General features: G+C 46.7%; 4 protein-coding genes and 1 non-coding gene across 13 annotated transcripts in view; 4 read left to right on the top strand and 1 right to left on the bottom strand.

Annotated features, from left to right (window-relative positions):
• The first annotated feature begins 9,066 nt into the window (after window positions 1-9,066).
• Window positions 9,067-86,591, top strand: URB1 (URB1 ribosome biogenesis factor). Of its 6 annotated transcripts, XM_078358442.1 has the most exons (40): window positions 9,067-9,308; window positions 14,214-14,353; window positions 15,105-15,256; window positions 17,158-17,290; window positions 19,052-19,143; window positions 22,102-22,198; window positions 25,431-25,516; window positions 26,981-27,106; window positions 28,147-28,271; window positions 32,111-32,306; window positions 33,900-34,037; window positions 37,155-37,328; window positions 38,428-38,557; window positions 39,276-39,392; window positions 40,513-40,625; window positions 42,736-42,855; window positions 44,808-44,924; window positions 45,339-45,477; window positions 46,226-46,396; window positions 47,412-47,608; window positions 49,518-49,736; window positions 50,625-50,804; window positions 52,317-53,172; window positions 54,586-54,787; window positions 55,397-55,583; window positions 58,535-58,593; window positions 60,766-60,959; window positions 62,136-62,246; window positions 62,581-62,644; window positions 65,648-65,819; window positions 66,556-66,658; window positions 74,931-75,091; window positions 75,706-75,817; window positions 77,793-77,899; window positions 78,754-78,897; window positions 80,005-80,114; window positions 81,258-81,455; window positions 82,710-82,951; window positions 83,553-84,164; window positions 85,492-86,591. In XM_078358442.1, the coding sequence occupies exons 5-40, from the start codon at window positions 19,081-19,083 to the stop codon at window positions 85,671-85,673; spliced, it is 6,324 nt and encodes a 2,107-aa protein (XP_078214568.1). In that variant the 5' UTR covers window positions 9,067-9,308; window positions 14,214-14,353; window positions 15,105-15,256; window positions 17,158-17,290; window positions 19,052-19,080; the 3' UTR covers window positions 85,674-86,591. The 6 variants fall into 6 exon arrangements, 5 of the variants coding, with proteins under 5 accessions (XP_078214568.1, XP_035139208.3, XP_035139206.3 ...); XR_013530556.1 differs by lacking the exon at window positions 19,052-19,143 and having other exon boundaries at window positions 82,615-82,951; XM_035283317.3 differs by lacking the exon at window positions 19,052-19,143 and having other exon boundaries at window positions 15,105-15,228.
• Window positions 23,282-23,417, top strand: LOC118150002 (small nucleolar RNA SNORA42/SNORA80 family). Its single transcript, XR_004737771.1, has one exon. It is a non-coding gene; the product is annotated as a small nucleolar RNA SNORA42/SNORA80 family (small nucleolar RNA).
• MRAP (melanocortin 2 receptor accessory protein) lies at window positions 85,880-110,191 on the bottom strand. Of its 4 annotated transcripts, none has more exons than XM_008986568.5 (3): window positions 109,400-109,624; window positions 94,119-94,218; window positions 85,880-85,982 (listed from the first exon to the last, which is right to left on the bottom strand). In XM_008986568.5, the coding sequence occupies exons 1-3, from the start codon at window positions 109,503-109,505 to the stop codon at window positions 85,880-85,882; spliced, it is 309 nt and encodes a 102-aa protein (XP_008984816.1). In that variant the 5' UTR covers window positions 109,506-109,624. The 4 variants fall into 4 exon arrangements, with proteins under 4 accessions (XP_008984816.1, XP_008984814.1, XP_002761413.1 ...); XM_008986566.5 differs by lacking the exons at window positions 85,880-85,982; window positions 109,400-109,624 and adding exons at window positions 88,552-89,149; window positions 110,133-110,191; XM_002761367.7 differs by lacking the exon at window positions 85,880-85,982 and adding an exon at window positions 88,552-89,149.
• Window positions 110,192-123,564: 13,373 nt separating this feature from the next.
• Window positions 123,565-123,947, top strand: LOC108589416 (small ribosomal subunit protein eS27). The gene has a single exon (XM_017967169.4). It carries the CDS (start codon window positions 123,597-123,599, stop codon window positions 123,849-123,851), a length of 255 nt encoding a protein of 84 aa, XP_017822658.1. The 5' UTR covers window positions 123,565-123,596; the 3' UTR covers window positions 123,852-123,947.
• A 3,113-nt stretch (window positions 123,948-127,060) lies between these two features.
• MIS18A (MIS18 kinetochore protein A) overlaps window positions 127,061-130,396 on the top strand; it is an 11,249-nt gene continuing 7,913 nt past the window's right edge. Inside the window, exon 1 of the mRNA XM_002761365.6 lies at window positions 127,061-127,416. Coding sequence (XP_002761411.1) covers window positions 127,086-127,416 — 331 coding nt within the window. The 5' untranslated portion in view covers window positions 127,061-127,085. The remainder of the gene's footprint in view (window positions 127,417-130,396) is intronic.

Below are 130,396 nucleotides of genomic sequence, written 5' to 3'. Positions count from 1 at the left end.
ATTTTTTCCTTTTCCTTTTCTTTTTTTTTTTTCTGAGATGGAGTTTAACTCTGTCACCCAGGCTGGAGTGCTGTGGTGCAATTTCAGCTCACTGTGACCTCCACCTCCCAGGTTCAAGAAATTCTCCTGCCTCAGCCTCCTGAGTAGCTGGGATTACAGGCACATGCCACTGCACCCAGCTAATTTTTGTATTTTTGATAGAGATGGGTTTTTGTTGTGTTAGCCAGGCTGGTCTTGAACTCCTGACCTCAGGTGATCCACCCACCTAGGCCTCCCAAAGTGTTGGGATTACAGGTGTGAGCCACCACACCCAGCCTGGTTCTTTTTATTTGATAATGGTATTAGAAACCAAGATCTGGGCATTGAGTGTGCTCATTGTTACTGGGGTGTGACCGCTTTTAGGCCCTACCAGTGAACAGAGCTAGGAAATATATACACGTGTACAAACCCAGGTAGAATATGTATCTACACTTATTTCTGTATCTATCCATCTCTTCCTATATTAAACTAAACATGAAATCATGCTGATGTCCCCAATTCTAATCCAGTATCACAGGGTCCTTTCTAGCCTTGCTCTCTTGCTTATATATCACTGCCTTTACCAACAGTGTGAAACCTGGCTCTCACCACCCTTTATCCATTTACTTATTTTTCAATTTCAGGATATGTAAAAAGAAGTTTCAGATTTGTTAACCTACACCTTCATTATGTAGGTCTGTTTTGGGGTGTGTATTCCATTCCACCAGGCTATTTGTTTGTTCTTTTGCCATTGCCATTCTAATCGGACTATTGTTAACTTGGAGATATGTCTTCATATATAAGGTAAGATCCCCTTTAGTATTGTCAAGCTGACTTAGCTATTCCTGGATTGTTGTTTTTCCATAAAAATATGTTTTTAATTTAATTTTTATTGGAATGATAATGGTTTATGGTTAATTTAGGAAAAATTTAAGTTTTACAATGGAAAGACATTCTTCCATGAACATAGTATGTCTCTTTATTTAACCAAATATTATTTTATAATTTTGTCCTTAAAGCTGCTGTGTAGTCCTTTTTAGTTCACTTCTGAGATAATTTATAGAGCGTTTTCTTTCTACATGGTGTTTTGTTTTCTACCACATATGTTTTTGTTTTTTTTTTTGAGGCAGGGTCTCCCTCTCCTGCCCTGGCTGGAGTGGAGTGGTGCAACCCAGCTCACTGCAGCCTCAGCCTTCTGGGCTCAAGTAATCCTCTCACTTTGGCATCCTGACTAGTGTGTACCACCACACCCAGCTACTTAATTTTTTTTTTTTTTTTTGGAGAGACAAGGTCCCACTATATTGCTCCTGAGCTCAAGCGATCCTCCCACCTCAGTGTCCCAAAGCACTGGGATTACAGGCATGAGTCACCACACCCAGCTTCTCCTACATATTTAAATTAGCTAATGTAAAGGTAATGCTACCAATTTTGGTAACTGATTTTTATTTCTGACACCCTACGCTAAACTCTTATTTAGTTTGTATTTCTGTGGAATTTTCTAATTAGATGACAGTTTCATCTCTTATTTCTTTGTCTTGCCTTATTTCACTAGCCACAACCTCTCATAATAGATAGTGGCGTGGTGGACATCCCTGTTTTTCCTGTTGTTCCTAGTCACAATTCAAGTGCATATAAAGTTTTCCCATTGTGCATGATTGTTGCTATAGGTTTTTGGTATATAATCTTTACAAACTTAAGGAAAGTCCTTCGATATTCCTAGTTGTATGTGAATTTTTAAAATCATAGACTAGTATTTTTTAAAATGTCTTTTTCCATATATTAATGTGATGAGTTATGTAAGCAAGATATTATTATCCTTGTATTTTTTGTGTTTTTTTTCAAGTGCAGTTTTGTATTCAGTTAGCTAATATTCTATTTACTCCCATTTATATCCATAACTGAAATAAGTTCATCATTTTCATACTTTGTATTATCCTTAGCTTGTTCTGTATTTAAGGTTAGATGAACCCCATAAAAGATGTTGGGATAGTTTCTTTTTTATTTTGTGGAACAAACTGCACAAGGTGAGAATTATCTGTTTCTGAAAAGATGGTTAGAGCTTAACTGAAAAATCGTCTTTCCTTGGGAAAGTGCTATGGTTTGAATGTTTGCGTCCCCCTCAAATTCATTATGTTGAAACGCCATCCCCAATATGATATTACTTGGTGAAGGGCCTTTTGTGAGGTGATTAGTTCATGAGGGTGGAGCCCTTAGATGGAATTACTGAGTGTCTAAAGAGCCCAAGGGAGCTCTTTTACCCCTTCTACCATATAAGGACAGAGCAGGAAGGCACCTTCCAGGAGCCAGGCCACCAGCCCTCCCCAGGCACTGAAACTGCTGACCATTGATGTTGGACTTTGTAGCTTCCACAATTGTGAGAAATAGACATCTGTTGTTTATAAACTACCCAGTTTACAGTATTCTGTTACAGGAACCAGAACAAAGAAAGGTTTATGATTTTCTTTAATGATTATTGATTTATTTAAATCTTCTGGAAGTTTTTGAGCCAATTTTGAGGCTATTACCCTTTTCTTCAGACATCTGTTTCTTTTTGTGTTAAAAGCTTTGGGTAGACAATTATTTATAATATTCTTTTATTTTTTTATTTATTTATTTTGAGATAGAGTCTCACTGTCAGCCAGGCTGGAGTGCAATGGCACGATCCCAACTCACTGCAACCTCCACCTCCCAAGTTCAAGTGATTCTCATGCCTCGGCCTCCAGAATTGCTGGGATTATAGGCATGAGCCACCACTCCTGGCTAATTTTTGTACATTTAGTAGAGACAGGGTTTCGCCATGTTGGCCAGGCTGGTCTCAAACTTCTGACCTCAAGTGATCCACCTGCTTCAGCCTCCCAAAGTGCTGTTCTTTTATTATTTTATAGTTTATACTCTTCCTTCACTAATCTTCCCCTTTGGTTCTGTAGTGTGTGTGTGTGTGTGTGTGTGTGTGTGTGTGTTTGTGTGTGTCTGTGTGTGTTTTGCATCTTTTCTTTTAAACCTCACGATTCATCTTGCAACACATTTGCTTGTCTGATCTAAAAAGCAGAAACAACCAGGTTTTGGGTTTTGAATATTCTTTAGTGTTTTTTTCATTCTCTTTGTAATGAAGTTTTGTTCTTATCTTTGTTTCTTTTTCCTTCTGATCTCTTTGGGTTGTTTCTAGTGTACTTTTACAATTTCTTGATAGGAACAATTTCTTGTTTTTTATTAGTAGTTCATTTGTTTTCAAACTTTCTCGCTGAAAAAGTATTTATTTTTTATTATTAGTTCATTTGTTTTCAATATTTCTTGCTTTCCGATACATGTATTTAAAGCAATAAATTTTATGGTAAGCACTGCATCCCACAGATTTTGTTATATGAAGGTTTTATCGCATTGCATTTGAAGTCTTTCATAATTTTCCTTATACTTTACAAGGATTATTCAGTAGAAAATTCCCCCATCCCTTGCCAGATCTATGGGACTTAAAAAAATATCTTCTTCTTATCAACGTCCAATTTTATTCCTTTATGGCCAGAAAATATGTGTCTGTATGATGTTGAGATGTTTGGGAATTTTTAAGAATGTGGCCAATTTTCATGACTGTTCCATATTTACTTAAAAAGAACACATATTCCCTGTTTGTGGGTATAAAGTTATCTTATACTTTATTAATTTAAATACAGTGTTATTCAAATTTTTATTTCTTGATATTTGTCTAATGATTAAGACATTAGACCAGTCTACACAATAGCTTTGAAATTTGTCATTTGACCTTTTTAATCTCTAAACTGGATATAGATTTTGGAGCCATTTTGCTATTTTAAAAATAAGGCCATCAATCCAACAATGTAGTACTTTTGAGTCATATGGCTCCTGTAGGCATACTTCTCAGAATGAATCTGAAAGTATATTTTTAAAAATTGAAGCAGGTCCCCAAATTATAAAATATAGAATGATGGCTGAAATTCACAGGCAGATTTATGCACAAAGTTTAGAAGCTCTTCTTCTCCCTTGACCAATGACCTGCCTCCTCACCCCAGCACCAGCATGACTAGATCACAACTACAAGAAATTCATCTGGGGTGTTGTGATCTCCTAGAGTTCTCTTTTAAAGTGTAAAACCGTTTGTGGGTAGGCTGCAAATTGCTATTATTCTACGACCACCTTATGATGAATTTATCAAATTTCTTTTTTCTCTGATAGCTGGCTAAAAACACTTTTGTAAGGGAACAGGTTATAGAGGAGAAGCAGGGGCAAGAAGGGGAATTTAGCCTAGAGAGCAATAATTCTGGAGGAGGCATTTCCCAGGAAGATTAGTTCTGGCAAAGTTGCAGCAGTGGGGACTTTGGAAGATGGGGGCAACAAGAAAGTGCCGTGGGGAGGGGTGCAGCGGGGAGGAGGCGGGTGAGTGGAGTGGACTTGGAAAGATTTAAGGAGACAAACTTCATCTCTGTCATCATTCTTATCAAGATTGGCCTCTCTGGCCAGGTGCGGTGGCTCCCCTGGGAGGCTGAGGCACGCAGATCGCTTGAGCTCAGAAATTTGAGACCAGCTTGGTCAAAAAGGATGAAACCCCATTCCTACAACAATACAAAAATTAGCTGGGTGTTATGGCATGCGACTGAGGTCCCATGTACTCAGGAGGCTGAGGTGGGAGGATGGTTTGAGCCCAGGAGTTCGAGGCTGCAATGAGCCAAGATTGCGCCACCGCACTCCAGCCTGAGTGACAGAGTGAGAGCCTATCTCAAACAAACAAACAAAAAACCAACAAAAAAGATTAGTTTCACGCTTGTGGCCATTTTATTAAATATTAGGCAAGAGGAGAACATTTTCTACTTCTTCAATTTTGCTTCAGAGAAGAAAAAAAGACAAGCCTGATGCTTTGGGTTTTTTTCCCCTCTGCTTTTCTATAATTTCAGTAAGAAGTGCATCAAATAATTCATTTAATTCTCACATGGACTTGCAACATCTCATATCGTCTTGGATTCTTGGTTAACCACTTTATGGCTGAGGAATTTATCAGGTGCGTCATATTTTGAAAGATACTACAAGTCCCTTGGGAGAAGGTATAGTGTGTTATACTTTTTGGGGTCTATTATGGCTGGTTGTATAATGTAATGCCCACAGCGTATATTGGTGGATATTGGTGTTTTGTTGACTTGAACTGAGGAGAAGCTAGAGAATTATCTCTCTTTTCTAGACTGTGGACACTATGTCCTTCACTGGGGTTTATAGTGACCATCTTTGAAATAATGGTTTATTCTTTTCCTTGCTAAACAAGCAGATACTTGAACTGTCCCGATCTTGGTAAATGCCACACTAAAACATTCGTCACTAAAGCGATTCAAACTCACATCAGAAGACAGAAAGCAACTCCACAACTCTCCTCTCTAGATTGTGATCATATCAACGAGCTTTTATCTGGATGAAATATCATGGGGTAAACCAACAAATAACTTCATCTTGTGTACAATAATTGGTATGCCTCACATTCTGAGCATCCATGATAAACATGCTTTAATATGAATTTGAACTTGATATGGATTCAGATTGAGCTTGTCATTTTACCTCTTTCCAGAACTTGAATTCAACCTTATAAAATTAAAATGCTTAAGGAACAACACATACACCTAACAGGTGTGAATAAGAAATGTATCCACTGGAGATGAACTGGCTTCTAGAGGTTGAATCCTTCCTGGGTCTAATTTACGATAAAGCAGGGGTCAGTTCACATTTCATAGTCTCAGAAACCTGCATCCAGGCTGGGCACAGTGGCTCACACCTATAATCTCAGCACTTTGGGAGGCCGAGGCGGGTGAATCATAAGGTCAGGAGCTCGAGACCAGTCTGGCCAAGATGGAAACTCCATCTCTACTAAAAATACAAAAATTAGCCAAGCGCAGTGGCAGGTGTCTGTAATCCCAGCTACTTGGGAGGCTGAAGAAGGAGAATCACTTGGATCCAGGAAGCAGAGGTTACAGTGAGCTGAGATCCTGCCACTGCACTCTAGCCTGGGCAACAGAGAAAGACTCTGTCTCAAAAAAAGAAACCTGCATCCTGAGGCTTTTTGACAGCATTCCAATAATTAACCTACCCTAGACAGACATTAAACAAGCTCAAAACCTGCATCTATGTATTCATAATTACAGGCAATTATTTACCAAAAAAATATTTAATGAACCCTGGTGTTTTTAGCCTCAGGAATGAAGCACTGGACTTCTGTTTTGTACTGTTATCTGGTGCACATTGTAGCAAAATAATTTGACAAACAAATGAATATTTAGCATCACTAGTAGATGATAAAGGCAATCAAAGGAAATCAAGAAAGGTCAGGAGACAGTGAGGTAGAAACAGGAAGAGTCATGTAAAGTGACGATCTGAGCCACGAGCTCGGGGCAAAGAGTTTCAAAGAGAGGGAACAAGTACTCAAGACACTTTGGGTGTTTTTCCTCAGCTTAGAATGTCCGAGGAGCAGTACCACATAGTCTCCAACAAACCAGAATGCTCCTGGAGGCGAATAATGCAAGGCTTTGATATGGAAAGCCAAGTCACCCTCCAGAGATTGGGGAGCCTCCTATCTGAACAAAGGGTTAACCCGCATCAATGATCCGTGGCATTTAATCTAAAGCATCCAGCTGTACTTCTGAGTCACACATGCCATCACACACATCTCTGGCTAAGGCTGTGATGGGCACTGCCAACTTCTGTTGCTTTGCTTTTAATTTGGAACTAGGATACACTGGGTGAGTCCTGGCTCCACCAGTTATCAGCTGGGTAATCCTGGGAAATTCCTCCTGCTGTCTAATTCTTTGTAAAGCAAACTGGCCCAGAGAGATGGTCATTTGCCCAAGGTCATACAGAAACGGAACTCAGGGCTTTTGACTGTTTCCTGCCTCTCTCTGCTAACTCTTTGGTTGGGACCACCATGGCAGAAAACAAAGCTGGCTGTTAGCGACTAACCCGAGAAGAGGACCAGGGTGGGAAGTAGAAAAGTTCCTTTTTAAAGTTTCCTTTCTTGTTAAAGAATAAGTGTGCTAATAACTTTGTTAAGCCCTGTCCTATGTAGCTGTAAAACATGCCACACTTACAGGCACGTAATACATTCTTTGTCCTTGCACTTTAACCAAGGTATCTGTGCTGGACGTGCTCACAGGCACGTCCCAGCTCTCCATTGCTTTTACTGGTTTAGAAAAGTTTTAAGTTATTCACCAGTCGGGTTTTAGTTTAGATTGTGAGGTCTGGCTCCAACCAAAGGAGATCAGACAGAGAGTAAAGACAACTGCAAATGTGTAAGGGATAAATTTGTTTTCCTTTGTTCATTGTACTCTCATGGCACGATGGCTGGCGAAGGTACCCTTCATGCAGTCCAGAAAGTAAAAATTGCATTGCTGAAAGATCCTTTGTCTCAGTGCTAATTTTTCTTTGCAGCACCGAGCATCTATTTACAACAACCAGTATGGATAATCAGTCAGAATTAAGTCTGTCTTCACTAATGAGTGTCATCTTTTACAGGTAGCTTTTTGAGTATATCCCCCTCTCAGTACTGCTGCATTAGCTCAAATCTGCTGAGGGGGACACCCTCTCTCTGACCTGCCTACAACATAGATATCTCCACAGGCACAATAATCTTGTCAGGACAGAGGGCTCAGTGTCAACACAACATGCTTTTTCTATTAGAAACTCTGAAAGTCCAACAGTCCACAAAAGGTCACATCCTCAGATGTTCAAAACACATCTGCTTACAGAATATGAAACACTATTCTCTTAGACTAGAGGACCAATTCTCTGATGGAGGATTGCAGTGATCACCAAGTTACTTATCTAATGAGCGGGTTCATGACTGATTTGGACACATACTCAAGTTTCGATGAAGTCATATTAAAAAATGTACCAGCCTGTTTTTACTTATTTTTAATTTCATTTTATTTCAGAGCATTTAATGCGGTTCACAAATCAATAACATCTTCCAAAAACACACTGTACTTTTTTCCACGTCAAAGCGGTTTTTCACACATTGCATCATGTGCTGTTCATAATAGCCCCAAGGACAGGATTGGGTTGGCTTTGCTGTCTCCATTTTAATGACGGGAACTTAGATGTGGAGGCCTTAGGCTGTGCAGCAAGGGATTTTACAGACCTTACTTCCTTTAGTCTTCTCCTCCCACCCTCCAGGCCGGGTTCGGTGGCTCACCTGTAATCCCAGCACTTTAGGAGGCTGAGGCGGGCGGATCACCTGAGGTCAGGAGTTCGAGACCAGCCTGGCCAACATGGTGAAACCCCGTCCCTACTAGAAATAAAAAATTAGCAGGGCATGGTGGCACGCGCCTGTAGTCCCAGCTGCTCAGGAGGCTGAGGCAGAGAATGGCTTGAACCCGGGAGGTGGCAGTTGCAGTGAGCGAGATCGCGGCCACTGAACTCCAGCCTGGCGACAGAGCGAGACTCCTTCCCCCCGCCCCCACCAAAAAGCCAATCAGTCTGAGGAAGCCTGGGGTGGAGGAAGTCTGGAGTGACATCCTACCAGACCAGTCGACCTGGTTCGGGCCGTGACAAAAGCTGGGGTCGAAGTCAGGGGCACCCGCACAAGGGGACCTGTCTGACACCTAGCCAAGGCAAATCCACCTTCCCGTTAGTCATCGGAGCCTCAAATTGGCAAAATATCAAATCCTGTTGTGTGTGAAGCAGGCTCTTCAAGTGACACCGTCAGGGCGACCTCGGGTCAAGAACTACTCATTGTGCTGCCCGGACGCGCCGGGGCCCGGGTCGTCGCAGTCCCCGAGCCAGGGGTGAAAGATCTGGAAGTTCTTCCAGTCAAGAGCCCCGGAGAGCGCCGCCGAGATCAGGAGCGCGCCCCAGTGGACCCCAAACCCCGCAGCCGGGAGGCGTGTCCGCTCCCCGAGCCAACCCGGACTGCCAACGCACCTGCAGACCCAGGACTCCGGCTCCCCGCCGGCCCGCCCTTCCACAGGCCACGCCCTTTCCGTCGGTCCCTGCGCCACGCGGTCCCGCCCCTTCCGCCAGTCTTTTCCCCGAGCCCCGCCTTTTCCGCCAGCCCCGCCCCTTCCTGCCCACGTGTGGGGCTGGAGCGCGTGTCTGCTGTCTGTGCTTGTTCTCCTGCCGGGTCCCCCAGGTGTGTTGTTTCGGTCTCGCTTCCGTCCTCTCTGCTATGGGGGTCCCCAAGAGGAAGGTCCGGGGCGGCCAGGACGGCGCGGCTTCCTCCGCGGGCGCAGCCAAGCGGGCCCGCAAAGAAGAGCTCACGGGCGTGCGGTTCAAGGCTCACTTGAAGGACCCACAGGGCCCTGGGCCTGGTGAGTGCGGGGCGGCGGGCGCAGGGCCGGCAGCACGGGCTGGCGAGGCGCCTCCGTGTGCCAGGCACAGCCTCTCCTTTCTGCAGCTTTCGGGTCACCTAGGGTCAGCACCAAGCCTCTGGCTTTGCAGAAAACTGGGGTCCGGGACTACTCTGTACTTCCTTATCCTGGGCTGTCAGCGACGGCGAGAGGGCCCCTACTTGCTTGGTTGGGACCGTTTCATGTTACAACACATGTCCCTTGCCCAGGCAGCATCCCTCAGCGAGGTCTAAAACATCTTTATTTCAGTTGTCAGGAAAGTAAATGAGGTGCCCTTCTCTACTGAGTCCTGAGGACGGTTCATGAGACAGTTTGCTACTTCTGGGGCTGTCGGCACGGTTTTAAATAGCGTCTGTCCCCCACCACTCACACTGACTTGATAACTTGTAACAAGCTGCTGGAAGCCCCCACAACTACTTGTCAGTTGACCAGGAATGGTCCGGTGACTGAGATGGAGCCGCCTCTATAATTTAATTGCACTTTTTATAAAGCGTGACCACCCTTCACGACTACTTGTAATCGTTTGGAAAGTAACATCGTTTGGGAAAAACGCAATTGAACGTGATGCCATGTGGATGCATCGCTCTAAAATAAAACAGTGGCAGCGTTTCTCCCAGGTTAAAAACTTTATTAAATTAACCGCCTCTATATCTTCAACTTCTAATTTTTGTCCTACAGATTTTTTTTTTTTAAACCAACAGGGTCTTGCTCTGTTTCCCAGGCTGAAGTGCCATGGCATGATTATAGCTCACTGCAGCCTTGAATTTCTGGGCTTCAGCTGTCCTCTCCCCGCAACCTCCAGAGTAGCTGAGACTGCAGGTGCACACCACCATGCCCAGCTATGTTTTTTTACTTTTTTTTGTAGAGATGGCATCTCACTATGTTTTCCAGCCTGGCCTTGAACTCCCAGTCTCAAGCAGTCCTCCCACCTTGTCTTCTCAAAGGGCTGGAGTATAGGCATGAGCCACCACGCCTGGCCTGTTTTTGAACTTTGACACTTACACTTACTAGTCACATAGGAAGATGATACTTTAGCACAGAATATGTATTTCAGTATTCATTAAGTATTAGTAGAGGCTATCATTTGCTAGGGTAGAAATAAAGTGATGACTAAAAATCTCAGAAAGCCCCTGCCATCGTGGGGCTTACAAAAAGTCAAGTGGGGGAGGCCGATATCAGTCAGTAGAATCGCATACATACAGTTTCAAGCACAAGCTTTCCAAAGAAGAGGTACGTGGTACCTGAGGGTGTTTTAACAGGCCTGGAATGTGGTCTCACCCTCTGCCCACCCCATACTTATTTTTACTATTATTAATAATAGGTTCAGCATTACTTCTTCAGAGGAAGCCTTCCTAGCCCTCTAATCTAGATCGTGTTCCCTAGTTACAGCCCTCATTGCACTCTTGATGTTTGCTTCATAGCACTTACTGCAGGTGCTTTGTGTATTAATTTAAGTGATTGTGGTAGGTGCTTAGTAAATATTCATGAAGTGAACATTGGTCTCTCATTAGATTGTAAGCAGCATATGGATTGAGGCCATTTCTGATTTGTTCACCAGCGTGTCTCAGGCACCCCCTGTGATACCTGGTAGGTGCCCAGTAAATGGCGTATGGAAAGATGAACCCATAAAGGGATGGCAAATGTAACAGGCCAGCGGTTTCTACCCTGTAATACCCTGGAATGCCAAGAGTTGCATGCTAGAGTTTGGCTAATCCTTAAAAAAGAGTAAGTAGTAGCACTGTTCTATCTGCATAAACAGCCCTTGCTATCACTTGAATTCTGTGTTTTCATCTTTTTTTTCTTTTTGAGGCGGAGTCTTGCTCTATTGCCCAGGCTGGAGTGTAGTAGGGGGATCTCAGCTCACTGCACCCTTCACCTTACAGGTTCAAGCAATTCTCCTGCCTCAGTCTCGAGAGTAGCTGGAATTACAGGTGCATGCCACCACACCCAGCTAATTTTTGTATTATTAGTAGAGATGACCAACCATGTTGGTCAGGCTGGTCTCGAACTCCACTCCTGACCTCATGTTCCACTCGCCTGGCCTCCCGAAGTGCTGGGATTACAGGTGTGAGCCACCGCCCCCAGCCTACATTCTGTGTTTTCTTGAGGGACAGAGTAGGTATTATGCACAACTCCAGGGTGCCTTTGCCGATTGAGCACCTGTGATCACAGCGACCTTGGCCAGAACACCCTTAGCTCTTGTTTATAATCACCTCCGGACCACGCTGCAGACAGCAGCAATGGAGTCTGGCCCCCGTGCTCAGAGCGCCTGGCACAGCAGATGCCCTCGCTTAGTGACTGTTAAAGGAATGACAGTGGTTGCTTTGGAAAATGTTGCAGCATAAAATGGATCTGAAAACACCTTGTGAGGCTGGCAGAGGCCGAATGTGACCGGATTTTCACTGCTGCTGCTGAGGACATCTGGGGGGCTTCTTATGTTTTGAGGGTTTTCCTTGCCATCAGTGCGATGCTGGGTACGTTATGTGTAAATTAGCCTTTTTATGCTTCATACATACCCTGTCAGGTACGTTCTGTTCTTGTTCCATTATACAGGTGAGTTACCCAAAGCCCAGCATTCAGTGCCTTATTCAGTACCCTGCCGCTAGTAAGTGGCCGAGCGGGGATGCGTGCTCAGGAGTGTGGCCAGTTTATGTTCTCACTTGGTGTGTCTTTGGCATAAGGTCCTGCTCACGTGTCTCCAGGCAGATGTTGCTTAGCAGCATCAGGACCTGAATCTGAGACACCCGGAATTGCTTTCCAAGAGGAAGGATGTGTTGGTCCGCTCTGCTCAGCTAGTGGCGCCTACCTGCAGTGCCAAGCCTTATGCTGAGCCTCATACTTCAAGGGAACAGAGAGAGTGATCTGAACACAAAAGGATCTCGAAACTAATTTCTGGAGGTTGAGGAAGTGTTTGGTCTTCAGAGGTGCCGACTAGGGTGATGGCAAAGAGGGATTAGATCCATTGCCTGTGGCCCCAAGGCAGAGGAGGAAGGGCCCTGGGGATGCCCAGGCACACCCTGAAACAGGCCACCCTATTCTCATCTTGCTATGAAGACTATAATGTATTTTACATTTTACTGTATTGATAATTCCTAAGTGTGTTTTAATAGAAATATTTAGTCCCTTCCTCTGTTTTTTTTTTCCTAGTGAGGTAAAGTCCCTATTCCCCCAGAAGAGATAAAGGCCCCCAATAAGACGTGTCACCTTTAGCTTATGCTCTCATGTGGCTTCCAGCCCACTGCCACGCCCTGTCTTCCTAGTTCTGAGAAGTGTGGCCAAAGAGTAGAGCCAGAGAGAGGCAGTTTTGTAAAACAGGTTCTGCTGGAGAATTCTGTGGGCAGCAGGCACACAGGTGGCTCTCAGTTGGTAGGGTGGGGTTGATCTCAGATTCAGAGATCAGTGGTTGGGGTGGGGAGGTTGTATAAGGGTAGTAGGATCCTCAGGCTGTTGAGAGATTTTTGTGTGAGGAACTTCTGGGGTGGCCTTATGGGGAAATACTTGAGTGGAGTTCCCCCGCTTCGGGTTTTGAAGAACACCGATGTCAGCTGACGCGCTTCACATGCTGACCGTGGACCAGGTGCAGCACGGACACTCTGTGTGCCACTGCACTCATAGCAGCAGGTGTCCGCTCCATAGCATTGTCCAGCTGGTGAAGGGAGAACATGGGCTCTGGAGCCAGACTGCCTGGATTGGAGTCCTGGCTCTGCCTCTTAGAAGCTTCATACCTTTGGACAAGGGCCTGAGTCTCCTCATCTGTGAAATGCTAGTACCTAGGGAAAAACGTACTGGTACCTGGGGCGGAGGGTTGCAGTGAGAATGAACTGATGTCGTGTGAGTAATGCTCTTGGTAATGTTTCATTACCATGTTCTGGATGGTTTTTCCTGATACCCATTCTATAGTTGCGGGAACAAAAGCTAGAAGGGGATCCAGGCCAGTCATTGCCAGAGGGAGTACTCAAACCTGGGAGTCACATTGGCTCCGTCTGTCTCATTCCTGTATTGCCTTCATGGTGTCTAAGTGTGTTCATAATGTCTGTATGGATTAATCTATTAGGATGGCCATAACAAAATACTGTGCACTGGGTGGCTTAAACAGGAGAAATTTATTTTCTCACAGTTCTGAAGGCCACGTCCACATCCATGATCAAGGTGTTAGCCTCGTCACATCCTGGTAAGGGCACATCCTGGCTTGCGGACAACTGCCCTCTTGCTGTGTCCCCACATGGCCTTTCCTCTGTCCACATGCAGAGAGAGAGCTCTCTGATATCTCCTCCTTCTCTTATAAGAAAACCAATCCTATTAGACTAGGACCTCACCCTCATGAGCTTATTTAACCTGAATTATCTCCTTAAAGGCTTTATCCCCAAATACTGCCTTGTTAGGGTTTAGGGTTTCTATCTTTTTCTTTTTTTTTTTTTCTTTCTTTTTTTGAGTGCAGTGGAACAATCTCGGCTCACTGCAACTGCTGCCTCCTGGGTTCAAGCAGTTCTCCTGCCTCAGTCTCCCAAGTAGCTGGGACTACAGGTATGTGCCACCATGCCTGGCTAATTTTTGTGTTTTTAATAGAGACAGGGTTTCACCATGTTGGCCAAGCTGGTCTTGAACTCCTGATCTCAGGAGATCTACCCACCTCAGCCTCCTAAAGTGCTGGGATTACAGGCGTGAACCACCATGCCCGGCCAGGCTTAGGGTTTCAACATGAATTTTGGAGAGAAACACTTAAGTTGGTAGCGTTCACAGTAGTTTCTGTGCAGTGTAGGTGGATTGGGGAAGGCCACACAACAGGGAAGGCAGGTTGCAGTGGTGGCTGTGATTGTTTTTAAGGAGACTGACTCTGTTAACATTTAAACATAACTTTTATTTCAGGCTTGGAAGCGTTTGTGTCTGCTGCCAAGAAGCTACCACAAGAAGATGTATATGATGTTGTGGAAGGTTACATAAAGATTTCTGTTGAGTGTGCCGAAATTTTCCAGCTCCTGAGTGGAGACAAACGACCTGAAAGTGAAGTATGTTGTTCCTTCCTGGCTTGATGAAGAGAAGAAAAGCTCGTGCTGCTGTTAAGTTTGTTGAGGAAAAATGTGTGATATAAATTTCCATGACCTACTCTCTGTAGAAAATGCTGCTTTGTCCCTGTGCGATAGGAATAGATTTGTTTTTGCCTCCGTGACCTTTGAAAGCATTTTAGTGGAAAATTCTCACTTATTACCAACATTTGATGAATGATGCCAGAAGGAAGGATCGTAAATTCCTAATCAAAATATACTCAGTTTTAATGTGATTTATTTAAACAAAATGAAAACAGATAAACACGTGGTGTCACAGACTCACAACACATAATGAACTGATGATTGTTTTCTGATTCCAAAAAGATTGAACTTGGGGATATTTATGTAGCTGTTGATATCTGAGGGTTATTGCTATAAGGGTGTAGACCTGAATATCTCCAAAGCAATGAGGCCCAGCCATTAAGAGAATTTTCTTCTCTCATTTGGTTCTCTATAATTGTAAACAAGCCATTCTTTATTTCGCTGGACTGTGGGAGCAGGGCTGCCTGCAGAGCCTGGGTCCTGAAGGTCAGCCTGCCAAGCTGTCACCTTCCCGCCTGTGTCACTTTTGACTCAGGATCTGGGTGGGCCTCATCCTGCACGCTGAAGGCTTTAAGCCTGCAAGTGACTATGGCTAAGACAAAAGGAGCATATATGTACAGGAGCAAAAGAAATGAGAGGATTCCTAAGCGTTTCAGTTCTGTCTTTGCAGATGATATTAATATTTCAAGTTTTCGAGGCCATATTGTTGCGGACAGCAAGTGATCTGTCACATTTTCATGTTGTGGGAACCAACATCGTGAAAAAGCTGATGAACAACCACATGAAGCTCATCTGTGAGTCCCTGTATGCCTCGGGTTACAGGTAGGCTGGCTGCCTTCACGCTTTGGGGCTTGGTCTGCATTCGGTCTCTGCGAGTGCATTTGGTCCTTACCTTTATGCCTAAGGAGAGCTGAGTTGTTTCCGTAGCCATGTTGACCGAGTCTCTGCCCCCTTCCTTGTGGACTAGTCCTGGCTGTCCCTGACTCCTCTCTTACCCCTTGTCCCTCTCGTCCTGCCTGCTACTGTCCTTGCTGCTGTATCTGTTGACTGACTCCCTTCACTGGAATCCAAGGTGCATGCGGCAGGGCCTTGCCTGTGTTATAAAATGCCACCTTCCCAGCAGCTAGAACAGGGCCTGGCATGTCACAGCTGCTGACAAAACCACAGAATGGAAAGACAGCCAAGAGCCTAGGTGAGGAGCGGCCTTTGTGAAGACATCGTCCTCTGTGTCCTGCAGTCACAGGGACTGAGCTGGTCTGTTGATTGCACGATGGCTTACTCCAGAGAGAAATGTCCATCTTCTTCATATTTTGTGTTTTATATTCTTAGTCCTACTTAGTTTTAATTTTTAGCCTTATTTTGAATCTTTATGCTTTTTTTTCCCCTTAGAAAAAAAGCATGTCTTCCTTCCTTTTTCTGATTTGGGGGTAGCAAATAACACAGCCAGCTTGCAGCGAACTTGTGCTGAGGTGACTCTGGGCTTCTGTGTCCTCTTGCAGCGGGCTCTGTGCTGAGGTGACTCTGGGCTTCTGTGTCCTCTTGCAGCGGGCTCTGTGCTGAGGTGACTCTGGGCTTCTGTGTCCTCTTGCAGCGGGCTCTGTGCTGAGGTGACTCTGGGCTTCTGTGTCCTCTTGCAGCGGGCTCTGTGCTGAGGTGACTCTGGGCTACTGTGTCCTCTTGCAGCGGGCTCTGTGCTGAGGTGACTCTGGGCTTCTGTGTCCTCTTGCAGCGGGCTCTGTGCTGAGGTGACTCTGGGCTTCTGTGTCCTCTTGCAGCGGGCTCTGTGCTGAGGTGACTCTGGGCTACTGTGTCCTCTTGCAGCGGGCTCTGTGCTGAGGTGACTCTGGGCTTCTGTGTCCTCTTGCAGCGGGCTCTGTGCTGAGGTGACTCTGGGCTTCTGTGTCCTCTTGCAGCGGGCTCTGTGCTGAGGTGACTCTGGGCTTCTGTGTCCTCTTGCAGCGGGCTCTGTGCTGAGGTGACTCTGGGCTTCTGTGTCCTCTTGCAGCGGGCTCTGTGCTGAGGTGACTCTGGGCTTCTGTGTCCTCTTGCAGCGGGCTCTGTGCTGAGGTGACTCTGGGCTACTGTGTCCTCTTGCAGCGGGCTCTGTGCTGAGGTGACTCTGGGCTTCTGTGTCCTCTTGCAGCGGGCTCTGTGCTGAGGTGACTCTGGGCTTCTGTGTCCTCTTGCAGCGGGCTCTGTGCTGAGGTGACTCTGGGCTACTGTGTCCTCTTGCAGCGGGCTCTGTGCTGAGGTGACTCTGGGCTTCTGTGTCCTCTTGCAGCGGGCTCTGTGCTGAGGTGACTCTGGGCTTCTGTGTCCTCTTGCAGCGGGCTCTGTGCTGAGGTGACTCTGGGCTTCTGTGTCCTCTTGCAGCGGGCTCTGTGCTGAGGTGACTCTGGGCTTCTGTGTCCTCTTGCAGCGGGCTCTGTGCTGAGGTGACTCTGGGCTTCTGTGTCCTCTTGCAGCGGGTTTTGTGCTGAGGTGACTCTGGGCTTCTGTGTCCTCTTGCAGCGGGTTTTGTGCTGAGGTGACTCTGGGATTCTGTGTTCCTCTTGCAGCGGGCTCTGTGCTGAGGTGACTCTGGGATTCTGTGTCCTCTTGCAGCGGGCTCTGTGCTGAGATGACTCTGGGATTCTGTGTCCTCTTGCAACGGGCTTTGTACAGAGGCGGCTCTAGGCTTCTGTGTTTCTCACGTGTCTCGTTTCCTCTGGTTTCTTGTGCAGGTTGGCTCGTGCCTGCCTGAGCCTGATGGCTGCCCTGGTGACCCAGGGTCCGGAAGCTGCCAGGGACGTCTGCAGCCGTTTTGATTTGAATAAAAAGACCTTGTACACCCTGGTGACCAAGAGGGATTCAAAGGTGAGGGGACCTGAGTGTCTGTGTTTTCCATGGGTTTCCTTCCCTTGGAGGACTGTAGTGGTTCCTCCTCCTTTCTCTGGCCCTGATCCCCACACAGATGAAATGGGAGGTGTCTGTGCAGAAGGGTGTGTCTCAGCAGCCACAGGATCAGTCTTTGAGGACAGGATTCACTCCAGGCTGGCGATGGGCCAGCACCCGGCAGAGCTGAACATTGGGGAATTCTGAGGATGCCTCCGGGGGCTCAGTGGCGTGGGGCGGTCCTGGCTGTGAGGATGACTTAGCTTGTGGGTATCTCCTCTCCTGAGTAAACAAAATACCCTCCATGTGCCCATGGCCCTGAAGCTTGGAGCGTGTTCCAGTCCTCTGCTCCCACTCTGCCCACCTCAGAGAAAGCCCTTGAAGCTCTCAGCCAGTGATATCCTCAAAGAAGACCTTTATGACTTTTTAATAAGTGATTTTTCCCTCCCAGTTATAATCTTGTTATGGGTAAGGATTGGATTGTACCCAAGAGAATGGGAGTGTGGATGGTTGGTTTTCAGGAAACCTGTGAAGGAAAATTCCCTGGTAGCTTTTGAAATTCACTTGGGTTTAGAAAGTTTCTTGTGGAGCAGGCACAGTTTGAGGATTACTTGAAAGAGGACATCCTTTATCGTGGGTGCCGGCTGCAGGTTGTCTGTCAAAGGGCCTCTTCTGGTTGCCATATCGGCTCCCCTGCTGGAGTTCAGTGCTGTGACAGCCCTGGCCAGAGTCTCACCCTCCTCCCGAACGTAAAGAACGGGTGACAGGTATCAGCCCATCTGCCTCGGTGGAGAACCACCTTAGAATAATTCACTTCTGTAACCATGTACTGCTTTGTTCTGTTGGTGTCCCTGGGAACTAAGAGTTTCTACATTGCCAGGAATTGGACCAAAGGGTTGATAATGGCAAATAGTTTTTACAGCTCTGTGAGATTGGCCTGGTGTTGAGGCTTTTACTGGAATTACAAATAAGATATTCTCTAAGGAAGAAAATTCCAGGTCTTAATGTCTCTTAGATACTACGCTTTATCAATGTGTCAACAAATTCCATTCAATGAGTAATGGCTCCTGACATTTAAATAGGTTTCCAATAAAAAGAATGTGCTATTTGCACACTAGAGCAAATATCACGGTTCTTTGGTCTTACCTGGCAGTAAGCCTGGCAGTAATTATCCATCAGATGCCCTCCCCTCTTCACCCCGTCTCTTTCGATCTCAGCCCTCCCAGCCATCTAAGTAAAATAGACTTCAGGAGCCCAGACAACGTGGGAAAGGCCGACTAGGGCTTCCCGTCCTGAACCCCGGCTGCAAGGCCACGCACGAGCTGTTTCATCTCAGGGTCTCAGGGTGTGTTACTTTACCTCTCCAGGATCTGTAAAATGGGAGTTACAGTCAAGTTGAAAGTTTTTTTACTTTGGTTGTGTAATCTATAATAAGTATCTTAGATACCTTATGTGTTATAGGAAATGGAGTTGAGACCTTACATTTAATAAGGAAGGGTTAAGAACATTCAAAAATAGAGCAGCGTGAGGAACCCTGTCCCAGCCATCCAGAGTCCCTACCCCTCCGCCTTTTCAGTTTGTTCTGGGGCAGTCAATTATAGCAAATCCCAGACATGAATCATACTTCACTATAAATGTTTCAGCATGTACGCTAACAGAAAAAGACCTTTTAAAGAACAGAAACCACAGTACCATTATCACGCCTAATACATTAATAATTTCTCGCTGTCATCTATTCCTCAGTTTGGTCTCAGGTTTTTTCTGTCTCAAAAATGTTTCTACACCTTGTGGTTCAGATCAGGATCCAAACAAAGTCTGCACACTGCATTCGCCTGGTATGTTTCTTAAATATCTTTGGTCCCTTTTGAGTCTTTAAGGTTTTTTTTTCCCTCATGCCACCCCCTGCTTTTTCTTTTTTTTTTTTTAATGCCATTTAGTTGTCAAAGTGCCGACAGGGATTTTTATTTAATGAATATATGTTAATATTTTGAAGGAAATTATTAAATCCTCATGAAGAAGGAAGATTATAGATAATATTCATCCAGCCAAAGAAAGCATTGTTAAAATCCTGTGCCAAAGAGCAGTTTTACCAAATATGTTTTGGTCTATTTTAGACAATGTTTTGCAGAACAAGCTCTGAAGAGTTCAGGACGTGTTCTTCCCGGGATGATAGCCCCGTGAGGTCCCAGGGTGGGAATGAAGAGTCGGCATGTGGCCCACTTGCAGTAGGAGTGGGATGGCTTTGATGGAGTGGGCTGGAGACGAAGGGTAGAGGCCCTGGAGGCCACGGCAATGGCAGCTGCTGTGTCCTGGGGATCTTACCCAGTTCCTCCATCATGTCAGGGCAGGAAGTTTGGAGTTGTCTGAGACATAAAAGATGGAAGCAAGAAGGTAATAACCAAATCTGTTTTCATTTAGAAATTCATTGCTGGAGGGACCCACAGGAGGTCTAGTTCTGCTATGTACCAGCAGGATAGAAAGCTCTAGAATGGCAGAAAACCTAGACCAGCATGCCAGGGCCCTGACTCCCAGTACTGTTACTTCAGTGGACCAAAAAATAAAGGCACAGGAGCTTTGCATTAGCAAGGAAAAGACAGAATTGAATTGAATTTTGCCAGGCAAGTTTTAGCATTTTATCAGCATTCATTTGGAACACAAGGCATGTGGAGATCAAGAAAAGTGACTGCTTGAATTAGGTGGCATGTTTATTTGAACAGTGAGGCACTGAGATAGCTCGGGAGCAGCTTAAGCTTCCTGAGGACAAGGACAACATCTTGGGTAACTTTGCACCCTTTTGGCCCGAGTTGAAGGCGTCTTGAACACAATGAGTGTTGTATAAAACTGAATTGGTGGGTTAAGGCACTGGATCATTGCTGACATTGTGGAAGTGCTGCACACTCTCAGCACCAGTGATCATTGTCTTCAAACTCCTTATTGTGGTGAGACACACAGATAGGTCCTCAGAACACAGAGGATAGTTTGAAGCTGACAGTTTCGGAAGAAACCCACATTGGTGTAATAAGGTCTTGCTGGGATGCTATGTGACATGGACAGTGATAGGCTCAATAAGTGGAGTGAGTGTGAGGCCTTGATCCACATATCAGAGAGCATGGATTGGATAGCCTTCCTTTTCTCCAGGAGAAACACAGACCCAGCAAAATGAGATGGAATTCATTCAAGACGTGCACAGAGACCTACTGGTGCTGAGTATGGTCCTTGCACCCTCAGAAAAAGTGAAATGAAAATGGAAAATGCCACAGAATCCTGTGAAGGAGGAAGAGCTTCTTTGTAGTTGTACATAGGTAGTCTGTACAATTACTTCTTATCTCAATTCTGGTACTTAATTAGCTGTGTGACCGCCAGTGAATTTTTTTTTTTGTAACAGAGTCTAGCTCTGTCGCCCAGGCTGGAGCACAGTGGTGCGATCTCTGCTCACTGTAACCTCTGCCTCCCAGGCTCAAGCAAGTCTCCTGTCTCAGCCTCCCAGTTGCTGGGATTACAGGTGCCCACCACCACACCCAGCTAATTTTTCTACTTTTAGTAGATATGGGTTTTACCATGTTGACCAGGCTATTTTCAAACTCGACCTCAAGTGATCTGCCCTCTTTGGCCTCCCCAAGTGTTGGGATTACAGGTGCGAGCCACGGTGCTTAGCTATATTTCTGAATCCTCAGTTCTCTCATCTGTAAAATAGGTGAGGTGTGGCATTTCTCCCTCAGGCTGTGATGAGGAGTAAATGCAATAACGGGTGTGCAGCATTTGGTGTAGTGCTGGCACATAGCAAGTGCTCGGTGAACATTGTCGTCCTCCTCTCTCATCATCACCAATGCTACCACCACCACCTCTCCTGCTACTACTAAGTGGAACAGAACTATCGGGAAGGCAGAGATTACCCCTTAATTTTCCAAGGCATTTGGGACAATGATTTGTTGTGATATTAACATTTCTTGGCAGTGAATGAAGGTACCCGTGGAGTAACTGAAGTAGAGAATAGTGCTGGGTGTAAGAAGTGGAGGATCTAGGTATACCTGCTCGTTCTGGAACAGCTGAGGAGAGACTGGCATGACCCCATGCCTTAGATGTGAAACAAGGAGATGTGACACAGCTTTGATTTAATGATACTAGGAGGGGAAACTGATCAGTGACTTCCCTAGAGACATTGCCTGCTGTCACGGCATTGGGACCCTCTGCAGGTGTGCCCACTGCCCTGGGTGTGACTGATGCCTGCTGGCTACAACCCAGGGAAGCCCTAACAGGGTTGGTGACGTGACAGCATCTGTGCTTTGGTTTGTGGTACAAGCTGATACGTTATTTATAATATCCAGTAAAAAACAGACATCACCACGTTGATGTCTCACTGAAAGCAGTACCAGTCATTTCATCATCTCTGGATTTTCACAAACATAGGTTATTTTCATCAGCAAGTGGGAGGAGATGGATCTAGGCAGGCTGAGAGTCTTGCTGTACACCAAAGTGGCCAGGAAACTAAAATTTATGTGTTTTAGTTAGGGAAGGGAACACAGCTATTTTTTACCCATACTTTTGTGTTGAGAATAAGGCTTGAAAGAGAAGGAAGAGTAAAGAAGATTACCGAGGAAAGAGAATAGAAAAAACTATTTGCTTTCCATAAAGAGTGAGCATTGGTTGCAGACATGCATCCCCTGGTGACTGGGGACAAGGCTGGGGGGCTGATGATGTTGAGACGGGAGGGGCGTGCATGGCCACTGTGTTGCTGATTCCTTTGCCTCTATGTGGAATATGCATGTGACATGGAGGTCTCCTTTCTCCTCCAGGGAGTGCACGACATCCGGCAGGCCTATGTTCAGTTTGCTCTCTCCTTTCTAATTGCGGGTGATGACAGCACTATAGTGCAAGTGTTGGAAGTGAAAGGTAGGTGTACTCCTTTGTCCCTTAGGAAAGCCCATTTGTTTTGAAAAACCTGCTGCAAACCATTTCTTCCAAGTTAGAACAATGTCTGCAGCCTTTGCAGCTGCTCTGTACACCAGATTGAAGCGTGTGGGCAGGAAGGCGGGTGAGGGGGTGCAAAGCTTTGGTCAGTACCATTTTGATATCACTGGTCAGAGTGAACAGAGGTGTGCCTGTTCTGCCGTCTGGAATGCTGAGCGATGCTGTAACAGAAGATAAATGCGGACCCTAGAGAGGCATTGAGCAAACGAAGGAGGCTTTATGGCTCTGGATCATACTCAGACTCAGCCCTGGCTACCTGGCTTTCCTTGGGAACTGTTGTTTTAAAAAATAAAGTTAGTTTCTTTGGTGGCTTAGCCCTGTGTTATGAGAATATCAGTAACAGGGCTTCAGAGAATTCCAACTTGACCACCTTCTGGTGGCTGTTACCCTAGAGTGAGGCTTGGGATTGTTTAATCTGTTAGGGCTCCTTGCATTTTACCAAGAGATTCAGTAAGATGATCAATGGCAGCACTTAGCTCAGCACATGGCAGTTGCTCAGTGAGATTCCCTGGAATCCTGACCTGTCTCGAGGTGAGGAGCAGTCCTGGCCGGAACTCTGGGAGTTATTGAGGAGGAGTAGCAGGGTGTGGTACCCAGGGTGGTTGGGTCTCCAGCACTTTTCCTCCCTCCCAGGGTGGGAGATCTGAACTGCCCCAGGAACGTGACTCCGGCCCCATTTAGGAGAAGAGTGCGGTGGCCACCCTGTGTGTGGTCAGCCTGGTCTGCGCAGGCCTCCGTCACTGCTGTGGTAGAAGTGGTCTCTGCATGATGCCACAGACAGATTTTTTTTTTCCTGCTTGTTACCGGGAACTAGTTCAGGATGCCTTGCTGCTGCCAGGGCCAGTTGTTTTCTTTAAAATCCCCCTGGGTCATTTCAGCTGTCTGGCCTTTTATTCAAGGACAGGTGGTACCATTTACACTGTTGAAGGGGACTGGAATGTGCTACAGTTGAATGTTGCTGCTGGGAAGTTTGGCCGTACACATCAAAACGTTTAAGATGCTCATGCATGGGTTTGGATTTATGATGGGCCTGTCCCCCTGGGCCTCTCATAGTACCCCATGCCAGAGCAAACTGTAGCCCCGAACCATTGCCTGGCCTGTGTGCCCGTAGGCTGCTGGCACTGACTGGGGTTGCACATGGATAAGGAAGAAAAGATAAAAAACTGTTAAGATCCTTGATCCAGCAGTTCCATGTCTAGTCAATTATCCCGGTGAAATAATTAAGGATGTGAGTAGAGGTTTTATTAGGGAATATTCTTTATATTAGCTAGAAATGGGACTTCTAACTGTCCACCAGTAAGGGATTAGCTGAGCAAATTAAAAACTGGTCATAAGATGGAATGCAGTAATTAAAAATATTATAGAGGCTGGCCGTGGTGGCTCACACCTGTAATCCCAGCACTCTAGGAGGTGGAGGCGGCTGGCCGTGGTGGCTCACACCTGTAATCCCAGCACTCTAGGAGGTGGAGGCGGGAGGGTTGCTTGAGCGAAGGAATTCTTTGAGACCATCCTGGGCAACATAGTGAGATTCTGTTTCTACAAAAAAAAAAAAAAGTTAGCTGGGCATGTTGGTGTGTGTTGTCTTAGCTACTTGGGCGGCTGAGGTGGGAGAATTGCTTGAACCTGGAATGTCAAGGCTGTGGTAAGTCAGGATTGTGCCGCTACATTCTAGCCTGGAGGACAGGGAGGCCTGGTCTCAAAAAGGAAAAAAAATGCTGTACTTAATGATTTCAGAGTTTTTTAGTGTTAGATGATCAGTGTAAAGTGAGCTATAAAACTGTAAAGTACGATCTCATTTTACTCAAACAATAACATGAATACCTCAGAAGGTTAGTACTTAACTCAGGTGATGTGGACGGTGCTAACTTTTCGGTAGTGAGGCTTTGACTTATTCCTTTGGTTTGTCTGGTATTTTCTGATTTTGCCTTTTTTGCAAATAATGAATGTGCTTTTGTAGAGATTCTGTGTGCTCAGTAAGCGTGTGTGGAGCAAGGAAACTCGTAATTGCTTTGCTGCTTCTGCCCACCACTGTGTTAATGATAGTGTCAAGCCCTGGTGGCTGTTTCCCTGGGGATTGAAAAGTAGGAAGAGAAAACAGAAAGTAAATAAACTAAATTACCCAACATTCTAATGTCAGCCTGTAAAATGATGATCATCTCTTTAAACACATCTCAGCAAGTCTAAGCAAGAGAGAAATTTTACTAGTCTGTTACGCTGTACATTCTCTTTCAAATAGTATTTATTTAATTTTTTGTTGTTGTTATTTTTGTTTGTTTGTTTTTTGAGATGGGATTTTGCTCTTGTTGCCCAGGCTGGAGTGCAATGGCACAATCTTGGCTCACCACAACCTCCACCTCCCGGGTTCAAGCGATTCTCCTGACTCAGCCTCCCAAGTAGCTGGGATTACAGGGATGAGCCACCACACCTGGCTAATTTTGTATTTTTAGTAGAGACGGGGTTTCTCCATGTTGGTCAGGCTGGTCTTGAACTCCTAAACTCAGGTGATCCGCTGGCCTCGGCCTCCCAAAGTGCTGGGATTACAGGCGTGAGCGATTACCCCGGCCTTTAATTAATTTCAATGTGAGAAAAAAGTACAATGGAGCTAAAGACCTACTGAACTTCTTTAAGAGTTCTGTCACTGGTTCACCATTAGGTGCTTTTCATTTCTTCTTTCTTCCGTTTTGTTTGTTTGTTTGGAGACAGGGTTTTGCTCTGTGCCTGGTTGGAGTGCAGTGGTGCGATCGTGACTTACTGCAACCTCAAACTCCTGGGTGCTAGTGATCTTGCCACCTCAGCCTCCTAGGTAGCTAAGACTATAAGACTACAAGTGTGCACCACCATAAACAGCTAATTTTTAAACTTTTCATAGAGATGGGGTCTTACTACACTGCCAAGGCTGGTCTTGAAGGCCTCAAGGAATCCTCCCACCTTGGGAGCACTCCCAAAGTGCTGGGCTTACAGGCATGAGACACTGCCTGGCTTCTTGATTTCTTATGTCACGGAAGTGGTTATTCCTACTGAGAACTGGTATAGTTAAAAAAAACAACTAAAAAGGTGAATAGCATTGTTTGCTGTAACAGTTAAACAGTAATATTCTCTCATTCTCATTTTCAAAATATTTTTGAATTTAATGCTTTGAAACTTTTACTTTCAGAATTTATTCCTTGCATTTTTAGCTCAGGGATAAAGGAAGATAGGATCTCTACCGTCAATATTTTGTTATCCACACTGAGAACAAAGGTATGTGCTTGGTCATCAGTGTTTCTGTTGTCTGTTATCCCTTGGGAATGAGATGCTGTCTGGTGTTTTACAGGACTGTAGAACTACAGCATCTTATGTTACGCAGACTGTCGTACTGGTTGAGTGGAAAACTTCCTTAAGCAGAAACTTGTTCTTGTTGATGAGCATATGCTGGGACTGGCAGGTTAAAGAATAGCTGAAGCAGCCGGTGATGTCCAGACATGGCCGCTGTGTGTTACAGCAGCAGCAAAGCTGCTGGTCCACAGTTCACAGCAACCCGAAGTAATAATTGTGAGCTGTAAACTTATAAATAATGCTTCATTCACATATTTAGCAAAATGTTGTTTTGTGTCATGTTCCATATTCTGCCTTTTTGTGAGCATCTGAGCAATATTGTAAAACTTGCTGAAAGGAAACACCTTAGATCATCAGTAAGAAACACTGGGGGCAATTTTGCCTTCTACGGTATGTGTGGAAATCTCTGAAGACATTTTGTCACAACTGGGAAGGTAGTGGATAGACGTCAGGGATGCTGCCAGATGTCCTAATGCCCAGGACGGCCCCATAGCAATTGTCTGGCCCCAAATGTCAGTAGAGCTGAGATTGAGAAACCCTAATTTAAAGTAATACAAATGATGACATACAGATTTTTTTTTTCTTTTTTGCCCACTAAAATAGCACTGACTTTTAAAAACAATGGTGTTCAGTGCTAGCAGGGATGTTCTGAGTCAGATACTTTGTTGAGGAGTAAGTGTTGTATCCCCTGTGGAAGATAACTGTTGTGACAGGATGTGTCAGAGGTCTTAAATAGTGTCATGGACCCCGACGAGGGTTGCATCGGAACTGCTAGGGAATGTATTTGAAATATGTATACCTGGGCCACAGCCCTAGGGATTCTGGGGGTAGGTTTGGGTGGAGCTGAGGATTTGTGCCACAATTCCTCTTGGAGGAACCAGGGTCAAGTCCAGAGTCAGATGCAGTGAAGACTCTGTTCAAGGATGCTGATCACAGCTTTATGGAGAATAGCCAGAATTTAGAAACAGCTAATTGTAAACAGCAGGGGAATGGAATGGTTAAATAAGTTGTGGTCTACTCATAGGATAGAATGGGGTTTAGTCCCCCAAAATGTTCTAAAGGGATTTTTAATGATGTGGAAAAGGCTTATGCTTCATAAATAATCATACATGAATAAAAGGCAAAAAATAACTAATACATACACACATACACCACATATGCATATCGTGTGGGTGTAGGTGGTGACTGAAAGGAAATATAGCAAAATAGTAACTAAGTTTGCTAGCATGGTTGGGAATATTGGTGAATTTCCCTTGATGTTTTTCTTTTTTTTAAACCACATTTTCTGCTACTAGCATCCATTATTTTTATAATGATGAGAAAACAGTAAGCACCACTTAAAAAATAATTGAATTCCATGAACATTGTTTGTTTTATTATTATTTTCAGGTAGTTCACAATAAAAATATCACAAAAACCCAGAAGGTGCGTTTCTTTACGGGGCAGTTGCTGACCCACATAGCATCGCTGTATAGCTGGAATGGGATCACCGACGTGAGCCCGGAAGATGTCAAGGTGCAGTCAGTTTTGGGTGTTCGTGGACCTCGTAGTTGGAATTTGATCCTCAGGGTGGGGAGAGGGAGGATTCTCAACGCTGCAGCAGACGTGAAGTCCCCTCATTTGATCTGTTTCTTTTGCCTCTCGTTATATGGCTGTATTATTAAGATTTTTCCCCCCTAATTTCTTAATAATCGTGCTAGTAAACTGTACTCCTTTTTTTTTTTTTAATTAGAGAACTATGATTTCCTTTGGCTGAGCCATATCTTAGTTTTCCCTGCAGCACTTTCCTGTTAGACCCGCAGGGTCATCCCGGCCCTCTCCTCTCGCTTCACCTCTGACTTCCCGTCCTTCCATTCTTTCATGTCCGCTTGGAGTTTCAAGGCTTGTGTCTTTGTTTTTATTCTGACTTCAGGGTCCCTGACCGTCTCAGAGCCTCACCTGCTGGCATGTTTAATTGATTTTGTACTAGTTAACTCGTGCCTAATTAAAACAGCTGCTCTCACACTGCCAGTGTATATTTTCATTTTCCTCAGGGTGTTACTGAACATGGACTTGGCCAGGGTAATAAAGGCACAGACTTCCTGTTAACATTGCAATAACTCACCTCTCAAGAGCCTACTATTTTACTTCCTTTTATCTTGGAGACTTGCCCAGACCCTCTTGTTTGGAACATGTTTTTGTTACTCCAGTACCGGCAAGCCTCAGAGGCTGGATCAAAACACTCCCAAATGTGGAATTTTATTCAAATGGACAGGAGACATTAGATCACTTTAAAGCTTTTACAAACACAGGTTTAAACACGCCCCTCTTCGGAGTATTCGTGTATCTTGACCGCGTATCTTTTGTTGCTGCTGTTGTTTTCATTTATTGTTTGGGATGATACCAAGGGTTTAAAATGTTTTCTGTTTTCGTTTGTTGTTTGGGATGATATCAGGTGTTTAAAATGTTATCTAAGTTGTCATCAGGCAGTTGATTTTGTCCTTGTTTTTATTCTGTATCTCTTACAAAAGCGTATGAGCTTGGAATTTTCATTGAATTTTTAAAAATCTTCATAGGTTTCTGCTGAAGAAGCAGGGAAAACCATGGTGCGGGAGCTCGTTCATAACTTCCTGACGGATCTTTGCTGTTCGCTCAAGCACGGAATCAATTTTTATGATGCGTCTTTGGGTACCTTTGGCAGGTAAAGTGTAACACTCTTGTGGACCCCAGGGTGTGTGTGTTCCTCAGAAGTCATCACATACATGAGTGTCTAGTGTCTAGTGGAACGGTAGTAGGTTAGGGCTGGAATTGTGGATGTTATCTAGCTCATTTCAGGATTGGACAGTTCTATTTGTTTAGTGTCCTCGGGGCAGAGTTCTGAGAGTAGCTGTCTATTAACACTCAGGTAGATCATGGGCAATTTCTCCCAGAGAAGTACTAAAGGTGTTTACCTAGAGACAGTGTTTGTCGACTGGAGCTCAGAAAAGGCATCTGCCTTCCCAGAGAGGCTGGGCCTGACATGGGCCTCGCAGCCGTGCTGAGGCAAGTACAACTTTGCAGAGGAGGAAAGGGTTCCAGAGAGGTCCAGACACTTACCTGGTTAAATGGCAGAGCTGGCATTGGAATGTAGGAAGTCCAGCTCCAAACTGATACTAAACAGTCCTGCCTGTCCTTGACAGGCTGCCCGTGAGTCAGGATTTCTAAATTATTTTTTTCTGTTTTGTTTCATATTTCACAATTGTGATGACATTTCATCAGTAAGGAAACATAAAGTTCAAATCTACCAGTTTTGATTATATTCTTTGAGACTGTCTTTCTGTCGTCATATAATATAGGTCCCTGTAGTTTTTTTTTAATAACAAAAATGCCTACTAGTGCTCATCCGTCTGCTTTTTTCCCATTTGACAATAAAAATATTGGCTATGTTTTCTGGTCATTGTAAATAACTTATTTTTACTCCTTGCTGTTCTATCTTAGTATTATATCACAGGGATTCAGGCAGTCTAATTTACTTCTAATTTCAGCGAGTCAGGAAATCAGGTGATTCCTTCAGAATGGAATAATATGGTGGGAGTTTTTCTGTCTGCTTCTGACTTTGGACATGTTTTGATTCCGAGGTTACTGTGATTTCACTGGCCACCTCATTTCTTTTTTTCTTTCATCAGGAAGAATGAGCTCATTTTCCTCCTAAAACAACAGCAGACTTCTGTAGTTGAATAGAGTATTGCACTTGTGCTTAACACACGCCCTGTTCTCCCCTTTTAAAGCATTTGTCCTCCATAACTAGGCCCATGAAGTAGATGATCATTTAATGAGCGTATTGAATCAACTTGCGGGTATGGGTCTGTTTGCAGTAAGCTGTGATTTATGTGAATTTTGAAGCCGTGGGCAAAAGACAAGTGTTTATTAATAAGGGAAAGGAAGGAGATTTGTTTGTGGATGGTAACGGAGAGCTTTGAGAGCACGCTGAATTGCATCATTTCCTGTTAACCAATAGACATGTGGCTCACTCCTTATCTTATTCCGGTTCCTGTGCAGATGTCACCACTTCTGGGAGGCCTTCCACGGCAGCCCTTTCTGAAATAGCCCCTCCACTGTCCCTGTGCTTTTGCCTGGCTTAGGCTTCTGACTGTTCATTCATTTATTTGCTGATTTATTTATTTGCTTGTTCATTATCAGATTGGTGAGAAGTGGTAAGAACAGACGCTGGTCTGTCATAGGCCCCCAGTCCCTATAACCGTGCCTGGCACATAGCAGGTGTTCACTGAAAGCTGATGTTACAGCATAGGGCAAGGATTGGCAAACTTTTTCTCCAAAGGGCCAGATCGTATTTTAGGCTTGGCAGCCTACAAAGTCTGTTGTGATTACCCAGTTGTGCCATCAGAGCATCCATAGATATAAATAAGCAGGCTTACCTGTGTCCCAGTAAAATGTACAGTGATAGGTATTGGGCCCTAGTTTCACTCCCTGGTGGAGGTTAAGAGAGCAGACAGCTGGGTGTCAATCCTAACTTAGCTCTGAGACCTTCGGTGGGTTAGGCATCCCCCTTGCCTCCATTATCTCATCTATAAAGTGAGAATAAAAGTAGTGCCTGTCGCAGAGAAGTGGATGGTAACTGCCTAGAGCGGGGTCTGGCATGTATTGTGTGCTACGGAAATATCAGTGCTCTCCATTTTCTTACATTGTTGATGAAAGTATGTGTAGTATTTTTAGCACTCTTTGTAGATTTAATATCCTTTTCATTTGTCAGCACAAACTATATTTGTTTCGTTCATTACATTTTCATATTAAAGGGTATCTTCATATCCTTTTGTAAAAGATAGCTTTCTGATCAAAATTAGACTTTCTAATTTGTTTTTTAAAAAAATTATTTTACTATATATAAAGCTGTCATATAGCATGGTAGTTTTACTTAATGTATAAGGGGATACAAGACACTGGGGACCCTAGAAACCATCACTATGGCATGCATGTGAGGCAGAGTCCAAGGGTTTTCTGGATGTTTTGACTTCCCAGGGTCAAGCAGATAGGAAAAGGTGTATTTTCTAAAAAAAACTTCGAGGCAGGTGAAGCCTAGTGTCCTGGGGCTTTGGCTGTGTGGATCCTGGGGTTTTACTCCCTTTATGCAGACTTCAGTCTCTGCAGACTTCCCTGCTGCTTACTTTTTTTTTTTTCTCCTAAGATGGAGTCTTGCTTTGTTGCTCAGGATGGAAGGTAGTGGCACAGTCATAGCTCACTGCAGCCCCGAACTCCTGGGCTCACCTGCTTCTTTGTTATCTTCTCATACCTTTGAAAACTGTCTACTTTGAGACAACTTTTCAGCATTTTTCTACAATAGATTTTTTTCCCCCATCCTTGCTTCTTTCAGCTGCTAAATGGAGATGAAGGAATTTGAAATAAGCTAGAAACAGGGAAGGCAGAAGGCCTCTGCGAAGACCTTGTGCTCTTGTCAGATTTCTTGTCAAGAAATAATTTGATGGCACTCTGGAGCCTGCAGCAACTCATGAGCACTTCGTATAAAAAGAAACTTGATTGCCAGGTGTGCATCACCACACCTCTAGTCCCAGCTACTCAGGAGGCTGAGGCTGGAGGATCACTGAGCCCAAGAGTTCGAGGCTGCAGTGAGCTATGGTCACACCACTGCACTCCGGATGACAGAGCAAGACTCTGTCTCTAAATAAATAAATAAATAATAAAAATGTTTTGAAAGTTAAAATAAGTCCTCCTTTTGAGAGAAAAATGTCTTATCTGCATTTTTTATACTGACACTCATATGTATTTACATAGTGCTTTTTTTTTTTTTCCTTCAGGCAGAGTCTGTTGCCCAGGCTGGAGTACAGTGGTGCGATCTTGGCTCACTGCAGCCTCCACCTCTGGTTCAAGCAGTTCTCCTGCCTCAGCCCCCTGAGTAGCTAGGATGACAGGCGGGGGCCACCACACCTAGCTAACTTTTTTTGTATTTTTAGTAGGGACAGGGTTTCACCACGTTGGCCAAGCTGGTCTTGAACTCCTAACCTCAGATGATCCTCCCGCCTTGGCCTCCCGAAGTGCTGGGGTTACAGGTGTGAGTTACCGCATCCAGCCCTACATAGTGCGTTTTCATGTGTGGCTGGAGGAGGGATGTCAGTAAAATTTCAAAATGAAATTTGGGGCATGGATTCCTCCCTGCCAGTTTTGCCCTTTCTTTTCAGTAACCTTGACTTCTAGGCAGAGTGGTAGGTGGCTGAGGTCGAGAGAGAATGGTTTTCTTCCTTTTCTTTAGAAGGAATTGAACTCGGGAGGGAAGTAGGAAAGAATGGGAGCAGGACAATCAGAGACTTTTTCAGTCACTGAGAAGTAGAGGATGAGAGAGAGGCCCTCAGGGGAAAGCTGGAACCCCATAGGCTGCGGAACTCCCACTTTATGTCCTGGGGGAAATTCCCCACGCTGTTCCTGCTGTGTGCACTGAGGGCGACTGTACAGAGCTGCCTGTCACCATGAGCTCTCAGGATGCTTTGAACGTTTTGTGCTGACCTCTCCTCTTATCTCTTTCTCTAACAGAGGCGGAAACCTGACACTCCTGCACTTCTTGCTGGGTTTGAAAACTGCAGCTGACGATGATCTGGTGGCTGACCTAGTGGTGAACATCCTCAAAGTGTGCCCGGACTTACTGAAGAAATACTTCCAGGAAGTGACGTTCTCCTTTATCCCACGAGTGAAGTCTGCTTGGCTAAATAATATCAAACTACTAAACAAGGTAAAACAACATGATATTTAAAAGTCTGTTAGCTAGGCTGGGCACGGTGGCTCACGTCTGTAATCCCAGCACTTTGGGAGGCCAAGGCAGGCGGATCACCTGAGGTCAGCAGTTTGAGACCAGCCTAACCAACATGACGAAACCTGTCTCTACTAAAAATACAAAAATTAGCCGGGTGTGGTGGCACGCACCTGGGAGGCTCCCAGCCACTTGGGAGGCTGAGGCAGGAGAATTGCGTGAACCTGGGAGGCAGAGGTTGTAGTGAGCTGAGATCGCACCATTGCACTCCAGCCTGGGCGAGGGCATAGGCAGTTGGGGGACCAGCCAACATTCTGATCTGGTAAACTGTGCAACGTGCAGACCTTTCAGGGATAAAAAGGGATATTGTAGATCGTGTAAATTTGGTGTCCTTATCTTCTATAGCATTTTGCCTTTCACTGAGCTGAATTTGAGGTTTGTTCCTTTAGAATCTTTTGAGCCAGTTTATCTTGTTCATCAGGATTTTGCTCGGACTGAAATCTTGTTGAGTCTCAGCATAGTTAGACTGGACTTGATGAAATACCTGATTATCTTTTCCCCATCTGGGCTCATAAGAAAATAACATGTATGTCTGATTCGTAGGATGGTTTTTAAAGGTTGCTGTTTTGATTAGTTAGAAAAACTTGAGATAAGCCTTGAAGCGGTGGTCTGCCGGTTTAGGTGGATGTGTTACCTTCCTTTTGATCATGGTGTCAGCATCTGCCCATTTACAAATGCAGGCACCGACTGTTTTGGGGCACTAATGCCTGACTCATTTGAACCCTCTGTCACTGATTTTTGTGCCTAGTGGTAAAATACCTGGGTTTGTTTCTTGTACCTCTACCTGGGCCTGGCATTATCTGTAAAAGCAGTTTTTATTCTGCTTGAGTGCCTAGGAGCACAGTATCCACATTTACCTTGAGATGAGGAGGATGTACTCCACCCCTCATTTTTTGGTACAGATAGTCCTGGGGCCAGCACCCCTATTGGGAGCTGCATCTAATGTAGGGGAGGGTTGAGTGTATGGTCTTTGCAGGCCCGGGATTGAGTCGTTGCTTGGCTGCCTTCTAGCTATGTGGCCTTAGGGAAATTACCTAACCTCAGAGGTCCAGTTTTTTAACCTATGAATACATTTTTGTTTCCATGTTAAGTATCGCTATCCCAAAGGGTTGTCAGGCAGCTTTGAGAAGATGGCTTCCTGACATCCCTTCCTGACATAATCTGTCAGGCGCCTGTCAAGTGCAGCAGGAACTGATAATACCATTGGTAGTTCTAGCAGTGATTTATTTGCCATCAGAGGTTTTAAGAGGCTCTGCAGACCACAGGTCAAGTTCTGTTCTGAAGGTCCTTTCTCTGTTAACAGCCAGTCTCCTGACCTGATTTGTCTTTGACAAGTAAATTTAGGGGTTAATCTTCCACTCAGCCTGTGGGGAGTCTGGGACCTTTATCACTATGATTACTTGATTGAATGGCTTCACCTTTGAAGACATTTTCACATTCACCTTTGAAGACAGCTAGTCTCAAGTTTGAAACTTACTTCCAGCACCAACTAAATCTCTTTTTTGCTTTTCCTAGATCTATGAGGCTCAGCCGGAGATTTCCCGGGCATTTCAGACCAGAGAGTTCATACCCTTGCCTCGGCTCCTGGCGATGGTGATGGTGACCACCATGCCCGTGGTGTGCAATAAGAGCATGTTCACCCAAGCATTAAACGTAAGCTCGTGTGGTTGCCCCACTTCTGGAACTGTCTCCGGCTAAACTCACTGGCTGCATGATGTGATTATTCTGAGAATGCCGGCCTGGATGTATTTGATTGTGTTTTGTCAGGGAGCCTCTGAGGCTGTAGTTTGAAATAGCTATGAGTGACAGGTCCACTTGGAGCAGAGACACTTACATGTCCTTGGCCCTGCTCCATCACACAGCGGGGACCCCTGCATCCCTCCAAGCCTCTCTAGTCCTGCCTGAGGGTGGGAGAATGTCAGAATCAGGAGAAGGAGAGATCATCATTAAAATCTCATTAGTTTAGAGTTTCCAAACATGATAGGACTGAAATTCACCTAGCAGATTCTTTCTTTGATAGTTTAAGTGAATGGTATTAAGATGCCTGGGGAACATGTACTTTGAAGGCCAGCTGTTTTCAGGCGTTTTAGGGAGGACATGTTCTCTTTCAGGCATTTTTGGGAGGATGCTGTTTTCAGGCATTTTTGGAGGACGTTCATGGAAGAAATTGGTACTTAAATTTCACATCACTGTTTATTATAAAGGTCCTCATGTCCCATCAGAAGCCACATTCGGAGGGGTTCACGTATCTTTTACCACAGCATCATGGGACTACGTGAACGGCTGTGAGTTGTTGGCACACCTGGGTCCTGGGCCCTGCTAGCCCCTCCTAACCCCGGGTTGCCTGAGATACCTGGGGGAGGCCAGGTATTTGGAGGTGTGTCTTCCTCCTTCTAAGCAGGCTGAGTTGTTGTGTGGCTTCAGTAGGAGTAGGGTTGGCAATGGTGGGTTGCACAGGCAGGGGTTGGCCCTGTGGTGGTGAGCACAGTCACTCCTGAGACCATGTGGTGAGATTCACCATGTTCTGATACCCCTCTATGGTTTGTGCTGAGCACGGGTGACGGTGTGGGGAGTAGAGAGGAAGCCCGTGTGGGAGTAGGCGGAAAGGTCTTATGTTGTGTTTGTCAAATCATCATATGCAAAATTCGCACCTAGCTAGCTTGCCCAGCTGTTTTAATTAATGTGGGAGGCGTTTGTTTTTCTCAAGGGACTTATAGGAAAACCAGATTGAAAGGATTAGTCTGATGAACCTCCCTTATTTTTTATTTTAAAAAAAATTTATTTTTTGAGACAGGGTCTTGTTCTGTTGCCTGGGCTGGAGTACAGTGGTGTGATCGTAGCTAGCTGCAGCCTCAAGCCCTGGGACTCAAGTGTTCCTCCCACCTCAGCCTCCTGAGTAGTGGAGACTACAGGTGTGCACCACCACACCCAGCTACTTTTCTTATTTTTACTTTTTGAAGAGATAGGGTCTTACTATGTGCACAGGCCAGTTTTGAACTCCTGGCCTCATGCAGTTTTCCCACCTCGAACTCCCAAAGTGTTGGGATTACAGGTCTGAGCCGCCACACCCAGCCAGATGTGCCTTTCCCTTCCAAGCTTGCTCCTGGTAGTCTGGGAGAGAAAAGCCTGTCTTCTCCTCCTCTCACAGTGTTGCTTCAAGACAAAGGGTTGTGACCCTAGAGGGGTGTTCTGTCTCCTGCAGGGAGTGGCTCCAAGGAAGGAGTATCAGAGGACACAGCTTCCTCTCCCCTGTGCCAGGCGAGGGCCACTGAGCCCAGCTGTGCCTTCCTTCCACAGATGCCCTTTCTGAGACCCAAGACTGTGTTTTTATGTAATTATGGATCTAGGGGCTGGAGTTAGATGATGTTTGTCTTTTTTCTTTCATTTCTTAAAAAAATTTTTAATAGTATACATTTTAGAATCGGGAAGAGAAGCTTTAGCCTATTTTAGAAACAGGAAATGAGAAAGCGTTTGGAGGCAGGACCCCAGGTTGTTGGTTGAGCTTTGTGCTCTCAGCTCCCTGGGTGTGGTGTGCATGCTTATGTGGGGCCTGCCTTTGAATCGATTGTGGGGCCGGGCCGTTCTTGCCTTAAGATAGTTCCTATAGTTCTGATTGAGTGTGCAGTGTACACAGAGTGAGGCCCCAGCTGACCGGCATGCTGGGGCTCTGGGGTGTTGTGGTTACTGAGCTAAAAGTCAACCAGGAACCTCTTTGTTTCTACCTCATTGCCATTCTGCAGTATCCCAGCAGACTTCGGTGTCGGAGGGCTCTCCTGGGGATCGTGTGAAATGCAGATTCTGCATGCGTTGTCTGGGCTGGGCCCTAGGATACTGCGTTTCTCCTGAGGGCTGGGAGCTGCCATCACCTGATGCTGCTGGGACTCTTTTCCTGTTGTTGGTGGTAGCGCCAGTTCTTGAACCCTACCTAGTCTCTGCAGTGAGCGACTCTCCCAGCCATCATTCTTACTGGAAGTCAAGCGCTCTGGATGTCACAGGCCTGTGATGTGGGTTACCAGCCACTGAGCTTGGAGGTGGATTTTAATTCTAAAGCACCTGATGCATTCTTTTTGCCATCCCTCCACCTGATACTAATATTTTTAATAGTGGTAGAATCCTGGGCAACAAAAGAAAAAAAAATGGCTAGGCACAGTGGTTCACACTTGTAATCCTAGTGCTTTGGGAGACTGAGGCAGGAGGATTGCTTGAGGCCAGGAGGTTGAGGCAGCCTGGACAACATAGTGGGATTCATGTCTTAAAAAAAAAAAAAAAAAAGATTAGCCAGGAGTGGTAGGTGCCTGTAGTCCTGGCTACTTGGGAGGCTGAGGCGGGAGGATTACCTGAGCCCTGGAGCTTGAGGCTGGGGTGAGCTATGACCACATCACTGCACTCCAGACCGGGAGACAGAGTAAGACCCTGACTCAAAAAAAAAAAGTAGTGGTGAAGTAGTGGGTTCTGGTGAGATCTGTTGTTAATAGAGAACATTCATGACAGCTGAGTGGTTGTCTCAAGGCTCACCAAAGAGCAGATGACAAAAATGAAACTACAGCTGGACTCTGCCGTTAGTGGGCGCTTCCCTGGCAACTGCGGATGTCAGGAGGGCGAGGTACCCAGGTCACCTCTTCTCACAGTATAGAGACCAGCTGTTACATGCAGCTTCCCCTGCGAGTCACCTGAGGAGGGACAAATGCCAGCCAAGTCCATGGCTTAGCAAATCTGTGTCCACCAGTGTATCCTAGAGACATTTGTTCATTTAACTCTTTTTCTTCTCAGTTGGACAGCATGTCCGTGAGGCACACGGCCTTATCCCTTATTTCTGTCATTTTGAAGAGGGCATTAAAAACGATTGACCACTGCCTGAATAAAGAGGCGTGGCAGGAGTCAGGCGTGTACACAGCAGTGATGATGGAAGAATTCGTGCAGCTCTTCAGAGAAGCCCTGAGCAAGGTAGGCTCCAGCCCAGGTTTGAGCTTTCCTTCCAGACCTCGCCAGGTGGAAAGGCCATTCTGGGAGCACAGTGCAGAAGCCAAGTGAGGTGTCCTTGGAGCTGCAGGGTTAGGCCAGTGGGCAATGTGGTAGCAGGGGTGCTGAGGGTCAGCTGAGAAGACCTACCGCTTGTGATTATAGGCAGTGGTGTCACAGAGCGTGGTCCAAGAGTCCTTGTGCAGAGTAAGAATTTAGACAATATACATGTTCTCTCACAGGGGTTCTGGCTCTGGTGGGACCTCATGTTTAATCGGGAGCCACGGTGATGCTGTTGAGGGGTAGGCTGTGTCCTTACCCCTCACGCGTGGCTGCAGGCACACACAGACTGCACTGTAGGCCAGTGAGAAGTGAGGCAGTGGCTCAGGAAGCCCCTCTTGCTTCCTATGGCTGAGGACCAGGCTTCTGTTAACTGGCTGGCTGCTCTGAGAGCCCCAGTCACACAGGGGAGCTTTCCTGGAGCTGCTCCTGAGAAAGTGTTTCTTTGTTCCCTGTGTGTTTTGCTCAGGTGAGTGAGGCTTAAAAGGTTTGTTTTAATCATCAGAACTCTCCTGTGCACCAAATTCTTACTGTGCACATTTTTAGAAATTATACTGCAGAACGCCGTCAGGCGCGGTGGCTCACGCCTGTAATCCCAGCACTTTGGGAGGCCGAGGCAGGTGGGACCAGCTTGGCCAACATGGTGAAACCCTGTCTCTACTAAAAATAGAAAAAATTAGCCGGCTATGGTGGTGCATGCCTCTAGTCCCAGCTCCTCAGGAAGCTGAGCCACGAGAATCACTTGAACCTGGGAGGCGGAGGTTGCAGCAAACCGACGTTGCCCCACTGCACTCCAGCCTGGGCGACAGAGTGAGACTCCGTCTCAAAAAAAGAAAGAAATTATACTGCAGAACAGAGCTTACAGCAGACGTGGGCTGTTTTCCCACCACTCTTCGTCTCCTTCTCACACACTCTCCCGTAGACTCCACCTCCCCCGTGTTTTGCATCTTGTGAGTATGTTCAGTTCATTTGTCTCCCTTTGTTGTTGAATACAACTAATTTTTTGCTTCTTTTTCCCTTTTAGATTTTGCCAGACCTGAACACTATTGTGTGGGTCTGGCAGTCACTTAAAAAGCAAGAGACCAAACAGAGTGATGAGAAAGGGAAGAAAAGGAGCGCTGGGCCCCCAGCTGCCTGCGAGGCTCGCCAGTGCGGTGAGGGCTTGCAGGGGGTCGGGGCTCTGCTGTTTGCATGGGATGGAGCGACACTGGCAGCCCAGGATAACTACCATCCAGAGGGTCCTGGAGCCGATCTCGTTTCAAGGCACCTCTGCCTGTGAATGTGTCTGTCTTTTTTTGCTTAGGGAGAAGAATTGGAAAGGAACCGTAGATTGAATTTTAGTATCTGTTAGAAATGTGACCATCTTCTTGCAAGCTCTGTGTCTCTCTGAAAACTTGAGTGTTAGGCGCATGTACTCTGGCCTTTCCAGGGACAGCAGTGTGGGGGTGTCTCTTGCTGTGCAGACAGAGCTCAGAGCCTTGCTGTTGGTCAGGCACTGGGCTCTGTACCTTATGTCTGTGTCATATTTCATCCTCACGGCAGCCCTGCAACTAGGCCCTGCTGTGTATCCCTAGTGCTCAGACGAGGACACGAAAGCAGAGGGAGATAGAGTGGCCGGAGCCTGTGCAAGGTCACGGCAGTGACATGAGGTTTTCACCCAGACCCTCTGAACAGTGTAAACATCTTTATTAACCTCTTCAGTACCTCAGATCCGGGTCCTGAGCGGTCTGCCTGCAGCCTCAGTGTGCAGCATACAGTTGGCTGCAATGTGGTGCCACAGCCGGTTCAGCTGCTCAAGGACAAAGAACCAGTATGTTTCCTAATTCAAGCTGTTTTCTTTTTCTTTCTTTCCTTTTCTATTTTTTGGTGCAGATGATGCGGAAACCATTCTTTTGAAAGCTGTTCTGCTGCAGGTCATATGCCTCTACCAGAAGGTGGTCCCCCACGTGGTCATGCAGTACAACTTCGACTTCAGCAAGCTCCTGAAAGGTGGGTTTCAAGGGCTTATAGACAAGCTGCCACTGTTCCTGCCAGTGTGGGTGGAGGAAGTGCCGATAAACCAGAGCAGAGCCCTGGAGCCAGGAATCAGGCAGGCTGGTGGATAGTTGGCTGCCTGCTCATCCGTCAGCCTGAGAACTTTTACTTGCATGAGTGTTTTTTTAAATAGCTGGTCTTCCTTACCAGATCAACACTTGGTAGCAGTGAGAATAGTGGAAGAAGCCAGCCAGCTTCCAAGTGCTGAGCGACCTACATGGATGGCCCACAAATCCGATCATGTGACATTAACTCTAAAGTCACTTTTCAAGGGAGCAGAGGTGCAGAGGGTATAGCAGAAACGCGAGTTCTGCAGAAGGGACATCTGTTCATGCAGAGACACTTTTGACATAATGACTTCATCTTTGACCCCACTGAGTCAGTTTCAGACTCGGAAAAGTAACATGCTTGTCTGGTCATGTTTCCTGGATAGTAAAGTTTGTCTGATCCTCTTTATAACTAGGCCTATGGGAGAAGACTTGCAAAAATATCATTCTTGGAATTTATGTAAGCTAGTGAAATACTCCTTTTCAAAAGCTGCAATTCACTTTTTAACCATTTGAAGGTGAAAGGTTCTCTTTGCTGTGGAAATATGAAATTTACTAGAATGTGGCCTTTTAGTATTAAGTAGCAAGGGAAAAACCCAAAGAGCAGCGTAGAGGATGAGTACCCAGTCTCAGGCGCAGGTGGCTGCAGTCTCTGCCCACAAATGCTTGCTGTCTGGAGAGCAAGGGAGAACGTCAGCGAGAGCCCACCCCTGGAGGGCTCATGGTGGGTGCAGTGATTCCAGTTGTATGGGATCAGTGTCAGTGTGGGCTGTGGGGCAGGGGAAGGCCTCAGACAGTGGGATTTGGGCTTTTTATTGAAAGATTTGGACAGACCAGGGCATGCGGGGGGCATCAGGTGAGATGTGCCATGTGAGGGTGAGCACAGGACAGAGAAATGGAACCCTACATCCTCCCTTACCTTTCTCCATGGTGAGTTCTGGTGAGTTCCTTGTCCTCTGGCCAGGCAGCAGTTTCTGGACACCCGCGTCCACATGCCTTTTGTCAATTTGCCTCTTTTTCACCCGTAGGCATCATCTCTGAGCAGGGCCTTCAAGAGGAGGTGCCTCCCATTCTGCAGCACCACATGCTGAAGGTGGCCCTGGAGCTGCCAGCCAGCAAGTTTCTGTGGTTAAAGGCACAGGTAGGAAGCACAGCTCCCTGTTTTCTGCCCTAAGCTAACCTGCTGGGCCTGGGGGCTTCTCGGCCTGATGAATCGCTAACTGACTCAGAACTTGACAGGGCAAGATGGAAGAGGTTAACGGTTCTCATTTTAGGGAGACCCACAGCAGAGGTCCTGATTCATGACGAGGAGGCCTGGGAAGCGCTTGCTTTTGTAAAATAGGGTCCTTAGCATGGCCTTGCTGCAAATGCATTGTTGCTGGGTCCAGAGAGTTTAATTTATCTCAACTCATTTTTATGTTTTTCTCATTTTTTAAGTAATACGTTTTTCTCAATTTCAAATAATAAAATACATCCCTTTTCCTTTGTCCTCATCCTGGAAGAACTATCAACGAGATGAGAATAGTTACTAAGTCAGAGAGGGTTGAGGCTGGTGAAAGAATTGGTAGTCATTGCCAGCATTTTTTCTGGGTCCTTAATAAAATATCTTCTAGAACGTTTTGGAGAACATAATGTTAAATCATAAAGGGAAGATCAGGATGTCACAGATAGTTACCCTGGGCCTAAACCCAGGATGCTGCATCACTTGTGCAAAGAGGAGGAGGGAACGTGATCAAGCAAAATTAAGCATTGTCCAAGTGCTTCTCATAATCTGAGCTGATTTATTTTCAGTGACTTAGATCTTATATGGAAGTGATAGATGGAAACGTATGTTGGCATTTTTACATGCCACATTTCCTGGAAGACTTAAGAATGCTGTGCCTCTGGGACTCTGTGCCTCTCCCTCCGTTCCCCGTCCTGAGGCTCCCCTGCATAGTTGAGGGTCATTCTTACTGAGAACTGACTTGCATGCTGGGCGGGACACGGTTGCTTCATGCGGCTGCTTGGTTCATGCTGCTCAAAGATGAGGCAGCTCGGCACAGAGTGTCAGAACCTTCTGCAGGGTCCTGTCCATCAGTGGCAGGTCCAGGATGCGACCCAGGCGGTGCCATCCAGAGCCCTGCCAGCCACCATTGCACTGAGATGTGAGGTCACTGCCACCGATCCCAGGGCGGTGACAAGCTGGACACTGTTGATTGGTTTTCACTCCAGCTGAACTGGGCTCAAGGGATCTTGATAATTTCATTGGAAAGTGAAAGAGCTGGTGTGAATTTATATCCTGTGCCCCACCTTATCCTTAGAAGACACATCTGCTGGCTTTGCCTGAGCTAACCAGCACTTCACCATGTTCTGTGTTGTCCTCATTGCCAAGGCTGCAGTGAGACACATGGGCTCAGCAGAGTTTGGGTTGGGGATCTGGAGCTCCACATACTTGTTAAGACGTGTTTACAGCCCAAAAGCCTTTTGAGGAGGATAAGTTATGCATAAGCAATCCATTCTATCAGCACTGGCATCCTGATGAAAGTAACAAGGATGTCTTTTGATGGACTCAGATAGCCCTGGGGTCCCTCCCTCCCCACCATCTACCAGACAGCACAGCACGTGCCTTGGTTCCCAGTAAACAGCCAGGTACCTTCTCTGTGCCTCAGTTTCCACATATGTAAAGTAGGGTTACAACAGTACCCACCTCACAGGGTGGGTATTGTGAGTCAGTGTAAGCTGGGCCCCTGGGATGGCACCGGCAGAGGAGCAGGGCTGCCTGTGCTTACTCTTGCTACTCTTCCTGTCAAGTTGTGGTTAAAATGTGATGAGGTAAGGACCTGGCAGCATACTGTGTGTTCAGCAAGTGATGTCTCCTTTATGTTTTGTTTTTTGTTTCTGGAGATGAAATCTCCCTCTGTTGCTCAGTCTGGAGTGCAGTGGCATCATCTGGGCTCACTGCAACCTGCGCCTCCTGGGTTCAAGTGATTCTCCTGCCTCAGCTTCCCAAGTAGCTGGGACTGCAGGCATGCGCCACCATGCCTGGCTAATTTTTGTATTTTTGGTAGAGGCAGGATTTCGTCATGTTGGCCAGGCTGGTCTTGAACTTCTGACCTCAGATGATCCACCTGCTTTGGCCTCCCAAAGTACTGAGATTGCAGGTGTGAGCCACCATGCCTGGCCCCGTGTTATGTTTCTAATATATAACCATGCATTCAAATACTATGTGTAATTATATATATTAAAAATACATCATATTGTTTAAACTCTAGGAAGGCCCAGATGCGGAAATTATTGGAGGTGAACGATCAGTATTTTACTTACTAATGAAAATGTTTGTGACCAGTAGTCATTTACAGCTGAAGTCCTCAACCAAGCTTCTAATCATGAAGGTGAGCATTTTCTCCAAGTTTCTAGCTCTGAAAAGCATTTTGTGTAGACTTTCATTATGGTAAGTGCTTAGTCAACAGTTGTTGAATTCAGGAGGTATTGGGATTGTTTTTAGTTTTAAAGTAGAAGGTTTTATGGCAGTTTAATTTATTGTCTTACACTTAACTACATTCCTGAGAGGCAGTCTGGTGAATTGGAAAAATTTTTTTTATTGGGGGGTAGGTCATTTCTAGCTTGAAGGCTCAACAAATACTGATGCCGGCCTCCCGGGGAGGTTTATTAGGCGGTGCCTCTTCCAGTCTCCAGCCTTCTCCGGGACTTTCAGCCTTTTTGCCGGAATCCCTCACCCAGAGCCTATGGGTTGTCAAAGCAAGTGGAAGAGAATAGGAATTTATTTCCTTCTCTTTTTTGTCCTTGAGACTCCTGTTTCCAGAGCTGTCAGGTCTTGTGATAGCAGTAGGACATCTCGACCGCATTTCTGCTGTGCAGCAAACGTCTTGGGGGTGCACTATGTTTAGGGTACAGAGGTTGACCTTTCACTTTCATTGAAGTGCTGATAAGCTTGCTGCACTCACAGCCTCTCCTGAGCCGCTTACAGAATGTGGCTAAGTCTTGACCTCTATCGGTTGCCATTTCCTTCCAGGTATGCAGCTGTGAACCTGACCCCAGCCACATTTCATGGTCACTGACTGCAAATAGGTGAGATTGGCACGGTCAGGCCTTCCTCCAGCCTATGCTGTTGCAGGGCTCTGTGCTGTGAGGACTCGTAGACCCTGAGTTTTTGCTGTCAGATCATTTAGGGAAATCATTTCATCACTTCTGCTCATTCAAGTCCTGCCTCATACCAGCTTCTGTTCTGCTGGAAATAGTGGATGCTTCTTCCTCAGGTCTGAGTCTCGAGGTCCATGTTGAAGTGATAGGATGTGACTGGCTCGTAATCTTGGAGAATTTCATACAGGCTGAGGGTTGAGTAGCTATGAAGAGTCAAGTTTTATGCATTTAACTGAGTCTTTGTGAAAATCCAGAGGTCTTTGGCTCCTAAGTAGTTCCCTTCTTTTTATTTAGGAAATGAGGATAAAGGATATGCAGCCACGAGAGAAGGGATTATATTGTCTTGTTTGTTTGAGACAGGCTCTTGCCCTGTTAGCCAGGCTGGAGTGCACTGGTACAATCACGGTTCACTGCCATCTTGACCTTCTGGGCCCAAGTGATCCTCCCACCTCAGCCTCCTGAGTAGCTAGGACCACATGTGCGCACCACCACTAACCTGGCTAGTTTTTTAATTACTATTTTTTGCATAGACAGAGTCTCAACTATGTCGCCCCTGCTGATCTCAAGCTCCTGGGTTCAAGCGATTCTCACACCTCAACTTCCTGAAGTGCTGAGATTACAGGCATGAGCCACTGCACCTGGCCAGATTATATTGTCTTTGAGAGAGAATAGAATGATTTATTTTCCTTGTTTCCCTCAACAATGGGGATGTTATTTTGAAAGACTAACTTCCAGAGAAAAATGGGATGAAACTTTCACCCCCCGCGTGCTTCCTGGGCATGTTGTGCGGGAGCACAATGAAACCACTTGAACTCCTACAGAAAGTGGGTTCTGTAGGCTGGGTGTGGTGGCTCATGCCTGTAATCCCAGCACTTTGGGAGGCCAGGGTGGGCAGATCACTTGAAGCTAGGAGTTTGATACCAACCTGGTCAACTTGGTGAGACTTTGTCTCTACTAAAAAATTACAAAAATTAGCCAAACTTGTTGGCACATGCCTATAATCTCAGCTACTCAAGAGGCTGAGGCAGGAGAATCGCTTGAACCCAGGAGGCACAGATTGCAGTGAGCTGAGATCGTGCCGTGCACTCCAGCCCGGGTGACAGAGTGAGGCCCTATCTCAAAAACAAAAAGAAAGCAATTGGATTCTGTTCTGACTTTTTCACCGGTGCCTGCTTCCTGGCAGATTCTGCGGGACACAGGGGTGTTTGAGCACACCTGGAAGGAGCTGGAGCTCTGGCTGGAGCATTTAGAGAACACCGTGGAAGAAAACAGAGAGACTGTGATTCAGTTTCTGGAACGCGTAAGCACATATTCCCCACATAAAGGAGCATGCTCAGAGAAAATTATACTACTCCTTAGCATAATCAGGGCATTTTTGATGCACCAGCGCCAAAAGGCTTCTTGTCCTGAGATTTCAGAATCTGTGAGATAGGGATCCATTACAGCATGCTGTTTCTTTTCCTTTTGGGAGTTCGTTTCTGTGTAGGGGAATGGGAGAATACCGAAAGCGGTATTAAAAGCAGTGCTGTACGAAAAGGAGATATTTTTTTAAATTCCACAACAAAAAGCATAGATCCAACTTCATAGTGAAACTATTCTGATTAAGGATTGAACATATTATCACTTCTCTTGATTTTGACCAGTGACATTTTCTGGCTTTTTCATTTCACCTGTGACCATCTGAGTGTTTTCCACTTGACTCTTTAATGCCCAGATTTTGTTGACCTTGGTGGCGAATCCCTATTCATACACAGACAAAGCATCTGACTTTGTCCAAGAAGCGAGCACGCTGCAGGCCACCATGACGAAGCAAGAAGCCGACGACGTGAGCATTCCCATCTCCCACATTGACGGTATGTTCCGACCTGTTCCGCGCTGCTCAGAGGTCTGAAGACCAAGCTGCAGTGACGTGTTAAGAGATAGCGAGCAAGAACTGCACTAATGCCCTGGGCCAAGTGCACACAGTCCCTTTGCAGCAAAGACCAGCGTGCTCTGCATATGAAATCTACGTGTTCATATAATGGGAAACACTTGTTGTTTTATTTGTGTAGTAGTTACTATGTGCCAGGTAGGGTTTTAAGCTCTTTATAAATCCTATCTCATGTAAATCTCATAAGCAACCCCAAGAGAGAAGGGTATTACTGTTCTCCTCATTTTATGTAGAGATAAGGCGACTGGGGCACAGAGAGGTTTAGTATAAACACTTGCTCAAGCTCCGACAGCTGCTACATAGCAAAGTCAGGATTTGAACCCTGGCACTCTGGCTCTGGCCTGTGCTTTAACCCTCACACTACTTTGCCTCTCAGATTTTGGCTTGTTTGCCTGAATATCTGGGCTAAAGTTCCTGGGCTTCCTGTGTCATGTGAGGAAACTTCAACCTATGATTTCCTCAGCTGAGTATCCTGCATTTTATCAGACAAAGATATTAAAGATTTCATAGGCAATGTCTTTGTTTAGGGTCAAACTGTATTAAATATTCCCCTGAGAGGATTTTGGCTTTTTTCTTTTTGCACATACTCTGTTCCCTCCTCCCTGTGAGCATTTGCAGTGAAACCCTTCGGTGGCTGTCACGTCAGCTGGCTTCCCCTCTTTCTGTCTCAGATGTCCTCGACATGGTGGATGTCCTGGTGGAGGGCAGCGAAGGTTTGGATGAGGAAATCGGGTTCTCTCTAAATGAAGACATGATCCTGCTCACCTTCCCATTCAGTGCTGTGGTCCCCGCAGCCCTGGAAGCCAGAAATAAGTTGCTTCTGGGGACAGGCACTGAAGCAGGTACCTGCGTACAGTCAGGATGTGCTGGCTGCATCAGGCCAGCTGGTCTCTGCAGCGTGGGAAGTGGGATTCTGGGGGCTCCGCAATCAATTGCAGAGAACCCAGGGCAACAAGGGGTCAGAACCCCCACAGTGATAGCCACCTAGCCAGCAGAGCTAGCAGTATAGGCATAGGGATCTTGGGGCTGGCTAGGCTATTGGGAAATTGGTCATTTCAGCATGAGTCTGAAATAATGTGTTTGCCTGGCTGCCTAGACAGCCTCTGTACTGTGATGTTTTTTGTCAACATTTATTCCACGTGTTGATGCAAAGGATGAGTCCTTCATACTTGTTATATTTTCCAGACAACTTAGACCCGAGGAAGTGCTCACAGATTATGATAGTGTGATTGGTCAGGAGAGCCCAGGCTTTGCTGCAGTAACAAGCCCTGACTTGTCAGTGGTTTAATAAACAAAGGTCTGTTTCTAGACCTTCCTATGGTCAAGTACAGGCCAGGTGGCTATTCTGGTTAGCTGTTCTCCAGGAATTTGTTCGGGGATCCAGGCTGCTCCCATTTTGTAGCTGTGCCATCTCAGCATGTGGCTTCCGAGATCACCATGGAAAGGGAAGACAGGGTGGACAGTCAAGCAAGGGGTGTTATGGCCTGGAAGTGACTAAACCAGGCATGTGGTCCCAGCCTACCCACAAGAGAGGCTTGTTGCCAAGGCAGAGGAAACGGATTGGCAAGCACCTAGCGAGTCCTGGTTCCAGGTGGCTTTTGCCTGGCCTCTTACTTGCCTGGGTCTTCACTCCTGGGCTTCGGGAGCGGATGTCTGACTGTGCGCTACTTGTTTAATAAAACAGATCCTAGCATAGTCTCCAGCAGTAGCACCTCCTTCCCTGTGGTTATCCATCCCCTTGTGGAGTTGCATGAATTTTTCTGGGTCTTGCATGTATATGAGAGAAGGTGGTTTTGGTAGGTCACAGAAAGGTCTGCCCAGCCAGCCTCTTCCCATGTGCATCTCGTTCCTTTGCAGCAGAAAACGTTGTGACATATCTGACAGCGGTGCTGACCGACCTCCTCCACACCCAGCGGGACCCCCTGGCTCTGTGTCTGCTGCTCCAGGCGTATGACAAGCTGGAGCCTCCATGCCCGGTGCCTTGCTGCCACCAGCTCTCTCAGTTTAACAGATACTACAGCCTTTGGATCCCGGAGCAAGCCCGAGAGGCCTTGGTGAGCTGCAGCCACAGCTGTGGTTACTGCTTTTGTGCAGGGTTCTTCCCGGGGTCACAGCTGGCTGGGCCACAGCTGTGCAGCTGGATAGCCAGACAGCAGGGTGAAGTTTCTTACCCTGAAGTCCCCTGCATAAGAGAGGAAGCTAAGTAGTATCCCTGGTGCTCAGATTACATAGCTGAACACATAAGACTCGGTGATGTAGCCAAGTGAAATTTCCCACTGGCTGTCTGATAATGGTAGTTGGTTAATTCCTCTCTCAGCCTGGGGCAGGAGCCTTGCCTTTTCCTTTTTTCCTTACCTTGTTGTCTGTGCGCACTTGTCTCCTGGCTCTCCTCTGCGAACCTCAGCGTGGCCCTAGAGAGACTGCTCAGCTGTCACACCTGGCCCCTCAAGGGCTCCATCAGTGTCTATTCCACTAAAGGTGGGGAAGGAAAGGAACAAAATCGATTTTCTTGTAATGGGATTCTGGCTCCAATGCAGAGTATTTACAGTGGTGTGTGGTGCAAGAAATGAACTTCATGGTATGCATTTTTATGTGTGCATTTTGTTTTAGCTACATTCGAAAAAGCAGACAGCTTAGGCCCTCCTTGTCTTGTGATATTGGTAGCAATAGCCAACAATGATCGCATGCTTTCTGTGTATTTTTGGAGGCATGCCAGGTCCTATACTAAGTGTACTACATGTATTTTTGGCTGTTTTTGTTTTTTTTTTTTGAGACAGAGTTTTGCTCTTGTTACCCAGGCTGGAGTGCAATGGCACGATCTTCGCTCACCGCAACCTCTGCCTCCTGGGTTCAGGCAATTCTCCTGCCTCAGCCTCCCGAGTAGCTGGGATTACAGGCACGTGCCACCATGCCAAGCTAATTTTGTGTGTGTGTGTGTGTTTTAGTAGAGACGGGGTTTCACCTATGTTGACCAGGATGGTCTCCATCTGTTGACCTCGTGATCCACCCGCCTCAGCCTCCCAAAGTGCTGGGATTACAGGCTTGAGCCACCGCGCCCGGCCAGCTGTTTAATCCTCACTGCAACGCTAAGAAGTTGGTCCACATTTTTAATACACAGGGAAACTGAGGCACAGAGTAGTTCCAACACCATTCAGTGGTGGATTCAGGATTTGGCCCAGGCAGTTTGGCTCCAGAGCCGTCACAATAAGGTTGTTGCCACCTTCCTCCCCACATAGGCCACAGTGGTAGCCAGATACCAGCTTATGTGGGGGTGTTCAGAGTTCCGTTCTGCCCCTCGTGATTGCTCGGAGTGGGTGTGTCCTTCTGTGGAGTAAGACTCAGCAGTGGTTCTCATCCTCTGGGGTATGCTGGAATTTCCCAGAGGGCCCATTCAAACTGGACTGCTAGGTTCCAGCCACACAGTGTCTGAGCCTGCAGGTCTGGGTGGAGCCCGAGAATTTGTGTTTCTCACATATTCCCCTGATGCTGCTGTAGGCCTAGGGAGCACTCTTGACAACCACCAAGTTTCAGGGCATGTTACAGCCTTGGGTATTATTAGCCTACAGAAGTCAAGTGGAGTTATAGCAACATAAGCCACATGGAGTAAATAAAGAAGGCAGCTTGGTAGTGATGTTAGAAGAAATGAATAACTTCAGTTTGAGGCAGAGGGCTCCTGAAATTTCGCTGTGTTCTGCCTATCTTCTGTTCTTCTAACAAGATATTTGGCCCACGGCTCCCGGGAAGGTCTTCCGAAGGCAGGCCACTCACAGAGCGGGCTCCTTGTGGGCGGGTTGCCCCTTGCTACTTGCTTTACTGAAGTAGAATGCCCATGGGCCCTATTTGTTAGTCCTAGCCCGGCCTGTGCTTCTTTGTGAAACGTCCCTTTGTTGTGTGTTACCCTTGCCTATGACCGTTTTCATCTGTGGTGATGTGTTCTTCCCGGCCTTTCGCTGTCTCCCTCAGCTGCTGCAGCCACAGGGTAGCCCCCCACCTGCTGCCCTTCCCTCAGCCTCCTCCTTCACAGCCCTGCTGCAGACAGCCTATGAGAGCCGGACGCTCCGGGACGAGCACATCCAGGCGCAGCTGCAGGCCACCGTGCCATGCCTCCCCATGCAGCAGGTCCTGCGTGCGGCCAAGCAGGTGCTGCTCTACCTGCGGAGCACCGTGGAGAACTTCAGCCAGGTCAGCGTTGCCCCATCCTCCACGTCCTGCAGAGCCCTGCCACCAGGGCTTGGCCTTCTCTGAGTCAGGTCCCGGCTCGGCATACTCTTGCTCCCTGGAGCCCACTGCAGACGCAGTTTAGTGCTGTTCTGCCCGGACCTCAGCTGCAGCCTCTACGTGTCCCTCGGCAGCTGCAGATGGGAGCCAGGTGCAGCCAGACTTTATTTTCAGGGAGGCTCTGGTCAAGACAGGTCCTTCCTACAGTAGACTGGGTTGGTGGCACTGCCAGGCCTTCTTTTCTTCTTTTTGTCGCCAAGCCTGGAGTGTACTGGTGCGTCATAGCTCACTGCAGCCTCGACCTCAGTGGACTCAAGCCACCCTCCCACCTCAGCCTCCCGAGTAGCTGGGACTATGGGCATGCGCCACCATGCCCACCTAAGTTTTGTGATTTTGTAGAGATGGGGTCTCGCCTGTTGCCCGGACTGGTCTCGAACTCCTGGGCTCAAAGCGATCTGCCTGCCTCAGCCTCCCGCAGTGCTGGGATTGCAGGTGTGAGCCACTGTGTCCCGCCCAGCCCTCCCTCTTTCTTAAGTTTGTTAGTTCAGTAGCTGGCTCTTGAATTCCTGCTCCTGATGTGGTTGGAGGGCTTTTTGTTTAAGTTTTGAGGTGGGCATGTCCCTTTCAGTTTAATCAAAACAACCTTTGTGTTTCACCAAAGCTTAGGAAGACACATCTCTTATTTGAGAAATGGCATTGCATTGACAGTGTCTCACACACTCTGTGTGAGGAGTTGCCCTCTCAGCCTGCCTCCCGAGTCTCCTGCTCCAAATACTCGGGCCCTAGAAGCCACTGCCTAGTGGCTGTGAGCCCTTCTCTTCCCTGCTGAGGCTTGTGCTCTCGTTCTCACAGCTGGGCAGAAGCACGGGCCTGACCCTCTTGCAGCTCTTCCTGGATCTCCTCAGGCGCCTGGTTGTCCACTGCGAGCAGCTGAATGCCCAGAACCAGCAGAGATGTGAAGCTGCCCGGGCGGAAGCTGACCTCTTCCTGGACATGGAGTCTGTGGCCTCGCTGGAGTTGGCCAATGACCAGGTACTGCCGTCCTCCTCCACGGGTCGCCTGTTAGCCTTTTCTCAGCGTCATGGGTAGTGACTTTCTCTCCACTTCTGATTCAAAACATGCATCCATTGTGGAAAAATAGGGAAATGCAGAAACTCCAGCAGAGATCATAAAAACTTCTAGCTCTGCCCAGTGTGCGGTTTAATTTGGGCATTTCTCTTTCCAGTTTCTTCTCTGTGCAGACAGCTTCTCCCTGCAGACAGCTTTCTCTCATGCTGCATGAGGTGAGCCTGCTGAGAAACTGAGTAGCTACGGCCCGCATTGAGTGGAAGATGGGCAGCGGGTACTGCTTTCCACAGGAAATACGCAGGAGATAGACTGCTAAGAAGCAGCGGCCTTTCTCTCCTGTTAGGAGTCTTGGGGAGCAGGCTGTTTAATTGGGACCAGGATAACTATTTCTCCCACAGTTTGCTGTGTAACTTGTTTTACTGGGTTCCGGCGGCAGACCTGTTTTTTGTTTCACAATCTAATTGAAATACTCACTTTCTTCCTTCGATCTCCGAGTTGCCTTTCTGGGAGGTATTTGCTTGGGTGGGACCACCTATTAGCCAGTCACCATGGGGTAAAGCATTATGTACTCGTGCTTAATATGTAATCGTGCTTTGCTGTTTTTAACTGGCAGAGCTTGAGTGGAGACTGTGATAGGCTCCTCTTTCCTTCCCTTAAGAATAAATAAGGAAAGAAAATTCCTTCCTGTCTCTGGGAACTGGTGGAGTGTCATTGGTGAAGAATTGGTTCAGCAGGGCTGTGAGGAACGACTGAATGAAATTATTCTCTAATCCAGCAAGGGTTCTTAGCTGTGTTCTGTTCAGTGTTTACTCAGTTGGCCAGGTCAGAACTAGTTTTGGGGTTTTGTGGGGTCACTCGAGACCCAGCTCCTGCTGACCATGGAGACAGGATTGCTTTTAATTCAGAATCACAGACACACAGTGGCTTAATGTCACCCCACTTTCCCTGGACACACAGTCTCATCTAAACTGATATCACCCTACCCCAGCTGTAAGTAGACACACCCTTGTCCCTCAACCGGATTTATTTAGGAGGGCAAGGCCACCAAGGAGAAGCCAGCAGCCGATTGATCTTATGCACATGGTAGTGTTTCTTCACCGGCCGCTCCCAACACCAAGTGACCACAGAGAGCACTTTTCCCATGCTGGACATTCACCCAGGCTGGGTCCTTCAGACATGCACAGGCGAGTGTAGGTGGGCACTAGCCAGGTCACAGTCCAGTCCTTCCGGGTCAGGTGGAGTGCCATCAGATCGGTATGGTACAATGGGATGACAGCTGTGGTTGGGTTTGGCTGGGATGCCATGGGTACCCCTGAGAGGGGCATGGAAATGCAGGCTTGAGAATGGAATGGGTTAGGAAAGGGGCCTTCTGCTCTCTGTCCCACTAACAACAGTGAATACTTGTGTGTGGCAGCTGCTTTTCTTCTCTTAGCCCTGTGCCTTGTGTGACATCTTTGCCTCATCACTGCCTTTCAGACACTGGAGGAGGTGCTTATGGCCGTCCTCAGGCATCCCACCCTGGAGGGCTGGTTCCTGGCTCTGGAGCAGCAGGCCCTCCCGCCGCACACTCTCAGCCCTGTCCTCGTGAAGCTTCTGGCCACCCATTTTAGTGCAGGGGTCCTTCAGCTGCTGGTGGCAAGTGCCCCGATCCTCCGGAACATTGGGCAGCTGGGACTCCTGGCCAGGTACTCGGAAGCTGTCACCCAGAGTGTGCTGAAGGAACTTCGGAACAGGAGGGCAGGCCTGGCCACATCACCACGGAAGACCCCACTGCAGTTGGAGGCCCTGCAGGAGCTGCATCCGTACATGGGGGGTACCCAGCTCCGTGAGGTCACCCTGGCCCTGCTGAGCCTGCCTGAGGCCCACCTGGTGACTCAGCAACCCATGAAATCCTCCAAGAAAGAAAGACACCTGAATGCTCTTGGGAAGACCCTGGTACAGCTGCTGACCTGCAGCCCCCAGGATCAGCTGCAGAGTGGTGAGCTCCTGTGGTCCTCTGAGTACGTGAGAGGCCTGGGGGCTCTGCTGCCCACACTGGCGGTGGACGAGCTGGACACCGTGCTCCTCCACACTCTGCAAAGAGACCCTGTGCTGGCCCCCACAGTCAGGGCTGGTCTGCTTGACTACTGCCTGGCCCGGCGCACGCAGGCGGCCCTCAGCATCGCCGCCCTGCTTCTCCAGCAGAGCTGCACCCACCTGCTGTGCTTTGAGCAGTGGTGCCTGCGGGCTGGCCCAGGGCTCGGCCTCCAGGGGGACCTCGATGACTTCCTCCCCCTCATCCATGTGTACCTCGAGTGCAGGATGCAGGGCCACTTCACACGCCCAGCAGGAGGTAAGGGAAAGGCTAGCTTTGGGCAGCTGGGAGTCTTCAGTTGCATGGGCTAAGAAGGTGAACTCCATGGCCATTTTTAAACCCTAGAACTTCAGGTTCTGGGATGTGGGTTTGTTTCTAATGTCTGACACAACTCTGAAAGTGGAGAAAGGTGGAGCAATTCTCCCCAATTCCCTGTCTCCCTCCAGTCTTCCTACCTTGTGGCTTGAGGTGCAGCCCCTCGTGCCCATCAGGTCTGAGTTCCCCCACATGCAGCTGGCAGGGGTGGGGTCAGTAGCTGGGGTTATTTAGGGCTGTCCTGTTCTGTTGAAGGAGTTCTTCGGTGCGAATCCATCCCATGTCCCTCCTGGGTTCCCCGCACTCTGGGGAGATGTTGGTGAGCTGAGGTTGAGTCAAGGCAGCTTGGGCTCCACTCTCTCTTCTGTCTCTAGTCACTGGGATCCAGAGCTGAGGCACTTTTTAATTACCCCAAATACAATATAATTCCATTTTGTTGAATGCGTGAATGCTTTTTATCACTGCTTTGCCTCTGTTGTGTGTAACTTCGCATCAGTGATGACAGATTTTAAACAGTGAGACAGCGCCCTGCAGCCAGGAGTCTTCTAGTCAGTGGTGCTTGACATACCTCTCCTTGGGCACGTAGTCCATTTCATATTGCATAAAGGAATACCTGGGGCTGAGTAATTCATAAAGAAAAGAAGCTTGTTTGGCCCATGCTTCTGCAGGCTGCACAGGAACCAGGGAGCTAGCATCTGCTTCCTGTGAGGGCCTCAGGCTGCTTCCACTCATGGTGGAAGACAAAGCGGAGCCAGCTCTGCAGAGATCACGTGGCCAGAGGGGAAGCAAGAGGCACAGGAGGTAGCAGGCTTTTTAGCACCTGCTAAAAAGGCTCTTAGGGAACTGATAGAGTGAGCCAGAACTCACTCACTCTACTGCAAGAACTCCACCAAGCCATTGGTGAGGGGCCTGCCTCCATGTCCCAAACACCTCCATTAGACCCCACCTCCATCACTGGGGATCACATTTCAACATGAGATTTGGAGGGGCCAAACATCCAAACCATGGCAGCTACCCTCTCTATTCCCTGGCTTTGAAGAATAAATCCCATATAAATTGAGAACCTTGGCACTAATGGCCTTATCATGAGCTTAGAAATAGGGGCTGTAGCCAGGGCCCCCTGGGTTGAAGAGTCAAGAGTGTTGACTGATGAGATGGGGAGGTCCATTGAAGGAGACAGGTGTGCCAGTTTTCATGGTGTCAGTACTCCTGCCGTGGCCAATTTCAAGCCACCAGTGTGGCATCGCCAAAGTCACAGGATCGCTAAAATATAGCAGCCAGTTCTTATGAGCTGGTCCAAGCTGGCTCCAGTCCACCATTACGTATGATGACTTCTCCTTTGTGACTGTGCCCTAGTGTCCTCTGCTGTCATTCCTGTCTTGAGGAAGACCCTGTGGAGGCAGCTACAGAACAGGCTTCTCAGCACTGACAGTCCCCCAGCATCTGGGCCGTACCAGGAGATCCTGGCACAGCTGGTCCCGTTTGCTCGAGCCAGGGATCTCAGCATCCTCATGGACTGCCTGCCCAGCTTGCTGCATACCCCAAACAGTCACAAGAGGTATGAAGGCTTGGGTTGGTTCCAGAATGTTCTCTCAGCTTCACTTTTCTCTTTTTTAAATTCATGGAGTAAGTCAGTGAAAAACAACTGCATTCCTGTTGTGCCCTGTCTGTGATCAGGCAGTTCCTATGAGAACTCTTCTTCCAGCCATCCTTTCTGGAACGTTTACATCTCCACAAGTGGATGACTGGATCAGGTTTCCTGAGAGCCATGAATCTCAGCTGGGCGTGATTTTCTCCCAGGGGATGATGGACAATGTCTGACATCCTTTATTGTCACAACTAGGATGAGAGGGTGTTGCTTCTGGCTTCTAAAGGGTAGAATCTGTCCCAAAATGTCAGTAGCACTGAGGTTGAGAAAATCCTAATTTAGACGAAATCTGGAGATACATATCCTTTTCCTGCTGTACTAATAGTATTTCCCTTGTAAAAATTCTGCTATATCTTTGGCATTCGAATAAGAGTCCAGGGAAGCCTGTTGTTCCTGTGAGTGGGTAGTGTGGGGGGTAGAACTCAGCATCTATCCCATATGCCTCTTTGTGATACTGGATGTGTAAAGTCAGAGGATCTAAGCCTGCTCTCTGTCTCTGACTCTCATCTCCTGCAACAGGTGGATCGTGGCTGACTCCATTTCATCAGCTCTGGAAGGGTCGGCAGAAGAGCTGTGTGCCTGGAGAAGGACCCTTTTGGAGTCCTGTGTGAAGTGGCTGATCATGTCTTTCAGTGGTGGCCAGCAAGATGATGACAGTACTCAAGATCAGGAGAAGCAGATGCTGCTTAGATTAAATGAGTTGTTGGTAGGTGTCTTTTCTTAGAGATCCAGATTAAATTTCTGTGGGAAAGAGTATGCTGGACTCTCAGATGCATTTCAAGCCAGGTGACATGAATATGGCCCTGTAGGAAATGAGAGGGGCTAATGTCTGGGGCAGAGTGGAAGATGCCAGGTAAGCCCAGAATTGATGAACCATCTTTTATCAGGAATGGATGTTGGATTTTGTCAAATGTTTTTTTTGCTTCTAGAGATGTTATATAATGTCTTATTTTTTTTATTAGTCTACTATTAAGATGAATTATATTAACAAATGTTTGAATGTTAAACCAACCTTGCATTCCTGGGATAAACCTGCTTGATTCTAATGTATTTTTATATATTGTTTGATTTGCTAATATTTTGTTAAGAATTTTTGCTTCTGTGTACATGAGGGATGTTTGTAATTTTATTTTCCTGTAATGTCTTTGTTCTTAAGGATTAGGTAATGCTGGCCTCATAGAACAAGTTGAGAAGAATTTCACTGGGTAGAAAATTCTAGGTTGATAGTTTTTTCCTCCTTTAAGTATTTCAAAGTTGTTGCTTTTCTGTCTTCTGGCCTGCTTTGCTTCCAGTAAGAAACCTGCCTTTCTTACCTTTGTTCCTCTGTGTATTGTCTTTTTTCTCTGACTGATTTTAGGATTTTTTTTTTTTTTGACATGGTTTAAAGCAGTTTGATAATGATGCACTTCAGGATAGTTTTATTCAAGTTTTTTGTGCTTTGGGTTCAGTGAGCTGCGTGGTCTGTGGGTTTATAGTTTTCACAAAATTTAGAAATATTTGGTCATTATTCCCCTCCACCCAGTGGGTAGCTTGATGATGGAGTGACAGACTGGCCTCTTTTAGAGGGTTGCCTCCCTCCTTCCCTGCCTTTTCTTTTGAGGTGAGTTTATATATTTTGAAATGTACAGAAATATGTGTATTTCATATATCTGTGTACCCCACATTCCTATCCAAGGAGATTTTCATCATCCCAGAAAGTTTCTTGTGCATCTTTCCAAAATTCCCTTCCCTCCAAAGCAACTACTCTTTTGATTCCTGTCACCCTGAGGTTATTTTGCCTCTTCAAGACCTTTGTAGACTTGGGACTGTGCAGTATATATAATCACACAGTGTGTGCGCTGTGATGCGTTTCACCTCTTTCAGTTCAGTGATGCTTTCCAGATTCGCCCATCTTGTGGCAATGAGTAGTTTCTTAGTTTTAGTTGCTGAGTCAGATTCCACTGTGTGATGTCCACCCTCCTCTACCACCCATAAAATTTAGAATTACAGGGTTTTGTGATCATAAGGCTGAAAGTATGATTTCATTGCAAGTATTAACACTGCAAAAAATAGAGAAGAAAATAAAAAAAACTACCCAGAATCCATGTCATTATAAGTTTGGTGAATTTCCCTCTAGAGATCTTTTTATGTATCTGTGTGTGTATGATAAAATTATGTGTAATTTTATATATTAATGGAATATTATGCATGCTATGTATAGCCTGGTCTTTTGTTTGTTTTTAGCATAATACCATATTTAGAGATTTTTTTGTTTCCACCCAGTGACTGTGGACCTGCCATGACTTTGTTAGTGGTCAGTGGTAGATGAGCAAATGTACCATAACGTATTTCACAGTTGTATGATGCTGGACCTGTGGATGGTTTTCTTGTTTTTTATTATGGTAACGAATGCTATGATGAACATCTTTGCATGGTCCATTTCTGCACACTTGACCAGTTATGTCCAGCTGCAGGAAATGCTGGGGCAAAGACAACATGTATTTAAAAATGTGATGAGCCAGGCATGGTGACACGTACCTGTAGTTCCGGTTTCTCAGGAGGCTGAGGCAGGAGGATTGCTTGAGCCCAGAGGTTCTGGGCTATAGTGCACTATGCTTGTCGGGTTTCTTCACCAAGTTTGGCATCAGTATTGTGACCTCCTGGAACAGGAGACTACCAGCTTGCCTAAGGAGGGGTGAACTGGCCTAGGTTGGAAACAGGAGGTTCAAACTCCTATGCTGATCAGTGGTGAATTGTGCCTACGAATAGCCATTGCACTCCAGGCTTAGCAACCTAGCAAGACTCAATCTCTTAAAAAAAAAAATGTGATGAGTGTGAGATGTGCCTCAGCTGATGATTGGTCCAGCTGCTTCTTGGATCTTGTGATTTCTAGAACCGTGGCCTCCACGGCACAGCCAGCCTGGTGGAAGGCAGCAGCCTCCACACACACCGCCTTTAGCGGTTCTCTCTGGAGCACAGACCTCTCCATGTCATCCAACCCTGTGTCCTGGGGGCTGGGTGAAGGTGTCACACTAGGGGTTTTCATTGACTATTTAATAAAAGGCTAATTACAAATCTGTTAGTGCTGTTGAAATGGTAGGCAAAGGAAAAAATAACAGGACTACTCAGGAAATTTCCTTCGACTGTTTGATGAACCTAATTCTGCTGATAAAATGTCAGTGCTACTAGCAGAAATAAGCAAACAATTTTTAAATTAAAAAAGAAAACCCAAAACCTGCGTGTTTTTGCGGATTGTTTGGATGACTGTGTTTTGTGTTTATCGAATGACTCTAAGTGTAATTCCATATTCTGCATTTTAGTTTTTGTTTTAAGATGAATCTTGGCTCTGCTCTTGCTCCTGTGAGTTTGAGCTATCACGTGTTTGTCAAGAACTGTGCAAACAAAAGTAACTGCTCAGTGATTTTTCCCATGTACATTAATAAATTTGTATGCCTATATTAAAAAAAAAAAAAAAAAGAATTGCACAAAGAGGCCGGAACAGAGGAGCTGCTGGGTAGAATCACAACCACTGGAGCAGGAGGGGACACCGGCACTCCTCTTTTCAACCCTTTGATCACGGGTTTCACAGAGCCTTCCTTCCTGAAGGCTCTGCAGCCGGGGCCTTTTAGTATTTTGTAGATTGAGATGTTTCATGTGTATTTCTTATTTTATTCATAGCATGCACTTAATGAAGTTGATCCTGGTGATTGGCAGAAATTTGTGAAGACGGGACTCAAGTAAGTTATTTCATTTTCTTGGTGCCCTTTAGTAAAGGTGTGAGTGTCGCTCATCATGCACAGCCTCTTTGATAGCTTGTTATTAGCATAATCCACGTGGTAGAGCAGATGTCACCTCGTTTTTAGAGACAGATGTTGGAGAAGTTAGATGATTTGCCTCTTGACACACAGGGTGCTTCTGATGATGAGAGAAGCAGTCTTTTTTTTTTAAAGGACTATTTAAGAAATACAGAAAATGTGCAGAGAATGATAGTAGCCCCCACATTTCATAAATGCTGGTAGTGTTCCGTGTTTGTCCTGTTTCTCGTCCCTCTCTAACCAAAGGTCAACAGGTCTCTGAGGTTCTGCTTTGTCTTGTCAGTATATTATTTTGTATTTCATACACTGAGTGTTGTTAAACGATATTATTTAGAGTGTTTAACATTTTACATTCATGTATCATTCTTTATACCTGCTTTTGTTAGCTCAGATGTATCTAATTTACCCATGTTGATACTTGTAGATCTAAGTCGTTCATTTTCACTACTGTAGAATATTCGGTCTTCTGACTGTATTCCAGTTTATTTAGCCAGTCCTGTACTGACAAACATCTAGGCTATTCTCCCTATTCTCCTCTTTACATCTCTCTTTTCCTCTCTCTCTCCATCTCATTCTCTCATTCTCTCACCTTATAGTCTTGCGGTCTCTCTCATGTCTCCTGATGCACAGGCAACAGTTTCTTGGGGTGGGTTGGGGACTTACTGGCTTCTAGTATGGGTGCACCTTCAGTTCTACTGCTCTCCAACGTTGCTGAGTAAATTTTTTGTTTTTGTTTTTGAGACGGAATTTCACTCTTGTTGCCCAGGCTGGAGTACAATGGTGTGATCTTGGCTCACTGCATCCTCCTTCTCTGGGTTCAAGCGATTCTCCTGCCTCAGCCTTCTGAGTAGCTGGGACCACAGGCACACACCACCACAGCTGGCTAATTTTTTGTATTTTTAGTAGAGACGGGGTTTCACCATGTCACCCAGGGTGGTCTCGAACTCTTAACGTCAGATAATTCGCCCACTTCGGCCTCCCAAAATGCTGGGATTATAGGCATGAGCCACCACGCCCAGCCAGCGAATTTGAACTCGCAACACAGTGTATGTGAGGGTTCATTTTCCCTCACATCCTCTCTGACACTTGATACATCCCAACTCTTCCGTTTGGGGCAGTCAGATTGTCATGAATTATTTTCATTTCAAATCCCATCATTTCCCTGGCCATCTTTACTCAGAGAAAAGTATTTCACACAAGAGGAGAGAGAGAAGTGAGGGTGGGTCCTGGGTTAATGACAACGGTAGGTTACCATCACGGAATCATGACATTTCTTTCCATCTCAGGTTAAAGTTACTCATGTAGGACTGAAAAACACTTTTTTTTAGAGGATGTTGCTTTCCTTTCTTGGTGGGTTTTGAAGGGATTTAGGATGTAGAAGGCTTCTGAACCATTTGACGGAAGTTCTGAGTAGAGGAGAGTGAGGAAGGAGGGACGCCGGGCAAGGTGACCTGGGAGGCACCTCTCAGGTGTCGCCTCTTTCTCAGGCGCAGCTATTCTCATGCCTCCTGGTGTTTCCACTAAGCAGGAAGTTTGTTTAGTGTTTGAGTCATAAAGAAAATAAATGCACTGCATCCCTCCCTTGTTTTCAGAAGTGCTCCCTGTGTCAGTGGACAGACAGGACTGTGATAGAGCCATGTAATGCCGTGTCAGTGGAAGAGCCTAGATGGTGGGTATAGGATATTCACTGTAAAATTCCCAATGGTGGCTCACACCGGTAATCCCTGCACTTTAGGAGGCCAAGGTGGGGGGATCACCTGAGGTCAGGAATTCAAGCCCAATCTGGCCAACATGGTGAAACCGTGTCTCTACCAAAAAATACAAAAATTAGCCAGGCATGGTGGTGCCTGCCTGTAATCCCAGCTACTCGGGAGGCTGAGGCAGGAGAATCACTTGAACCCGGGAGGCTGGGACTGCAGTGAGGTGAGATGGTGCCATTGTACTCCAGCCTGGGAGATAGAATGAATGAGACTCCATCTCAAAAATAAACAAACAAATCAATAAAATGCTGAGAAAAAGAATTTTTATTGTTTTCTGTAAAATAAAATCTTCCCCTTTAGGAAAGCTCTTTTCCCTTTGACTCTTACGTCCTAGATTTCGGTACCAGGACCACACATTTTTAAAGACGCTCCTCGCCGCCATACAGCTCCTGTACGGCCCAGAAAGCTCCGTGCGCACGAAGCTCATCCAGCTCCCGGTGGTCCACATGATGCTCATGCAGCACTCGCTGTTTCTGCCAACTCTACTGAAGTCTGATGGAGAGGAGAGCCCGGACGGCAAAGTAAAAGGTGACCCCTCACTCCGACCCTTTCATTCCAGATCCAGATTTCATCTCCTGATTTCTTTACACCAGCTGCACTGAAGCTCATCTCCCTTGGGCTCTCGGAGCTAAGGAAGCATCACCAAGACAGTCTCGGAATGTTTTAATTCTGTCAAATCCAGGGTCAAGAAATGTCTCTGCTGACTTGTGGTCAAACAGCAAATACAAACCTGCTTCCAAGGCCTTAGCTGGCTTACAGAAGTTGTGTTTGAGATCTTAGTGCTGTATCATGGGCTCAGGTTAAAATCTGGGATCAAGGGGAAGTTAGGTGTGGGAAAAAAGTGGGGATGTCTGACCTGAGAGAAATTGATTAGTTGCATGAAATTTCTGCTCGGGAATGTTGAAACTTTTATCAAGGGGAAATGGTTAGAACTTGTCTGTTGACGCTTCAGTGCTAAAACACTTCAAAAGCCCAAGTGTAGGCTCCATCCCTATTTCAGTAAGTGCTCACTTTAGTGCTCACAGGTCAGATGTCAGAGAAGGTAGTCCAAGGGTTCCTACCTTCTTCAAGCCACGCTCCGTTTAGAGACAAAATTAACACCCGGAAGTATTAGCAATCACCACAGGGTCGGACTGTAATAAACTGTTCTAATAAGTTGAAGACAACCATTAGCTACATCACTGGTATGGGTAGTAGAAAAATCAAAAAGGGCTCCACCCTTTAATTCAGGCAAGAGGAGACAGAGTAGAGGTTTTGGTGGCACAGTCATGGGGAGAACATGCCTGGATAAAAATCTGTATTGGCTTAACATTTGGGAGGGGGAATGAGCGGGGACTGATATTCAGCCTTGTCAAAGGCCTAGGAAGAAAGAAGATTGTGGAGATGTGTTCATTGAAACGGTGGGGGGGCTGGGCGCGGTGGCTCATGCCTATCATCCCAGCACTTTGAGATGCCAAGGAGGATCTCTTGAGCTAAGGAGTTCACGACCAGCCTGGGCAGCATAGCATGACCCCATCTCAAAAAAAAAAGAAAGAAAATAACAACGACAGAAATAAGTGGGGAAGGGATTAGGTGGCAGTCCAAACACCAGTATTACTCAGAGGAGGAGACTTCAAGCATTTAAATGTTCTCTGGAAGGCTCTCTACTGGTGTTCAGTGTGTCCACCCCAGTAGGCCGCGTGTTTCACGGTTGTTTTCTTGCAGAAGTGCTGGTGGACCTGATGTTGACAGTGGTGGAAATGTGCCCTTCTGTCTGTGAGAGCAGCCACTTTGCAGTGCTTCTTGGGGCCTATGGTGCCACTCTTAGCGTCCTAGGTGAGCGTGTGAGGGCTGGGTGGTTTGAGCAGGGGGAGGGAGTGAGGGCCGAAGGTGTGAGCAGGGGGTGTGAGGGTGTGAGCAGGGGGAGGGAGTGAGGGCCAGGGGGTGTGAGCAGGGGATGTGAGGGTGTGAGCACGGGGAGGGAGTAAGGGCGGGATGTTTTGGGGATAGGGAGTTAGGACCTGGGGGTGTGAGTAAGGAGGCTGTAAACAAGGGAAGGATGTGAGGACCTGGTGGTGAGAGCAGGGAGAAGATGGTCTGGGTCATTTGAGTGAGCAGCAGGAGAGTGTCGGGTTCAGCTTTCTAAACCCATCCTGCGTTGACTTTGTAGACCAGAAGATTTTACTTCTGCTTCGAGCGTATGAGCAGAACAAGCTCAGCCTCATCAACTTCAGGTGAGTGTTGGGCTAGAGGTGGACCAGGCCTTGAGGTCGCAGAGCCCTCTCCACGCAGTGAACTCCAGACTGAAATTTCTCTCATTCCATTTTGGTTCTCAGGGGAAGAGTGAGGCGGACAGCACTCCCCCTGACTCACCAGCTTCCCCGTAGGCTGCTCTGGGGAAGCTTGGCCTCTTGCCATAAGGCACCTGTGCAGGCGGCTCCAGCTGACCCATGGGTGCCTGTCTGTCTGGAGTTGCCCCAGGCTCACTTTTGGGTAGGCTGTGGTGTTTTGTTTGACTGATTTTTCTGAAAACTTTTCTCCTCATCCCTTACTTTAGGTAGACTGACTTATGCCATAGGGATTTCAGGGGAAGTGTCAGGGCCTAACTACGTAAAATCTACTTTTTTGTCTGTGCATGCGTGTGTATGTCTGTGTGTGTGCATGTGTGCGTGCGTGCTTGCCTATGTGTATACGTGTGTGCATAGGTGCGTGTGTGTGCACACACAGGCGCGAGAGTGTGTCTGTCTTTCCTGGGCTCCCAGTCTCTTGGTCAGACGGGCTTTGGTCCTGCAGGGCTGGGTGTGACACTTTTCCCTATGGGCCCTGCCTCACCTCTGCAAGTGCCGCAGCTAAGCATTGGGATCCTCTTTGCTGCCCTAGAGCCTTCTTTTCTCCTTGCCATTTGGGACTAGCACCTGCACATCTGCTCAATATGTATGTGTGTGTGTTCAGACAGGATGTGGGCTGACTGGGCCAAGGAAGATTGTTCAGGAGAGCTCACAGGGAGGAGAGAACAATTTCCACTGCACAGAGCTGAATCAGCTCAGAAGCTATCTCCCCACCCCACTCCCCCACTCCCCCAAAAAAACAAAGAAAAGGGAAATTAAAACACTTTTTTCCGTCTCTTAAGAACGCCCAGGGCTTGCAAAGAAACTCTTTTCCTTCCTCCTGCATCAGCCCTGTTCTTGGCATCGGGGCTGGTGCTCTGTCAGTTATGTCCGTTCTGGAGTAGAATGGTCCTTTTTTTTTTTTTTGGTGACAGAGTCTCACTCTATTGCCCAGGCTGGAATTCCATGGTGCAGTCTCAGCTCACTGCAACCTCTGCCTCCTGGGTTCAAGCAATTCTCCTGCCTCAGCCTCCTGAGTTGCTGGGACTCCAGGTGTGTGCCATTACACCTGGCTAATTTTTTGTATTTTTAGTAGAGACGGGGTTTCACCATGTTAGCCAGGATGATCTCGATCTCTTGATCTTGTGATCCGTCTGCCTCGGCCTCGGCTTCTGAAAGTGCTGGGATTACAGGTGTGAGCCACCGTGCCCAGCCAACAGTCCTTATATGAGGGAGAGGGGAGAACAAATCGCAGGCGGGTTTTACCACAGTGAGGCATTGTTTCAGCTGCCCATTTCTGCAGGAGAACATGCTCTAACGCAGAGAGCAATGAAAGCCCAGCCACACTGCCCAGGAAGTCGCAGGTTAGGGCTGGTTATGAAGGGAATCTAGTTGGAAGAGCGAATCAAGGATGTGCAGCTCACCGGCTCTGTGGCTCTAAGGGGCACAGGGCATTTCCGCAAACAAAGTAAACGTCCCATCCTTAGATGAGGGAGCAGGCCTGAGCTCGGGGAGCTGTGCTGGGGACCCTGGACACTCGTGGCAGTTCTCCCGTCTGTCAGTGGTGGGCAGTCTGCTGAGTGTGCCTGGCACATGGGCTACCTGCCTGCCAGAAACTGGGGTGAACAGTGAGCATCCCTAAAAGGATGACTCTTTCCTTTTCTAACTTTAGTGACTGTTGTTGACTTGCACAGAAGCGAGTCTGGATTTAGAAGTTTGTTTAGAATTTAGCACTATAGATGCTCCCTGAGTGCCTGGAGGCACTGGGCTCGGTGCTCTCAGGAAAACCTACAGGAATGAGCCACAGTCTTCCTGTCTGCTGAAGGTATCAGACTGTCAGAAATTTAGCCCTTTTTAAAGTGGCAGCTGACTCATGCCCCATGGTGTAAACCAGCTCTTCCAGGAGCACCAAGAGCCAGGCCCTATGTGCCTGGGGATCGACAGATAGTGCTTTGTTCCAGGGTTAGCATTTGGCCAGTCGGGGATTTAATTGAGGTGAGGTTGGCAGAGGGGCCTGAGGCAGCAGGAGGGGGAAACAGCATGCATGAGGTGGAAACTCAGGACATTTGGGGAAAGGGTGAGTGGGCCGGCTTATCGGGGTTGCAGAATGTGTGCAGGGAAGCAGGTAATGGGAAGGCCTAATGGGTTGGCAGTGGAAGGTGGAAGTACCAGACAGAAGCATTTCCATTCCATCTGGGAGACAGCAGAGACTTGATCCTCATCAGAGCTGGGCTCCAGGAGCAGCTGCGCAGTGGATAGGGAGAGGGAGAAGAGACTGGGGAAGCAGGAGGCTGGAGTCATTTTCTAGGAGGAGGGCAAGGTGGCCTCTGACAGCTGCAGTGGCATTTGTGGTGTGAAGGTTGTGTACAGCATACGCATGGTAGGCTTAGCCAAAAGGCCTGTGCAGACAGACCTGGTTCACTTGTGGCCACGTGTGAGCAGTGAGAGATCAGGATTCTGCCGCTGTGGTCTAGCATGGTACCCAGACTTCCTGAGTCTGAATCCCAGCCCTGCAGCATACTATCTGGGCAGGTAACCAGCTGAGCAACTGCTTAATCCTCTCTGCACCTCTTTTCCCCATTTGCACGAGGGGGATGATAATAGTACCCACCTTATGGAGTTGTTGTGCAGATTGAGTGAATTGATCTACGTGAAGGGCTGAGAACAGGGCCTGCACGTCGTGAGCTCTGTGTAGACACTGGCTTCTGTCATCGTCACCGACACTGTCACCCACCCTCAGCATCACCATCAGTACCACCCACTTCATAAGCTGTGATGGGATTGAGTGATGTAACACGCCACATGCCCAGAACAGTGCCTGACAACCGCTGCCTATTGTGGTCATTACCGTAATTAATTCTGTTCCCGGCGGGGCCTGTGACCAGTCTCTTTTCCCTTTTCTGGCTCTAGGGTGCTGCTGTGGGGCCCAGCAGCCGTGGAGCATCATAAGACGTGCCGGAGCCTGGGCAAGTCGCTGTGGCAGCAGCCAAGCGTCGGGGACATCCTCTGCCTACTGGACCGGGACCGGATGATGCAGACCATCCTGCACTTTCCCCAGAGCCGGAGGCTACTGCCCCCTGAGGTGCGGCTGCTGCTGTTCTGTCCCTACCTGGCCCCCCACACCCCAGCCACAGGGGCTCCATCTGCACCCTCAGCTTCATTTTTCTTGTTGTTTACCTTTTTATTAAGTAAAAATCTTATCATATATAAAAGTACAGAGACCAGACCCTCGTAAGTCACCACCAGCTGCAACCATGGTCTGCACTGGCCCCACTTGTTTTGTTTATACCACTCCCTTCCCCAGCCCCCAAAAAGATGATTTTGCAGCACATCCCAAGGACCCTGTCACTTCATGTGCAAGCACTGCTTTTTACAGAGCACTTTGTTTTATGCCCTGAAATATTCAAAATAATTTGAGGTCTGGCAATAGCAGGTAAACTGTTATGTCATACAGTTTGAGAATCTCTAATCTGAAAATCCCAAATCCGAAATGCTCCAAAATTTGAAGCTTTTTGAGCACTAACATGAGGTAGTGACACCCTTTGCTTTCCTGAGGTTCAGTGTACAGAGACTTTGTTTCATGCAGAAAAGTATCTTCAATTCCTATATAAAGTTACCTGCAGACTATGTATATTATGGGCATATGAAACAAATGATTTGTGTGTTTGGACTTGGCTCCCGTCCCCAAGATATCTCATTATGTATGCAAATATTCCAAAATCTGAAACACTTCTGATCCCAAATGTTTCAGGGATACTCAACCTGTGTTACGTTTGTGAGGTTGATTGACACATTTTTGTTGGTTTTGGCTCTTTCAGGATGCACAGGACCCGATTTTCAAAGACAAGAGCAGGGTGGAGCTTGATGGCCTCTACGACCCCTGCTTTCTCCTCCAGCTCTTCAGTGAACTGACCAGGCCAGGTAACTGCAGCCTTCTCTCTGGTCAGGGCCTGCTGTGCATGACTTTCAGAGGTCAGGTCGATTGTGGTAATTATTGCCATAATTACCAGATGAGGACCTGAATCTTGGAAATCATTCTTAAGGGATCTTCAGCCATCCTCTCATCTGTTCATTCCAGTGGTTTTCAGCAAAGACATAGTTAGGGTTTTGAACATACAATGATTTTTTTTTAAATGTAATTTTAAAATCTGGGAATGTCCGTTTGTCCTTGATGTTTTCCTAATTCCTAATGACGAGCATTTTCTGGATTTTTACTAGTTACTGGGCAAATGCCAACAGAAATGAGAAATTTGATTCCTGAAAAGGAGTTAGCCTGCTGAGGTTGCCTTTTTCTTGGCTGAAGTACATTTTGGAAATTATAGTTTGTGTCTAGTAGCCTCAGAGTGGGAGTCTTTGTGGGTAAAGGGGTTGTGGGGGGGAGAGGGAAACATGTCCATGTAACACACATTGACAGACACTGAGGTTGGTCTTCCCAGGCTGGTCAGGTCTGTTGGTTGAGGCATTCTCACAGTGTGTAGGGACAGCTCACTGTGGCTTGAATTTGCATTTTTCTAATGGCTAATGATGTTGAATGTCCTGTGGCTTATTTGCTATGTGCACATCCTCTTTGGGGAAATGCTTGTTCATGCCTTTTGCCTATTTTCTAATGGAATTTTTTGTTTTTTGTACTGTTGAGTTTTGGGATTTTTTTGTGTGTTTGTATTTCGTTTTTATTTATTTATTTATTTAAACTATTGAGTTTTGAGTGTTCTTTATGTATTCTAGATACTAGTCCTTGGGAGGATTTGTGGTTTACAAATATCTAACAATCTGTGGCTTATCTGTTAATCCTCTTGACAGGCTCTTTCACAGAGCAAAACCTTTTAATTTTGATGAATTCCTGTGTGTCAATTTTTCCTTTATGGATCATGCTTTTGGTATCTAGGAACTCTGTCTACCCCTAGGTCCTGAGGAATTTTTCTTCTGTTTCTATCTAAAAGTTTCTAGTCTTACTCTTTACGTTTAAGCCCGGGCTCTGTTTTGAGCTCATTCTTCTATGAGGTGTGAGATTTGGGTCCTGGTTCATGCTGCTTCGCCTGCTGTTGTCGGTTGTTAAAGCCTCCATGTGTTGAAAAGTCCATGTGGCCCCCTTGTGACTGCTGCCCAGGTGGAGGTCCCAGCTGCCCACTGGGACTTCGCAGGTCTTTCCTGGTGGGGAGGGGTAAAAGTGGGGGCAGCCGTGTCACTGCTGGGCATGCCGAAAGTCCTTGCTCTCTGCTAGGCTTCCTCTGACATCCCAGTTGGGGCAGAAGGAGTGTACTGTCACTGCCCAGGAGAGGAATACCCTGCCTCCCTACTTGGCATTCTCTGATGCCACCCCAACAGGGATTTGGAGCTCCTTCTTCCAGCCTGGCAGGAGTGGGAGTTTAGGCTCCACCTTTGCTGGCGTGGCTGGGAGTGGGGCACAGTGAAGTGGTTGGCTAAGTATCACCGTTACTTTCTCAAAGTTTTCTGTCTTAGGCAGGCTTTCCATTCTTTTTTTGTCAGAGACAACAGGCTTTTGTTCGGCTTTTGTGTGTGTGAGAGCCTGTCCACGTTTCCAGGTTGCTGACTTGAGCTCTATCTAAGTCTAGGACAAATGAGGCAAGACGACAACCCAGGACTCACTACCTTTTTCTTTGGGTCTCAAGGTCTCTGGCTCGTCTGCTTCCTTTTTACCTTTTGGAATCATCTTATGTTTGTTCTACATATGATGTTCAGTATTTTTAGTTGTGCTTGTTAGGAAGAATAGGAAAAAGTATGTCTACTCCATCTTGTCAGAATTGGGAGATTTTAGTTAATTAATTTTTAACATTCATAGTTTGAAATTCAGCAGGTGCTGAAGGATATACAGGGAAGACCCCCTTCCTGCTCTGCCTCTGGCCATGGTTTCCTCATTCTGGAGGGAGAACTGTTACAGTTCCTCTTGTTTTCCTAGGTCTAGCTTGAGATTCCAGTGGGGTGTGCTGGGGGCGTGGAGACACGCATTTTGCTTTGGGCTGGTTCACGTGATCCTGAATGAACTCCCAGACTTCATCCCTGGGGAGATTTGGGTGCACTAGGGAGACCATGTTCCACTATTCATCTTGTTTTCTTCCTTTTTAAACTTGAAATTTTCTTTTTCTCTACAAATTCGCCTACTTCTGAATAGATTTGCCAATCCTCTATCAGTGCCCTTTATATCCCTTTTAAAAAGATCAAAGAGGCTGGGATTTCTTAGAGATCTTCCCATCAATAGGCCTTTGTGTTGGCTCTGGCTCCCCTTGGTGAGCACTGTGCTCTGTTGCTGAAGCTGGATTTTGTTTGCAAGCGAGCAGGGGGAGTTCATACAAATGTCATATTACGGTAATAGCAAATGGATATCTTAATTGCCCTGATGGCGATTTTTGGCAGCAGGCTAACTGTGGCAGATCTCCTAGTCTGTGGTTAGGAAGCTCTTCTGATTTCCTCTGTGCCTCGATGGTGCTGGCTAAGTAGTCTGTTACTCATCAAACACGGAAAGAAATTTTCTATACTCTAAAAATTGCAAGACTACTGGACGTTTTAACTTTAGTGAATTATAGCAAATCATTTCATCTATCCTCTGTCTCACAATAGAACTTTCAGGAGAAAAAGGCTTGGAAAATGTTTAATGGCAAAATCAGGATGTTAATTTTCATGAAATCTGGATTACTGTGTGTTCTTTTTTTTCTTGGTCTCGGAGGACTTTTTTGAAGAGCCGTCATTAGTAAATGGTCTTTCGAGTTAGGAAAATGTACCAGATACCAGCTTCCTTTAAATTTCCCAAATATATCCTATTTTAAGTTGTATTGGTTTAATACAGGTGCAAACATGTGCAGAGCTTGTCCTCCCAATCTTGAAAAGGATTTCTAGTAGCCAAAAATTTACAAGAAAAATTCACATCAAAGTAGAACATTTCAAAAGGCGAAGAGGTGGAGAGGGAAATGACACCAAAACAAAACAAGCCAAACCACTCTCGGAAAAGTAAGCTTCTGAGATGTTGCTCTGGGCATCTTGTCATCCTGAACAAACAATGGAGGCCTGCTTTTAAACAGATTTCCTCGACTGCTGAAAGGAAGCACACCCATTCATTGGAAGGGGCAAATTCCTGGCACTAAAATAGTTGTAGTGTGACGCATAGAACAGTATGCAAATTATATGTGCACAGTGTCAGTTCTAGTGCACATATCATTTGTATACTGGTGGTGACACCACCAGCCAGATCAGGGCATAGAACAATAAGTAGCTCCTCACGCCCCTTCTTCCCTAGAAGGGGCCAGCATCCTGTATTTGAACTTCACGTAAATGGCGACACACATCATGTCATCTTTTCTACCAAGCTGCATTTATCCCATGTGTTGTTTATGAGAATCAGCTGTGCAGAGTGTAGTAGAAATTCTCAACAGTATATTTTTACTTCCTGCAGTGGCACCTGGGTCCACGTATTGCTAAACGAACTGCAATCCTAAATTGCGCATATGATTAATTTTTCTGTGTGGCTGCCAGTCTTGAGAGTAATTACAATCTCATTGCTCCATTTTCAGCCCTTTGCTGAAAATGGAAACCTATTTTCTTAACCTTACTGCTTCCCTTCTTTGAGTCCTTGGCCAAGAAACCGCCAGCCAAGGCTGTTAGCAATGGCAGTGACAAATGCTTTTTCCACAGCAAACTCTTGTCCTCAACAGAACTGGGCTGAAATCTACAGCTTATAATTCACGCATGCCACAAGGCAGGCAGAACAGGAAGCCCCGTTTGCAATTCTCTGAGCCTCATTACCAGACGACCAGCAGGTTCCTCTGACTCTTCTCACTGTGGTGACTCTAGTCCAGTGGGGTGTCTCTGGGGGATATTATGGAAGAAGAGGTGTAAGGAAGATTTTTGATGCTCCAGCAGCACAGTTGTGCTACTACTGAAACCCACTAAAACTGAGGCACCTTTTTTTTTAAGAGTCGGGGTGTCACTGTGTTGCCCAGGTTGGAGTGCAGAGGCTTGACTGTGGCTCACTGTATACCCAAACTCCTGTTCAAGCTATCCTCCTGCCTCAGCCTCCTGAGTAGCTAGGACTAAGTGTGCCACCACCATGCCTCGATAATTTTTTTTTTTTGGTAGAGGCTCTCTCTCTGTGTTGCCAGGGGAACTCCTGACCCCAAGTAATCCTCCCACCTCAGCCTTCCAACTTGCTGGGGGATTGTAGGTGTAAGCCATTACACCCAGTTTGGGGATACTTTTTATTTCAGTCCTTAATAACTGTCCTGGTTAAGCCATTTTGATCTGAAGGTCTGTTAAGGCCAAGTTGCTATTCATGAGGTTCTTGAAACAAAGAGAAGGGCATTTGTAACTTTTAAAATAGCCTGTTATGTTTTCAACATCTTGAGGGCAGCTCTTTTCCATAAGTGTTACAAAGCCAAGATTTTCATAGAGTAGCAGAGATGAGCCCAAAACAGGAAATTGACTTTTCCTCATGGACACGTGGAAAATCCATTTGTCTTAGAATGTCAGTGATTGCTAAAAATATCCCAGCCAGCTGGGTATTAGCTGTGTTTAGTGAGTATAAACTAAATGTTTAGACTGTTCTCTTTCCCAAATATATTCCATTTACCTGTATTTGTTACGTAGTTATGTAGGTGTTTCTTAAACCCATTATCCCATCTTTTCTAAAACAATATAATTTTATCCAGTTTGGTGCTTTTAAAGCTTTTGGATTTCTGTTCCCCTCTTATCAAAAACAGTCACTTATGAGAAATAAGAAAATTAGGCCAGGCATGGTGACTCATGCCTGTAATCCCAGCACTATGGTAGGCCAAGGTGGGCTGATCACTTGAGGCCAGGAGTTTGAGTCCAGCCTGGCCAACATGGCAAGACCCCATCTATACTAAAAATACAAAAATTAGCTGGGTGTGGTGGTGCATGCCTGTAGTACAAGCTACTCAGGAGGCTGAGGCACAAGAATTGCTTACATCTGGAAGGCAGAAGTTGCAGTAAGCCAAGATCATGCCACTGCATTGCAGCCTGGGTGACAAAGGAGGCTCTGTCTTAAAAAAAAAAATAGAGATAAGAGAATTAGAAAATTTTGTTCCTAAACTGCTATGCCCAAGAGTCATCTGTCTATGCTCTTTTCATCCTTTCAATTTTAGTCTGTATCTTGATATTGAAAGTGGGCTTCTTGAAGGCAGCATGTACCAAGGTTCTTCTTTTTATCTAATCTGACCATCTCTACCTTTTAATTGGAGCGGATGCACCATTTATATTTAATGTGATTATTGATCTGACTCCATTTTATCTTTTTGGTTGACTTAGCTGCAACTTGTGTATGTGTGTGAGTGCATGCATGCATATTGTTACTGGTTACTTGAGTGTTTATAGTACACATCTTCAATCTATTAGAGCTTATCTTAGAGTGAGGTGATACCACTTCATGTATAGTATAAGAACATTGTAACAGTATAGATCCATTTCCTTCTTTCTGGCTTTTCTGCTATTCTTATTACGCATTACACTTCAATGTGCTATAAACCCTACGGTACTGTTTTTGTTTCAAATTGTCATTATTTTTAAAAGAAGTGTAAATATTTGATATTTGCCACATTGTGACCATTCATTTGTGTAGATCTAGATTTCTATCTTGTGTCATTATTTTTCTTCCTAAAATACTTCCTTTAAGAATTCTTTTTTTTTTTTTTTTGCTCTTGTTACCCATGCTGGAGTGCAATGGCGCAATATCGGCTCACCGCAACCTCCGCCTCCTGGGTTCAAGCAATTCTCCTGCCTCAGCCTCCCGAGTAGCTGGGACTACAGGCGCGCGCCACCATGCCCAGCTAATTTTTGTATTTTTAGTAAAGGCAGGGTTTCACCATGGTGACCAGGATGGTCTCGATCTCTTGGCCTCGGGATTATAGGTGTGAGCCACCGCACCCGGCCTCCTTTAAGAATTCTTATAGTTCAAGTCTACTGGTGACCAATTCTTTTAGCCTTTTTGTGTCTGCAAAATGTCTTAACTTTTGAAGGATTTTGATGGGGTATAAAATTCAGAGTTGAGAGTGTTTTTTCTTACAGTACTTTAAAGAAGTTGCTCCTCAGTTTCTGAATTGGGTTGTTTCTGACAAGAAATCTGCCATTCTTCTTATCTTCATTCTTCTGTGTGCCATATGGCTGCTCTTAAGATTTTTAAATCACTGGTGTCAAACAATCGGATCATGATTGTTTGGTGTGGTTTTCTTCTTTCATGTGTATGTTTTATTGTAATGATGCTGGCATGATTTTCTTAATGTTTCCGGTTAATGAGTATGTTGGCTCTCTAGGTTTATAGTTGTTTTGCTGAGATTTAGAAAAGTTCTGGCCATTATTTCCTCATATTTTTTCAGGGACACATACCCCCAGGACACTAATGTTCTGTTCCTATTTTTTCTCTCTGTGTTTCAGCTTGGATAATTTCTAATGCTGTCTTAAGTTCACGAATCCTTTTAGAAACTGAAACTAGTGTCTGATCTCTGATAATCCCATCTCTATTAGTCCATTCTTGCCCTGGTATAAAGAACCCGAGACTGGATAATTTATTAAGAAAAGAGGTTTGATTGGCTCATGGTTTCATATCCTATACAGGAAGCATGGCGGGGAGGCCTCAGGAAACTTTCAATCATGGTGGAAGGCGAAGGGGAAGCAGGCACGTCTTACCTGGCTGGAGCAGGGGGACGTGGGGCAGTGCCACGTGCTTGTAAACAGCCTGCTCTTGTGAGAACTCATTCACTGTCAATGAGAACAGCAAGGGGGAAATCTGCCCTGCCATCTAGTCATCTCCCACCAGGGCCCCTGCCTCCAGCATGGGGGTTTATACTTCGACATGAGATTTGGGTAGGGGAACAAATCCAAACCCTCTCACCATCCAATGCATTTTTCATCTCAGATATTTTAGTTTTCATCTCTAGAGCTTGGTTTTGGGTCTTTGTGTCTTCTGTGTCCCTGCTTAACATGCTTGGTCTTTCCCTAACTTTTAAAAATGTCATCAATGGACTATCTCTTTTTTTTTGAGACAGAGTCTTGCTCTGTTACCCAGGCTGGAGTGCAGTGGCACTATCTCATTTCACTGCATGCTCTGCCTCCCTGGTTCAAGTGATTCTCTTGCCTTAGTTTCCCAAGTGGCTGGGTCTACAGGTGTCTGCCACCACACCCGGCTAATTTTTTATATTTTTAGTAGAGATGGGATTTCACCGTATTAGCCAGGATGGTCTGGATCTCCTGACCTCGTGATCCACCCACCTCCGCCTTCCAAAGTCCTAGGATTACAGGCGTGCACCACCTCGCCCAGCCACTGTCTCTTATTGATGGTATATTCCATGATCACTCATTTGGAGTAGTCATTTCAGTTGACTTGTGTTTGGTTCCCAATTAAGCCACAGGTCACTCAATCTTGAGAACATCATTGTGGATAATTATCATGATCAGATTAAGAAATAATCATTAAAGAGGGGTGAAGTATCCTCAGTTGTATTGGTGGAGAGCCCTCTAGGTTGCGGCAAGGCACATCTCCTCGCGTATCTGGCCTTCTCCATCTGAGTCTTCTCCTCTCCTGCAGTGATTGTCAGCTTCTCTAGGCCTCACAAATGGCAGCTGGATTCCAGGCAGCAGTCTCTCTGGACCGTAGCTTTTGCTTAAGCCTGGTGAACCGCTCTTCTGTGAGGTTTGTGTTTATTTTAAGAAAGAGCTGGGTTGCACGGTGGCTGTGAGAGTCCTTTGTGCGCTGGTTGGCATCAGCTGTATTTCCCTGCTTTCACTGTCATGTATGCTGTCCTCAGTGATGCTTATCGACAGGCGCCCGCAGCGGAGGGCAGAGCAAGGTGGAAGCTGGGGGTGGATTTTCTCTGCTGATCCCCAGTTGTGTTGCCCAGGCCCCTGGCATGCTGGGGTCTCCACAGTAGGTCTCTGTGTCACCTCCATTCTCCTGGCTCATTGGATGTTTATGAGAATGAAATTATCATGGTTGCGACGTATGAGCATTTTAGAGCCTGGAGTTATGGTCATTATTGCCACGTAAAGGAAGACTTTATTTTTTGTCAAACTTCAGCAGAAGTTAGGAGGAGTTGGAGAGAGACGTGCACTCCTTTTATTTGGCACATGTAGTTGATACTGGTAAAACGCAAGAGAAAATTTAATTCTCCAAGTTAACAAGAATGATGAAATCATATCGTGTGTGCTTCATGCTGTATTTTATTTCCTGTAGAGTTTGTGGTGGATTGTCGAAAATTTTTGGATTCTAATGCCCTGGGCCTAACTGTCACAGCCCTCAGCAGCTATGACCCCCAGATGCGAGCCATAGCGTACCACGTCCTGGGAGCCTACTACTCGCACTTGGAGGGGGCACGGTTCCAAGAGCAGTCCCAAGTAAGTGGGAAGGGTGGATTCCTGCGGTGGGGGTGGGCCTGGCAGGCTGCAGAAAGCTGGCTGTTCACTCGGTTCGGTAGAGGATTTACTAAGGAACACGGAGGTAGCATGTTGCCGGGAGGTCTCTGCTGACGAGCAAAAGTCTGTTCCCTTAGGAGGTGATGCTGGTGGTTGCCCTTGATCCACAGCCCTCTGTGGAGGTTGAAAAAACCTCCTCTTCTTACAGGCTTTCTTGTGTTGTGGGTAGACAAAGTGATTTGACTTCTACAGAGTATTTCTTTGGTCTAAACTCAGTGGTTGAGGGGGCTGTTATCCACGACACACTGAACCTCAGAAACCTGTACCCCGTGGTGCTGGCGGAACAAGAGCAGATGAGATTTTCAGGGCATGGTGCCAGACTTCTCTGTGCTGATGACGCCTAAAATAAAAACGGAAAACGTTCCTGAGATGCTGGCAGGTAATGTGTCTGCTCCTGGGAGCTTCATCTTTGGCGGTCCCTGGGATGTGAGGAGCAGGCACATCCTGCCGAGTCCCGGTTCAGCTGCACTGGATAAGACTGACCGTGGCTCCGAACACACTCATCTTATTTTTTCTTTTTCTGTTCTGTTTTCAAGCTACTTTACCTGTTGGATGTAGTCCGGAACGGGATTCGAACTCAGGACATGAGACTCACTTTTACCTTGGCTCTCTTCATTGCCAAAGCAGCCATGCAAATTTTGAAACCAGGTACCACTGACATAATGAGGTTGAGGGGAATTGAAAAGTTGAGGCTGAGCAAGTCCACTTTGAGGGGTTAGTCCCACAGGTATAGTGGGTCACACATCTGTGTTCAGGGCCACTCGTGCTCATGATCGTGGAAGATGAGGAGCCACTGAAGTACCCATCAGCACTGGACAGTGCATAGGTGATGGTTGTGAGGAAGCTCTTCATGGACCCGCATGGGGTGGAATTCAGAAAAAATGAGGTGAAATAGCACAGTGCAGAACAGCATTTTTATAATGGAGGGAAATAGTATATATATTCATATTTGCTTATAGTTACAGAAAACTGGTGAGAGCAGATAACACTGATGTTAAAATGTGGGCTGATCACATCATAGGGATTGGAATCCAGGGGCTAAAAGTGTGGACACAGCCAGACCGTCCTGGACTTCCCCATGCCCGTTTCTTCCTATCAGGTGGTGATGATAGGACCCACTGCCTCTCGGATTGCTGTGAGGGTGATGAGGATCACATACTTTTTCTGTTTTTTGGTGCTTTTGTTTTGAGACATGGTCTCGCTCTGTCACCCACGCTGGAGTACAGTGATATGAACTCGGCTTACAGCGGCCTCAGCCTCCCAGGCTCAGATGATCCTCTCACCTCAGTCAGCCTCCCGAGTAGCTGGAACTACAGTGAATGCCACCATACCTGGCTAATTTTATATAGAGACAGGGTTTCATTATGTTGCCCAGGCTGATCTCAAACTCCTGGGCTCAAGCGATCTGCCTGCCTCAGCTTCCCAAAGTGCTGGGATTACAGGTGTGAGCCATCACACCCGGCCCGGATCATACACACGAGCGCACGTGGAAGTGCCTGGCATAGTAAAACCCATCGGTGATAGCTCTGTCACCATCACCACCACTGATTCATGAATCATTGATTCATGCTCAGGCTCACGGTCCTTAGCTAGAGAGCTTCGGTGTGTGAGTACTATATATGTGTAACCCACAGTATTAGAATAAGGCTCCTTTTTGTTACAGGAATGGGGTACCACTGCTAAGATAGTGTGACTAGAAGTTAGCTCATTCTGAGATTTTTTTTGGTTACTGAGAGAAAAATCATAGAAAGTTGGTACCATCAGGGACCACAGTGTGCTTTTAGTATAACATGGCTCTATTTCAGATGAGGAAACAGCGCCCCCCACTCACCCTATTTCCACCCCTACCCCGCATACTCACTCACTGAGGCTCCCAAGGTTAGATAGCTTGTCCAAGGCTCCACCATTAGTTCATAATCAACTTGCTGTTAGAATTCAGATCTGATTTTCATCCACTCCCATTTCATTTTTATTCCATGGGTTTTACTTCCCTTGGAGATTTGGGAAGGAAATGAAATAATTGGCAGAGACCATGATGTTTTCGGTCCTGGGTGTGGCCCTGTCCCACACCGGTGTACATGTCAGGGTGGAGTGTGTGCTGGGCAGCAGTGGTCATGGGGGAGACTCATGGTAATCCGAGGGCAGAGGTGGCAGGAGCTAGCGTGTCTGTCGTCTCTGCCTTAGTGCATTCCAGAGGCACTCAGTAGTGTCTGAGCCTCCCCTGCTGTGATGGTTCCTTTCAGCGAGAAGCTAGAAGCAGGTACAGCAGCTGGTTGTGGTGTCAGCCCTGATCTGTGGGATGTGTGACCAAGTTCACCCTTCCCACCTGCTGGTTTGAGCCTGTGCTATAGGACAGGAGCTGGGGAGGGGGAGGGACAAGGTCCCTGCAGGACTCAACATCCAGCAGTGGCTTCTGAGCCAGGAGAGCAAGCCTGTGTGCAGTGTGGCGCTGAGGTGTCTAGCTGTGTTCTCATTCTCGAGAGCCAGTCATCTGGGTCAGGATACGGAAGTTCCTGGGAGGGGATTTATGTCTGATACCCACAACACCTGCTTCTCGGTGCTGCCAGCCCAGGGGGTGTCCTGCTGGGGCCTGCCGTGGCTGACTGTCTGCCTGTGTTCTCAGAGGAGCACATGTACCTGAAAGTCAGCAACTTCCTGTTGTCGCACGAGTACCTGAACATGGACAAAGTGCCTGGCTTCTACCAGTTCTTCTACAGCTCCGACTTTGAGGTGCGTGCGCTTCCAGAGTCCTCCAGGCCTTCCACAGGCCCCCGCATTACTTATGCAGCCGCCGTTGTCATTCGGACATTTTCCACACCAACACTGTGTGCTGCTGGCCAACACGGTTGTGCGAGCACCGAGACCACGCAGGCCCGCATTCAGGGAGGTCCCCGTGCTGTGAGCTCACTTCTACAAGGTGCCTCAAACCTTAAAAACTCTGCTGCCGGCCGGGCGCAGTGGCTCACGCCTATAATCCCAGCACTTTGGGAGGCCGAGGTGGGTGGATCACAAGGTCAAGAGATCGAGACCATCCTGGTCAACAAGGTGAAACCCCGTCCCTACTAAAAATACAAAAATTAGCTGGGCATGGTGGTGCGCGTCTGTAATCCCAGCTACTCAGGAGGCTGAGGCAGGAGAATTGCTTGAACCCAGAAGGCGGAGGTTGCAGTGAGCCAGGATTATGCCATTGCACTCCAGTCTGGGTAACAAGAGCGAAACTCTGTCTCAAAAAAAAAAAAAACTCTGCTGCAGAGTCCTGCATTTTATCCCAATCTCATCGTATTTTTTTTGGTGAATCACTGGGTTAAATACTAAACTCCTTTATTAGATATTCATATTAAATATTCTTTTATAGGAGATCTATATGACTTAAGTTCAGTGTTTAAACTTGACTTGATCCTCTGTTTCCGACCTGAAGAAATGAAATCAAAGATGAGATCAAGGATTTTTTATAATCAGACATGGAGGTCAGGGCTGCTGTGTTACAGCCTCTGCCACCACTTAAAAATAGTGATGTTGGAACAGTTGTCAGATGCAAAGACTTTCACTCACTTAACAACGGTTTTTCGTGTGCCTGGTTATAGCAAAAAACGGAGCAGGAGTGGGTGTTTGGCCTTCTGCGGCAGGGGATCCGTGACAAGCACTGCTATGAGCTGTGTGCCCGGCGTGGCATCTTCCACATCATCCTGTCCTTCTTCTGCAGCCCGCTGTGTGACGAGGCGGCGCAGGTACGTGGTTCCCACAGCTCATTTGAGAGTAAGAGGCCTGTGCCCCTTCTTACGGTTTTATTGGGAAGTCAAGTTCATGTGAATTCTGTTCCCAGCCTGTTCCTGGCTCTCAGGGAAGGGGAGACACTGTTAGCGCCCGTCCTGTTCCCTGCGTGTGGAACAGGTGGAGTCACTTGAGGCTGCAGTGTTGAGACCCCTAGTGTTGTTTGTCCTCTGAATACTCTTTACTGAGGCCTCCTACTATATATATGGCCCTTGGCATATATGCGAAGGCCATCAAGGGGGGATACTGATCAATAATCATGAGACTTCGGATTGGTCAAAAAATCTAGAGACGCCTTGTCAGTGACTGAGGTATTCTGAGGCACTTTCACCTACTACAGAAGTTGGGGGTCCTAGAACTCATTTAGAAAGCAGGAGTTGTGTTGAAGCAGACAGCCTGACCTAGCCAGTCAGGAAGAGAGAGCTGGTGTGTGTGCCTTCTAAATACTATAGGTAGGTGTAGAAGGATATAGGAAAAGCCTTTGGTATTTTCATTAATTTCTGTTTCGTCGGCTTTTGTTTCTCGTATGTACAATGTGGGTAAATAGGGCTTTTCTTAAGAAGCCCATTTGAATAAACTGAATTCGAGTGTGGTAGCTTTTTTTTTTTTTGTGGCGTGTGAGACTTCTCAAGCACCCCATGAACAAGTCAGGGAACAGTCCCATTTTTATGTCCTCTCTTCCAGGTGGTAAACACAGGGCTGTGTGGCTGGCGGCTGGCCTGGAGGCGGTCCCTCACCTGCTCCCTGTGCAGGCTGCTGCGCGTCTGGGCCATTTGGTTTCTGTGGTGCAGCTTTGCTTGTGGGTAGTTTCCAGATGATGGATTAGTGGAAGTGAGGATCCCCGGGGCTCAGAGATTGCTGGGGAAGTCTGTGGCCTCTGGCTGTCACTTGCGGGGAAGGGCGCATTCATACGCGGCCACCACTCTGACAGACTCAGCAAAGCAGGCCTCATTTGCAGCCACCGCCTGGAATGGCAGCATACCAGCACATTTTTAAAACGGTTTGTTTAATCAGGTAAATTGGGTTTTCTCACTGAAGAGTAACTTCTTGTTTGGGGTTTTCAGAACTGGATTCTGGAAATTCTACAGAACGCTGCCCAGGTTGCCAGGTCTGCCTATGAAATCATACGAGACTACAGCCTTTTAACATGGATTTTACACATCCTTGAAAGCAAGTAAGTCCCTTTTGCATGAGCGGTGTGTGTCAGGTGGGAAGGAAAGGAACAGAAGTGAGGATGTCTGCTGCCAGCTCTGATCCTGGTTGGAAATGTCCAGTAGAATCCATGCTTTCTGAAATGCGGTGTCCTCCAGTGCTACCATATGCCTGGCAGTCCTGCTCCTGGCAGTTCCAAAATGTCTTTCCTCCATTCACCGCTTTCTCTTGAGTGTCTCGTCTGCCAAGGGACAGCAGACACCAGCTGCTGTTCACATCTGGCAGAGTCTCCGCCAGCCTGTCTGGCTGTGTTCTGCTCGGGTCAGACTCCTCCCATGGTGTCCCAGCAGCCTTCCGTGCTCTATAGCAGGGTCTTGTTCTCTAAGGCTTTAGCAACTGCATCCCTCTGGTGGCAGGAGAGCAGGGCTGATGGGTTACAGGACTGTGCTGTCAGTGCAGGGTCTTGGTCCTCAGTGACAAGCCCGTGTTAGAGGAGCAGCACCAAGGGCTGCTGCTTGAATCTGGATGATTGACTGTGATTCCTGATTATCCTGCTGCTTGAGACTGTCACATGCAGAGAGGAAGACCCTGTCACAGCAGACAGCACTTGGTGGGAGGGCTCTGTCTTACGAAGAGCTAACTACTATAATAAGCCTGAGAGAATGCAGGCCCTTTTGTGCATTTTTAAAAAGTATTTCCTGAAATTTCTTTAAAAGAAAGTAATATATCCAAGTACATCTGTAAACAAACAAAAAAAAAAGCGGGGATAGGGGGAAGAAAGTAACGTCTGAAATCTAGAATGTGTCTTCGGACATCAACTTCAAGACTGTGTCAGGTTTACAAAAGGCATAATTAGCTAAGCTAATGTTCCTGGCTGTTAATTTCTTATTTTAGGAACTGAGTTGTTGTCATGAACAGGATGGTTTTTATTGTGTGCCTCAGTAGCTCCTGAATTCTTGGAGGGACTTAGGGCAATCTTCTGTTAGGAAGGAGCCTGGGTGCCTTATCCTGTGTCGAAGCTGCGTTTGTATAGCAAGCGCCCTGTTTCCACTTGGAGGCTGTGCTTATCTAAGGGGTTGAGCAGATAGGATTGTGGAGGGGGATAGTCTGATCCTGCTGAAAGGACAGGATGTGGCAGATTGAAGGCTCCTGTGCTCACTTTCAGGTTTCTGGCGACTCCGCTGCTGTCTAATGTGATCGCCTTGCTGCACACACTGTGGGTGACCAACCTGGGGGACAAGGCAGTGGAGTGGGAGAGCCAGCGCCCTTGCCAGCCCAGCTCCCGGGAGCCCCCCAAGCGGCTTGCCCTGCACCTGGTCAATGAGTTCCTTTACGTTCTCATCGTGCTCATGAAGCACCTGAGGTGAGTCCTGCCCCCGCCATGGGGGGACTTCTGGCCTCTTGGATGCTGTGTTGGTCTGCCACATGCGGTCACCATGTCTCGGTCACAACTCCATGGCTGTCCCGGGGGACACTCGTCCATGGCCTGCTGTGGATTGGGGCAGAGTACCATTGTCACGTGTAGGGAGCATCAGAACATCTATTTTATTAGCTCTTTCTTTCCCCTTCGACTCTATAAGGCTTATTATCAAGGCCCAAGAACGTAACACACTTAAAAACCTAATACACATCATATGAGGTCATTCTCAGCAGGCAAGTCATCTACCTTGATGTTGTGATTCAAACACTTGAATAAAGTGATGTTTTGTAGATGGAAAATATTTCCTGTGACTCTCACATAATATGGGGTGTTCCCAAACTTGCCTCTACCTTCGTTAGCCTATGAAGATTCATTGTCCATGAATTTTCCTGAATATTTTGTATTTTCATTCAATTCCTTAGAGTATGCTTTTGGTTTCCTTAGAAGAGCTAAATGTCCCTCCAGTTCTACCATGCTGCAGGAAACACGCTGTGTACCCATTCTTTCTGATTCGGGAGCCAGGGTGTGCTAACTGGAACCAGAAGGCTGATATCAAGTGGATTGTCACCTCAGAAGGAAAAATTTCTTGATAAGAAGGCCTTTTGTTTTGTATAGTTCAAAACTAATTTGTGAAATCTGTAGTGGATAGTCACATTTCCTATGTAGGGCTGTCAGAAGACATGCCGGTGTCTAAGAAGACCGCAGCCAATTGCTATTTAAAATACTGGTTTACGGTGTGTGGAACCGATGTTACAGGGTTCCACTTTCTTGGAATTCAGGGAGCTCTTTTTTCTCCTGGAGGCCATCGGTCAGGTTTTGGCTGTAAGTGGTGACATTGTCCCAGGGCATCCCTGGGTTTTTCTCACTTGAGACTGGTGGTCCATGAGGCGAGAGAAATTGGCAGGCCCAGAGTGGAGCCCTCGCAGGCTCTGGCACCCTGGCCCTCAAGCTGTCTGTTTGGCTACTCCGTTTAGCCAGGATTTCAGGAGGTCTGTGCCTCTGGGGTGCAGGTCAGACTCCAGGTCCCCTTTGTGGCTTAGTAAGTGGCTCATTTTTTCCTTCTCTGTGTCCCGGCGGCCCATGCTAAATGTCTGCTCTGCAGGAAAACCTGGTTCCTGGAGAGACAGTGTGCACCTCGTGCTGGCTGCCAGGCTGGGGAGGCGGCCTTGGCTGTTGGTAACATTGGCTCCCAAACAGGCCCACCTTGGCTCCTGCCCAGCTGACCAACTTCTTTGGGACACTTGACTCCGTGCTGAGGTACCGGGCCACCGTCATACAGGCCTTCAAGGACATGAACAGATTCACTGTAAATGAGACAGTGCTTTCCACCAAGGATGTCCTTGTCCTCTTGCACAAGTGGAGCCTCATCGAGAGAGACCTCAAGCTCCAAGAAGACCTGAGAGCAGCCATTGAGAAGGGCCAAGCCCGGGAGCTCATAAGTGAGTATTGGAACCCAGGACTGGCCCAGAGCAGCCAGCACCTCTCTGTTTCCCCCTCCTCTCTGTGTGTGTCTCAGCCACATTTCCAAAGTTAATGAGGCTCAGAGTAGGGCGCATGTGTCTCCGAGCCTGGAGAGGGAGCCGGGCAGCCCTGCCTTTGACTTTCAGCCTGGCTGCTTTCCAGCTCTCTGTCTTCGGAGAAGTCACTTCACCTACCTTAGTATCAGGGTGCTCACCTGTAAAGAGGCTTGGGCGGACGTGAGCTGCCTGCCCCCACCCCATCCTGTAGTGCAGGGTTAAGGAGTAGGCTGGAGCCAGGCCTCCTCGACTGAAGCCTGATGCTGCCCTGATTCCCTGTGTTTAAAGAGGACGATAATGGCGCCTGCCTCATGGTGCGAGGATTAATGAGTTGGTTATAATAACAGTGATGACAGTCACAGCGAAACATCGAGCACTCACCAGGCTCTTGACACGGGAGCAGGGCCGGGTGCTCGGGACATGCACACTGCCCCTCCTCTCCCCCATTGACAGCTCCCCACATCTGGATCTGTGTGGCAGGAGAGACCTCAGTCTCACCACCTTCTTTTTGTGCATTTCACAGAAATGCTCAAGGATAAGAACAAGCCTGTCATGGCAGCCCGAGCTAAAGGCCCACGGGGCCGAAAGAGGAGGCCTGGGGAGGCAGAGGAGCTGGCCGACCCTGAGCTGATGGCGTCTACCTTGGAGACATGCAAGGGCCTCCTGAGGTCCATCTTGACCTACTGGGGACCAGTGATCCCGGGTCCTGACCCCGCTCAGGAGCCCGTGGACTCAGCCAGCCCTGAGAGCGCTGTGCGCGGCCCCGAGTGTGGCCCCGAGTGCGCTGCCGCTTCCCTGGCAGTCAGTTGGGTGCTGCGGTCGGTGGCCGAGCACCCGCTCAGCAGAGCAGAGGCTGCAGGACTCGTTGGCTGGCTTCAGAGCCACATTTTGCCGCACCCTGTGGTCGTGGCTGACCTCGTTAGGGACGGTGCCCTGAGGAGCAGCATATTCAGGCTGTATAGCCAGCTCTGTGGGGCTGAGGGGCTGACAGGGCCTGTGCAGGAGGTGGCCTGCCTGTTCAACACGGTCATGCTGCAGCTGGTGGCCGCCCAGGGCTGGGCAGGGAGCCCCTTCCATCTGGCCATGGAGGCCCTCTGCCTGTCTTCTCTGAGCGAGAAGGATGAAGCCACACGAGGTAAGGCTGCTTCTTTTGTTAGAGGCTGAAGAAATAGATGCAGGAGTGGGCTTGAGGGTAGGAGTGACTTCTGTGCTTGGAACGCCTAGGTTTCTGCCGCCTTCCTCAGCTGGGTGTTGTGTCTGTTTAGACGGCCCCTCACCACGGTTCTGGGGTTGCAGAGAGCTTGCCACTGGGCAGTGAATGTGGAAGGAAGGAGGTGTTTGCTTTCGCTTGCAGGTGACACCCTTGGTGCTGGTCACGTTGACGGTGCAGAGAGGTCCCCCTCAGAACCTTGGCGTCCCTCCACCCTGCAGGGCAGTGGGCTTCTGACCATTGGCCACCTGATGAGTTCTGTTTCACATATGGCCAGCTGTGTGTGTGTGCGTGTGTGTGTGCGCGCACATGCGTACAAATGCACATGGGGAGTTTATGTACTTGGCAGTCTCTAGGAGCCTAACTGTGAATGAGTGAGTTGGGTGAATAAATGAACACCACAAGCTCCAGGGGGCTGTTAGCTCCAGGGAGGCCGGGTGTGGTGACCCAGAGGGCTGTCCTCTCATGGAGGAATGTGGGGGTGCAGGGGAGGGAGGGGCTCACAGCCTAGCAGGTGGGCTCACCGGGTAGCAGGGGCGACCTCGTCCTCTGGTCTGGCCGCAGTTGGGGAATTGAGTCTTTTTGCCTGCAAAGCTTTCTCTTCCTCCTCATTCATGCCACTGAAGAAATGGTATGAAACGATTCTGGCAAATTCTTCTCAAACTTCAGTCTCATTCTTGGCATTGGCAGTCAGAAACAGGAAGAGACTTGTCTTGTAACAGCTTTTGAGGGGATCCATACACATTCGTCAGAAGAAAGATAGATTTTTGCCAGGCATGGTGGCTCACACCTGTAATCCTAGCACTTGGGGAGGTTGAGGTAGGCACATGACCTTAGACCAGCCTGGGCAACATGGTGAAACGCTGTCTCTACAAAAATTAGCTGGGCATGGTGGCATGCGCCTGTAGTCCCAGCCACTCTGGAGGCTGAGGTGGGAGGATCACTTGAGCCCAGGCAGTCGAGGCTGCAACGAGCTGAGATCATACTGCTGCACTCCAGTCTGGGTGACAGAGCGAGACCCTGTCTGAAAAAAAGAAAAGAAAAGAAAAATGTTAAAGTGAATAAAAAAGATAACACGAAAGTTAAGCAAAGGCAGAATGAGTTGTCATCTCGGTCAGCTCACTTGGGTTGCACAGGCTGGTGGCGCGGTTCATTTGGGCACTTGGCAAAGCCAGTATGTCATGGGCAGGATGACCCGTTTTCCAGCTGAGCATGTGTGCATCCTAACAGCCTATCCCCTGCTCCTGTTCAGCCTCCGCAGCATTCCTGGTGTCCCTCTATGTAAAGGATGTCTGGCTAGGGCCCCAGCGGCCGGATACTCTCTTAACCCACATCCGGATGGTGTGTGAGGCCACAGACGATGCCCTGAGCAGTGAAGTGGAGGCCATCGTCGTGCTGTGCAAGGACATTGCCAGTGCAGCCTTGGATGCTTGACCCCTGCCAGCCGGCGCCTTACGCCCTGATGACCAGAGCCTCGAGCACGGCACCAGCTTCTAGAAGTTTTGTTGAGTCAAGGGTTTCCAGAGAAGGCACAGGAAGGACTTTATTGAACTGGCCAGTAAATTATAAACTCGTTCCTGTGTGAGTTGCAGGGAGGGAATGTGGGGACTTCCAGGCCATGAGGCCCCTCCAGTGCCTTGTCAGGCCAGCCGTTCCTCTCTAGGGGCTTGGAGCTCATCCACCGGAAATAGTTCAAGTTGAGGCAGCACTTCTGAATGCTGAAGAGATTCATGCATGTTAAAGCTGAACTGTCTTAAGGTGTCAGATATTTTTTGATGAAAATGAAGAGAGATGTTTACGGTTTATTTTTCAGCCAGGCGCTGTGGCTTACACCTGTTATCCCAGCACTTTGGGAGGCCAAGGCGGGTGGTCCACCTGAGATTAGGAGTTCCAGACCAGCCTCGCCAACTTGGTGAAACCTTGTCTCTACTGAAAATACAAAAATTAGCCAGGCCTAGTGGTGCATGCCTATAATCCCAGCTACTGGGGAGGCTGAGGTAGGAGAATCGCTTGAACCTAGGAGGTAAGAGGCTGCAGTGAGCCGAGATCGCACCACTGCACTCCAGCCTGGGTGACAGAGCAAGACTCCATCTCAAAAAAATAAATAAAATAAAACTTATTTTTCTATAAAAAGTCACAACAAAGTTTAGTTTGACTTTTTGAGTAAGTTAATTTCTGCCAGTGGTTGTTAATTATTTTATTAAATAAAAGGATGTCACACTGAATCCGTAAAGTGTAAAAGTAATTTGACCTCTGCTTTGAGAAGACAGCCTGTAATTTTTAAAGCTATACTTCAAAGTGGGGGTTTTGAATTTTATAACTGCTTTAATAAATGTCTATTTTTGTAAGGTTTTTGTGTTTTCCTTTAATTGATGTTAAGGGGCTATTTTTGTTCCACAAATGTTCTGCGTTTATTTTAAAGGTCAGAATTTTACTGTTAATGATCATATATTAGTTGGTATTGCAGCTGACAAAAATCATGAAATTTTGTGTTTTTCAGTTAAAATTTCTGTCTGTTCCTTTCTAACTCTCGCGCAGCTGGGGCTCAGGGTCTATTCTGCAGCCTAGGATGCGGTGCTTTTGTTTGCCATATAGCATACAGAGTGCTGGCTGTATTTGCTCGGTTTTGTCTGAAACAGTTACACTTTTCCACCAGGGTTCTTGACAATAGTTTCTGTTTTAGGTGACTTAAAAATGTTTTTTTGATACGGAGTCTCACTCTATTGCCCAGGCTGGAGTGCAGTGGTGCGATCTTGGCTCACTGCAACCTCTGCCTCCCAGGTTCAAACGATTCTCCTGCCTCAGCCTCCAGAGTAGCTGGGATTACAGGCACCTGCCACCATGCCTAGCTAATTTCTGTGTTTTTAGTAAAGACAAGGTTTCACTAGATTGGCCAGGCTGGTCTCAAACTTCTGACCTCAGATGATCCACTCGCCTTGGCCTCCCAAAGTGCTGGGATAACCGGCGTGAGCCATCGCGCCCAGCTGGTGACTTAAAGTTTTAACCAAAGCATGAGTAATGCTTATCAGCATACAGCCCCTTCCCCACAAATAGGGCTCATTGTCTGCAAAGCAAGGGTCAGTTGCCTCCCCTGTCCCCTTTCCTACCCAAATAAACCTTACAACACTATTCTTTGAGACTATCCTGAAGTTGAAATTCCACACTTAGGTCCGAGCCGGACTCAGGCAAGCACTGCTCCAGCGAAGCCTTCTCTCCTGGTTCCCTTTTATCTTTACCCACCTCTCCGTGGCCTATGGGGACTCCTTTAGTCACAGGGACCTCTGCTCATTTATCCAGAGGGCATTGGCCTGAAAAACATTGTCTGGGGAATATCCCTGAACCCCATGCCTCTGGGGTCACAGAGAGGGGCAGCGAGCAGGCTGGGTGGATTTCACAGCTTCATCCCCAGCTCCAGGCCCGAGCTGCCTCCCAGGTTCTTAGAACCCAGCAAGTCAAATACATGCAACCTCAGGCGGCGACCAGGACTCTGAAGCCGAGTCCCAGCTCAGTCAAGTGAGGACCGGTTTTCAGCAGCTCACCCTCGTTTCCGCGTCTCTGGAGCTCATCAGTCCTGCTTTTCTGTTCTCCCTTCCAAATCCACTGCCCTGACCTTGTTGGTGTATTTTCCAGTCACTTAGTGTGGAGGAAGGGAATCTCCCCCCATGGAGAATAGATTGTACATGGTCTTCACCTGACTTGAAATAGAAAATGCTAAATTATAAATATTGTAAATGGTATGGTTAAAAAAAAAAAAAAGGAGGGGGGGAACAGTTATTTTAAAATAAAGCCCACCAACTCCCTCCCTGCCTTAAAGCTGTAGGGGACACGTGAGTTTTCTGGGATTTGCAATGTGATGCTGTCTCCTCTCCAGGGCCAAGGCTGCTGGGCACTAGAAGACTAGATCTTTCAGGGACCCCACAGAGTCACATCCAGAAGGAAACCCTTGCTGCCAGCTTCCAAGGCTCTTCATGTTCTGTGACAGCATTTGGGCATAGGCCCTGCCTACCAGGTCTGGCTGCTGACAGCGATTGGCTGCCTGCCCTCCAGGGGAGACAACTTCCTCGGGCTCTGTCTTTGAAAGCTATGGGGAGGCTGAAGCTGCGACTCAGGTCCCCCGACTACAGCAAGCTGACCTGGCGGGGCAGGTGCCATCACATCTGGGAGCCAGAGGGTGTCGGTGGAGGTTGGATGGGAACCTACCCAGCATCTTGACAAAGGTCCAGATGGAGCAGGTGAACTCAGGGCTGATAACACATTGCACAGTAATGGTAAAGTGACATGGTAAAGATTAGTAAGCAAACAGCCTTTCCTCTTGATTTGCATATATTTTATTTTCTTATTCCCTAAACAAACATAAGCCATAAACAAGCAGGCTAAGTATGCTCAATAAAATCAGCAACACCTGGGATGATCTCTGCGCTCGAGGGGCCACTGCAGTCTTTGTCAAAGGCATAGGATGCCCCTGCTCCAGTTGCACTTGACCTAGGTGCCCTTTCTGCTACATGCAAACAGCCTCCAAGAACGAAGATGTATGTATCCAGGTTGGTTTGATTTCACCAGTTCTCGCAGCTATGGCCCTGATTCACTGACATCAGTTCTGCAATTGAGAGTTCCTGTCTCCAGGGGGAGGCTTGCTGGGCTTGCTCCTGACGAGAGGAGCCCCATCGAGGGTCATTTCCCAGAGGAGAGTGGGGTGCGTCTGGAAGACCCCTGGGGGCAAGGTGGAGGAGCTCTCCTGTCTTAGCGGCTGGTCAGAGCCAGTTCTGCTCCCTGGCTCCACTGAGTGCACCAGAGCCTGTGAGGTCCCCTGGGGTTCCCTGCGGTAGCGGCACGGCAGGCACTTCGGGATGCAGAGGTGAAGGTTGAGGCTGTGACTCCAGGGGCATGTTTGGTGGTGCTTGGGGCTGTTCCTGTGAACAGAGCAGAGTGGGAGGCAGGCGTCAAAATTGCTGCAGAACAGCCCATACCGCAGGGCTGGGGGTTTTCCTGCTATACCTGCCATCGGTCCAGACCCCATAGAGAAGGCCACACAGGCAAATTCCTGAGAAGGGTGAGCCAGCTCACAAAGGTGCCATTCTAGAGAAATCTCAGAAGAGAGAAAGTGCTTTGTTGGGAACTAGGCCTCAGGTCTTTCGCTGGAGGCCACTTCTTTCTATATTCATTTAGGATCAGGCGGGGGCGCAGGCTGACCTCCCATCCAGCCCTGTATCTGAGTGTAGCTCATTTTATATCCATACCCCAAGGCAACTTGTATCTTGGTGATATGATCTGGCTGTGTCCCCACATAAATCTCACCTTGAATTGTAATAATCCCCAGGTGTCGTGGGAGGTACCCAGTGGAAGGTAATGAAATCATGGGGCAGGTTTTTCCCTTGCTGTTCTCGTGATAGTGAATAAGTCTCGTGAGATCTGGCGGTTTTAGAAAGGGGAGTTTCTCTGCACACGCCCTCTTGCCTGCCACCATGTAAGACATGGCTTTGCTCTTCTTTGCCTTCTGCCATGATTGTGAGGCCTCTCCAGCCTTGTGAAACTGTAAGTCCATTAACCCTCTTTCTGTTATAAATTACCCAGCCTCGGGTATGTCTTTATTAGCAGCTGAGAACAGACTAATACACTTGGCTAGAAATGTGTCCTCCCTGGGTGGATTCTCCTGCTGGGGAGGTGCCGGGGCAGTGGACATGGCTGCCTGGAGTGAGCCCCTGCCATCAATTCCCAGCTGCCTTCAATGTCATCCATAAAATAGGACAATACTGCCTCACAGATATCCTCAGGATGAAATAAGATGCTGTATAAAATGACTTTAAATGCGGTTACAGTGCTGATATGAATGAAAAGTACCAGGTGATGAGCCCGCTGGGCAGAGGTCCTCTTTTCAGATGGCCTCCTTCATTCCCTTCCTCATGGGAAGGTCAGCTCCTCAGGAAGTGACTCCTAAATCTTGCTAAGGATCCACTTTGCTGCCCTGCGCATTCCGGGTCTGTTACTAAGTACCTTGAGAGCATTTTCTTTAGTAAGCACTGTGGTCAGGATACCCAGTGTCATCAATTTGCCCCTGTGAATAGCTCAGAAGGCCTGTATCCCTCCCGTGGGAACTGGGCATGGAGAGGGCAGCCCCTGGGCTTCCTGGACCAGACTGGGGAACTTGGCACCAGGAGGATTACTGACGATCCTTGCACACTTCCTGGCACAGGGCGGCTGCAGGTCACCTCACAAGAGTAGAAAAGAAAGATGACATCACCCAATTATCCCTCAGATGTGTCTCGGGTGTAAAAATGTGTTTAAAATGGGCTGGGCATGGTGGCTTACGCCTGTAATCGTAACACTTTGGGAGGCCGAGGCAGGTGGATCGCGAGGTCAAGAGGTCGAGATCATCCTGGCCAACATGGTGAAACCCCGTCTCTACTAAAAATACAAAAATTAGCCAGGCATTTGGCATACGCCTGTAGTCCCAGCTACTTGGGAGGCTGAGGCGGAAGAATCGCTTGAACCCAGGAGGTGGAGGTTGCAGTGAGCCAAGACTGTGCCACTGCACTCCAGCCTGGCGATAGAGCAAGACTCCGTCTAAAAAAAAAAGAGGCCGGGCGCGGTGGCTCACGCCTGTAATCCCAGCACTTTGGGAGGCCGAGGCGGGTGGATCATGAGGTCAAGAGATCAAGACCATCTTGGTCAACATGGTGAGACCCTGTCTCTACTAAAGATACAAAAAATTAGCTGGGCATGGTGGCGGGTGCCTGTAATCCCAGCTACTCGGGAGGCTGAGGCAGGAGAATTGCCTGAACCCAGGAGGCGGAGGTTGCGGTGAGCCGAGATCGAGCCATTGCACTCCAGCCTGGGTCACGAGCGAAACTCCGTCTAAAAAAAAAAAGCGAGAGTGAGAATGAATTTATTTATTGTTCTAAAGCTACCTTCCATATGTGACCAAAGGTGAGCAGAAATGGCCTGGCAAGTGTAGCCCTGGTGGGTGACACAGGTGGGGGCGGGGAGGAGAATCAGAGGCCCCTTTGAGGTGAAACTGGGCTGTGGTGTGGTTGTCCCCACAAAAACTCATGTGGTTGCCTGGTCCTCAGTGTGGCAATACTGGGAGGTGGGGCCTTTAAGAGGTAGTGAGTTCATTCCAATGGATGAATCTCTTTTTCTCTAGACTGAATTAGGTAAGTTCTTTTTGCAAAACGAGGCCCTCACCAGAAGCTGAGCAGGTGTTGGTGCCATGCTTCCTAGACTTCTAAGCCTTCAGAACCATGAGCTAAATATGCCTCTTTTGTTTATAAATCACCTAGTCTCAGGTATTCTGTTACAGCAACAGGGAACACTAAGGCACTGTGAATGCTCGTGTCCACGGCTCCTCATAGGACCTGGTGTGGGACTCATTGGCTCAGGGCTTCAAGGCCCCTCAGCTCTTCCTCAGAGTTCGGCTCATGTTTCTGCTGACCAGCTTCCCACACTTAGGGTTTCAGTCCCCAAGACTTCTGTCTGTAATGGCTGTAATGGTCCACAGTGGCACCCAGCCCCAGTCCTCCTGGACTACTCAGGGCAGCCTCACAACCACCAGGTTTGTCTCTCAGCTTCTAGATTCCAAATTCCAAAGACAAGAATCGGACTGGCCCCAGCCCTTTTGTGGGGCACACATTGCCAAGGGCATGGGGCAGCCACTGGACAGGCCCTCTTTGGGTCAGCAATGGCAAGATATAGGGTCCCTCTTAAGAACAGTCATTAGGAGAGCAGCAGCTGTGGGGGCCCTTTAGCCTAGAAGGGAACATTGGAGGTGGCAGCCAATCCTCTAACAGGAATTAACAGAAAACAAGCTAGGTTCCAATCAGTGCTTAGAGCCCTGGATTTCACCTCCAATTTAGTGGCACACAGCAGGCCTCTGATAACAGATAATGACCGGAGGTGCTTAAGGTAAGGATCGTTCTTTCTTTTTCTTTTGAGACAGTTTTGCTCTTCTTGCTCAGACTGGAGTGCAGTGGCGCAATCCCTGTTCACTGCAACCTCTGCCTCCTGGGTTCAAGGGATTCTCCTGTCTCAGCCTGTCGAGTAGCTGGGATTACAGGCGTGCACCACCACACCTGGCTAACTTTTTTGATATTTTTAGTAGAGATGGGTTTTCGCCATGTTGGCCAGGCTGTTCTTAAACTCCTGACCGGTGATCCGCCCACCTTGGCCTCCCAAAGTGCTAGGATTACAGGTGTGAGCCACCACGCCTGGCCAAAGGTGAGGCTCTGATGTTTCTGACGAGCTGGCCAGCAGGACTCAAAGCCCAGGTTGTCATGCTGGCTTCATCTTCTTGAACAGCTGTACTGAGATATATTTTCATTTCATGAAGTTGACTCACTTAAAGAGTATAATTCAGTGATCTTTAGCACATCCACAGAGTTGTGCAACCATCACCATTATCTAATTTTAGAACATTTTTTTGGAGACAGGGTCTTGCGGTATCACCCAGGCTAGAGTGCAGTGGTGTGATCACAGCTCTCTGCAGCCTTGACCTGCTAGGCTGTAGCAATCCTCCCGCCTTAGCCTCCCGAGTAACTGGGACCACAGGTGCGCACCGCCATGCCCAGCTAATTTTAAATATATGTTTGTGGAGACAGGATCTCAAACTCCTGGGATCAAGTGATCCTCCTGCCTTGGCTTTCCAAGGTGCTGGGATTACAGGTGTGAGCCACTGTGCCTGACTTAATTTAAGGACTTTTTTTTCAGATGGAGTCTCACTCTATTGCCCAGACTGGAGCACAGTGGCACAACCTTGGCTCACTGCAACCTCCGCCTCCCAGGTTCCAGCGACTCTTCTGCCTCAGCCTCCTGAGTAGCTAGGATTACAAGTGTGTGCCACCACACCTGGCTAATTTTTGTATTTTTAGTAGAGATGGGGTTTCACCAAGTTGGCTAGGCTGGTCTTGAACTCCTGGCCTCAAGTGATCCACCCACCTCAGCCTCCCAAAGTGCTGGGATTATAGGCATGAGCCACCATGCTCAGCTTAATTTTAGAACATTTTTATCATCCCCAAAAGAAACCCATCCGTAGTCATTTCCCATTCCCTGTTCTCCCCACCACTTTAGGCAGCTGATAATCTGCTTTCTCTCTCTGGATCTGCCTGCTCTGGATGTTTTGTGTGAATGGAGTTCTGTCCGTAAGGGACCTAACAGTCCATAATGGCAACCAACCCTAGTCGTCCTCCTGGACCACCCTGTGTCTGTCTTCTTTCACTTAGCATGATGGTTTTTTTTTTGTTTTCGTTTTTGTTTTGAGACGGAGTTTCGCTCTTGTTACCCAGGCTGGAGTGCAATGGCGCGATCTCGGCTCACCGCAACCTCCGCCTCCTGGGTTCAGGCAATTCTCCTGCCTCAGCCTCCTGAGTAGCTGGGATTACAGGCACGCGCCACCATGCCCAGCTAATTTTTTGTATTTTTAATAGAGACAGGGTTTCACCACGTTGACCAGGATGGTCTCGATCTCTTGACCTCATGATCCGCCCGCCTCGGCCTCCCAAAGTGCTGAGATTACAGGCATGAGCCACTGCGCCCGGCCACTTAGCATGATGTTTTTGAGGTTCATCCATGTTGTAGCACGGATCAGAACTCTGTCCCTTTTCATTGCTGAATACTATGCCGTTGTAGGGACAGAGGTTGAGCATCCCAAATCCAAAAATCTGAAACTTACTGAGTACTGACATGACACTCAAAGGAAATGCTCGCTGGAATATTTCGGATGTTTGGATTTGAGATGTTGAGCTAGTAGGTATAATGCAAATATTTTTAAATCCCAAATCTGAAACACTTCTGGTCTCCAGCATTTTGGATGAGGGATACTCGACCTGCACCGTTAACTCACTGGACAGCATCTGAGTTACCCACAGACCCACACCCCTTCTTACTCACTTCGTCTGCGGGAAGCCCGACCAGGACATGTAGAGCAGAATGAGGAAGAGGAGCATCACGAAAGCAGCCAGGCTCACCCAGAGTGCGATGACGATGGAATCTGCGGGAGGAGGAGACGCATCTCAGTGTCAGTTTGACGTTGACGTCAGGCAACACCGAGGATTAGTACGGAGCCCTGGGTATTGTGGAACGAGGGCCCTGAGTGTTTGGTTGTCCTCCAGCCTCTCAGCTGTTACCATGGGGAAGATCTTCCATTAACAATAACTTTGGGAAAGAACAGCGAAGCCAGGAAGTGTTTTATTCTCAAGGCAGCTGGCCACGGGGTCTGTTTAGGGTGATTGTCTGTTAAGAGGAAACAGTGAATGGAATTATGTGCCCGCCACCCCCATGCATCTGCTCACCGGGCTCCTAGTGCTGCTCAGAGGAACAGTCCTGAAGGATGGGAGGGAGAGGAGAGGGCTGTGGGCGGCTCCACGTATCAGGAGGGACTTCTGGGCCCCCGGAGGGATGCAGTGCCTCCCAGGGGCCGTTGGTGGAACAGCTTCAGAGACCCCAAGAGTTGGATGCTTTGAGGAGGATGTGCACTGGGCTGCAGTGCTCAGGTGGAGAGGCCCTTTCCACTCTACAGGAGTTAGGCTAGGTCTGCTCAGGCTTGGATCAGTGAGGTAGAAATAGTGAGTCTCTCCTGGGCAGAAAGTCTCATCTCAGGGGCTGTGGCAAAAAGGAAAAAGCACTCTTGCCACCTCCTGATGGCTATATTTGTGGCCTGAGGCTGGAGAGGGAACAGGAAACCAGGAAACACACTTAGCCTCTCTGGGACCTGGGTAGAACCTGGCAGGCCAGGAGGGGACCTGCCCCTTCTCCAGGCTCCAGTTCCAGAATGTTCGGCAAGTTGCTATGGAGCTACTTTCCAGTCCGACAGTTTTTCTTGGTGGTAGTCTACGGCGGTGGGCAAAGGACATACAGCTCATAATTAGGGTCTGCAAGTGTCTTATCCCAGGCCAACTGCGTGATGCCAAGATGCTCCAAGCTGGGTTATTCTAGACACCTACGTGTGCGGCCAAAAGGGATTACTAGAGGATGATAGTTTAAGGAGAATTCATTGAGCCCCTTCTGTGAGGGTCTGTTCAGGATTCAGAAGGGGCTAAACCAGCACATCAGAAATTGCTTACTCCCCCATTCACATGCAGTCTTCCACCCCCAGCCTCCTCCTCTTCTGAACTTTTGCAGTGCTTCCAGCACTAATACTGTGAGCAAATGAATGAGAGAATGTGCAAACCACTGAAAGAATGAATAGAGTGAGAGTAATCTACGTACAGGCGGAGGTGGAGGCTCTAGGGTGAACAGTGGTATTTGAGTAAAGGGGGTCAACTCTGCCCTCTACCACCCCTGACAGATAGAAGGAAAAACTGAGGACTCCTAAGAGTTGATCTTGAACCCTAAAATTTAACATTAAAAACAAGATGTAGTGAGCTGGGCACAGTGGCCCATGCCTTTAATCCCAACTCTGAGAGGCCAAGGTGGAAGGATTACTTTGAGTCCAGAAGTTTGAGACCAGCCTGGGCAACATAGCAAAACCCCCATCTCTACCAAAAAAAAAAGTTAAAATTACCTGGGCATGGTGATGTGTGCCCGCAGTCCTAACCACTCATGAGGCTGGGGCTGGAAGATCACTTGAGGCCAGGAGTTCAAGGCTGAAGTGAGCTATGATCATGCCACTGCACTCCACCCTGGGCCACAGAGTGAGACGCTGTCTCAAAAATCAAAGTCAAAGGCTGGGCGCAGTGGATCACGCCTATAATCTCAGTACTTTGGGAGGCTGAGGTGGGCGGATCACCTGAAGTCAGGAGTTCGAGACCAGCCTGACTAACATAGAGAAACCCCTTCTCTATTAAAAAAAAAAAAAAGAAAAAAACAGAAACAAAAAATCCAAAACAGGGTACAATGTAAAGGCACAGTACTCGCAAAAGAATCATGAGCATGCAGTGCCTTATACTCATCAGCAACTTGGCATTTACACTCCATGGGGGCTGGGACAGCAAAGCCCCCCAGGCTGGCTCTCTTATCTTTCCTCATTGTCTCCAAGCTGAGAAACTCATGCAGTCCCCTAGAGCAGTGGACTTTTTAAAGGCACCTCTGGATTCCTGGGGAAAGGGAAATGAGGTTGGACTGTCTGTCCTAAGCTTAAGGATTTTTTTTTTTTGAGATAGAGTCTTGCTCTGTCACCCAGTCTGGAGTACGCTGGTGCAATCTCGGCTCACTGCAACCTCTGCCTCCCGGGTTCAAGCAATTCTCCTGCCTCAGCCTCCCAAGTAGCTGGGATTACAGGCACCCGCCATCACGCCCAGCTAATTTTTGTATTTTTAGTAGAGATGGGGTTTCAGCATGTTAGCCAGGCTAGTCTCAATCTCCTGACACCATGATCCACCCGCCTCAGCCTCCCAAAGTGCTGGGATTACAGGTGTGAGTCACGGCGTCCGGCCAGCTGAAGGGCTTTTGAAAGAAGCCTCTGACTCTCTTAGCCTTCCTTGCCCACCCCCTGTTCATTGTTCTACTCTCCCCAAGAGTCACAATCTATTTGACAACCCTCACAGTGTAAAAGTACACATGCTTTCTGAAAATGTGATTGGAAGTTTTATTCTGTAGGGTTTCTGCAGACATTAACGCTCTTTTTCCTTCATAAAAACAGTGCAGGGTTTGAGGTCTTACAGCACCTAAGTCAGTTCTACCAGGGATCTAAGGGAACAGCTTCAAACTCTGTGCCTAAGAGGCCTCTTCTCCCAGACTGACACTTGTCTGAGTCCTTGTCGTCATCCTTAGATACTGAGCAAGAAATAAGGTGACAGGTTTCACAGAGCACAGTGTCTTCAGACAAGTGGGGTCTAAGTTTTGTCAGACCAAAAGGCAATCCTCAGCCGCTAGTCATTTTCTGGACTAAAATCGCTTTCATCATGTTCGGTTGAAAAAAACAGGTAAGAGAATACGGTTCTTTTTCCTCTTTCTAAAGATTCACTCGAGTGCTTGGAGAGAATATTTCGCTCCAAGGACAAGAGGTGTGACTCTCCAGTGTTGGAAATGTTGAGACATCCTGGTCTGGTTTTCCCAACAGGGAGCCCCAGGCTGGGTTGACAGTGAAACTGATCCAGCCATAGAAACTCCACCTCCTCTCCTCTCCTCCCTTCTCCTCCCTGCCAGTTCTTTCTTCTCTTCCTTCCCTCTCCCCTCTCTTCCCTCCTTCTTTTCTTTCCTTCCCCTCTTGTTCCATACTGGCAGAATGAGGGGAATGAGTCATCAGCAGCGGAGTGACAAGGAATGGTTCTGGACGACATGGCCAGGCTGCACTTCATCTTGGGGGATTCTCGTCCTAACTTGGAGTTAACAAATTCATCCACTCTGCGGGCTTCCTGCTTAGAATAGGCACTTCTGTTTTGTTAGATAAACGGTTTTAGCATTTCTCCATTCTTCATTGTACTAATGTTTGGGTTCCAGAGTTCTAGTAGAAAATCAAGATGTGGCTGGGTGTTGCTGCCTCATGTCTGTAATCCCAGCACTTTGGGAGGTCAAGACAAGAGGATAATTTGTGTTCAGGAGTTTGAGACCAGCCTGGTCAACCCAGGAGGTTGAGGCTGTAATAAGCCAAGATCGCACCACTGCACTCCATCCTGGGTGACAGAGTGAGACTTAGTCTCAAAAAAATAAAAAATAAAAAGGTTTTTTCCTTATTAGGGAATAATAATGTTAAGAACCCAGGATCTGGAGGTGGGTGTTTCCTGGCTGATCTCTAAATCTTCTCATTTGTAAGCTGAGGACATTAGTTCCTATATAATAGGTACTACTTGTATGGAATTATAGATGTTAGGAGAATTAAAATATGTATATGTAGTGCACATGGCATCATTTCTTGTTCCATGTTTATGAAATGATTTATAAACAGAACTAAAACTGTTTCTGTTCAGAGGATTTGTGGCAAGTAATACCTTTGCATCCTTCAAGCTCACCGAAATATCAGATAGAAGTACAGGGAATTATGGGGTGAGGTGGCTCATGCCTGTAATCTCAGCACTTTGGGAGGCCAAGGCGGGTGGATCACTGAGGTCAGGAGTGGGAGACCGGCCTGGCCAACATGGTGAAACCCTATCTCTGCTAAAAATACCAAACAAAAAAACAAATTAGGCATGGTGGCTCATGCCTATAATCCCAGCTACTCAGGAGGCTGAAGCAGGAGAATCACTTGAACTTGGGAGGCAGAGGTTGCAGTGAGCCGAGATTGAGCCACTGCACTCCAGCTTGGATGACAAAGTGAGACTCCATCTCAAAAAAAAGGAATTGTGGCATAGGTTACTAGTTGTCAACAAGGTCAGCCCTTGTGTGCTTCCGTCGTAATAGAAACTTGCTCGTATCCGAACACATGGCCGCCTGGGTTAAAGACTCCATTTTTTTGCCTCCTTTTCTGAGAACCATGTGACAAGGTTCTGACCAATGAGATATGAGTGGAGCCCTCACAGGACAGCTTGCAGGAGCCTCCCTCCAGGGATTGCTAGATTTCTAGCACTGTGTGTCCTTATCCCCTTACTCCATGTTGCTGCCTGAACATGGATGTGGTACAGCATGGCTTGCAACGTGAGGGTGACGGTGGCCATATCCCGGGGATGGCAGAGCAATGAGCTGGAAGAATGCGAGTTCCTAAGGACTCCATGGAGCCGCCTCCCTGTAGACTGAGAGAAACTAACTTCTGTTTCATCCGGTACTCTGTTAGTTAACCAATTTTTACCAAGTCAGCAAAGAAACTGACATTCTCAGTAAATGTACCAGAACTTAAAATTCCAAGTAAAAGGTGACCTTCAAAATAATCATCCTCTCTCTACCATGGAATCATATAATTCTCACTAAAACACATGAATTGATCAAACACTTATAGGATTCTTCTTTTGGAATTACCTTCAAGGACTCACACATAGACAGAATTCTGCTACGTTGTGAGATTATTTCATTTATGACATCCAGATGGTATCAATCAGCTTACCCATTTCATTCACCTCACTTGTTTCTGGGTGAATCATAACTATTTCCAAAAAGAAAATTCATCCTCAAAAGATATACACACAACAGATGTTTCAAAGAATGTGTCCTGGCCACCCAACAATGTCAGTTCAAGAAGTTATTGAGCAACAGCAGAATCATTTAAGCGTAGTCCCTCCCCCTGGGGGCCACCTTGATGGAAATTCATTCAGATGTACACATTCTGGTACCGTTGTTTAAAAATTACTTTCACTACTTGTGTCGTGCCCATGGGACTGATCAACTGCGGAAGAATTTGAAGTTTCAGTTAAAGTTTAGGCCTGAAATTGATTGCTCTGAATGAGAGAAAAAGAGTTATGTGGAGTTGTTTTGTTCAATCTGTAGTTTGAATTTTCTACATTTGTACAGAGAAATTGATTGGTGATGTCTCTTTGTTCTCTTGCTTCCAATGTTCAGAGAAGCAGATGACAGTCCATCCTATTGAAGCAGCATGTCCGCAGAGGTCAGTGTGAACTGTGACCAGTTCTTCCTAACCCAGAACTAAAGGGAAGAAGATATGTTGACCTGAGAGGTAAATAATCAAGCATTAAACCAGGCACTACTCGAGGGAAATCAGCCCATCCTGCTCTCTGAAAGGGAGAATTAGGCTGGTGTCTGGAGACTCACTATGTTAGAATAATCTGTATTGCTTCTGTAAGATTGGTTTTCTTCTAAGCGTAGCCTCAGAAAAGGGCACAGATGAAGATCAAACATGTAATGAGGCAATTCAGGCAGGGCCTCAGGAAACAGATTTGCTTTTTCCACCTTGACGACAGACTGTTGTGATTCTTAACTTTGCCTTGGAACAGTCAGAGGCCCTGTCTGAAAATCACAAGGGCAAAATCCCTGTCAAGTGCCTGCAACAAAATCACACCAGACTTTGAGCAGTCCCTGGGAAAGGGCAGCCCAGTCTTCAAATCAGCACCGACTGCTCCATATACAAATATATATAAATCCCAGCCAGGCGCGGTGGCTCAAGCCTGTAATCCCAGCACTTTGGGGGGCCGAGGCGGGTGGATCATGAGGTCAAGAGATCGAGACCATCCTGGTCAACATGGTGAAACCCTGTCTCTACTAAAAACACAAAAAATTAGCTGGGCATGGTGGTGTGTGCCTGTAATCCCAGCTACTCAGGAGGCTGAGGCAGGAGAATTGCCTGAACCCAGGAGGCGGAGGTTGCTGTGAGCCGAGATTGCACCATTGCTCTCCAGCCTGGGTAACAAGAGCGAAACTCCATCTCAAAAAAAAAAAAAAAAAAAAATATATATATATATATATATATATATATATATATAAATCCCTAGATGTTTCCAAATATCTGCCCAAACATGATGGGAAATATTCCAGCATATTAGTCTGTTTTCACATTACTGTAAAGAAATACCTGAGACCGGGTTATTTATATAGAAAAGAGATTTCACTGGCTCCTGGTTCTGCAGGCTATACAGGAAGCACGGCAGCTTCTGCTTCTGGGGAGGCCTCAGGAAACTTACAATCATGGCGGAAGGCAGAGGGGGAGCCATGACTTTATATGGCCAGAGCAAGAGAAAGAAAGAGGAGGTATCACAGACTTTTAAACTACCAGATTTCATAACTCACTGTCATGAGAACAGCATCGAGGGAATGGTGCTAACCCATTGATGAGAACTCTGTCCCCACATCCAGTCACCCACTGCCATGCCCCACCTCTAGCACTGGGGATTACAATTCAACATGACATTTGGTGGGGACACAGATCCAAATCCTATCAGAGCATAAACACAAAAATCTTAAAATCCATCCTGCTTGTTAGGTTAATGCATGAGCCATGGGTGTTCTTTGTATTTTGATTTCTCCTCTACTTAGAACAAGAGTTGAACCCAGGCTGTCCTCACACATTTCAGCCATCTGCCCAAATGGCGTTCTAGTGAAAACGTGTGTGTATGTGTGTGTGTGTGTAGATAGATGGAGTCTCACTCTGTTGCCAAGCTGGAGTGCAGTGGCATGATCTCGGCTCACTGCAACCACTGCCTCCCAGGTTCAAGTGATTCTCCTGCCTCAGCCTCCTGAGTAGCTGGGATTACAGGCACCTGCCACCGGAGTTTTGCCCTGTTGGCCACGCTGGTTTTCAAACACCTGACCTCAAGTGATCCGCCCCTCTGGGCCTCCCGAAGTGCTAGGATTACAGGTCTGAGCCTCTGCGCCCAGCCTATTGAAAACACCTGAGCCAGAGCTGTGCCTTTTTACTCCCATCTCAAAGCATCCCTGGGCTCTGGGATCCACCCTCAGCTTCTTCCTGCTTTTGGTGTGTATTACTGCAGAGAAGGTTTGCAGAACTGGGGTGTGATGTTTTTCTGATTTGTTTGACTGGGGAGGAGACCCAGGCTCCAAAGAACTGACCAGCTAAGAAAAGTTGAATTCATCAGCAAGGAAGTCAGCAAAGGTAAGTCACCTGCTTTCTGCGGTATGACCGCTATCTGCCCTCACCTGACGCATGCTCACCTCACCCCATGCCTGAAGCCAGAGAACAGCATCCCTGAGACTACCTGACACAGATTTTTGCTCTAGCCTATTTTAGACATTTTTTTAATCTGAATTCAAATACTGAGAACAAAAGTACACGTAAAAGTTTCGCTTAACACACAACAGTGGAAGAAGTTTTACTCTCCCCAAGGCCATTGTTTACCACAGCAAAATCCTGGAAGCATCTGTATGTTCAAAGATACAAATTTCTGTAATGCCATGCAAAATTTTTGTGAAGGAATATTTAATGACATGAAAAAACAAAATATGAGGTCACTATGAACAGAGTACGAAACACAGTGCAGTGAGATCCTATTATATATGATGATATATTAATACCTATATATTAATAATAATATATTAGTATCATGTATATATTACTTTATATATTAACTAATAAAATATTAATAGTAGACACTCTCTGGCTGCTTTAGCTGAAATCCAATCCAAAGGTGCTGTTATAGTCAGAATGTTGTGTCCCCCAAAATTCATATGTTGAATCTTTAATTCCCACTGTGACAATATTTGGAGGCAGGGCCCTCATCTGATGAAATTTAGATGACATCATAATAGTGGCACTCCCATGATGGGATTAGTGTCCTTCTAAGAAGAGGACAAGACACAGGATTCATTTGTGCCCCCCTCCCCCCCGTGCCCCCTGAGGAAAGGCCACCAGAAGACACAGCAAGAAGGTGGCCATCTGCAAGCCAGGAAGGGAGACCTCGCCAGACACTGAATCTGCTGTCATCTTGACCTAGGACTTCCAGTCTCTGGAACTGTGTGAAAATAAAGTTCTGTTGTTTAAACCACCCATCTATGGTATTTTGTTACATTGGCTTGATCAGACTAAGGCAGGTGGCAACTACTTAAAGTTTGATTTTTGTGATGCTTGGCTCTGAAGAATTTTTTTTAGAGGTGACAGACGAGACAGTGTGTGGAGTCTCCCACAACTCTCACTCTAAAAGAGGGTGGGAGGCTGCATTAGTCCATTCTTGCACTGCTATAATTACCCTAAGGCTGGGTAATTTATGAAGAAAAGAAGTTTAACTGGCTCACAGTTCTGCAGGCTGTACAGGAAGCATGGCTGAGGAGTCCTCAGGAAACTTGTAGTCATGGCAGAAGGCGAAGGGGAAGCAGACACGTCTTCACGTGGCCAGAGCAAGAGGGAGCCATGGGAGGCATCACACATGTTTAAACCACCAGATCTCACGAGCAGTAACTCACTATCACAAGAACAGCATCAAAGGGGAACTCTGCCCCCATGATCCAATCACCTCCCACCAGACACCACCCCCAACACTGGGGATTGCAATTTGACATGAGATTTGAGTGGGAACACAGACCTAAACCATATCAGAGGCTTTTCCCCTGCCCTTGAGTCAGGCTAGAGTCTGGCATGTGCTCCAGAAAATCTCCAGAGCAAAAGGCTTAGCAGTTGGTGGCAGCAGGGTAGAGGGGGGTGCTGCCATCCTGGTGTCAGAGAGAAAGCTGTGTGTAGTGTAAGAAACATTAGAGGGTCTTGAGGGAGGGTGGGCTCAGAGCTGATGGTGGAGTGACTCCAGGTGGGGTTTGTCTGAGAACAGAGAGAGGAGCTGGCAGAGCAAATAAAGGAAAAACATCCATTCTGTCATGCTGGGGAAATGGGAAGCTCTAACCTTGAATGGAATTCAAGGATGGTTTGTTTTTAAACATTTTAAAAACGTATTTCATGGGACTGGACATTTGCTTTGGTAACTAAAGTAACTGCAACATTTCTTCAAATTTAAGAGAGAGTGGTGAAGCTGTGAGGCATGGATAGAGCCAGTGCCACTAATTAGGTTTGCAGGCAGTTGACAGAAAAACTAAAGCAGCCTTCTGAGTGCACTTGATACATCTTGCTCTTTCAGAGTATTGGTTCCATACATTTATGCAGATTCATGAGAAAAAGGACTGGAAGGATATTGTAGCAGCCTGGGCCTAATCAGGAGATAGAAGCCATAGAGTAGGTTAAACAGGGAAGTTTAAGATGAAGAACTATTAAAGATGATAAAAGAGTAACTGTAAGGCATAAAGGAATTCCAGACCTCATAAGGTTCCCTAGGGCTAAAGGAGAGTGCCCACATCCATTAGTTGTTAGGGCTGCTATAACAAGGTACCACAAACTGAGTGGTTTAAACAACAGAAAGCTCTGTCCTCAAGATTCTGAAGGTTGGAAGGCCAAGATCAAGGTGTCAGCAGGGTTGCTTTCTTCTGAGACTTTTCTCCTTGACTTATAAATGTCCATCTTCTCTGTTTCTTCTTCCCTCTGTGTGCATGTTTCTTAATCTCTTCTAATCAGGACATCAGTCAGATTGGATCACAGCCTACCCTTATAACCTCTGTAAAGGTCCTATCACCAAATAGAGTCACATTCTGAGGGACTGAGGGTTGAGGCTTTTAGGAATTTTGGCCCTTTGACCATGCCCTGGCCAGTGACTGGTTCAAGAAAAGGCAAACTTGGAAAGGGTTCAGATCTTTTTGGAGAGAGTGTGGTTTGGCCACCAGATCAGAGAGACTTCCTGGGCTGGCCTGGAGCTGATGGACCAACAATGGACGACCCTTCAAAGTGCCGGTGGGAGCAAGTCGGGGGCTGGCCAGGAGGCAATGAGTGCTCCCCAGATCACAGGTGAATTGAACCATGGGGTGGTTTTCAGGGTGCACAGGACTCTGATTTCCCTGTGGAAATGGCTGTCAAGAGGTTATTTCCCCACTGAGGCTGCAAGATGTCAGAGGAACCATGCCCTGGCCAGTGACTGGAGCCAGTTCCACCAGATGTCCTCATATGGACCTCACTGCTGACCCCCCACCCAACCCTCCTGTCATGCCCCAGATCCCTCTCCTGAGACAGCTGACACTGTGCTCACTTCCAAGGAGGAGTTCTGAATGGAACCCCATGGTTTATCTCAGAGCATATTTTGAAGGGTGTGTTCAGAGCTGAAAGGCAATTATTCATAATGGACACAGACATCCATCTTGAAAGTTAACAATCTGTGCAAGAGCTGCCTGTTTCACATCGTTGGTTCATTCATTTAACAAAAAGTTACTGTCTGCCTAATATGTGTCGGGCACAGTTGAGTAGCGGGATCCAGGTTCCTATTCCCCGGTTCATATATTCTGATAAGAGTCTGCCCCCTAATCATGACAATGCCCTGGGAACAGCCCTGGAGGCATTGGAACCTGGACTTCAAGCGGCTGCTCTGCAAATATTTAGCTGGGCACCGTCAAGCAAGTCACTTGGCTTCTCTGGGCCTGGTGCTCCGTCTGCTTCCATACAGAGACATATCTAAGACACCGTGGGTTACTCACTCACTCACTTAAGTTGGCCTCCGCTTCCCAGACTGCCCACTGCGAAGGGCGGGATTCTTTTCAACTTTATATTTCCATCCCCAGCACATCACACATAGTTTCAGCTGTCACCCGCCACCCTTACATTTTTTGCCACTGGGATATTTTTAGCAAGCAAATTGGCTTTTGTTTTTTCCCCTACTTACAATGTTAAATGACCTGCACAGCTGGCAGGAAGTCCTCTGAGGCTGGCCTGTGAGAATCTGGCCCCTATGTGGCCTGTAGCTCCTAACTTGACCACTTTTCCCAAAAACTTCCTCCCACAACTCTCACACTGTAAAAGAGGGTGGGAGGCTGCATTAGTCTGTTCTTGCGCTGCTGTAAGTACCCATGTCATCCTGGTCCAGGAAGCCTCTCTGCATACATGAGTGTAACTGTTCTCTACCTGGATGAGCCCTTTGTCTATCAGGCAAATTCCTGTAGATCCTACAGGCTCAGTTTCTCTGTATCTTCCCTAGGAAACGTTCCGTATTAGTCCGTTTTCACGCTGCTGATAAGGACATATTCGAGACTGCGTAATTGATAAAGAAAAAGAGGTTTAATGGACTCACAGTTCCTTCACGTGGCTGGGGAGGCCTCACAATCATGGCGGAAGGTGAAAGGCATGTCTTACATGATGGCAGACAAGACAGAATGAGAGCCAAGTGAAAGGGGGAACCCTTCATCAAACCATCAGATCTCATGAGGCTTATTCACTACCGTGAGAACAGTATGGGGAAAACCGCCCCCACGATTCAATTAGCTGGCACTGGGTCCTTCCCACAACACGTAGAAACTATGGGAGTATAATTCAAGGTGAGATTTGGGTGGGGACACAGCCAAACCATATCACCTTCCTTCACTTGCTGGGACCTGCCCCTCCTCAGACCTCTTAACTTCTCCCTAAGGATCTCCCTCAGTGTGCTTCACAAGCACCATTTGCAAAGCTGCAGCATAATACCACTAATCGAAAAATAGTTTATTTATTTATATTATTATTATTATTAAGATGTAGTTTTACTCTAGTTGCCCAGACTGGAGTGCAATGGCGCGATCTCAGCTCACTGCAACCTCACTGCCTCCCAGTTCAAGGGATTCTCCTGCTTCAGCTCCAGAGCAGCTGGGATTACATGCACATATTTTTAGTAGAGGCAGAGTTTCTTCATGTTGGCCGGGCTGGTCTCGAACTCTTGATGTCAGGTGATCTGCCTGCTTTGGCCTCCCAATTACAGGAGTGAGCCACAGCACCCAGCCTCAAATATATATATAATTTTTATTTTTTTGAGATGGAGTGTTGCTTCTGTTGCCCAGGCCGGAGTGCAGTTGCACCATCTCAGCTCACAGCAACCTCTGCCTCCTGGGTTCAAGCGATTCTCCTGCTTCAGCCTCCCAAGTAACTGGGATTACAGGCAGCCCCCATCACACCCAGCTAATTTTTGTATTTTTAGTAGAGATGAGCTTCCTCCACGTTGGTCAGGCTGGTCTCAAACTCCCGACCTCAGGTGATCTGCCTGCCTCAGCCTCCCAAAGTGCTGGGATTACAGGTGTGAGCCACTGCGACTGCCAAAATATATTATTTAAGATAGATTTCCTGATAGAGTTTAATTTGCCTGGGTCTCCAATAAGCTGGGTAATTTCCTCAAATTACAGATTTCATGGTTTTCATTGTCTGTATGAAGGTTTGGGAGAGAGTAATTATGTCTCTCCCCTAAGATATGTAACTTGAATAACTTTTTTTTTTTTTTTTTTTTTTGAGATGGAGTCTCTCTCTGTTGCCCAGGCTGGGATGCAGCGGCACGACCTTATCTCACTGCAACCTCTGTCTCCCAGGTTCAAGTGATTCTCGTGCCTCAGCCTCCTGAGTAGATGAAACTACAGGTGTCTGCCACCATGCCTGGCTAATTTTTGTATTTGTAGGAGAGACGAAATTTTGCCATGATGCCCAGATTGGCCTCCAACTCCTGAGCTCAGGCAATCCACCCGCCTTGGCCTCCCAAAGTGATAGGATTATAGGTGTGAGCCACCTCACCTGGCCTAATTTTTGTTAATTTAAGAAAGACTTTTCTGAGCGCAAGCTGGCATTTTTGTCCAGGCGGATATGTAGCCTGCAGTTCTGAACCTCTGGCCGTATGCACCAGTAGGCTTTCATTTCAGCCCTGCCGCTTTCTCCCTGGATGTCTTCTTATCGTGAGTTGTGCAGTATGTGGAAAAATCTGCATTTCATTTCATGATTATCTGCCTCACATCAGAAAATACACACCAAACCTATTGTCCCCCCAAAAGCTACAGCACAGTTCTGGGGACATAGCACATGCCCAGCAAACACAGATGGGTGCCTACGTTTGACTTCTAGAAGTTATAAATGACACTGGAACAGGTCTACCTAAGAAGACATTCTAGACGGCTGTCCCCAAGCGTTCTAGTATACCTGGGCTTTGGCTCACTTTATTAAATAGTAGCATCTAGTTTTGAGCTGATGTGTAACTTTCTTTCTTTTTTTTGAGATGGAGTCTCGCTCTATCACCAGGCTGGAGTGCAATGGTGCGATCTCAGCTCACTGCAACTTCCGTTTTCTGGTTTCAAGTGATTCTCCTGCCTCAGCCTCCTGAGTAGCTGGGACTACAGGCAGCACCACCATGTCTAGCTAATTTTTTTTGTATTTTTAGTAGAGACGGGGTTCACCATGTTGGCCAGGATGGTCTCAATCTCTTGACCTAATGATCTGCCCGCCTTGGCCTCCCAAAGTGCTGGGATTACAGGTGTGAGCCACTGCGCCAGGCTGTAACTATCTTTCTTTCATGTGAAAATCATCCAATTCCTTCAAATGACTGCATTTACTTTTTTTTTTTCATTTTATTTTATTTTATTTTTGAGACGGGTCTGGGTGTGTTGCCCAGGCTGGAGTGCAGTGGCATGATCTCAACTCACTGCAACCTCCACCTCCTGGGTTCAAGCAATTCTCCAGCCTCAGCCTCCCAAGTAGCTGGGATTACAGGCGTGTGTCAACACACCCGGTTAATTTTTGTGTTTTTAGTGAGACCCTAATTTTAAGGATTCACCACGATGGCCAGGCTGGTCTCGAACTCCTGACCTCAAGTGATCCACCCACCTCAGCCTTCCCAAAGTGCTGGGATTACAGGCATGAGCCACTGCGCCCAGCCTGCCTTTATTTTTTTCTGTGTGTGTGTGTGTGTGTGTGTGTGTGTGTGTGCAGATGGGATCTCACTATGTTGCCCAGGCCGGCCTCGAACTCCTGGTCTCAAGCCATCCTCCCTCCTAGGCCTCCCAAGTTTCTGGGATTACAGGCATGAGCCACTGCAGCCAACCCTGTATTTACTGTTTGACAGACAGTATGTGATTATAGTGAGTTAAATAGCCAAGAAACCCAAGACTTCTTACGGACTCGGTAGCGCATGGGTTACCAGGGCTGAGACCCAACCTGCCAGGGTTTTGCTTTTGTTTTGCTTTCATCTCACTTACTCATCTCATTTGTTATTGTGATCAAGCAGCTGGACTCCTCAGAGAAGAGTGTCCACATAGTGCCGTGTTAGCCAAGAGATAAGGAATCCAAGGGCAGATGAGCAAAGAGAAGCAAACTCGTGCTGGTTTGTCCTTGCTGCGACCATGAAGGTTAAACGTATGTTGGCATTTTAATAAAAATCATTAAATCCTGCATCTTAGGGATGGAGAGAATAACTCTCCCAAATCGAAATACAGACCATGGAAAAGGCAAATCTTTGATTTGAGGAAACTCGCTCAGCTTATAGGAGGCCCAAACATATTAAACAAGAAATCTGTCCTTAAGAAAATATTCTGGCCAGGCACAGTGGCTTACACCAGCACTTTGGGAAGCCAAAATGGCGGGATCACTTGAGGCCAGGAGTTCCAGACTAGCCTGGGCAACATAACATGACGCTATACAAAATACGCAAAATTAGCCAGGCATGGTGGCACGTGCCTGCAGCCCCAGTTACTTGGGAGGCTAAGGTAGGAGGATCACTTGAGCCAGGGAAGTTGACGCTGCAGTGAGCTATGGTCACGCCACTGCACTTCAGCCTAGGCAACAGAGCTAGACCCTATCTCAAAAATAAAATTAAATAAATGTAACATAATATATAATATTAAACCATAAAAAATAAGTGTTCTGTTTCCAAAGTGTCTTTGTGACTTAGCAGGTTTAATTTCAGACTTAGAGAAGTTAACAGATACAGTTCCTCTCCCAGCTCCATTCATTTATATCTACGAGTGAACTGGCCACATTGCTGCCTCCCTGTGATGTCTACTGGAGTTAATAAGTAAATGCAGAGAAAGCCGGGAGTGCCCAGTCATTTGGGCCGGCCGCAGCCTCTGTCTGGCTGGCTCCTTTAGTTCAGACTTACATTTGTGAGCTTGCAGCTTCTTCTCGTCCACGGGAATGAGGTCCAGATAGTCCAGGTAGTATTCATAGCTATAGTATGGGGCAGAGGCATTTGTCCCATTGACCATGTCTGTGGCACTGGACAGTCAGTGTCCGGGCCAGCAGCCTCGCCTCTGGAGCCAGGCGCCAAGCCCCTGGGAGGAGATTGCCTCACTGATGTCGGTAGGAATCGTCCAAGTGTGTCTGTGGGTCTCCAGACTCAAGGCCTGCCCACTTATCAGAGCTGTTTGGCTGGAAGGTCAGGGGGGTGTGCCTCACATCTCCAGCATGCAGCAGAGTCTCCTGTCCTGCCCCTTCTTGATAAAACTCCAAGGCAAACAGAGCAGAGAGGCGAGAGAACAGCTATCCAGGGCGGCTCTGGGATGCCTCTCTGCGTAAGGACAGGGAGCCAGGCAGGAAATAGATGCCCAGGGCCTCTTAGAAGATGCCCAATAGGGCTAGAAAGACAATTGCTTTTTGCCTTAAATACTTGAAAAATTAAAAAACAAAACAAATAAAATGCAAGCCCAGCGGTGCCCTTGACTTACATTTCAGCAATTTTTGGTGCTATTGAGCAACCACCAAACTTCTGGCTTAGATTCAATATCTTAAGGCAGAAACGGAGTGATGTCAGTCCTGAACTTGTAAACCTCTGGCATGTCCTCACAGCCAGTTAATTAAAACCAGAAGAGAGCCCCCGCCCCAACAACACGCACCTCTCCGCTTTTATCCAAGCCCCCAAGAACCAGCCAGCGGGCTGCATTTCTTCAGACTCAAAAGGCTGTTTATCTGGACCACGACCCCATGTGGTTCGAGCTCTTGGGAAACAGAGTCCACTCAGTGCTTGGCTGACACCCCATGTGACGCAGATTCTTCCGGGTTTCTGTAGGGCTTGACTCCGAACAATACACCCTCTTCTAAGATCCTCGGACACAAACAAGAAGAACATTCTGAACGTCTGGAATGTGCAGGGCCACATGTGAGAGGAACCCTAGAATTGAGCCTTTGAGAATTGGAAAGCCAAAACACCCAGCTTAGGGGGCCTTTCCCTCCAATGTGCCCAGCTTTCCTGTGTTCTTGATTCAGGTCTACACTGTCAGAACAAATCTGGGTATTGACAGTGTAGACAGTCCAGCCCGGCTCACTCGAGCCCCTCTGCTGGTTTTGCTGTGGTATGCCATGCCTGAGGTGTCCCTTGGGGGGGCACTTTAAGGGCAGTTCAGTTGACCAGAAGGGGAGGAATGAAGTTCTTGTGTTTCCAAAGTGAGGGGCAAAAAATCCACGTGAAAAATAGAATCAAACCCTTGCTCCATCTACACTCTGCACTTCTGACACCAGATGTGGGAAGTGGAAAAATTCCTTTTTAAGGTTTCCTTTATTGTTAAAGAATAAGTGTGCTAATAACTTTGTGAAGCCCTATCCTACGTAGCTGTTAGACATGCCGTGCTTACAGGCACGTAGTACATTCTGTGTCCTTGTACTGTAACCAAGATATCTGTGCTGGACGTGCTCACAGGCATGTCCCAGCTCTCCACTGCTTTTACCTGTTTAGAAAAGTTTTAAGTTGTTAGCTAATTGGGTTTTAGTTAGATTGTGAGGTCTGCTTCCAGCCAATGGAGATCAGATACAGCAGTAAGGATGACCCCAGATGCGTAAGAAATAAAGTTGTGTGTTTCCCTTTGTTCTTTGTACTCTCGTGGCACGATGGCTACTAGGTGTACTCTTCCTGCAGTCCAGTGAGCAAAAATTGCATTGGCTGAAAGATCCTTTGTCTCAGTGCTGATTTTTCTTTGCGGCACCAAGCATCTATTTCCAACACCAGACGTGGGTTTTTCCATACAAAGCAATTTCCTATTCTTGGCAGCCACTGACTGGGTGTCCTACAGTGTAACTCAACCCTGACATTATGTCATTTGCTAGAATGGCTCACACACATAACTCAGGACAGTGTACTTCCCAGATGACTGGTTTGTCATAAAAGCATGCAACTCAGGAACAGCCACGTGGAAGAGACACGGGGCAAGGTATGGGAAGGGGAGTGGATTTTTCCACGCCTGACGCAGGTGGACACCATCCAGCAACTCAGAGTGGCCAGATGTGTCTGTGTATACTGCTGTACACATGCCTCCCAGGTGTGCACAACAACTGTGCAAATAACACCGCTATTCTGGGCTGAATTGTGCTCCCCCAAAATTCCTAAGTTGAAGCCTTCACCCTCAGTATCTCAGAATGTGACTGCATTTGAAGATAGGATCTTTAAAGAGATCATTAGGTTAAAAAGCCAGGATAATGGTTCTAATCCAAGATGACTGGTGTCTTGTAAGAAGAGGAGATTGAGATACCCCCAAGGCACAGAAAGATGGTGATGGGAAGACCTAGGGAGGAGATGCCCATTGACAATTCCAGAATTGTGAGGAAACACATTTCTAATTTTCTCTTTTTTTTTCTTTGTCTCCGACAACTTTTTTTACATTGTGAATTACAGGCATGTGCCAATACACTCAGCTCATTTTTGCATTTTTAGTAGAGACAGGGTTTCTCCATGTTGGCCAGGCTGGTCTCGAACTCCTGACCTCAGGTGATCTGCCCGTCTCAGCCTCCCAAAGTGCTGTGATTAAAGGTGTAAGCCACTGTGCCTGGCCTATTTTTATTTTTTATTTTTTGAGACAGAGTTTTGCTCTGTCACTTAGGCTGGAGTGCAGTTACACAATGTCGGCTCACTGCAACCTCTTCCTTCTGGGTTCAAGCAATTCTCCTGGCTCAGCATCCCTAGTAGCTGGGACTACAGGTGTGTGCCACCATGCCCAGCTAATTTTTATATTTTTAGTAGAGATGGGGTTTCACCATATTGGTCAGGCTGGTCTTGAACTCCTGACCTCAGGTGATCCACCCGCCTTGGCCTCCCAAAGTGCTGGGATTACAGGCCTGAGCCACCATGCCCAGTCACATTTCTTTTGCTTAAGACACCTACTCTGTGGGACTTTGGAGTACTAGGGCAGACCAAGCAGACTAATACTGTGACAATGGGTAGCTACTCAGGTATGAGCAAGGCGGGAGAGGGCTCCCCCCACATACACAGTTGTCAATGTCTCTCTAAAGTAATAATTGGTCACAGATGGTGCCCGGGAAAGGCAGGCCCCTAATAGAGAGAAAACATCTAAAACTGGTCAGCAGCTTCCTGATGGGAGGGAGTTGGGCGAGTGGGCTCAAGCAGGCCATGTGCACAGCCCGCCCCTAGGGAAGAATCAGGGGAGAAATAAGGCAAGACCCTGGAAGTATGTCCACATATAAAGCCCCAAGTCAAAAGGTCCCGCTGTGCACTCGATCTCTTCCGTTGCCCACTTGGCCTCCTTCCACATATACTTCATTTGTTCCTCCTCTAAAGCTTTTGAATAAACTTTCACTCCTGTTCTAAAACTTGCTGCAGTCGCTTTTCCTGCCTTACACCCCTTAGTCGAATTCTTCCTCTGAGGAGGCAAGAATTGAAGTTGCTGCAGACCCGTGTGAAGTTGCTGCCGGTAGCGATAACACTATCCATCATGTAGATCTGGTTTCCTTGGATGGAGTACTATATTCAACAGTTGCAGATTACACATTATTTTTAAGTGTAATTTATGTGCTTTTTTGATACTGTGATAAATGTTTTCTGTTAGTGTCAAAACTTATAAAATACATAGGAAGAAAATTAACTCAATATGCAAGAGTAATACCTGCAAGATATTACTGAGAGAAATGAAATAAGACCTAAAATGTGGAGAGAGATACCAGCTTATGGTGTGAAGAATTCGGTATTTTAAGATGTTAAATGGCCCCAGATTGATCACGTTCACTGCAGTTCCAATCATCATCCCAGCGGTTTTACCCACTATAGAAATGGACATACTGATACATTACATTTGGCTGAAATTTAAAACTTTTCTTTATCGAAAGAGATTACTAAGAAAATGAATAGGCAAGCCACATACTGGAAAGAAAGAAAGGTTAAAAGTAAGTATCTATTAAGAAATGTATACCTGGAATATATACATCAATAATTAAATGACAAATAGCCCAATTTAAAAAATGGCAGTAGACTTGAACAGTTACTTTATAGGGAAAGATATGTGAATAGCCCACACACACACGAAAAATCCTCAAAGTCAATAGTCATCAGAACAGGAGTGAAAGTTTATTCAAATTAAACAGGAGATACCTCCACAGAATGGGCAAAATTAAAAAGACCTTCCTATTTTCCAGTTGTGCATGATTTTATTAGTTTGGAATTTTTACTTCCATCTGACAAAATAGTGACTATTAGGTTGAATTTATTTGTCTGATAGTAACCTTGAATTTAAAATACTCATGATGGATAAGCAGAGACTAACCAGAAAAACAAATTCATGCGAGTGCCCTAGTAGAAAAACAATTTTTAAAAAATGTTGTCCCTTTGACATTAGTAAGAAGTGATACTGCCATCAAGGTTAACTCTCTAAGATAATAATGACATATTTATATTAACAAATACCTCAAAGACCTTGACTGCTGTGTTGTTTTTCTTCTCCCTTGAATTTGTAACACAAAGCTTGAAGGTGAAAACGTTTGTCTCTAGGATGTTTTCTATTACATTAGTGATCATCGCAACTGCAGATTGAGTGTGGAGAGAAAGATAGAAGGGAGAGGTCTAGAGAGGGAGATGGCACAAACCTTTATTGAACAATGACCTGGACAAGATGCTTTAGGTGATTCTCACAATACTGTGTCTCAGGTGGTGGGAAGCTCATTTTCCAGGCAGGGAGCTGGATACATCCAGATACAGCAGCCTGTAGGCCATGCGCTCCCCAGCACCCCTGAGATTTGCAAACTGGGTGCGTTCCTGTCCTGTGGCTGCTACAACACATTACTGTAAACTTGGTGGCTTAAACTAACACAGATCTGCCGAGTGTGGTGGCTCACGCCTGTAATCTCAGCACTTTTGGAGGCCGAGGCGGCAGATCACAAGGTCAAGAGTTCGAGATCAGCCTGACCAAAATAGTGAAACCTTGTCTCTACTAAAAATACAAAAATTAGCTGAGTGTGGTGGCACACGTCTATAGTCCCAGCTACTCAGAAGGCTGAGGCAGGAGAATCGCTTGAACCTGGGAGGCGGAGGTTTCAATGAGTCGAGATCATGACACTGCACTCCAGCCTGGGTGACAAAGCAAGACTCTGTCACCAAAAAATAAAGAAAAACAAAATTCCTTGGTTCATGGCCCCCACCACACTGCCGTTCTCCCCTGCTTTCCTTATCACGTCACCTTTTCCCTCTTCTGTCCTCAACTTTCTCTTCTTCCGAAGCTTCTCTTCTTATAAGGATGGTTGTGATTATACTGGGCCCATGCAGAGAATCAAGGATACTCATTCCATCTCAAAATCCTTCATCACATCTGCAAAGTCCCTTTTGCCACATAAAGTAAAATTCACAGGTTTAGGGGATTAGAATGTAGATATTTTTGGGAGCCATTAATCAGCCCCTGCACTGGGCAAACAGTGTCACATCCTGGGAATATAAATCCTCAAAATAAACACACTTCTTTCTGGAGTGTTCATGTTCTTATTAAAGATTTTTGCTATAGAAGTTACATTTTAATGGCTGGGTTTGGTGGCTCATGTCTGTAATCCCAGCACTTTGAGAGCCAGGCAGGTGAAATCACCCGAGGTTAAGAGTTTGAGACCAGCGTGACCAAGATGGTGAAACCCTGTTTCTACTAAAAATACAAAAATTGTCAGGCATGGTGGTGTACACCTGTAATCCCAGCTACTAGGGAGGCTGAGGCAGGAGAATCGCTTGAGCCTGGGAGGTGGAGGTTGCAGTGAGCCAAGATCGAACCACTGCACTCTAGCCTGGGTGATTCCATCTCAAAAAAAAGTTACATTTTAATACTGAAAAAAATATAGATATATATCAGAGTATATGCAAAATTTGCATGACTTTTTTAATAAGTCCAATTTTATCGTAGATAATTTCAACAATTGCAAAAGCAGTGAGAAAGCATAATTAATTCTCATGTGACCATCACTCAACTTCAACAATTTTTTTGTTTGAGATGTAGTCTCTGTCACCAGGCTGGAGTGCAGTGGTGCCATCTCTGCTCACTGCAACCACCTCCTCCCAGGTTCAAGCAATTCTCATGCCTCAGCATCCCGAGTAGGTGGGATTACAGGCGCCCACCACCACACCCAGCTAATTTTTTTGTGTTTTTTTTAGTAGAGATTGGGTTTCACCATATTGGCCAGAATGATCTCTAAACAGTTTTTATCAAATCATGGCCAAGGCCAATTTAGTTTCTTCTGTACCCCTACCTACTCCTCCAACCCTGGATTACTGTGAAGCGAATTCAAAATATATCATTTCATCTGCAAACATTTCTGTACGTGTCTCTGCAGGAGGGCTTTTTTTTAAAAAAAAAAAAAAAACCATAATGCTATTATCCCACCTGAACATTGTTTAATTAAATCAACTATCTAGTCAATGTTCACATTTTCTTTGTCTCATAATTTTTTTTTTTTTTTTTTTTTTGAGACGGAGTTTTCGCTCGTTACCCAGGCTGGAGTGCAATGGCGCGATCTCGGCTCACCGCAACCTCCGCCTCCTGGGTTCAGGCAATTCTCCTGCCTCAGCCTCCTGAGTAGCTGGGATTACAGGCACGCACCACCATGCCCAGCTAATTTTTTGCATTTTTAGTAGAGACGGGATTTCACCATGTTAAAGAGGATGGTCTCGATCTGTTGACCTCGTGATCCACCGCCTCGGCCTCCCAAAGTACTGGGATTACAGGCGTGAGCCACCGCGCCCTGCCTGTCTCATTATAGTTAATTTGCTCAAATTGGGAGCAAGTAAGGGCCATGTGTTGCAATTGCTTGATGTGAGATGTATCTCGGAGGTCTTGCTAAATTTACAGATGTCCTCTCCTTCCTACTCTTTCTATTTTTTTAAGAGCAGTTTTATGTTCATAGCAAAATTGAGAAAAAGGAACAGATTTTTCTCTATAATTCTGGCCCACATGCACATATAGACTCCCCATTATCCATATGCTACACCAGAGTGGCACATTTGTTACAACCGATGACCCAACAATGACACATCATTATTACCCAGAGTCCGTAGTTTACATGAGGGTTCACTGTTGTACCTTCTATGGGTTTGGGAAAATGTATAATAACATGTATCCACCATTATCGTATCATATAAAGTAGTTCCATTGCCCTGAAAGTCTTTTATGCTACAACTATTTATCCCTGTCTAGTGCCTTCCAATAATGAATAAAAAGAAGATAAAAAAAGGTGTTATAAATTTCTGGGAGGGTGAGGTGGGTGAATCACGCAGTCAGGAGTTTGAGGCCAGCCTGGCCAACGTGGTGAAACTCCGTCTCTACTAAAAAAACAAAAATTAGCAGGGCATAGTGGTGCATGCCTGTAGTCTCAGCTACTCGGGAGGCTGAAGCAGGAGAATCACTTGAACCCAGGAGGCAGAGGTTGCAGTGAGCCAAGATCGCGCCATTGGACTCCAGCCTGGGTGACAGCGAGATGTCATCTCAAAAATAATAACAATAAAAGTTATTATGCATTTCTGAGGCTGGCACGATGGCTCAAGGCTGTAATCCCAGCACTTTGGGAGGCTGAGGTAGGAGGATCACTTGAGGCCAGAAGTTCGAGACCAACCTGGCCAAAAGGGTGAAACCCTGTCTCTACTAAAATAATACAAAAATTAGCCAAGAATGGTGGTGTATGCCTGTAGTCCCAGTTAACTCAGGAGGCTGAGGCAAGAGAATTGCTTGAACCCAAGAGTCGAAGGCTGCAGTGAGCCAAGATTGTGCCACTGCACTTCAGACTGGGTGATGGAGTGAGACTCTATCATAGAAAAAAATCATTACGCATTTCTGAATTTAAATCTATGTACATTTTGTACATTTCTTGCCCTAGAACAAGCTTGTCATGGGGCCCATGTGGCTCAGGATGGCTTTGAGTGTGGCTCAGCACAAATTCACAAACTTTCTTAAAACATTATAAGATTCTTTTGCATTGTTTTTAGCTCATCAGCTATTGTTATTATTTGTGTATTTTATGTGTGGCCCAAGACAATTATTCTTCTTCCAATGGGGCCCAGGGAGGCCAAAAGATTGGAAAGCAGTGGCAGAAATTTATTTATTTATTTTGGTACTTAGGATATATCTCATGAGAGATGTATAGTCAAGTTTGTGTTTTAAAATTACTCAAATAGTTCTTCTCCATGCAGCTATGCCATCCGCTGGATATATTCAATATCTAAATATTTAGAGATTCACTTTTTAAAAAAGATTTTGTTTTATAATTATGTCAAACAGTTACATGATTCCAAAGTCAAATATACAAGACAAGGTACACTTGTAGTTCCGTAGTTCCTAATCTTCTCCCATGTTCCTGCTACTTTCAGCTAAGTAGGCACTTAAAAAAAATGTTTTTGGTATATCCTTCAATTTTTAAAAATACAAGTAAATATGTATGTATATTCATGTTTTCCCCCTACCTTTTTTTAGATGTGTATTAGCAAACTACATTTTAAAAAACATTGTTTTATTTTTCTGAGACAGTGTCTTACTCCGTTGTGCAGGCTGGAGTGCAGTGGCACAATCTTGGCTCACTGTAACTTGGCTCACTGTAAGCTCTAGCAATCTTCCCACCTCAGCCTCCTGTGTAGCTGAGACTACAGGCATGTGCCACAATGCCAAGCTAACTTCTTTTCCATTTTTAGCACAGATAGGGTCTTGCCATGTCATCCAGGCTGGTGTTGAACTCCTGGACTCAAGCGATCCTCCCACATTGGCCTCCCAAAGTGTTAGGATTACAGGCATGAGCCACTGCACCCAGCCTGTCTTTTCTACTTAACTTTTTATTAAGTAAAATGTTTATTCTTGTGACCCCCTCCATGGCATGCAGAGAAGTCTCTTTCTTTTTCACAGATACATGATGCTCCCACTGTGTGGATGTACCACAGCGTATCCATTCACTTCCCAGTTGATGAATGTTTGGGATGCTTTAGTCTTTTCTATTTCAGGTAGTGCTTCAATGTCTTGTGTTCATGTTCTACTATGTTTTTGCCAGTGTACTTTTGGAATCTATTCCTAGATGTGAGGGGTGTGTGTGTGTGTGTGTGTGTGTGTGTGAGAGAGAGAGAGAGAGACAGAGAGAGAGAGAAGAGAGAGAAGGGATACGTACGTGTATAATTGTTAGATATTGCCAAATTCCTTTCTATACAGGTTATAATGTCTTGCATGTTTATCAGCAATGTATAAAAGTGCCTGTTTTCTTGGGCAACAGTATGGACACCAGATTATTTTGTCAAGCTTCTGGATTTTACCAAAGTGATAGGTGAGCTACTAGTTTTTAGTGTAGTTTAAAAATGAGCATGGCAGAGAACCTTTTCATAAATTAAATATTTGCTTTTCTTTTATAGTGACCTATCTTTCTACATTTCCTGTTGTAGCAGATTTTCAAATAAGAAAAGCTATGTAAAAGATAACATTGTCAAGTTCAGTTATGCCTGAAAATGTCAGTGGTATCTGGATCGTGATCTGCATGGATATAACTCCAGTCTGACAATCACATGCTCGCTGAACTTTGAGCTTTCTGGCTTCTGAAGTCAGGTTGCTGATGAGAAGTCTAATGTGATCTGACTCTTGTACCTTTTCCCTCGTCTTTGAAAAGTTTTAGAAATTTCTCTTACGGTTGGAGTTCTGATAATTCACAATGTTAAGCCTTGGTGTGAGATTATTTCATTTCTTGTGCCAGGAAATTAGTATGCTCTTCCAATCTGAAGATTCAGCTAATAGAAGAAATTTACATTGGAAACATATTCTTCTCTTACATGATACTGGAATTCCTCAGAGTTAGCCCCCTTGAAAGATGTATTTTGAAAACTACAAGGTCCTATCAAATGTATGGTGTTACAGTTCAGCAGTGTGGTGTGACCAGTGTACCTGGGGTTCAGAGACCTAGGTTCTGGACTGCAATCTGCATTTAGTCAAGATTCCCTTGGTAGTGACAGAAATCCAATTGTAAGTGGCTTAAACAGCAGTGGGGTTTAATGGGACCATGCCGTGGGGTGGGGCCATGGAGCTGAATGGGGAGCAGTGGGGTGTGCGTGCTGCTAGGACTCTCAGGCTCCACCTTGCATCTTGTCTCTCTTGGAGGGTGTCTCAGGCTCCACCTTGCATCTTGTCTCTCTTGGAGGGTCAGTGTCATGGTAGCCTGTTCCATGTGGCTAGGGACATTGGTTGATGACAGCTCTGGAGTCATGATTCAAGAGGAAAGGGTGAGCAGAGGACTCTCCTTTCAAGCTTTGGCATGAAAAGTTCCAGGGATGGACACAGACTGACTCTAGTTGAACTAGTTGCTGTGGCCAGGAAGGTGGCTGGTGGGAATGACTGATCACCAGGGCTAGGATGTCGCTTCCTCTGGGATAGGGCAGGAGTGAGTTAAGACCTTCAGGATGGGAGCCCACAACAGCCACACTGTTGGAGTGGTGAGAGGAGGTGCAATATTCCTGAGAGGGGAAGGGTACCTGACATATATCAGCCCAGACGTCCATGAGTCTCTGCAACTAACTAGATCTGTGACCTTTGAAGCACACCAGACCTCAGCTTTTCCACTTGTAGACTGACACATGTGGATCATGATGTGTGGATTCTTTCCCAGATGAAATATATTATGACTCGATGAAAATCATGTTCTTTTCCTTATTCTTTTTTAACTTCCATGAGAACCAAATATTTCTGTTAAGGACTGGAAAATCGTGATTCCACACACTAACTAGGAGAGGGAAACAGAACTATTTAAAGAACACCCTGCCTCTGAGGATTTTGGAGAAGGTGAAGTATATTCCTGCAGTTATTGTTTCACTCCCAGAACAGAGCTATAAATACATATCCACACTTTTCCACAGTGCATTTTATCCCCCTAAGGAGGGTTTGGATGGTGGCAGAAGGTCCCTCGGAGCTGAGTGCTCAGCATGGCATTCTCTTGGGAAGGCAGTTTTGGGTGCCATTTGGTCCTTAGACATATTTCTACCAATAACTGGATCAGGCCAGGTGTGGTGGCTCATGTCTGTAATCCCAGCACTAGGGAAGGCCGAAGTAGGGGGATCGCATGAGTTGCAGACCAGCCTGGACAACATAGCCAGACCCTGTCTCTACAAAAACACAAAAAGTTATCCAGGTATGGTGGCATGTGGCTGAAATCTCAGCTATTCGGGAGACTGAGGCATGAGAATCACTGGAACCTGAAAGGCAGAAATTGCAGTGAGCTGAGATCGCACCACTACACTCCAGCTTGGGTGACAGAATAAGACTGTCTCAAAAAATATATATATATATAAAAGATAAGGAATTGGATCAACTGGTCCTCAGATGCAGCTGCAGCCAACCCTTAATGCACCAAAGGGGCCAGCTGACCGATTCCAGTGACCTGTCATTATATCACATTAGTGTAAGGAAGGACATAAAATTAAAATATAGCCTGTGTTTGTATTCTGTAGCCATTAATTTTTTTCTTTCTTTTTTTTTTTGAGACGAAGTTTCACTCTTTCACCTAGGCTGCAGTGCAGTGGTGCAATCTCAGCTGACCTCCACTTGCTGGGTTTAAGCGATTCTCCTGCCTCAGCCTCCCGAGTAGCTGGAACTACAGGCACCTGCCACCACACTGGGCTCATTTTTGTATTTTTAGTAGAGACAGAGTTTCGTCATGTTGGCCAGGCTGGTCTCAAACTCCTCACCTCAGGCGATCCATCCCTCCTTGGCCTCTAAAATGCTAGTATTACAGGCGTGAGCCACTGCCCCTGGCCTGTAGCCATTAATTTCTGATTTTCCTCAATTGCCAGACCACTCTTAAAAGGCCATAATTCTCCCAAATTATCAAGATCCCATTTGTTTCTCCTCCTCTTTTTCCTTCTCTCTCCCAGTTATATTTTCTTGCTCTTCTCTCCCCTCTAGTGCTAGCCATTGATATAAATTAGATAATGAGCATTTGTTTGTAATTTACACTAAAGCTTCTGAATCAAGCCAAGCATTAGGGTTGAATCAGGTAGTTCAAGTAACCCGTATGTTGTGCAAGAAAAGACTGCAGGTCAGAATCAAAGTAGAACTCTCTCTCACGTTTTGCCTTCCGCTACGTAGACCTTCTTCAGTGACGATGGTCTTCTCTGTGGCCCTGGATGAGCACAAGGGCAGTGTGTGTGGGATATCTATCTTCCCATTCACTCTCTACCTTGCTCTCGTCTTCCCTGTGGCCCTGGATGAGCACAAGCGCAGTGTGTGGGGGATATCTATCTTCCTATTCACTCTCCACCCTGCTCTTGACCATGGTGAACTTGTATGGATTACATCAATATGCTCTGTGTCCTGTGGATTCCGGCTGGACGTGGGCAATAGGGAGTTCTGCTGGGATTTACTCAGGGTAGTTGGCAAAATATTGAGGAAAATATTAGGGGAAGTTATAAGATATAGTCTCAAACCTTTTGGAAGGCCGAAAGGTTTTCCTTAACTTGGAATAATGGAACAGGCTGAAGGTAGCCGGTTCTTACCTTAGAGCATTAGGTCATAGGATGAAGATTAGGGATAACAGAAGCTTCCCCAGTTAAGTCTGTTTACCCTTTTGTCTCTAACTACCTGTTTACTCGCGTAATCTTTGAGCCAGATGGTCCTCTGGTGGGGGGGGGATGTGTTAACCAGTGATATTATCAATCAATGGGGTTTACTCGGGGTATCGGCACCTGAGCTTTAATCTTTGGAAGAACTACGCTTTTATCCATGTTTTATCCACAAATGTGTTTACTCAAAGCCTTTGTTGTTAAATCCATACTGAATACACGTGAGGTAGAGCTAGTGGGGGGACTAGGTAGCTGCAATCGCCCTCTGAGAGCAGCTGATGACCTCCCTAGCCCACTTGTTCACCGTTTGAGTGCGTTGATTCATCCATCATGGAGTCACGGTTTGCAGGACAGACTCCTGCAGGTGGTGATCAACGTCTCAGAGTTCCAGCAGGAAATTGGTGGGACAGAAGAGAGTGAGGTCAGAGAATGTAGTCTCCTGCCTCCCTTCTTTTGAGGCCACCCCAGCTTGCTGTGACCCTGGAGGGAAGATGGTCATCTCAAGGTGTTCTGCTCTTCACAACACTCCTTCCTTCTGCTAACCTCTCCCAGCATCCCTCTAGGTTGAGGAAGAGGTGATGTTGGCTTCAGGGCTGCTAACCCGGATTCCTGCACCATCCTACATGGTTCTCTCCTACAAACCTTTGCGAAGAAACCCTCCCCATACTAGCAGAATTTTAGTGCCTCCCCTATGTGTTTTTCTAAGGCCCTCTTGGGGAACAGACAATTCTGCAGGCACTTTCATTGAAAGCAGAATCTCAGTGAAGAAATGGTAGCATCAGTCTAAGATACTAATCAACATAGCAATCTTCACTACAGGATGAGAATTGTTTTCCCTTTGCCCCAGGTAAGACATAGGCCACCCCAGCCTTCCTGATCTTCTCTCCTGGCCCCTTTGGGGACTCCCTGCACCTCCCAAATCCCAAGTGCATGTCCGTGACCCACTGGGCAAGGCCTCACCTCAGGCCGGCTCTCCCTCTGCCCTGATTGGTTCTCCAGGAGTGCTGTTCATTCTTGACTCACCAGTGGGGAGTCTTCGTGCTTCCAGGTTAGCTCCTTGGGCAGAAATTAAGACTCCGGGTGACTTCCTGCCAGCAAAGTTTAGATCTGGCTGACAACCTACCTTGTTCACCTTTGTTGTGCTACCAAAACACATGCAGCTTGACCCACCTGCAGGTCACCCTTGTCCCCAAGGGCCTGGGAACCAACAGGTATATAAATGCTTCCTCAAAGTCTCTTGTCAGCCAAACTGAGGCAAGGAGGCAGATGCTCTCTTCTCTATTTTGGGGGAGCCCATCCCCAAAGAGATCCTTCCAGTGAAGTCATCTTGGTCACCATTTTCTCCTTTCCTTTATATTCCCAAAGCGTGTGAGAGGAGGTTTAAGAGAAGAGGAAATCAGCTAGACACGGTGGTCCATGCCTGTAATCCCAGCACTTTGTCAGGCTGAGGTGGGTGGATTACCTGAGGTGAGGAGTTCGAGACCAGCCTGTCTCTATTAAAAATACAAAAATTGTCCGGCGGTGACGATCTACGCATGAGAACATGCCTCTAGCAAAGGATCTCCTTCATCCGTCTCCAGAAGAGGAGAAGAGGAAACACAAGAAGAAACGCCTAGTGCAAAGCCCCAATTCCTACTTCATGGATGTGAAATGCCCAGGATGCTATAAAATCACCACGGTCTTCAGCCATGCACAAACGGTAGTTTTGTGTGTTGGTTGCTCCACTGTCCTCTGCCAGCCTACAGGAGGAAAAGCAAGGCTTACAGAAGGATGTTCTTTCAGGAGGAAGCAGCACTAAAAGCACTCTGAATCAAGATGAGTGGGAAACTATCTTAATAAACACATTTTGGATTAAAAAATAAATAAATAAATAAATAAATAAAAAATACAAAAATTAGCCAGGTTTGGAGGTGGGTGCCTATAATCCCAGTTACTCAGGAGGCTGATGTAGGAGAATTGCTTGAACCTGGGAGGTGGAGGTTGCAGTGAACTGAGATCCCGCCACTGCACTCCAGCCTGGGTGACAAAGCAAGACTCTATCAAAAAAAAAAAAAAAAAAAAAAAGAAAAAGCAGGAGGAATCATTTCTCTTATATCTACTCTGAAGATTCCTCCAGGAAGGAGGGCAATCTGTCTCACACACACTTTGGCATCTCATTTTTACCTCATCTTCCAGTCTCAGTGGAAACTTCAATTTTAACATACTGTAACAGATGATTACATACATTTTTGGTTGCTAGTCAAAACAAAACAACAATTGAAACTGCCTTCCACAATAACTAGAACTGACTGGCTCACACAACTGGAAGGGTCCAGAGGCTGGGTGATTCCCTTACTCAGACTGGACAAAATTGAACTTGACCAGGCCAAGTTTTTATTCTGAGCCAAGCCTTATTGTCATTGGAGCACCATGGGTAGCCATCCCTGCCCCAGACACTAGAGGAAGAGTCATGGTCATCTGACTGATCGTGTTAAACCTCCAGGGACCCATTCCTGGAATCGGTGGTGATAGCGGTGGAGATGGACTCAACCTTCCCCACATCTCCTCATCGTATAACTAGGAGGTAGGATGAGAATGTAGTTCAGGAAGCAACCTCAACCATGAAATGCGAGATCGTCTTATTCAAGCATCTCATTTTGTCTCCCCATAAATATGATGATTTTGTGGTTAGCTGAAATTTTGTTTTGTTTTTTGAGACAAGATCTCGTTCTGTCTCCCAGGCTGGAGTGCAATAGCATGATCACGGCTTACTGCAGCCTCGACCTCTCAGGCTCAAGCCATCCTCCTACCGCAGCCTCACAAGCAGCTGGGTCTACAGGTGTGCACCACCATGCCTGGCTAATTTTTAAATTTTTGTAGAGACAGGGTCTCTCTATATTGCCCAGGTTGGTCTCAAACTCCTGGGCTCAAGTGACTCTCTCGCCTCAGCCTCCCAAAGTGCTGGATTACAGGCATGAGCCACCATGGCTAGCCTTGTTTTTATATTCATATTATTCCTACAAACACACTTGTGCCTATGGAGGAATTCATTTTGCATCAGCCAACTTCTTCATGAGGTGCAGGAGGCATCATGCCTAGGAACCGTGATATTAAGGCTCATGAAAATGTTTCAATTTTTTTAATCAGAAGAAAAAAGTGAACCTATAGGTCTAAAAAAGTTTTATGATATCATTTTAATATCATCTTCATAGCAGTGCAACTATAAAATGAAATTTTTATTAACTGTTTTATGGAGGGAAGGGCCTACCAAATCAAAAATACTCGGGCTGCTGAAAGTCACCATGCAGCTCGGCCTTGTATTCCTTCTTTCCTGGGGCATCCTATCATAGAATTTAAGTACTGACATTAGGAACTCAAAGTCTGAGAAAAGGAGATGATCCTTTGATTCCCAAAAGTAACCAGCCACTTACTTAAACTCATGTGGATTTTATCAATGTTGTCCCAGAGATATTATACTTGAAAACAACTGTCCAGGAAGGTCAGCCCTGGCTCCATAAAAGCAGAAGGGGCCAAGTATGGTGATGCATGCCTGTAGTACCAGCTGCTTAGGAGGCTAAGGCAGGAGGATCGCTTGAGGCCAGGAGTTCGAGACCTGCCTAGATAACATAGTGAGACACTATCTCTGAAAAAATAAAGAAAAGAAGAAAAAAGCAGAGGGTAGGAAGGGAATTCTATGGGTGGTAAAAAAAAAAAGCCTCAACTATCTGAAGCATTTTCTTCCAGTAAGAAGCTAATGAACATGAGCATGGTGTGCTAGGGTTAACAAAGTATTTTCATCAATATTAGAAAACTTGATCCTCTTTAACAACTTGGTGTAGTATTGAAGAATCAGACTCAGGGAAGGCAAACACCCTTTTCCGAAATTCCCTACATTATTACTGCCTTGTGGAGGGAGGGGTGAGTTAACCAGGACTACTGACTTCAAAGCCTTTGCTTTTTGCTAGTGGCCGTAAGCACTAAAATTGGAAGTACATTTATGTAAATAGTTCATGCAACTAGGGCAAGTAGACAGTGACTTGGGGAACATCCAGAGCGTAGTGGGAGCAGAGGTAGGTCCTTACAGGTAGCTTTCTTCCCAGGTATGCCGCCAGGCTGTCTGTGGTGCCGCTGGCTGGTTCCCTGTCAGCTTTCCTCCTGACCTGGGGTGTTTCAGGCAGAGGCTGGCTTTCCGGGCAGCTGAGGAAATCTGTCCTTATCAGCAAGAAGGGATGCTTCTCGAACCTCGCAAGGACGAATGATTCCATGATCCAAGCAGCAGGGGCGCTTTCAGGCTTTCCAGGGGGCACTGCTGCTTCCTCAACTTTTTCCTTGCAGTGACAGCCTAAGTGATCTGGGGCCGTCCCCAGGGTCTCATTCCAGGAATAACAATGTGCAAAAGGACCCTGTGATGAGGGTCACCCCCTATCCCCTGCCTTCTCCACTTCATGGAAAGGAGGCCCCCAGGAGCAGTGGTCATCAAAAGTGGAGCTGCTTATATACAACTATAATTAGTCCATTTACAAAAAAGAAAAGGGTGTTGGTCTGGCACAGTGGCTCACGCTTGCGATCCTGGCACTTTGGGAGGCCGAGGCGGGACGCTCGCTTAAGGCTAGGAGTTCTAGACCGGCAACATAGCAGTACTGCTCCCCACCCCCTAGAAAATGTGGGGCTGCCAATACTGACAGCGTGGGCACGCCTAGGAACTTGTTAGAAATGCAGATTCTCGGGCTAACCCGCTACCAACTGAACCGGAGTCTGGGAAAGTGGTTCTTAGACACTCAAGCTTACAGCCTGTACTTTTCTCAGTGGCGCTGCCCCTCCCACGGAAAGGGGCGAATAATCCCTAGCAAGACAAGCAAACAGGTCTGCAGCGTCAATTTCTTCAAACTAGAAAGCGTGACGCAAGCGCAGTGACCGCCCGCCGTCCTGCCTCCCCTAAGGCATTTGCCCCTTCTCGGCCTCCGCCACTGCGGCCTGCCCTGCGCATGCGCAGGGGCCTTTCTGTTTTTTTTTTCTTCCCTTGACGCTGTGGGGCGCGGGCGATTTGTAGGTAATGGCGGGAGCTCCGTCACTGAGGTGTTGCACAGGATGCGACGGCAGCTGTGAGTACGGCGACAAGGGCAAGTGCAGCGACTCCTCGCTGTTGAGCAAGAGGCTCTCCGAAGACTCGAGCCGCCACCAGCTGCTGCAGAAGTGGACGAATATGTGGCGCTCCACAAGCGAGGACGCGTCGGTGGCCGACACGGAGAAGGCGCGTCTCGAGGAGGCGGCGGCGGCGGAGGAGAGGCCGCTGGTGTTCCTGTGCTCCAGCTGCCGGCGGCCGCTGGGCGACTCGCTGAGCTGGGTGACCAGCCAGGAGGACACCAACTGCATCCTGCTACGCTGTTAGTTGGGTCGGGCCGCGCAGGGTTGGGGATTGGGGGGTGGGGGGTTGGGGGGTTGGGGTCGCCTTTTTCCAGCTCTGCAGCACCTGGGGGGCCCCGGAGGACAAGGAGGCTCCTTGGAGCTGCTCAGGGACTTTAAGAGCAAAAAGCATGAGAGTGTGAGCTGTCGCAGGAGGAGGGGAGGAGGGTCGCTCTTCCACTTCGGCTCTCGCGGGACGGGTTCTTTTCTGTGGTCCCCGATCCCAGAAGAGCAGCGGTTGAATCAGCACCGTCGTCAGCATGACTCAGAAACAAAGGGCAACAAAGAATAACGTTTTTTGAAAGGTCCTAAGAAAAGAGAGAAACAAATGGCTAACTAGATTGCAAGCACTTGAGGCGTAGCCAGCCCTACGACTCCCCACAGGAATTAGCGGGCTGTTGGTGCATCAGCGATGCCGAGCCGCAGAGCTGACATAACACAGTGCTATGGGGAAGAAAAGGACGGAAACGTGCAATAAAAGCCGCAGCAATCTCATCAAAATTAGCGAGGAAGGAGGATGTAGCAAAAGAGAAGAAGACGGGAATTTAGTTTCTAATCCTGGTTCTAGCAGTTATGTCTGTTTTTCCACTGTTCTCTCATTTTGCTGTTTTTGCAGTATTTAGGGATGAAGTGATTCACTTACATTTTTTCTGAATTGATGTGAAAATGGCTGTTACTTTTGGATTGTGGTTTTTCAAGATGAAGTTTTTCCTGTCTTTGAATACTGTAAATGTTTCGATGGCAAAAACTCACCATCGTCTTATCGATGTTTCTGGAACGTTTTCCTCAGTGTAATACTGAGAATAAAGGAGCACATCAGTGTCCACTAGGTAACTGAAAGTTGAGATTAACTCTTTGCACCTATTAAAACCAAACCGTGCACATTTTTGATCCAGTAGGGGAAGCTCTTTGTTTGAATGAGTTTACCTGATTTACATCTTTTTAAGAAATAACATATTTGGTGTTACAACTTTCATTTTATTTGTACTTTGTTTTGATAGTGTTTGTCTTTTGCCATGTGCGTCCTTTGTTTTGCTTTACATATAGAAAGGGTATTGTTTTGTTATTTAATTTTTATATTAATAGTTTTAAAATTTAAAACATAGTTTAAAAATAGCAAACATAGTTTAAAATTTAAAGAACTATACGTTTTTGATTTATCAGATTAGAGGGGATTTAACACCACCTTGCCCTCTCCCCCGACCCCAGTAAAGACAGACAAATGAACTCGGATTCATTTCCATTCAATTTGATAGTTTCATTGTTTTCATTTTGTCAAGGTTTATATATTTACATTCTGTACATTTACATTGCGTTTTGTAGCCATAACACAGCCTTTCTATTTTAATAGGGTTATTTATTTAATAGGTTTTTTTTTTTTTTTGAATAGACAAGGTTATAGTGAATTAAGGGTTGTAGTGGATTAACAGCCTACTGTTGCCCTGGCCGGAGTACAGTGGCACAATCATAGCTCACTGTAACCTTGAACTCCTGGGCTCAAACTGTCTTCCCCACTCAGCTTTCCAAGTAGCTTGGGACTACAGACATCAACACCTGGCTAATTTTAAAATTTTTTGTAGAGACTGAGTCTTGATGTGCTGCTCAGGCTGATCTCAAATTCTTGGCCCCAAAGCAATCCCCTGCTTTGGCCTCCTAAAGTGCTGAGATTACAGAGGTGAGCTACAGCACCTGATCCTATAATGTTTATATAAATTTATTTCCCAACTCCACTAGTCTTTACCATAAGAAAGCTTCTTAATAGCTTTTTCATTCCTGAGTTATTTGACTAATCATCATTAGTGCCCTTCTCCCCCACATCGCCAAGAAAATTTCAAGTTGATGTGCTTGAAAATGTTTTCCTGTTTTTAATATGTGAATGCTAGCTTGGCAACAGGTACAATTCTAGGTCATGCTGTTTGCTTTTAACAGGTGTTGAGCAGCTCATGCAAAAGCCCGGAGACTAGAATATGGTCAAAGAGTAAAGATTTAGGGAGGAATTAAAGGGCCAGAAAGTTCAGGGCCTTGAGGTCTGTCCTAAAGAATAGTAATCTGTTCTAGTGAGTAAACCGTGATGCTAGCTTAGGCAGGGGAGTAATATGACCCTGCTTTTTCTCTGGAGAAAACATTGAAGGAGGAACAAGTATAGAGTTGGGGAGGTCAGTGAAGAGCCAGAGCAGGAGTCCAGGCAAGAGGTGGTGCTGGTGGTTTGGGGGCTGGAGTGAGGTTTGGGAGGTAGAATGGATGGGATGATCAGTGGAGTAGATACCGGGAAGCAGGATGAGGAGATGAAGAATCAAGGAAGACACCTGGTTTCTGATTTCAGCAAGCACGTAGGTGGAGGTGGAGTTTACCAAGTTAAGGTAGACTGTAGGAGGAGGTGAAATTAAGAGTCAGTTCTGGTCATTTTAGGTCTGATGTCCCTTCTTTGTTTCTTTTTCATCCTCTACCCTGTCCTTTAGTGTGTCCTAGACCTGGATTCTTTGAGAATGTTTGCTGCTGCCTCTGGAGTCCAGCTGTGACCTCTGTCCAAGTCATTGTCCAAGTAAAAGATGTGTGGCTGTGATCCTGAGGACCGTCTCAGTTACTTTTAGAGAAATGGGTCCTGTGTTGGAAATCTGGAGATAGATGTGTTGGCTGTTTGCATCTTCCTAGGTTTGGAACCCAATTTCACTATCTGGCAGATAATTCTTTGCAGTCTGTGATTTGAGATTCTAATGGTTCCAAGTTTACTGTTAAATGAATTTTTCTCTCTAGGGAAAGGAAAGAAATAACCTTTTAACATTTTTCTTTAAAAATTTTTTTGTAGAGATGGAGTCTTGTTATGTTGTCCAGGCTGATCTCTAGCTCCTGGCCCCAAGCGATCCTCTCACCTTGGCCTCTCTAACTGTTGGGATGACAGGTGTGAGCCACTGCGGCTGGTTGGAAATAACTCTTATTCTGCCATCTTTTCCCAGAAGACCC

This window comes from Callithrix jacchus, chromosome 21 (assembly GCF_049354715.1).
Source record: "Callithrix jacchus isolate 240 chromosome 21, calJac240_pri, whole genome shotgun sequence".
Lineage (NCBI taxonomy): Eukaryota > Metazoa > Chordata > Mammalia > Primates > Cebidae > Callithrix > Callithrix jacchus.
The sequence above is the reverse complement of the archived record's forward strand: the minus strand, read 5'-3'. Positions and strand labels throughout refer to the sequence as shown.

Bases quoted from the DNA above. Each gene is read 5' to 3' on its own strand.
- URB1 (XM_035283312.3), top strand. From the start codon at position 9,167: ATGGGGGTCCCCAAGAGGAAGGTCCGGGGCGGCCAGGACGGCGCGGCT. The intron at 25,517-26,980 runs GTATGTGCTTGG...TATTATTTTCAG, and splicing joins TATCCACACTGAGAACAAAG to GTAGTTCACAATAAAAATAT. The intron at 84,165-85,491 runs GTAAGGCTGCTT...GCTCCTGTTCAG, and splicing joins GAAGGATGAAGCCACACGAG to CCTCCGCAGCATTCCTGGTG.
- MRAP (XM_002761367.7), bottom strand. From the start codon at position 109,505: ATGGTCAATGGGACAAATGCCTCTGCCCCATACTATAGCTATGAATAC. The intron at 94,219-109,399 runs GTAAGTCTGAAC...CTCCTCCCGCAG, and splicing joins GAAGCTGCAAGCTCACAAAT to ATTCCATCGTCATCGCACTC. The intron at 89,150-94,118 runs GTGAGTAAGAAG...CTCTGTTCACAG, and splicing joins TCGGGCTTCCCGCAGACGAA to GAACAGCCCCAAGCACCACC.
- LOC108589416 (XM_017967169.4), top strand. From the start codon at position 123,597: ATGCCTCTAGCAAAGGATCTCCTTCATCCGTCTCCAGAAGAGGAGAAG.